We start from the raw sequence: 143,473 nt of genomic DNA, 5'->3' as shown, positions 1-143,473 counted from the left end.
AGACGAAGACTGTGGGAACACAAAGTGAGCTAAATCTAAAAAAGGTATATATAAATGCTAAATAGGGTGTGATACAATTAGATCACATTTGTTTAATCTGTACAAAAAGAGTGGGAAGTGTGAGTCAAAATGAATTAACTGTGCTGGGGTAGTGCAGCCTATTATTTATAAGAAGTATGTGAAGTCTTATCTCACTCATAAACTTACAATTCATATGCAGTCTGAGGTCGAAGTCAGTTATTAGTGAACAACAAAGTCATGAAAATTGTGAAATCAGCACCATGGACAGCACTACACATCAAACAAGCAAGAGTACGACAGCGTGCGGCTCGGGGGACGTTTTAATATATTACTCTTTATTGGCACACACACACTGAAAAATATCCAATACTTTTAAGCAGCTAAAAGCTGAAAGACAATTCAGGAAAACAACTTGCACAAAAATGATACGACTAATGTGATTGTGGCCTACTTACTCCACTCTGGTGACTCAGGCTGGGCCTAATAAAGCCGCAGTCAGCCATTCCCAGATGACTGGAATCTCCTCAGCAAAGTCTTCCGCTCTGTCTCGCATTTCTCAGTCAAGTCCTTCTCAAAAGCAAGTTGAATTAAATGAGTTTTCGGTGTTCATTGAATATATTTTTCAGTGGAAAAAGAGTTCTCACAGCCGTTTACTGCCAACTGTTAAATCTGATGACACATGAGCCATTAATTGTCTACAAGGGACGGGACGCAGCATCGTGCTCAAACCAGGGTCTCTTATGGTACCATGCACTGGCAGAAGAGCCAAACTAAAAAAAAAAAAAAAAGAAATACCAATATTGTTTTAAACAACAGCTAGGCTTAAATATCTTCTTCTTCTTCTCCTCTCAGGGAGGGAGACAGACAAAACCCAGTTATACTGCTGAGTTTCAGATCATTAAACCTCCATTCAGACCTGTGCTGCTTACTGTGATCACCCATGCTGCGTTTTAATTCAAATGAGCTCATCGTTTAGTTGTTTTCATTTACATATTTTAATTGCCAAGAAGCGTGACTTCCGTTGTGGCACGTAAATGCTATCTTAATGTCACCCCGAAGCACATTTCCTCCTATGCCGCTGCACCGAGATGTCAATCAAACCACAGTCCTCTGATTGCAGAGTTGTCTGACAAAATAAAACTAAACACAGCTTAATAGCAACACCTGTATTGCATAATTGACTGTAATGACATTTCAAATGAGCAATCACAGGGAAGCGTGGAGGCAGCAGGCCTTCTTACCCCTCCTGCCTTACTGAAGAGGAAGCACATTTGAGAGTGATTTTCCCTCCCGCCCCTCTCACTTTGTACCACCTGCTGTAGCAAATTTAACAATTTGAAGGTACTGAACTCTGCATATACCACGCAGCAACCAACACGGCGTTATGTGATGTAACCTCATAAATGAATGTAGTGTTGGTTTATGATGTGCTTGTTGGTAGATAATCTTAATGATTTTGGTGATCTGACTTTATTAAGCATTTCAAACTGTTGCTACACCCTGACCTTTACAACATGGATGAATCAAGATGACACTATAAATAAAAAATCTGCATAAATAATCTCAAACAGAGGGCGACTCATGCATGAAGGATTTGGCCCTGTCGTCTCTAAAAGGATGCTTTGCTCCATTTATTGCTGCTGTGTTTCTACACTGTGTGTGTGTGTGTGTGGGTCCATTTGCTTTCAGCTGTTTCAAGGTGTCCTTAGGATGTTTTTCATTATTGAGTAGGAAAATGTCCTCATAATTTCAAACCATTTCACTGTATTAGGAATTCAAATAAGCAGCTTTCTTTGAGAAAACTCATCCGCAGAAAGCTGCAGAAACACTGCTTTCACAGAGGCAACCCTGGAATTTCATGGGAGAATGAAAGTGGGGCATTGCGAGTGCAGGTGTTTCTCTATGAATCAGGTGCACATTTAAAAAAAAAAAAAAAAGCCTTGAAATGTTGTTTAGACAAACTCACAATAAACTAACATTTCTGCACCAGCGGCTGACTGGTATGCCATATCCTGCTAAGCATCCCCCTCTAGTGGCACACTATCAGAATGCATGTGGAGTGTAGCAGGGCTGTGTTAGATCAGGCTGCCGTGTCCTCTCTGTCCCTATCCATTTGTCCATCAAACAAGACAAATGACATGTGAGGTCATTAATGTCCTCTGAGTCGCCTGGTGAAAGTGCAATACAACCTCTATTCATTTCAATAAATAATAAATATCTGGGTCATAAGGATGGAATCATGGGACAGGGCAAAAGTGTTGATACTGTTAATGATAATGTTGGATGAATGTGCTCAACACAAGATTCATTTGTAATAAATGGTCAATTAAGAGGAACAATTGCAACCTAAAACTGAAAACACCCTGGTTGTTTGGAAAGATGATTTGGGTTTTGAGGTTTTGAGTGCTGTGGCCTAACCATTAACACAGGTCAGTTCAGTTAACTGGAACTTTAGTTTGCATGTGAACATCAAAACAAAGCAACTAGCATTACACTCACATGGATTTTACAGTAGTTCCAAGACATTGTCTGATGACCATAGAGGAGAATGGGTCAAAGTCTGCTCTGAGTTCATTCAGTCTGATCTGTCCGAGCCCATGAGTCAGAGAGCACTCTTAAAGTATAATGTGTGTGTTTGAGCTGGTAGCAATTAGAGATATGCAGGATTAGTCGACTGGTCATAAATATAAATTAAATTTATATGCTCAATATGTTTTTTAACTTTCAGACTTAAGTTTAAACCTCTCCTTAAACATCAGGGAAATCCAGCTGTTTCAGTGGCACTATAGATGCAGGTTTCTGGAAATCAAGCTGGGAGACTCACCATCTGCTGGAATTGTTGGATCTTCTTCACCAGACCGTGGCCCTCAAAGCCGTGACCTGCATTTACAAACAGGACTGTAGTCTCTGTTCTGCTTTCCCTTACATCTCATCTTATCACTCTCTTGTTGTACAACATCATACACATTAAAGATTAAACCTACAAACCTTACCTTCTCACTGAGAGCAAACTTGTTACACAATAATAATAATCAAAACCACTCCTTGACAAATTACTCAATCATCTCCAGCAACATGTGGGGGAAATGATTAAGACCTCCACGTTGGAAAAGAAATTCCTTTAATAACGTGGTGAAAAAGGACTGTGAAACTTACACCTATTATAAAACTTACAAGCCACAGTACATTGCTAGAATAACTTTGCTTCTAACACAGAAAAACTAAGATAAGACAAGACTTTATAAATCCCACACTGGGGAAATTCACGTGCTACAGCACCAACTACAGCAACTGCTTCATAGCTTAACATGGCAACTCAGAGGAACTCTTTCTCTGTGTCGCACACTTCCCCTCCTGGTCACAACTGCAGCAAGGGAAAGGACAACACAAAAGACTTTATTATCTTCTAATAACAGAAATAAAAGCATTTCCTTCAACGTGAAGTCGATAGTTCAAGTGTTTGTAGCCGGCAGCTGGTTAGCTTAGCTTAGCACAAAGACTGGAAACAGGTGGAAACAGTTAGCCTGGCTCTGTCCAAAGGTAGCAAAATCCTCACTTCAAGATCCAGCACTGCTAATGCTCACTTATTGACATGTTTCACCTTGCTTGTCTACTCCGTACCAAACTTGCAGTGTAATGACATCCTAACTCCTCTCCTCCATCCAGCTCCTGGCAGAGAAAGTAAGAACTCTTATTTCCCAAAATGTCTAACTATTCCTTTGTGTGTGTGTGATGAAGTGTGGATCTCTGTGAAGATGCTTATGTGAAAGTTAATGTGGACGTGTAAGCAGATGATTGTGTGTCTCTCCAAACATGCCAAACCTGTGCACGTGTTCATATCTGTGTCTGTGAATGTATGTTTATCCCCGGGTGTGGAGACGTGTGTGTTGGAGCGAGTTCCATTAACAAGGCTTCAACTATGCTGACAGCTGAAAGGAACCAGGGTGACAAAACAAACAGCAGAGGGGCCAATTCCCATGTGTGTCCCAGAGTTGACAGGAGGACCCACAGACCGCTCTAATGTTGTCAAACCGAGGTTGAAACATAAGCATGAAGGACTACCAAGCAGGAATCTGATCCCTAGCTTCACTCAAGAGCCAACTCATCAAAGATGACCTTTTAATTGTTCTTTTTATTTATCCTCCATAGCTCTTACAATTCTGATCTATTACCACTGTTGTCTTTATAATAACTTTAATGTCTTTCCGATGTGGATTTAATTCTAACTCTGCTGCAAGTCATTCTGCGGTAACATATAGGCACACACATGAAGAATGGTGTCTTAATTACAGCAAATATTATTAGCAGGGGTGTCAAGAGCTGCAGACTAGCGCATTACTGTACCACAGCTGCATGCACAAGAAGTCTGATTTCTTTTTTTGGTTTTTAGCTGATCTGCCAAAATGAGAAAATCACATTCAAGTAGGAACCTTACAGATGAACTTATTCTGGTATGTCTGCCAAAAAAATGTAGAATTAAGTAGATAAGAAAGCCGTGACCTGTGAGGAGGAAGCAGACAACCCTGCATCTGCTTCAACATCAAGATCATTCATTCAAAGTGCAGGGGAACCAGAGTGTTTAAACAAATGAAAATCCAGTTATGAGTTTGTGCATGTTTTGGAATAATGCACTCAAGCTGGCATGTAGAAACGGAATACTTTTAACTACGCAATCCTTTTTTTTCCCCATACAGCCAGCATTGATTGGTTCTTTTGGCTGTACATATTGCATTTGCACAAAGATGTTGTTCACTTTATTTTACAGATGTTAACTGATCCATCATACACATCGAAACCAGGATGGAGTGGTTCAGTAAAAGTTGTACGGACAGTGTACAGGTGGGTCAGTGTGTCAGGAAAGACCTCAAAAAATGACAAAATACCCTCTGGCCAGTCCAGATACACTCCTATCGTACTCATACTTGTATTGCACATGAAGTCTAGACAGGAATTGTTATGATAAAATTTCCCCTCGTGACACCAGCACCAAGATTTTTCATTTCTCCCGAAAGAAAATTCACTTGAATTGTTTCCCATCCTGTCTATTCTTTTATATGCCACTCCAACATCAGAAAAAACACACTCAACCTCCCAGTAATGTCGACCGGTCAGACCCTCTTTGCACAGTACTTGACGGCAGTCAAATCTCTCTGGATTATCAGGATATGACTGCTTCTCTCGAACATTTATGACCTTTTTGTTGTCTTCTGTCAAAACTATTTCCACACCTGCTGTGTGCGGGTCCAGTGTCAGATCACAGGCATCTGCAATCAAGACAGAGGAAACAATGAATTAGTGGAGTACTGCGTGAGGGCGGTGTAAGCTCGGACAGCTTGCTCAGCATCTGATTAGCTCTGCACAGTCAGTCACTTCAGTGGACGCTGAGTCACGCGAAAAGGAAAGAACTGCGTGTCACTTTTAATAAAGAGCATTGTCCCATGGCCGCTGAAGGTGCTCATTCCTAATTGGCTGACAGATTTCAGGTGTCACATCCTGCATTAGCGGATAATAACTTGTGCTGAAACAGACTTGATCATGAGTTAAACTGACTATTAACAAACTTTGTCTCATAAAAACAGCCCACCTTTTCCCCGGTGGTACGTGACGATGGCCTGAGCTTGATAGTCCTGATATAGATGCTGAAAGCAAAGTGGTATCACCACCATGTTTCTACAGCAGCCCAGAACAGACAAACCAAACACTGGCTCCACAGAGCACCTTTCATGCTTTTTGCAACCAGTTCTCCTACACATGAGGGATATTCAAGTGGCTGCAATCTGCAACTTCACTGTTACCAAATAACACTAAAAACCCAACCCTCCCACCTTCTATATGTATTAACACACACCCTCATCACGGACTATGAGCAAAGGGGGCGCCGGCACCTGGGCCCCCCGACCCTGACAGACCGGCGAATCCCCACACCAAGGTAGGGAGCCCCCCCACCAGCCAGGCCGAAGGGGCCCGAGGACAGCACCCCCAGCAGCAGACCAGGCACAACTTTCAGTGTGAAGAACCCCCCCTGAGGAAACTCCTACACAGTGGTCCATTATGTTAAAGAACATCTTTAGGGCAGAAAATGACTTGAGAAAAGAATCAGAAACTTGAGAGATCGAGGGGAGCTCAGTGTTTTAGTTCAGCAAGGTTGAGTCTAACTGAGGACTTTTATGGTGGAAGGTGGACTATTTTAAGAGCAGACACACTGCGTACTCCAACATGCATGCATGCAATATTCTTACACTGTCTCAGCAGCTTCAGGTCAAACCAGCATTCTTCATTTTGGTCCACGCTGATGGGAAATAGAGGGATTGCAGATAAAACATTAAAAAAAATACTGTCACATATGCACAAATAGAGTGAATCTTGCTAATTAATCTTGGACCAATGATAGAAGTGTGTTTGTTAGACAGCCTACTTGAGTTTCTCCAGACTGCAGTGAGAATCCGTCTGAATGTCAGTCAGCATTTTGACTCCGTGATCGGCCAGGTGATTAAAGCTCAGGTCCAGCTCCCTGATGCTGCAGTGGTCAGACCTCAAAGCTGAGGCCAAGGCAGCGCATCCATCTGCTGTCACTTTACAGAATGACAGCCTATAGAAATCAAACAACTGACATTTTAGACATGTGCTGCATTCTCTTATCAGCAGCAAATTTCACTTGTTGGCTTGACACAAGCCCCATTTGATTAGTTATTTATCGGACTCTCCCTTTGTGAAGCAGAGGCAAAGCACTCTTACCCTTACAGGATAAAGTTTGCATCAATACATCTTTTCATTGCTACCAGAAAATCCCTAGAGGAGACTCATCCTGCTAATGTAACAGGACTTCTTATCTATTTCAATTTATTTCCTATTTCATGTGTTTACCTGCATCATGAGCACTGTTGGAGGAAAGAGAACTAAGCAAAGGGCCAGACACTGCGTCACTGTAACTGTTGTGCATATGACAGTAAAGAACTTGAACTTGAGCCGACAAAGCTATTTATTACACTGACCTGAGTGTTTCCAACGCACAGTGTGGGCTCTGCAGGGCACTGCAGAGCGCCATCACTCCTGAGTCCTGCAGATCATTGTAGCTCAGGTCCAGCTCTTTCAGGCAGGAAGGTCTGGAGCTGAGTGCAGAGGCCAGCGTCTTACAGCCTTTTTCAGTGAGTCTGTTGTGACTGAGGCTGAGTGACAAATGCAGGAATTTAATTATTTTTTCTGATTAATTGCTATGAGTTGATGTTTGTTATAGTAAGAATTGACTGAGCTGATGAAATTGCCCTTGTTAGACATTATTTCGCCTGTTAGTGCACTTCCGAACACGTATTTTGGTTCCCTCTTTCTTCCATTTTGAATGATATTGCAGCTGTAACTGAGACCTGTTAGAGATTTAAATCAATGCAGTGCAATGTGATGCAGTCCTTTACCTCAGCACAGCCAGATGACAGCTTGTGCTCATCAGGCCAGTACAGAGGATCTCCATTTCTGAGTCTTTGAAACTGGTGTAACTCAGTTCCAGCTCTCGCAAAGAACATGGGTTGGATGTGAGTGCGGCCACCAACTCCTTGCAGATTTCAGCAATGCAAGGATTTCGGTTCAGTCTTTTGGGAAAGAGATGATAAAAATGCATCAGATTAGAGATATGTAAATCAGTAATACTGTTCAGTTCTACCAAACTGACAAAAAAGAAGCTCACGGCAGCTAGAGCCAGCATAAAAGTACAGAGTGGAGTGTTTAGCAATCTTACATTGCAGAGTAATTTGATTCCGTGTTAATACAGTAAATGTTGCTTACAGTAAAAGAGCTTTAACACCAATGGTATATCTATCAAGACGTATTTATTCCAAACAACTGGACTGACTTGGGGGATAACACGTCTGAGCTTTACCTGAGCTTCTCCAGGCTGCCGAGTCCGTTGGAAAGTACAGAGCATAGCGAACGTCCCAGTATGCTGCCGCTCAGCTCCAGCTCTCTTAAATTTGAAGTGACTGCTTTGATAGCTGATGCCAACTTTTTACATTGTTCATGTGAGAAGCCCTTACCTGAGAGACTACAAACCCAGAGACAAAAACAGGTGAAAATCATCATGTAAAAGTGTGAACAACAGTTTAGATATTTCAATCTGGACAAAAATGGTGAACAGACCATACAGTATATTGTGGGACTCATCCTGAGGTGGTTGGCTGAGTGCACGTTATGCATTTTTTGGTTTAGGATGAAAGGCTAAGCCCATTTGAAAGACGACAGATAGTGCTGTCAAAAATCGCGTTATTAACGCATTAACGAAAATCAATTTTAACGGCGTCATTTTTTTTATCACGAGATTAACGCTCTTTGTGACCTAGTGAACCTGTAGTTATTTACAAACTGTGGCCAATGCTAGTAATGTTAGAAAAACTACAGGGTCCGATTGTAAACCCGAAACAAAACAATAGGCACGCCCCATGCACGTGTTTGGTCTTGCCTGTTCGCTAGCTGTAAAAAAGTGGGCTACCTACCTTTTTTAAGAAAGATCGAGAAAGTATCATCCACTTATTTTATAAATGTCCATTTTGTATCACTTTCTGGAATGACTTGAAAAACTTTCTTTCTATCAAAACCACAATTTGATATCACTTTGATGAAAAAAACTATTATATTTGGGTCTTTTTCTCAAAACAATAATATAATCAATCTTTTCATACTACTGGGTAAATTTCATATATATAAAGTAAGAATGTCCAAAGCAACACCCTCATTTCCTCTTTTTCTAATTGAACTAAAAATGTATTTTGAGTCTCTAAAGCTTGTTGAATCTAACCAAAAATGCTTACCAGCTCTACAATTCTATTCAAATTACATGACTATCAATTAATACTTACCTACCCCCCCTCCCCAATACTATATATTTTTTTTACTTATTTATTTAATTTTCTGTTTTTTAATTTATTTTAATTAATGTAATTTTCCAATGCTTCCACTGAAAATGTCTTGTCAAAAGCAATTAAAGCATTTTACACACACACACACACACACACACACACACACACACACACACACACACACACACACACACACACACACACACACACACACCGGTGTGTGCCAAACAGTCAAAAAAAAAAAAGTAAGTAGGCTACCGGTTTGTGTGGATGTCAAGCGAAATGTCGAAATGGATGCGAACAAGATTCTAAATGGAAAGTTTAGTTTCAAAAAGTTGCCAGATAGGTCGACTGACAAAACCAAAGTTATCTGTGCGTATTGTTGGTGTGAACTGAATTATCACAGTAGCACATCCAGTCTGAAATAACACTTGATGGTCAAACACACGGCGAATGTGAATTCTCCGCAGCCTCCCTGTCAAAACCAGGCGACAATGGATGGCTTTCAACAGAGGCATATGGATGCTATTATGTTGAAAGGAAACCTAAGAAAGGAAAGTTTAAGCCATGGTTTAACTGAGTCCTAGTTTACAATGATGTGCACTTTGTAACTTTATCTTGTATCACCCTGTTTTGATCTCTTAGAAAGGGTTGTTGGAGTTTTTTATAAATATAAGTATTTATTTTTTGTCATCTGTTTATTGACAGTGTTAAATTTTGTGAGATTTCTGCTTCAAATGTGAATGACTGCTCAAAGTGAGAATGTTAGTGTGAAATATAACACTACACGTTGTTGTTTTCAATTAAAAAAACATTTGCACAAAGCAAGTCTGTCCACTTTTCCATGTTGATAACAGTAAATGATAATTCAAGGGACATTTAGAATAGATAAAAATGCGCGAGTTAACTATGACATTCATGAGATTAATCGCGATTAAATATTTTAATCGATTGACAGCACTAACTACAGAACATGAAATATGCTAAAATAATTATCTTTTTATGTATTTTTATTTGTTATTTATATGTATGTTTTATTATTTTTCCACAAATGCATAACTAGGACGCATTACAGAAAATCAGAAAATATGAACAGCAACACAGTGAGATTAAAAAATATATATAGATAAACAGTTTCACCAACCTCAGAGCTTCTAGTTTACACTGACAGTTTATCAGTCCATCGATCAAGATCTTTGTACCTTTGTCATCAAAGGAACTATTTGTCAGATGCAGTTCAGTTAGCACAGAGTTTGGCATTCGAAGGGCTGATGAGATCGTTTCACAAAGCCAAACATTGAGATCCACCCCTGAGATCCTGCAGAAATGATGATGATAATAATAACAATAATAAATTGTGCTTTGTACTTCTGTGTGCTCTATTAAAGGACCTTGAGTTATCATACCTTTCACTTGCATGGTACATATTGCTTTTTGGGGTTTTTTTTAACAATAAAGAAAGCGACATTGAAGTGACTGCATGCAATGCAACTACACCACAGTGGAAGTAACCAACTCACCTTGCTCTTCTGCTGTTCCTCACTGCTGGGACAAGTCTGAAAACATCATTTGCTGATGGTCTGTATTTTTTCAGGTCGAATTCATCGAGTGGCACGTTTGACATTAGAATTGAGTCAGCCAGAGCTGAGCACTGAACAGGGGAGAGCTGTGTTTCTGGGTTGTGATTTGGTTTCAGGTACTGCTGCACTGTATCGTGTAGGGAACTGTCTTTCAGCTCGATCAGGCAGTGAACAAGGTTCAGGCATCTTGCAGGTGAGCAGTCCAATAAATCTATTTCTCTCAGGACAGTGTTCCTCTGTCTGCTGAATCAGGCCTTGGAGCAGTTCTTGTGTTGATTTTAGAGACAGGCCAATAAGGAACCTGAGGAGCATGTCCAGTTCTCCTGTCTTTCTCAGAGTTGAATTAGCTATTGATATTTCCATCAGCTCATTCAAAGGTAAATCAACTGGATCTGCATCCAAGATAGACTTGAGTTCTTCCTCAGACCCTATGAGCAGGAAATCCTTGAGGCTTGGAGAGTCTATTTTTTTACTTGCAAAGCTGTGGTACACAAAGAGAGCAGCAAAGTACTCCTGAACTGTCAGATGCACAAAGCAGTAGAGTTTCCTTGTGTTGAACACATTCTCCTCTCTCAATATCTCTGTGCACAACCCACAGTGAACTCCAGCTCTGCGTATATCAATGCCGTACTTTTTCAGATCGTTGCCAGTAAATATGATTTTGCCCTCTTTCAAATGCTCAAATGCCATCCTGCCTAGTTTCAAAAAGAATTCTTCATTTGACCTGAAGATCTCCTCTGTATTCGACTCGTTCTGGCTGTGATACTTTTCAGTTGCTACCTGCATTTGAATGCAAAGGAAGTGTGCGTACATCTCAGTAAGAGTTGTGGGTATCTTTATGTATTCATCGTGACTGTTGCCCCTTTGTAGCAGCAAATACACAAGAACTTTTGCTGCAATCCAACAGAAGATAGGTATGTGGCACATGATGTATAAGCTTCGGGACATCGTGATGATGTTAATAACTCTTTCAGCAACAGTCTTGTCCTCAACCCTCTTCCTGAAGTACTGTATTTTCTGTGGATCATTGAATCCTCTAACCTCAGTCCACTGGTACACATACTGGCGAGGGATGCGCTGGACTGCTCCTGGTCTCGAAGTTATCCAGACAAAAGCGGAGGGAAGAAGATGTTCCCGGATGAGGTTGGTCACCAGAATGTCCACTGACGATTCCTTTGTGGCCTCGGTCAATCTTTCGGTCTTTGTGAAATCCAGTTTAAGCTGGCTTTCATCAAGCCCGTCAAAAATGAACAAAACTTTGTGATTAGCAAATATTCTTGCAACTGCTATGTTTTTAAGTTCTGGATGGAAGTCTTTCACAAGCGTCTCAAGGCTAAACTTATCTACGATCAGATTCAGCTCCCTAAATGGTAGCACAAAGATGAAGTCAAAGTCCTGGTTGGTTTTTCCGTCTGCCCAGTCCAGGATGAACTTCTTCACAGAGACCGTTTTTCCGATGCCAGCAATCCCCTTTGTCATGACAGTTCTGATAGCTCTAGCTTCTCCTCTGTCTTGCCCAGATGAGCCGTTATCTCCTAGTGTGCTTTTAAAGATGTCATTGCAGTTGATTTTAGAGCCCTCGGCTGTTTGACTCCTGGCCTTATCTCCAATCTCCCAGATCTCGTGTTCTTCATTGACGTGCTGACTCTCTCCCTGTATAATGTGAAGCTCCATGTAAATTTTGTCCAGTGATTTTACATGCTCATGATCTTTTTCAGTGCCTTCGAACTCATACCTACACTTGTCTCTCAGATAGGCTTTGTGCTTTTTGATGGCTTCTTTGATGACATCTTCTGTTGTAATAAAAAAAAGGTAAAAAAAAAAAAAAAAAATAGTCAAAGCCGTTTCTTGAGTGCCACAGCAACATTTTGAACTGTGTAGTGCACTGGATCATGTTAATGCATACAAATTGCAAACACGTTTTATTACCAAGCTATGCTATTAAATAGAGTGGAAATGCCCAAGTTAGTGTTTTAAGGGTGAATAGTATCTGAAACATTTGCTTCATTACTACACTGACCATTAAAAGTATTATCAGCATGTTTTAGACAAAGACCTCAACAGGGGTCAACTCCTCAAAAAGACCTCACTTACTTTTACATATGTCTGGATGAATTTCCTGGAGGATTGTGTAGAAGGCAGACTTGGCCTTCACAGATGTGAGGGCTCTGTAGAGCTCCCTCATCTGCTCCTGGCTGGTCCTGGCAGCCTTGATGTTGGCGTACATCTCGTTATGGATTATCCTCAACTGGAACATCTCATCCGCTATACTGATCACTGAAGTGATGCTCTGAATGAGCTTCGCCTTGTTGTTGTCCACCCACTCAGCTTCTTTTAAAAAGATAACAAACACATGATGGCGTGAGGCAGAAGGAACGGCCTTTAATCGACATACTTTTCTTAAGTTTGGCATGTTGTGCGTGCGTTTGCTCCTCAAATTGTTAACTCACTCTTCTCCTCTGTGATGGCTGCAGCAGCATTGTGTGCTTCAGAGAGGCAAGGACTGATGAATGAGAAAAACAGCTATGATTTACAGATTTAACAGTATGGTCACACTGTTTTAGTGTCAATGCAGAAATGCACAACCGCAGTGTCACTGCATCCCAGTTTTACAGAGGCAGTAGCTTCTTCTTGTCTCCTTGAAGTCCCCTCCTCTGTTTTGTCCTTCACGGTTCCCCCTTCTTCCTGCAAAGGTGGACTTCCTTGAAGGGGAGGAGACTTCTCTCCACTTCCCACTGTGGTGGAAACCTCATCTGTCTTTTGGACAGGTTTGTAATATTCCTCTTCTTTTAATTTATCCCTCCTGAGTGTCGAGCATTGGCTCCCCATGGTGTTATTTCCTCAGTGTTAGCTCTGCATATCCGTCGTTTGGAAAGTATTTAAATGCAAACATGCCCCACAACAAATATCCTGTCCTTAGACCAGCCAAACTTTCTTTTTTGACCCTGCATCTATCTCGCATTTTACATCAATTTCATTATTCAAATATTGAAGACATGCTGGGTCATTAATGTGATGGAGTAGTTTTGTTACAGTTATATGTTTAAACATCTACTTTCACTCACACACACACACACACACACACACACACACACACACACACACACACACACACACACACACACACACACACACACACACTCACACACACACACACACACACACACACACACACACACACACACACACACACACACACACCAAAAACAAACACAAACACAAACAGGCACGGATGAATTCAAATGTCTTCTTTTACCTTCAGGTGGTAAGCTGCAGCAGGAAAGGCAGTGTTGCATTATTATATGCTTGCGGGTGCATCAACATGTGAACAATATGGAGAAACACTTATGATACACCGGAAGAGAGCATTTGATGGGCGGACCCGGCTGAGTGTGTGTGTGTGTGTGTAGCGGATGGTGAAGAAAAAAAGAGAGAGAAAACACAGCAATTCCCCATCGCTTCATAGAAATATTTTGTACGTTTTTTTCTATTGAGTCATACAAAGTCTGTCTTTATCAGAATGGAACACTGCACAGTGTGAAGACGCTAACCCCACTTTCGTCAGAGGAAAACCAGACTTCCTGCTATTTGTAGTGCAGCCTCCAAGTCCATTCAGCCTGTGTATCTGTTTTTCTATGTGAAAACTTATTCCAGGTTATCCCATTGTCTGCCATGCACACTCATCGCACATTAAAGCCACACAGTTGGCAGTTCTGCTTTGTTAATAATTAGCCAGACACAGTGAACTGCGTTTTGGGGTAGGTTTTTTTGTGGTTCAGATGAGTCTTACCTAAACAGAGTGTGGTGTAGGGTCTTCCTCAGTACTTTATGTGGTAGCTAATGATGGCAATGCCACATTAACAAAAATAGAAACATTCCTTTAACCTGTAAAACATATGTAATTATCTACACACTTACTACTTAACTGGGTTTATGACATTTCAATGAAAAACACCCTGTGAATTACGTTTACCTGACACAGGATTCAGAATTAACGTATTATTTTACAAGGCTTGAATGGCAGATGATACAAACATCATGCCTTCTGGCTTCAGGTTGAGGATCTTGGCACATCTGCAGTATAATTTTAACACTACTGTTGCTTTATGTGCACTTTTGCTTTCATTCCACTGAACAGAATTTTAATGGAGGCAGAAGGAAATATCATGTCATCATCGGATCATGAATTTACAACTGCCTATAAAAAATATTTCGCCCCCTTTGGACTTTTTCATGCATGATGGTTTTACAACATTAAACTACAGTGGATATCAAATAAGTCCAATAAAGTATCACCAGCACAGCCAACTGTTTTAGAAGTTTCAAAATGGTCGTTGTAAATCGATTAATCATTTGTAGAGGTCATGTGAAACTACTCCACATAGAACCATTTCAAGTCAGGTATCATTTATTGTGTGCACTATTTATATCAGGGTGCCTCGCCCTTTATAAATGATGTAGAAATGGATCACTGAATCACTTGAAAGTCATTTCCAAAAACAATTTGCAGCCACTAGAGTGTAAACAATTCACCATGTACAGGAGTGTGGCATACCATTTTCAGTCTACCCTGACCTCCTACGATTGATCTGTGTAAATAATCGACTCATCTACAGAGATTTTTTGTGCCTTGTGATCTAAAATGCAGACTGTTCACATCATGTGGTGAAGAAAGTGACAACTTATTTAAAACCTAATGCTCATATTAGCTGCTCCAACAAAACATTTTTTCTCTGCCTAACACAATTCAGCCATAAACATACAAAATGTCTTGGTTGGTGGTTGAACGTACAACGTGAGGTCCACTACAATGGACTTTGCAAAGCGCAAGAAATCATTTCACCAGTACCACCATTCAGTCACTGCCAGTCCGAACAATAAGGCTGCAATTGGACCAACAGTAGCCCTGTAGTCATCAGTCAATTTGAATGGAGCCAGTACAGCAGCACAACTGTTAGCAGCAATCCACACAATGCTAATTGTCCACAGTCACAAAATCATGTCAGAGTATCACTAACCACTGTCGAGTGTTTTGGAGTCCAAGAAGCCTTCAAGTTCAGGGATCTGATTCAACTGATCCTCTCCTTAGTCTCTTTACACTTTCCTCAGGCCCGAAATGTTGCGTCTGAGCACCTGTCTGTCATCAACAAATGCTGCCTCTGATCCTTCTGTGAAGCAATCAGAGACTTTGAATCATTATACAGCAGAAATTGGAGGTCATTCATTTTCATAAACAATGGTTGGTGTATAAATTAAAACCATACCATAAACTTCAAGAGTTTAAAAGAGCAAACCTATACATGGGAACCGCAAAGGCTCACAAAAACTTCATGAATGAGGTAATATTGCACACACATCATCCATTTTACAGGAGGGAAGGGAGTGAAGAAGCAGGTCACCATTCTGCCAACACTTCACTTTAAACTTTAAGGAACGCATTTGCTCCCTAATCACTCTCTCCGCTCCACCTCTGCTTTCTCTGTCGGGCTGCTCTGCACCGTCTCCTTCCCCCCTTTTCCTCGCCCTCTTTTCATAAGCTCTCTCTCCTCTGCTGTCAGCTCTAATTAGGCCACTGTGTGTGCAAGTACTGTATGTGTGTGTCAGTGTCAATTTGGGTGTGTGTTTTTAAGTGGTCTTGGGAGGCCCATCACTCTGCTCTGCTTCCCCACTGGGTCCTACTGGTCGAGGGGAGACACACACACACACACACAGACTATTGCTGATGCTGAGAGCAGGCATTCAGTGTGGGTCTAATGACTCACTTTATAGCTGCACTCCCACTCCTTCATACACAGCATAATATCAAACCATGCCTGACCAACAGCATGAAAGCAGACCTTCTTTGTAACCTGAATGGCTACAAATCTTGCCATCTATACATGCATTATAATCTGTACTGCACAAGTACTGCAAAAGGTAATGCAGGCAAGACAAATGTCACTTCTGGGTAAGTTCAGGAGAAGCTAAGCATTGACTGAACTTCCAATTCAACACAAGTAAATTCAGTCAACTATAAAGTTTTGCATCATATCTGCAAAAGAGGGACAACAAAAAAGTGAGTCTTTCAAACCAAGATAAAGGTGTGCTTAGTCATCCCAGTAGTGCTTTAAAGTTTGGGTTTTGTTTGGTGATTACATTGGTTATTGTGTATCGTCTTACTGCTGAGTTTTCTCCACAGTTATGCGGGTCAGTTCAAGTCAGGGAGCCTGTACCACCGAGGGTGATCAGTGGGTTAGCCAGCTATCTTTGGACTTAACTCAGGACTTATCACAGAGCTGCCTCACTTTTTTTACGGGGGTATGACACCATGGTAACCTATGCTGCAGGGCCGAGATGCTCCAGAGCAGGTTAGCTTCAGAGGATCAGATCAAAACCTGCCATGAGAACAACCAGCGACCGACTGATGAGTGGAATTTTAATATACTAATACTAACCCAATACTAAGGACTTACATAATAATAATAATAATAATAATAATAATAATAATAATAATCAAGCTGGGAGGCTCATCATCTGTGGAATGTTCTTCACTGGATCTTCTAGTCTGGATATCACTTGAACAAAAGTCCTGTACTACATTTGAGACTTTCCTGTACTCCTTTTCTGTTTTTACTACATCCGCTTATCCAGTTCAGGGTCACGGCAGGTCTCAGACCATTTCAGATCAATTTCTGCCAATAGCACAGGTGACTCAGCACACGGTCAGCTCAGATGTTCAACGGATGCGCTCCAAAACTGTGGAGGACCAAACCTGACTTCCAAGAAATGATTTTAAAAGGATAGAGAAATAAATAACACACACAACATTAAAAATAGATATAGCATGCAGAAATAATGTGAAACAAAATCTATGTGAAATAACTTCTTAATCTCACGCCTTGTGAAACTGGCAGATATTTTGCTAAATGCCATTATGTGTGAGTGGTTAACTGTTTTGTGTGTGATTTGTGTGAACTGCCCCTTTAAGGTCCAGCCAGGTCTGCAGTCAGGTTCACGAGTCTGCCCAGTTTTGACTGAGTTTGCCAAGCCTCTGATGTGACTGGTGGGGATTGTGTCCTGTCTTCTTTGCTTACACATACTGAACGTAAGTCTTCCAGGCAGAGACAGAGAGACAGAGAGAGACCTGACTGCTGCCAGCTGGCGAGAAGGCAGATCACTATCAAACAGGAAAAGGAAACATATGGAGCACAACAGGAGCCTCTGTTGGGGAAGCTGCTTCACAACGGAAGATGTTGAACTACAGCAAAGCGACCCTTGGGAGAAGTCTAGTTTGGTCAGCTAAAGCCACTTAGCAAAAGTAGTTCAAGCTACTTTAAATTATTAAACTGATAATGTCATGAACTGCTTTAAGTCAATGTCACTTCCTTATCTAAACTTGCTGAATTTGCTAGCGAAGTCAAAATGAATACACTCACCTTTACATGTGTTCTTGGATTTGTGTTTGATGTCTTCAGGCTGAGATTCGGGAGGTTTGACCATGATTCTGCTGTCATTGTGTGAGCACTGAGCAACAGTCGCCCTTTAGCACACGCAGGTCAGATAGCGTACCGCTTGTATTTGAGTACTCAAAGAGCGAATTCTTCCTGAAAGGTGAGGCATCCCCAATGTGTTTACTACTGTGAACTTTATTAACACTTAAAAAAACTTCAACATTAGGTTTACATTAATAACATGTTTGTTAAGTCACTCCTCTCCCCTAAAGTGAAATGATGACAAACAACACTTTTAGTGGTCGAACATTGAAGGTGTGCAAACACCCAGAGGGATTAAATTGCAGCCTTCTTTTACAGCTCCAGAGCTGTCACACTCAATACTGGACCAATTTCAAAAAAACTGTTGTGCCCATCAGGCACTTAGACACACAGACGTAAGAAAATAGGGCCCATAAACAAAGATAACATGTGACTTGAACTTCTTCCTGAAAACTCTGTACACAACGTCACTGTTCAACTGGAACCGTCATCATGGCTGGAGGGCACCACGAGGGGCACATCTGGGTGCCATTCCATTCCCTTTTATTTCACGAAAGTGTGTCTCTTTAACATTGCTCCCAAAAACAACCAAAAAAAATCTGCTTCCTCCTGACATTCACCAGGTTATTGACCTTAAGAGACTTGAAAATACTGGTTTGCAATCCAGTGAGAAAATCCGACTGGACAGTAGCTGCTCGTGTCATCCCTTGAACCCAGACTAGTCAGGTATGACGGCGGTTACGACTTTACTGTAGGGTCCGTACCGGCCAAACTTGTCTTTGCCCACCACAGCGACACACACCTTGTGGCCAGGCTTGTACTTGCTGACCGTCACACATATGGGAAGAGGGATGGCCTTCACATCACCGAGGGTATACCAATTTGGGAAGACGCCGCTGCCCCTGACCTTTTCCATGGTCATGTAGACACTGCAGCAGGGAGAGAGAGGGAGAAAGGGAACGTGTTAAACAGGAGAGCTGCAGAGAAGACCACTGACTGAGCTCTGCTTCCATCTGGTGGCCGTGTGTTGACAAGAGCAGTTTAATGGAATAACTGTGTGAAAAGACATCGCTCCTGAGATCAAGCATGTTGAGAGTGGCGATGATGTCAACGCATAGCTCAAATTCAGACGTGCCACATGCTGTCTCCATGTCTCAGCTGGCGACAGCATTTGGACTTTGGATAATACCAGCATCTAAAATCATGGAACTCTACTAGAGTTTAAACATTAGTCAGTTAATCAATAAGTCGGTGGAAGAAAAATGACCAACCAACCATTTCAGTCATTTTTCACGCAAAAATTGTGAAACAGTGCCAAATGGCCGGACTTTTCTTTGCTGTATGCAATACTAAACTGAATACTTCCGGGTTTGTAGTTTGAGAGGATCAACGCTGATGGTGCATTTGCTGCATACTGAACTTTTAAATCCAGTTAATGGGACAAAAAGAGAGTAGGCAGTTTTGAAACGACTTTGAGGGAAGCAGCCCCTTAAATGGTAAAAGTGTGCGGCGCAGCTGAAACCTGCCTGCTCAACACACCGCTTCTCACCTGTAACTGTCCATAGGGGGCGCTGCAGGGTCTTTCTCAGCTACATTCCAGAGCACAGAGAGGCTGGCGGGTTTCCTGATGAGAGCCAGATGCACTTTCAGTCTCTGAGGGATGTTGTAGGAGGCCGCTTCCGAGTTGAGGACGGAGGGGAAGGCGGTGGGCGGAAGAGGAGGATATAAGAGCTTGTCCTTGGGATTAGAGAAGAGGGAGGCAGTGGAGGTGATTGTGAGTAGAAAATAGTCATGTGATTACTATTGTGGGTTAGCGTGAGTGTGTTACCTCATCTGAGTCTTCGTGCTTGGTACCGTTATGGCCAGGAGAGAGACGCACTGCTGTCACCTTCTTGGTCTTTGGCTCCTCCAACTGCATGGACTCCTCAGTATGTTCTTCTTTTTTCAGTGCGTGTATTGCTTCCTCTGAGTGTGTGTGCTCGGGACTGTTTCTGTGGCCAGGAGAGAGACATTCTGCTTTCACCCTCTCAGTGTTCGGCTCCTCCAACTGCATGGACTCCTCTGTATGTTTTTCTTTTTTCAGTGTGTGTATTGCTTCCTCTGAGTGTGTGCGCTCAGGACTGTTTCTGTAGCCAGGAGAGAGTGATTCTGCTTTCACCCTCTCAGCGTTTGGCTCCTCAAACTGCACGGACTCCTTGGCGTTGTTTTCTTTCTCCTGCAGTTCTTCCCGCTCTTTCTTTATGACCCTGACAAGTCCCTGAAGGCAACACACAAAATAAACAGAAACAATGAGAATAAACTCAGAAAGGTGGGTGATGTAGGATTTCATGGAAAATAAGTGATTTTTTTTCACTTGTTTGAGTGTCTTGTCATGAGTTAAACACAACATATGCACGGTATGTTCTGAAAATGATATATCAAATAAGGAAGCTTCCTACCTTCCACTCAGGAGAGTGAGGAAGAGGCAGCTCCTCACTTAAATCGACTATGGCAGCTGTCAAAGCTTAGCACAGATTACGTACGATGACAAGTAAGAGAGGAAGGGACAGGGAACAGAAGAGAAAAAGGATATTATGTATTGACTTATATTATTTAATTATAACAGCTTATCATGTCAGTTTCTTTCACTGCACGGTGAAGTAATGTCGCAAGAAGCTGCATTAGATCGACATTTAACAAGAGCTATTCAAATATCTGCCTGTACATAAAAACCATCTTACCTTTATTATCTGCACTCAACTTCTTTAGTGCCTTTTTAGTGGATTCCTGGACAGAAAGGACCAATCAACTTAAACCTCAAGGACTTCTTAAGTGAAAACTGTTTTTTCTGAACAAGGGGAATTTTTTATTTGTATTCATATTCAACCCATTATTTCAAGGCCTTTCATAGAAGCTGACAATTGGATATTACTTCAAATCATGCAAACGCAGAATGACTGACTGCATATTTACCATCATTTGAAAGAGCTCTCCACTCTTGTCCATGCACTCCGTGCTCTTTTTGTCTACAGAAAGTAAAATGGCGTACAATAAATACTTAATCGACCCACAGATGCAAATACACATTAGTGCACACATGCTCCCTGTGCTCTTACTCTGTGACACGGTTTCCATGGCTTTACAGTCTGGCCTGCAGAGTCGGACAACAAATCAAATTATCTCAAAAACGGATTCAATGCAAATAAATCCAGGGTGCAAATTCACAAATTCACATTCACAATTACATACCTGATGATGTCCGTATTCGCAGGAGATGCTAGTGGGCCCTGAAAGGCAAAACTTTTGTGTTTATAAATCTGATATGAAGCTGGATGTCAGCCCATATGCAATTCATGTGCATTTGCATGTACAGTATGTGTGTTCAAACCTCTTTCTTTGTCATGTAGGCAAGTGCTGCATCTGCTCTATGGGTCAGCGTGTTGATTCGAGCCTGAGGAAGAGAGGAAGATTCTGTAAAGATTTATAAGGTTTAAGGTTTTTTTCTTTAAGACATGCTATCACAATACAGTCACGTTTGATTCTTTTGGTTTGAGGGTGAATGTTGAGACAGTAAGCATCCGAGTACAATTCAAGTGGATTTAATCTGATGGGCAGAAACTGAGGAAGAACAATGAACAATAAATGATGCTTGACAGCAGAGGAATGGATGCTTAAAAGATTTACCAGCAGCTGTCCAATTCAGAGAGGGTGCAAGGCAGGGAAAAAAAATAAAAAGGCAAGAGACTGATCTTAAAACAGCTCGACGAAATTAAGGGATAAATAAGTTAAGAAAGGAAGGGAACTAAAGGAAAGAACAAAGACAGTGTGAATGTCTAAGAGAAAATCACTTTTTATAGCAGAGAGAGAGAGAGAAAAAATTAAGTATTAAACAAAATTTGTTGTGTGTCTGGTCACCCTCCATTTCCACAACCGTGATTCCAAACTCATAACTGGTGTGTTAACTGCATGTCGTATTAATCAGAGCACACAAGGCCAATTTGCCTCTCAATTTATCACATGATCAGCTGCTGACAAGCTATGAAGCATTTAAAAGGATATTTTTTTACCGGAGTCCAGAGCAGTGCTCACTCCACACAAAACGCACCACAGCCACATTACATCACTTCCAGCAAACTTCACGGAGAACAATGAGGGCAACACAACATCAGCTCAGCTAAAACCACAAAAAACACAGAATCCGTCAGCATGTCAGCGTGCAGTTCACTACCAGCCCTGTTTGTAATCAGGCCTGAACACACTTCACTTCACCATTCTCTTCTCCACTCCACATGTGTGTAGTCAAAGCGCAAGTCCAAGCAGACTTTAAGAAGAACTGAGAACAAGGCAGCGAGCACGTTTTTCATTTTGGTACAGAACAACAGCACACACGCAGTCAGTCAGTTAAAGATGTGTACCACGACTTCCACCCACCTCCAATTTTTGGATGGAGCTGTCATAGTCCACTCCATGATCCAGATGTTGAATGGTTTCTATTAAACCCTTCAGCTTGGTTTCACTCTTTTTCACTGCCTTGCTAACTTCCCGCTCAATCAGAGTCTGCACCTGTGGACGTGGAGACACACACACACACACACACGCACACGCACACGCACACGCACACGCACACGCACACGCACACACACACACACAAATGAAAACCATATTAATTTACTCCAGATGATAGTTACGATACAGTATGTGTATTTGCACATGTAATCATGCACTAAAAAAAGCATACATTTAATAATCGCACGATACCGTCTCTTACTTCAGATTGGGAGAATTTAATCTTTTTATCATTGGTTCCAGAGGAAAATGAGCTGGAGGGCGGTCTCTTCATTCTTTATATATACACAAACAAACACACAATTACAGAGAGGCAGACAAAATCCACTTGGTTTATGGTTGACAATGTTGAAGGAAGTCTCGCCTGTTTTTACCTTAGTACGCGGACTGTAATTCTTAGACATATGTCACATTCAACAAAGCAGGAACAATGCATTGCTTTGCATGAAAACACTTAAATCTGTCATATCTGGCAACATAAAAGATTCATATGTTAAGATTAACACCCAAAGCAGCCCATCCTCTCATTTCTCTGGGGCCATCTCTAAAACAAGCCCCACAGAGCTCTGTCTATTCTTCTATGGAAGAATAGGGGATGATTGGGGTGTAACAGCACTTAATGTATAGAAGTAAAATCCCCTTAAATTCCACATTGCTAGTGTTGTAGATTACATTCTGATCATAATCATATTCAGGCCCAAAACACAAGGTGCAACACATATAAGTCCACTAGTATCACACTGGGTGTGCAATGGCTGCTACAAAATAAATGGGGACTTTTACTGCAGTAGCTGTAGCTGGCCAAAAACACTGAGCACGAAGATACAATACATAATAGATACATCCTGAAAAATCATATAAATACTAAGCATATTTTCTGCAAACAGCTTTAAAGAGAAATGGCAACATGTAGTGTGATAACGCAAGCAGCCGCTGCAGCATAACATGCAAGAGAACACAGATTCATTATCAAAGTGCCAGAGAGTGAAGTGTACAGTATGAGCATTTCAATCTTGATAAACACTCGCAAAAGCATCACAGAATAGATTGCATCATTAAGTTGCACAAGCGGCTGAGTGCCAAGAGGAGAAATAAACAGCAACAGCAGCGGCAAACAAAAAGAATGAGAAACTTCCAATGGTTCAACAATCGGAACAAATGTGCTCCGTTATCATAATGGAGTACACTTTGAATTCTTTCCACACTTCTGCTCATTGAGCACGCCTCGCCTCTTGCTATAATGTTTCATCTCTAAAACAACTGTCAAGCAAGTTATTAAGCTCCTTTCAAGACATTTGGGGAAAAATGCAGGTACAAGGTTTATAACTCACATCAGAGGCGCAAATGTGAGTCCTACAGATTCCCCTCAACACTTATCAGTTTTGTGGCTTGCACAAAGTGGAATTTATTGCAGCGGCCACGGAGGAGAGTTGACACTTTATGCATCAAGCTATCTATGGCAAAATGCATATTCATTACTTATGGCTTATGGAGGAATCCAAAGTATTCAGGGATATACTGAGACAGAGAGCTGCATACATAGCCTTTTGGCAGCAGAAGAATGCAATACAATTTCTATTTGTTGTCATTTACAATTTATCGCCTGATAACTTGTTCTTCATTGACCAGGGGAACGTGCAGACGGGCGCAATCTTCCACAACTTGAAATTTATGAAGCCGGCCACTTTTTCCCCTGCCAGCAAAGACCTTCACTGGAACAACAAAACACTTTCAGAGAGTCACAGTATCCACACACCAAAATCATTTGCTTGACTGGTCCAGCGATTAACAAAATTAGCAACAAGACATGACAGAAGCAGCTCTAAGTATGCAGGTTATATTAATGATCAAACTATAAGCCGCTGAGTCTTTGTGTCTAAAATGGAAAGAATCTGTCTTTCCTTCGATTTTCTCGACAATCATTCAACTAGTATACACTTGGCAGGTGTATTATTTGCTGAAGACCCAAGGAAGTGCAGCATAGAGGGTGATGTAATTTGGGTGAGAGGTTCTGAAGAAAGCTGCATGAAGCAATGCCAGAGGCCAAGCACTCCGCTCATTCTGAAATACAGTAGTAAATTAAACTGGCAGGCTGCAAACATTTATGAAGCTGCTTTGCAATCATGAAGCTGCTGGAGGTTTACTCACACATCCAGAAGACACAGGGCCACTTCTGCATCGGATCTCAATCCATTTTCCTCTTTTAGTGCACGCCACCTTTCAAAGGCCAATCCAATGTCCACTCGAGCTCTCCCCCTGGATCTGTGTGTAAGCTTCTGAGACAAACGTTTGCCTGTCTTGGGTTTGGTGGAGGGGTGTGCTTTCTTTTGAGCTGTGCAACCATGTCTTTGATGAGCATCTGCCATATTTCGCTGAATCTGCAGTGTACTGTCAAGACAGACGCTGGATGTAAATGTTCTGTGGCATGGGAGATGGTCAGGGGATGTTGAGGGAGGGGGCTGATGCTGTCATTAATCCACCACTGGTTACAGTTAGCAGGCAGAAACCTGTCAAAAAAACAGCAGCTACTATTAGTTTGGTTTGTCTCATACATTTTTAGATTCTTGTTTCAGCAATATAATGGCCAGACCTTTAAAATGGAAAGATACTTTTACAGAAAGGAATAAGTTATGTACAGAATGTAGTCACCACATTAAAGCTACAGTTGGTAAGATCGAGAAAAGAGCAGATTTAGCCTGAAAAAATGAACCAGCACAAGTGTCATATCACTTCCCCAATGGAGCAGTGTTTTTTCCCACAGATTACATGTCTTATGTACTGCTGTCTGGGCACAGGTTTTAGGCATAGACAGTTTTAGCAAATATAACAAAAAATTACTTTTATAAGATGATTATAAGATTTTAATGACAGCCAAATCACAGCACAGCAAACTATTAAATAAACTGCTTTGAGTTTTAACCTTTTAGACACACACGACATGTGGATCACGGAACACCTTAAAATGCAAAAAAGGCCAGAAACTGACCACAAGCTTGACTTCCAAAGACAGTTCAGAGCTAACGTGAAGTAAAGCAACAGGTCACCTCCCCCCCCCCCCCCCCCGCATCATACAAGAGGCTACTGTGATACAGGAATCAATCAAAAGGGTTTGAAGGTCAGCTGTGATATGATGGTATATTAGCTGTTTTCTATTATATGCCTCTTAGCCAGGCTTCGTCTGTGCTACAATGAAGTCCTTAACTTCTTCGAAATGTTGCCAACTGCTATGTCAACAGAAACAAGAAACACAGAATAATGTACAAATTCAGAAGAAGAGCAAGTTGTAGTGCAAATGTAAGGCTGGTGGTACACCGTCTCCTTACTTTTAGGACAATTTTGCATCATACCCCTGTAAAGAGTAAACGCTGATCTCACCCGTGTCTGCGTTAATGAGATTTGACACAATGCGTCATTTCAGTTTTTGTTAGCTGACCTTATAAGTTATTTCTGACATATATTCAAGATAATAATGAACAATTATTTTTCACAGGCTAGCTACTTAACTGCGAACTCGTTCACTCTTGGCTAGCTTGTGTTTTGATGACGGTTTGTGAAGTGCAACAATTAGGAGCGTCAGTAGCGAAATAACTTGCTTGTTTTGATAGAGCAACAAGTTAACGGCTAAGAGTGCTAGCTAACCTTTAGCTGGAGCGTTTAGCAGAATATTCCTTTACCTGGCCGAGAGATATCTAGCGTTAGACAGCTCGCTGACATGGAGCTAGATATTAGAGAGCTTCGACATTCAGAAGACTCACTTAAACTGCAACTACAGAATAGGTTTTGGCTCATAAAACCCTGCTTGTTTTGCACTGTAGACCTCTTCCGGGGTTGGTCCCAGATGTACTCATCTGCACGCGAATGTTCGTAATACTTCCTGGTCGATTCCTTCAGAATAAAAGCATAATCTCCACAAAACGTCAATTCCGTGCTAAAAATAAGAAAATGTATTAACTAGTCCTCCCGTACTTTATTTACGACATAATTTTGTCTAGGGCTGCTTAAAATTAAATAAAAATAAAATGCAAATCTTCAAAATACAGTACAACAGTTACAGGTTTTCTAATTGTTTATGCAAGGTGTTTTGTGTTTTTAATGTTATGGTCTCAGCACATTACTGGTTTCTTTCACAAGGTTAAAACAGTAATGTGATTAAAAAAACACACAAATAAAACAAGCTCAGAGATAAAGGATAATGAGAATGAATTTAGAAGGACATTTTCAGTTCAGCTTTGTGAGATTGTTTTAGTTTTCAAAATATAAGCAGCATATAAGATGGTGTCACAGTAATGTTTTCAGGCCAAGCAGGCACTAACAGTGTACAATGAGAACTGGACTTAGTGACAGATTTGGCACACACAAAGGAAATTTATTTATTGTAAAATACATTTATTGAGATCTAAATCAGATGGGTGGGGGCAACAGGAAGAATAAGCACCAAGAAAATCTTTTCTTTTTTTTTTCCCTAATCAGGTCTTCTGAGAGTAAAGAAGCAGAATTCATTCATTCGTTTCAGGACTGCTTGATGGGAGCCTGTAGGGTCTATTTTGAAGCCTACAGCGATAAAACTATCACCAACACATTGTGTAGTATTCTATTAGTCCACTGGGTGTCAATAGACAAACGTTTTAGTTTGATGACAAGCGAATACATGAAAGCACAGTAATATCTCACAGTCATGGATGTTGCAACAGAGGTCAAAATAAATAGCATGTTGGGATTTAAAATGCCTAAAATAGTAAAAGCAAAGGAGTCTGTAACAAGCAGAAACACTCCCATTATATATAATCCATACATATAAAACGTTTGGATGAATCCTATGCAGAAAAAGAAACTTGTTTAACTTCTTAAATCATTGACCATCTCAACATGACTCTAAACAACACAAGACTCTTAGTTAGTGTGGAATTAATACTTCATGAAGCATTCGAAATATTTCAACTGCGACAACTGTTTAAAAAACAAATCCCCATAAATACAATTTTGGCTTCAACAACTGGTATGATTATTTGTCACCATGGTCCTGTGGTTATTTGTATAGATCTACACTGGCTAAGATACAGTACGTCTACATAGACTTAAAACATACTAGAGGAAAATGATCTCAACCATAAACAAACAAAAACACGATCAAAAAAACTTTCCAAATGAAGAGTCACTTTAAAAACTCTTAGCTTTGCTGTGTTTTCTGTTGAATATCTGCGACAGTTTAAACTTAAGTTCAAGTACTAGGTTTACTCTAAATTTAGATCCATTTTAAAATCACCAAAGCTAATCCATATAGATCCAAACTTTACAAAACCTACAATAAACAGTATTTTGCAACAACAACAAAAAAATAATAATATTTTGGCTTTTTGTGCTGCAATAACTTACTTTTCATCCCAATATAAGTTAAAGGGATTGGCTGAAAGACAAAAACTTGCATGCAAACAGGAGGCTTATTATCAGTGAAACACTCCTAAGATGACAACTTCACAACAACAAACATCACAATCTTAGCCTCCAGTATGTCGTTTTGATCATTTTCAAGTATCGTCTTGAGATGGCACAGCAACTTCTTCACTTCCATGTCTTTTCCCTGAATCTTCATAATTGGTGAGATCATAAGTTACCAGGCTCTGTGGTCCAAACGTTGCCCAACTTGAACACATTCCTATCACAAAACGACCCAACCCTTTATTTTTTTGCATTATTTGTGTCCTAGAAATGTTTCAAGTCCTAGCAGCTGCAAAGTTAATACCCAGCTGGTCTCCCTTAACTGTTTCACCCCTGAAACCAACACCAACAAAGAGGAGGGAAAGGTAGTTTGCACAGTGCTACGTGGGACCAAACAATAGCTCTACAAAGGCTGCAGACAAAAGTAATTCTGGGAATTGGTGGCAGGTACAATACAGCAACAGATTTATTGTTGTTAAATGCCAGAGCACAAGGGCATAACATGTGCATATGGGTGTTAGAGATGTTTCAGTAATGGACCAAATAGACAGCAGCCCAGCCAGGGAGGGGGGAACATGGCAAGACATAATTACTTCATACATCCTCAGTTACATGCTGCCAAAATACACAATAGTGGTTTCAAACAATAAATAGCTTTTGCCTTTTTCTCAGTGAAGCTGTGAACAGGAAAGCATGACAATAACAAAGAAATGTTCATTCTTCTTTCAAGTTTGCATGTTTCTATGTTGTCATTTGAAATCCCAAACATCACAGCACATCATTGGTTCCTTTTTTACCATTAAACACAAGTCAGTAACACAAGAATACAAACAACGGGGTTAAAATTCTACATATTACACTTCAACTACTGCTTCACTACACTACCTGTATTCTATGGTTAAAATAAGACTCTCTATTTTTTCTTTTTTTATGTATCATTTTAGTGTTTCAGTCTCAGAAATAAGCTCTGGACAATTACCTTAACTATACATACACTGCAAATATGTACAAAAAAAATCCATTGACTCTAGATTCACAACAAAAAAGTATGGACCCTTTGGAAAGTCCAGGGAGCTGCGTCCCAGTAAGACAACTCTCCCCATTTGTCTTTCATCCTTCATGATCAGATGTTTCAGACAGGTTCCTATGAAGGGAGTTGGTGGGAAGCAGGAGACAATAAAACAGGATAGAAGACAAATCAGTATGTTGGGACACTGCTCATGTCCTGTATAACTAAGTGGCAAAGCAGGAAGATGAGAGTGAAGGTATTTTCTCACTAAACGCAGCAAAGAGCCTCAGGTGCAGTGAGGTGCATGCTGAGTAGATATGACCTCAACTTCATGGAAATGAATCAGTGTAGCGCACCTATCTTGTAAAAGTCAGATTACACTTGTCAAACTGGGCATGGCAGATCAAATGGAAATCGCGGCGTATTTGTCACCTTGAATGTTTCTGGAGACATATTTCTGAGGGTGTCAAGCATGGAAACAAAAAATAAACTCACAGTGGGTCTATCCAATAAACTGTCAGCAGTGTTTCTGAGGCACAAAAAAGAGTGTAGTACAGCTCATCTACTCAAGGCACAGAGAGTCTGGAGAGTCCTGCTGCATCTTTGCCACATTTAGTGAGAACAATGTACCTTCAGGAGGGAGAAGGGTGTGTGACTTTTTAGGCTTTTGAGTCTTGCTGAATGCTTTATTGGTGGATTTTCTGAACCTGAGACTTATGAGTGAGAATTATCTGTGGCGTATGTGCTCATATGAACTCTACGGATCAAAAAGAAGAATGTGTGCATGCGTGTTTGCTGAGTTTATGCAGTTGTGTCCAAGTGTTCCTATTTATATATTTAAATATCTGCATGCCTGTGCGTCGAGCCTGTCACATCTATTTGCGCTTCCTGAGCACCAGGTACATGAGGCCGCCGATGAGAGTCATGGGGAAGCTGATCCAGGCCAGGATGTAGGAGGAGCCGTAGGAGCCCTTCTGAAGACTGACCGCGTGAAAGCTCGTTTTCTGAGCCGTGTAGATGGATGCTGCGATCATCACACATAGAGCTGGGAGAAGGAGGAGAGAGGAGGAAATTACACTTGATAGTTGATCACAGGGCAACATATATACACAAACAACCATTCACACTCACACTCACACCTAGGGGCAATTTAGAGTCACCAATTAAGCTACTGAGCATGTTTTTGGTCTGTGGGAGGAAGCCCACAGAAGAGAGCCCACGCATGCACGGGAAGAACATGCAAACTTCACACAGAAAGACCCGACCCGGGAATCGAACCGACGACCTTCTTGCTGTGAGGCACGCGCACTACCTGCTGCTCCACCATGCAGCCCATGAAGCATTGTCATTTAAACTGAAATATTCAACTAGTTGTTTCCTGTAGCTAGTCGGTGCCACTGTAAGAAATAGTTTGACATTTTGGGAGATACACTTATTTGTTTTCAGGTGGGAAGATAGATGAGGAGATCGAGACTGCTCTCATATCTGTCCATTAAATATAACGCTACAGCTGATTAGCTTAACTCACAAAATCCACCTTCCAGCACCTCTAAACAAGTAAACAAGGTGATACGGCCAGACAAGCTGTTTCTCCCCATCTCCAATCTTAATGCTAAGCTATGCTAACTGCATGCTGGCTCCGGCTTCATATTTACCTTATAACACATGAGAGAGGTATCAATCTTCTCATCTAACTCTTTGAAACAGCTCAAAACCATCCTTACTTCACACTGCTTTGAAGCCCTTGACAGAGATTTCACAGTACCACACGCCAAACTGGGCTAATGCTGGGACTCAACATAGTCCTGAACTACAAATGTGCATCAAGTATGAAAACACCAACTTAAGTACTGCTCTGGAGTATCATTCATTCATAAGGACCCTGGCTGCTGTGCACACACTGGACAGGAACAAATTACTGATGGCTGATGCGTGAAAACAACAGTCACAAAAGCTGCACTGAAAAGTTTGTGTGTCACTCACAAGCCAGTAGCTGGATGATAGCAGTGAAAATGAACCTCTCGCCCTGTTGGAGCCTGAAGAGCTGAAGGATGAAGACGAAGAAGCTGACGCAACACAAAATGGTGGCCAGGATCATGGTGGCCTGGACGGCCTGCAGATAGGCTGATGAGAGAGAGAAAGGAGGCGTTACACATGCAAACATAAACTCAGACCACACACACACACAGGCTGCATAGTCGCACACTGTGTTACCTGCATCAGCAGTATGGCTGTTCTCCACAGGATAGCAGGTGGCGTTACACGAGTACCACAGGTCAGTGTAGATCACATCGCGTCCGGCTGGTGACACCACCCACCATGCCTACATCAGGGAGGGACAACAGGTGGTTAAAATGATTAAATCCCCCAATACTGTCATGCTCTTGTGTGTCCACCTTTGGTTTATACTCACATTGTGAATGGTTGCAACAAAGAGGAGGATGGCTGCAGCCAGGTGGAAGAGGATGATGAAGGCTAAGATGACCAACATGGCTGCCCTTCTCTCTGGTTCACTTCTCTGCTGGTTGCTGCCGTTTGTTCGGGGTGGTTGAATATCCCACAGGCTGCTTCAGTAGCCGTCAGCTGCTGTTCCTGGCTGATTGTCAATGTGCAGGAGGTACGTTTCAGCGTTTGGTGGGTCGCAGTCCTGCTGGATGTTTGCTTGATGCCGGTTGTTGCACAGGATGGTCTGCAGGCTGACCTTCACAGGAGAGGAATCTGTCGGGAGAGGCATAAATGTAATGCTTTAATAACACACATAAATACATGAAAGATGAATCCCTTGCGTGTCAGCATACATCAGATACACTTGTTTGCAACCTCAAATGTTCGGAATGTTCATGAGAAACTGCAGATATTCATATTTACCAATTTGACTTTCCTGAAATTACGTTAAAGTAAATATTTCTGCTGCAGTACCTCTGACCCCCACAGCCCTGACTGGTTTAAAAAAACAGCCCTGCTGAATATCTGAGATAAAGGCAGCATATAGGCAGCCTTCAGACTTCTGCAACCAATTACCAAAATGCAACATTTCCAAACAACTGTGACAAATGCAGAGTTAATGAAACAGCCAGAGAAATATTTCAGTTTCAAGGCCTCCCTTCAAATTACACAAAATGCTACTGAGATGCAGGATGAAGTGTGTCTATATGTATGCCAAACTGTGTGTGTATGTGTGTGTGTGTGTGTGTGTGTGTGTGTGTGTGTGTGTTTGAGAATGCCTACAGTATGTGGGTGTGCAGTGTTTACTCTGCAGTGACTGAAGGCCTTAATCCTGACAATGACTTGTTGATGGAAGCGAGGAGTCAACTGTTTACATCTTCAAATGGGCAGTCTGCGCTCTGCTCAGCCAGGACGGACCATAATCTAACATGCTATATTAGCATAGCAGCATTAGCAGACCATTTCATCCCAGAATGCTTGAGCATTAGGGTACTAAAAACGATGTATGAGAGGTCCCACCCCTAAAAAAAAAGGCATTAGCAACCAGGGTGTTGGGTCAAACGTCAGCTTGTTCCTTTGTTTTTTTGTAGCTTGACCTTGGCGTTTGTAGCCTTACGACACAAATAAATGTCCAAAAGCATGTGGCTTCAAACAACACTGTTGACAGTCATAACAGACCTGTGTGTGTGTGCGTGTGTGTAAGAGAGAGCCTCTACTTAAGATACGATCGTCTACTGAGGCCTTCATTTTGATTGCGAACTCTGATAATCAAGGACTAAATCTACTACGGTAATGTCACTCTTTTCATAGGGATATCCTGTGTTCTTTGTAGCTTTTTTGTAGCTTTCCTCTGCTTTTGTTCACATGCCACTCGGACTTGCACTGAGGGGAAATATTCCATTAAAAACAGCAAATACATCCAGAAACCCATTTGATTGTTTATGCAGGAGGGAGTTTTGCTCAGCGTGTGAAATGCTTTGTCAGCATCATTCTGCTTAACATTCATTCAGCTTCAAATAATCACACAGGACATACACTGAAATGGAGAATATACTTCTTTCTAACACTTTTATAACCTACAACCTCAGTTTTATTAACCTTTAACACAGTGTACCAACTTTTTGGGGTTACACAGCATTGCTTTAAAGACCGTTTTACTGCTTAATATAACTCCAGAGTTAAGACTACATCGCTACACCACTACGCTTGCAATCAACTCTCTGTGTATACTATAAACATCCAGCTCAGCCTAACTACCCTGAGAGGAGAATGCACATAAAATAACATACGTGCACACATACTGTATACACACATGAGTTTGATTTCAGGGACTGCCTAAACTCTCACCAAATACTTCAGAGGAGACACAAACATGTTTAAAAGCACATGTGAGCGCAGGCACGCGCACACACACACACACACACACACACACACACACACACACACACACACACACACACACAGCCAGACAGCAGAGGAATTAGCCCTCTCCGCCAAAATGGAGTCACAGTAAAAACAGCCTCTCCCCGCCGGCAGGAAGCAGGCCACAATTTTTGTGTGCGAGCATGTGGCTGTGGGGTGTGCCAGAGGATAGGCCCTCCCTGTCTGAGTTGGGGGAAGGGGGAACAAGAGGGTAAATAGTTAAACGGAGGTGGGGAAACATCAAAAGTGAGCCATACTCTTTGATTCATGAGACATGGGGTTTGGGGTTTAGACAGGAATGTAAACAGCAACAGTTTTTCTTGCCAAATGCTCCTGATCATAATTCTGTGAGTATGAAACTTAGGGAGACAATAACCTGGCAACAAACACTTTCATTTGCACCTGAACCCTGCGAGAAAGTGTGAGGTTGCTTTCCATATGTCTTATACATGACACGTCATATACAAAAGTATAGTATGTGGCAGCTCACTAAGCTAGAATAAATTTAAAAAAATACAGTGTGGTGTTTTCTGCATGCAAGCTGCCACCACGCATGATTCACACACACAGTACATACAGCCACTGTACATTTTCCAACATGCATTACTCTTATAGCTTGTTTTGTAAAGGATGCGTGTGAACACAGTGGTGTGTGAGCAACAGGTCACACTGGGTGGAAATGTGAGACACAAACTTATTTTTAGGACTGCCAACAGCATTTAGGAGGTCTGGCCTTTATAGCTTCACAGTCCTGTAAATTCCCAGAAAATTGGCAATTTATACAATTGTGAAAAGAGTTGTGTGTTTAGGGTGGGACGTCAGGCTTGATCTTATAGAACGATGATGGTGGAGAGAAGAGGAGAATGAAGCACGAAGAGCCAGGAGAGCAACCAACAGCTAAATTCACTGCATCTATTACAAAGCATGTCTTTGGTATTTGAGTCCAATCTGACCTGCAGGAACGTTCTCTGGAGCAGCAAATAATCTCCCAGACACACACACACACACACACACACACACACACACACACACACACACACACACACACACACAGCTGGATCTGATTCCGTCTGCAGCTGCCTACTCGTCTCAGTGAAGAGAGAGGAGAGGGAAAGGGAGGAGAGAAAGAGGGAGGGAGGAGACAGAGAGAACCCCATTGGAGAGAAATGGAGGGAAGACAGAAAAACAAAAACATCAGCGTAAACGCACGCACACACACACACACACACACACACACACACACACACACACACACACACACACACACACTGTGATGTATACACACATATGTACAGACAGCACAAAACCGCACATATCTAGCCTGCAAAGAAACAAAGAAAAAATGAGACCGACAGACACAGTTTGGATGATTTAAGTTATTTCAGATGGTTGTAGGCTGCAGGCATAAACTCAAGCCCCCTTTTTGTGTGTTTGTATTCCAAAATGATTTATGACGCTGATTATCCCAATAGCAATGATCAGAAGGGTAATCATCCAAAAACTACAATTACGCTGATTTACTATTGTCAGGTGACAAACATTAAAGTAATCTTTGTGTGAGCATGTGATGAAGCATTCCTTTGGTCATTTCTTAGATTTTATCGAGCAGCGTGATAATAAACCTTTTTAAATGAGTAATGCATGGAATCCTCTGAAGTAGTAAACCTAAATGTGGAGCCGCGCGTTCTCCAGAGATCCTTGGGAACGTTGTGGCTTCACTCAGTGCTGATAGTAAAGTGTGAAAGTGCTGATACTCATGTCTGACACCAGGCAACAGCTGCAGACAACACACACACACACACACACACACACACACACACAGTACATTTCCACACGCATGCAACATACATTAGCCTGTTAGTCTGGTATGCATTACACTAATATTTCACTGATCTTCACGCCTTATCTCTCATAATAGACAGATGCACACACTGAGGGGTATCTCTCTCAGCTGTGGAGTGTCAATCAGCAGAACAAGTGACAAATACTTTATCATTGGAGTTAGAGACAGTCCTACTGTGCATTCATCGTTCATCACTATAAACACACAGAGGCTGCAACCTGTTGTTTTTCACTGTGAGGCTGGTGTTTATAGAGGTATAAAAAGTGGGTTTATATCTGGTTTTAGGTGCATGAACTCCCCTCAACATGTACTGACCACGACAGGGTTTTGACTTTATTTAGATAAAGGAAAGACACTGTTTCTCATACACAAATACAGCATCATACCACATTCCCTATCACTTTACTTATAGCATGTTATCCAATGTTTTGTTTGTAACTAATTCATTTCTCTTGGTACATGGCTACATGGAGACAAAAAAAAAGAGCGCAGACCTCCATCAAGGCCACTAGTCCACTCTTCAAATCTGCCAACGCAATCACTATATGCCTGGATATATTTCCAAGACCATTAGGATTATGTCAAAATATGGTTTTGCCTCGCTGAAGCCTCATGATCTCAGCCTTGCATTTATTACGTACTTCTAAGCTCTCGCTTGCACTCCTGAGCCGTAGTCTCAAGTTCAAACATTTTTCCTTAATAACTCTGGTGGATTTTCTTGCACATGATTCAGAGTTGGATGCAAGCAAGAGCATAATTGATTGCATGATATGTATATTTGCACTCCCATAGCCACAGTGATGTCACAATTGCACTGGTTCTCTTATGACACCACTGACCCCGAGTTCTCCAGAAAGACTGTTTTCTGTATGAGGTTTGAGCAGCTGCTTGAGTCGGCTAGAGGATTATTGGTACCTGTGAATGTACCCCAGTGACCCACACTACACCTTTACAACATGTTTCATGAAAACTGGGCCAGTAGTTTTTCAGTAATCCTGCGGACAAACAGACAAACAAGGTGAACCGAAAACTCCTTCATGGAGGTGATAAAGAGAAGAATACAGCGGTTTTGAGCGATCACACAGGTTGACAGATTCTGTCAGACTGCAGCCACCTCGCCTGACGCACACACTGACAAACAGGCACAAATGCTGCCATTCCTCCTCTCCACTCAGCCTTATAATACGAGGCTGGGGGACTCAGTGCAAGAGTGCAAGTGTGTGTGTGGACTGATTCCCTTGCCTGGTGGAAAATGCTGACTTTTAATGTCCTTTTTTTTTTACTCTTTTCATAAAACACAAAGCCACAGACTTAACTGGGCCTCTGAATCTCACTCCCCCGTCTCTCTCACTGTCCCACTCTCTCTTTCTCTGTATCTCTCTCTCCCTTTCTGTCTTTGGCCATGGAAAAACTGATTGAGGAAGAGAGGAAGGCAAGAAGGCTTCCAGTGGAGCCCTTGGGCCCCTGATGAGGTCGTACAGTTGAGATTCAATATGCAACACTTCCGCCTCCAAACCCTCACTTTGGGATAGTTGTTGGGATTCACTACCAGGGGATACTTAGCCTTCAGTGCCTCATTTTGTTTTGCATTAACCCTCCTAATATATGATAGCACCAGCTCAAACTAACGCGTTTTTAAACTTCTTATTTGTTCCGTAAGGTCAGAACAGCCGGATAAGCAAATATTAACTAATGAATTTAGAAAATCTAACAAAATAGACCTAAAATTTGATTAAATCTGTGTCAATACTAAAGATTTCTCTCTAAAGAAAGCTACAATTTGCAATAAAGAAAAGTGTCCAATCTGTCCAAGATACTTTGCTTTACACTGTAGATTTTAGGTGAGTCACATGTTAACAGTGAGCCATATTCATAGAAACTTAACAAACACCATCCACTGATGATGACTGTGAGGCGCGGTCGAAAGCTCTGGTAGACTCAGCTCAGGCATGGCCTTACAGTATCTAAATTGCATTAATGTGTGGTAAAGGGAACAACCTTTTGAGACTGTGTGTGTGTGTGTGTGTGTGTGTGTGTGTGTGTGTGTGTGTGTGTGTGTGTGTGTGTGTGTGTGTGTGTGTGTGTGTGTGTGTGTGTGTGTGTGCATGCATGCGTGCGAGTGTGTGTACACAACAACAACAGCCAAGATAAGCCTTATTTTTAGAAAAAACACAAAAGCCACATCTTCCCTGGAGCGACGCCAGTGGCCAAACAAAGCTTTGTTCAGGAAGAGCACACAAAAACCTGCACACACACACACACACACACACACACACACAGACAGGCACAAATGTGCACACACGCACGCAGTTTGGTTTTAGGACGTACTGTTTGAGACTATGATGTCATCTAAGTACAAGTACAGAATCATAAATATAACCAGATTGGCCGCTGAAACAGCTAGAATCCTTCACATTATGGATTGAGATAATGTAACGAGGCGTTTTGCAAACAGGAACTGGCTGCTTATGTACACTGAAACGAAACTGGATAAAAGATGCTGGGACAACTTTCCTATTTGCACATATTTACCATTAGTAAGGCAAATTAGACAGTTTGGCCTGAGGATGTCCCCAGAGGACAAGCCATGTTGGTTGTGTCCCAATTAAGGGGCTGGAGCCAACACAGTCCACATTACTAGACCAAGTGTTGCACAAACATGGCTGTCCTTCATTTGTAATGCAACCTTTCTTTGACTGAATCTGGAGGAGAAAACCAAGAATTTATCTTCAGCGCGGTGGCATTAAAAAACACGTCAGTCTCGTCAGCTTCACCTCGACGCTGTGCTTGTTCAGTCTAAGCTTTTCACACAGGCTGAGCTGTGCGAGGAACTTAACAGTGTCACGCTCTCATGCTTGCAATTAGCATACAAGCAATCAGCACGTAATGTTTGGCTGAAGGTGAAAAGCTGACGAATACAATTCCTGAATCCACTGGATGGACATTCCCACCATAATACAGCACTCTAAGTCACTTTATTTCTCACTGTGCAGGTCCTAAATAAGAGAAGCGTGGTGTACATCTGAATTATAAGTGGAGTTGGATTAAAGTGCTTACAAATGATGGTGTGTGTGTGTGTGTGTGTGTGTGTGTGTGTGTGTGTGTGTGTGTGTGCACCTCCTCCAGGAAGCTGGAACCTAAAGAAATGGTAAATGCACACACAGACACACAAATGCACGCAATTGTCCTGCTGGGTTTAAAGACGACCCTCTGACACAAGATCCCTTTCATGCTGGACACTAACATTTAGGTGTGTGTGTGTGTGTGTGTGTGTGTGTGTGTGTGTGTGTGTGTGTGTGTGTGTGTGTGTGTGTGTGTGTGTGTGTGTGTGTGTGTGTGAGGAGGGGGAGTTCACACACATTCCTAAAGAGACAGCGCTGAGTAATGACTCCCACATGTCAGAGAGAGATTGGGGAACACCTGATGGAGTGGTAACACGGAGACCTCAACTCATCCCGCCATTGTGGCCATTTATTTCTTTTCTACCGTCACTCACTTCACACTTGTTCCCTGATTGTTTTCATCTGTCAGCGCCTTTTAAAACATCCCACCGACCCTCTCGACTAATCCTCTTCCTATCAAATATCACGCACATCCCTCCTCCTCCTGCATGACATACTTTCACATTAACACTTTTCAAACCTCCAGGCCTTGAGTCACATCACATGGAAAAGAGTGAGCGGGTCCAGCACCGTCCAAAGAGAACTACGCTGTTCCAGAGAGAGAAATCGCTTGACGGGAATGTGGCCGAAGCGTGGATCAAACTTCAGTGACAGGCCATTAACAGCCACAAGACTGTGGCCGCTGTAAAGCTGGAAGCAGGTGGGAAAAAGCTGCCACATTACACGCTCCATGTCTCAACTTTCATTCATTCAGATGCCTCTGTGGTTGTTTAACACATTACTTCACACATTCATTGTGTGTTTGATGGCTGTGAGGCTCATAAAACTTAATTAAAAGTTGGAGGAGAAGAGAGGATGGTGTGCGGTATTATTAAGACTGGCTTTCGAGTCATTCTCCAGTTGCTTTTTATAAATAAATTCAGGTTTCATAATCTCCCCTCCAGTCTTTTTTCACCTTTCTCAGCCTTTTTCCATGCGTTGTGTGCAACAGGGGGATGACTCTCCATCAGATTGGATTTGAAACCTCCACATTTCACATAACATCTAATCATCAGACCCTTGTCAAAATGTCTGGGCTTTCCTCAGTCTGCATCCTCTGTCGGATTCCAAGCATGGGAATGAGTCTCCATTCCTGCAGCCTCGTCTGAAAAATCTCCCGCAACCGCGGAAAACCTGGTCAAAGTCGCTGCTATTTCCAACCACAAGAGGGCGCCCTCACGTGAGGGGAGGATGCAACAGTCATGAGGCGCCTCATCAAAACTTCAGTGCAAGACGGGCAACGGTATTCAGTGTTAAAATGCAAAGAATACACTTGCACGCGAGCTGAACAGATTTTAAACCAGTAATAATCATATTCTGTTCAGTTCAATAACACGCTTACATTCATATAATCCGTCAAATCGTTCCAAATCTAAAAATAAAAAAAAGAAAAAGAGAAAAAAAACTACACAACCTCTGGTAAACTTTAAGAAAAGAAGCAACAGCAATGAAATAAACTCATCTCACTGCAATGCAGGATAAGGTCACAGGAAACTGCAAAATTCCATAGAAATATCATCTGAATTTAGTGTTACCATATGGTTTACAGATACAAGGGAAGTTCAGTGGAAGGTCTAATGAGGACTGCAGATAGCCTACACACACACACACACACACACACACACACACACACACACACACACACACACACACACACACACACACACATTTCCTGTGTCCATTGAAAAAAGAACAGTTTATCTTCCCTCGCAACTGCACTTAGATACATTTCACACACACACACACACACACACACACACACACACACACACACACACACACACACACATTGGTGGCTGACAACGCCCCTTTCATTTCCAGCGTCTGAAACTTGGAGTGACTCAGAATCTGAGTTATGATGTGTGTAAAAATACACACAGGGGAAAAACACGACAGCAAGTGCTCCTTAAAACGACTCTGTGATAAAGTGTCAAACAAAATAAGGGAATGTTTAAAGGGACACTGCAGGCTACAAACACCCAGACCGGGCACGAATTATTTTAGGAGTATTTTATCATAATTACTATCTCCCAGAGCAGAAAATGAGAAGGGAAGCTGAACACACACCGCAAACACACTTCGTCAACATAATAGTGTTATTGGTGTATTAAAGAGACATTTCACGACCACACTGGATTTGAATGAGGCATGAATCCCATGTAGAGAGTTCAGTGCTGCATTCAAACTACATGCAAACTTAAAGCTTACTCACCGAGTTTGGACTGGAAGGAAACAGCTGCTCCAGATGTTGACCGCGAAGGATGTGAAGAGGGATAAAAAAGTTGAAAAAGTACTGCAAGAAAAGAGCCTCCAAAAGTGACTGAACGGCTGCTGCAGCTCTTACTGGTAAACCCCCCCACTAAAAAAAAAAGTTAGAAACGCACGTTCTCTGTCCCGGCTATCGTGAGCGCGCGTGGGAGGCGCTCCAGAGCTGGAGCTGGGTGTGGTTTGAGATTTAATAGGCTGCGAGGCGCGCGCTTGTGAGCGCGTGTGTAGCAATGACACACGAGAGGATTTGTGACATGATTTTTATGGCTCGGCGGGAAAAAGTGACTATAAAAAAATCATTTTAGGAGTGAGAGGGGAAGTTTAAAAGTGTGTGTTTTGGCCGCATGGTGGACAGTCAGAAGAGGAGAGAAGAAAAGAGAGGAAAGCAGAGGTCAGACAGGGAGGGAGACGAGAGGAAATTAAAGAGATAAAAGGGGATGAACTGTCAAGAAGAGGAAGGCATGAGGAATGGGGAGAATACAGAAGAGAGAGGAGCAATTGGGGAAGGTGAACTTTAAAGTCCTGCTTTCTGTGTTTTTAACTTCTCTAATTACCTTTCATATAATATTCTGCTTCACCTCCTTTCCCATCTCATTATGATTAAAACTTCTTTGATATAAAACAATAAATAATAAGTTCATTTGTGAGTTTTAAGGCTGTTTTATGCACATTTTCTGTTGCATTTAGACATGGCCAGGCCATGCCCACAGCTCTTTCACTCCACTGCTATCATGAACACCATTGGCTGAATTATCCTCAGGTTTCCTTTGCTGTTCCCATTGTCGCAGCATAATTGTTTGAGTTCATTTGCAGCTGAGGGTGTAAAAAGCCTGTGTTTGCACAATGCCACACCCATCTCTGAAGGCGTATCAGCTTTGGGGCTGAGGCGACAACTTTCCCATCCAGACTTTCCATTTGCAAATAAAACATATCTGAAAAACCAACACTTCACTGAAGCCTCAACAATTAGAGAACATGCAAAGGTTTCCTGTGTTTTGCACCTGACAAAGTTTATGTCGTGACATCAGGATGTCATCTGTCCCCATCAGTGATCCCATGTTGCCATTGTGACAGAACGGGATTCTTTTGTGTGGTCATAAGGAGACAGTCAGACAGACAGGCACGAGGTAATGAAGAGGCCATTGTCGAGATTGTTATGTGGCGCCTAATTCTTTGCATTTTCCAGCCGGCCACAACACGGGACCGCCATCACTGCTGGAGTGAGTGCGAATCCATCCACTCTGTAGACTCTGTAGAAGGCTGGGGTCAGACTCACACATTGGCCAGACAGAGGGAGCGCTTGGGCTGCACTTTGGGTGACATTAAGTATGGAGGTGACCCACTAAAGTATAACATTTTTGATTAAAATCAAACTGAAATTAAAACGATTTATTTGCAAATGAATCAGTATTGTATCCTTGATATTTGTTTTGACTTGCAAATCCCAAAAAGATGATGAGATTTCCCAGAACTGTGTCCAAGAAAGGTTTCATTCTCTTTTGAAAAGTGCCCAATAATTGCCGTATCCTTTGTAATGGTGTTTCTTATTATTCATCTTGTCTGCTCCTCAATCTGGAAGCAAATGATTTCATCTTCTCTTCACTCAGTCGTAAGCATTCACTACCTTAAAGCCAAATGATTAACTATCCCATTTGATTACTGTAGGTGTATGTATGTGTTGATCAGCTGACACCACAGATGTACTCATCTAGTGATTAAGGGAACATCTTGCATGATCAAAGCTGCTGATTGACCATTGTCCTGACTGAACAACACATTATGACGTGCCTATTGTGCTGAGTAACAATAGGACAACACGTTTCTCAAACTCACGAAGAGGCAGGCGCAATGAATACGGGGGTGAGCTGAGGTACCACTGGTGCGATGACGCCAACGAATATACAGTGGCGCTGGAGGGGTGACAAATGTAGAGGAATTCGCAGCATATTCCCGCTCACTGTCACCATCGCCCTGCTACTGCTCCTGCAACAAGGCACATCTCAGCCTAACCAACAACAGAGGTGCAAGAACTCAAACAGCAGCTGTAGAAGATCCAACAGCAGAAGGAGGAGGAGGGACTTGCTGCCTGAGTCTACTCACTCGATCCCCCCTGAGGCCTGAGGAAAATTCCTGGTCCTCTCTGGACTGGATGATGGTGCCCTTCATGATTGTTGACACCACTGTTTAATCTGATGGTGATAAGACATTTTTGTGTTCAGTGATTGAGTATAGTTTGATTAGTGTTGATTTGTGAGCATAATATGCTCAAATGGGGGAATGTAGTGGCATTTCTTATCATTCATCTTGTCTGCTCCTCATTCGTAAACCAAATGATTTCATCTTCTCTTCACTCAGTTGTAAGCAATCACTACCTTAAAGCCAAATGATTCACAATGCCATTTGATTAGGTGTACGTATGTGTTAATCTGCTGACCATGACACCAGGAGGAGTCCGTCTGCAGGCGAACGACCGGAACACCTTAATTTCCTAAGTGAGGAGAATTCATCATTTCAGTTTGACTTCATTAAAAAGGAACCAAAAGGACCTTTTCAAAGCTTACAGGCACATGTGTCCTAGTTTAAGAAAAACAGATTTAGCACCAGATTCGTATTTAGAAAACGGGTCCATCAGACACTGCTCGACCCCTCCTTGTTGGCACGTCGCTATAACAGACAGCAGGCAGGAAGGCTGCTCGGATTCTTTTAAACAGCCTCAGGACGCCTGCTGGTGTTGCTGTGTAAGAACAGCAGGTTGCCATGGACAAAAATCCTCCATAGACCACAAATTACTCTCTGAATGTTTGCACACATTGACTTTGAACACAACATATACACACTGGGAATGCACACATATAACGTGTTGTGTTGTGCAGGCAGGAGAGAAGCGGATTGAATCTGTATGCCGAGCTGATGATGCCACATTTCAACACTTAATACAATAGATTCTCTCTCTCTCTCTCTCTCTCTCTCTCTCTCTCTCTCTCTCTCTCTCTCATTTGGTCTCTGTTTTTTCATCATTGGATTCCTTGCCTGTAGACAAGCATGCACACACAAACACACACACAGACAAGCAGACTTGTTCTTGTATTTTCTGTCTAACCTTCTGCATGATTTTATATGTTTATCAATGTTTACTGTAGCCAGAAGACAAATAAATGTCCATAAAATGGCACAGGATTGCAATTTTTCTGTATTCTTGAGCATCATAATTCAATCTTTTGAAAATAATCTAGATTCAGCTCTGGATTTTTATGACTGGTCTTCTGTAAAATAGCATCATAAAACTGGATATCCCTGCGGCAGGTGTAGGGATAACTGTAATGGGTCTTTTATTTGTCCATCATGTGTGTCAGTCTGTTGATCATTTCAACATCACTGCACTGAACAGCGCACGCTCACACACACACACATAGGCCACAGCTAAAGCCTGTTTAAACAACAAAGCAATCCCATCAGCCTCAGCTCCTCAGGCAATTGATCACCACCACCATCACTGCTCTCACCCAAACACACTTTTACACACACACACAGGAGTGGTGGAAACAGGTTTGACCTCTCTGCCAGTGTCAGGTGTCCACCACAAAGGTAAACACACCAAACATTTGAGACCCACTCACACCGTATGTCACTGTAGACACATATTAGTTACCTCCCACTGTTTGAGACCTATAGGTGAGAACAATACGTTGTACACATCTCCACCCAAAAACACTATAATAAGGCTTTTTTAGTACAGTGCAGTATCTCACCTGGGGCAGGAATAGATCAACGGCGCCTCACACTCCTCTGTGTGTAGTTTTCACCTTTAAGATCCTTCATTACTATGTATATATTCTGAATCTTTGCACTCCATGCCTTAATCTGTGTCTCTGTGTAAAGACTGTCTGGCTCCATTTGTACCAAAAAATGTGAATATACTGTATATCGCATTTTAATGTTGCTGGCATTGTATTATTTTAAATGCATATTTGAAATGTGCAGGTCCGATGGTGAGAAGACGTGCTGCATGTGTGCATGTAAAATGTCATGATTCAACACTCTCAGTTTCAGAGGCAAGGCAGACCCAGCTTATATTTTGAAACACACTGTTTTTAGAAATGTATTCCCTTTTCTGGAGTATATGACCCAGAGGCCAAAAGCATTGCATAATAAAAGTGGAAGAGGCCCAACTGCTGCAAAACTACATGCAACATCAAGCATTATTACTGTTGGAAGAAATACTTTTATTTCAGTAAAAAATACTCCATTACAAGCATCATTATGCAAAACTGTGCTGTATTTTCATATTTATCATATTAAAGAGAGATAATAAACTGTATATGAGCAACATTTTAATGCTGTAGCTGGTAGACAGCTATTTTAATGACTTTAAATAATGCTGGGTAGTTTAATCTAAATAATACATTATATTTCTGAAAAATAATGTTTCTTGTAAAATTGTTATCTGCAAAACAAGTAACAAGTAGCAAGTTCTTCTGACTAAAAACCCTCTATCAGAATTAAAAAATATTCTGCATGTGGTAAAACAACTTTTTTTCATCCATTTCCCAAGTTGCACCTCTTTTTCCTGATAATGAATTAATATTTTGCTTGTGTTTTACAAAAAGAGCGTGGACGTGTGTAATTTCTGGCGGGTTAAAAATCTGATGAAAACGTCTTTTTAAAGGAGTCTTTGAGGATTGCGGACATCCTCTCAGCAGCGGCAAGTGTATTGTTGATTTCTCAAACATCACCTGCTATTCATTTGGAAGAAAAACAGATGCAGGGGAATCGAATGGAATGATAACACAAGAGGCACAAACTGGGACTATTTTTATTCTTCATTCATGTGTCCTGCGTTAGTTTACGGCTCCTCCTGCAGTGACGTCCTGTGTAGAGCAGCAGTGCAGCAGGCATCATATAAATAGTCGGTGCAATTCAAAAATATATATGTAACGTGCACATTTAAGGGATTTGACACAGAAGTTTAAAAGAAATGCTTTTTAATGAAATTTCCTAGCAGGAATAACTGGAGCCTGCTGTTGCCTCCTGCAGCATGACAGCCTCTTTCATCTACTGTGGTGCCTCCTGTGTGACCATTAAAAGTCTCCCCTCTGTCCCTCCTTCCCCAGCACTTCTGCCACCTGGATGCATGCCAGACACACACACATAAAAACGCACACACAGGTCTACAACCAGACAGGAAGCCGCCCCCCACCCCACCCCCCCAGCTCCCCTGTTCCTGTTTCTCAGCATGCATGTGTGTGTCCATGCTTTCTCTGTGCAGGCCTGCCACTGTAGGCAATCAGCAGGAGCGAGAGTGAACAGCACAGGAAAAAAAATACACAAAGGCATGAGATAGAAGATAGCAGAGGATAGAGGCAATATTATTGGAGAGGAAAAAATATACAGAAAATTATACAGAGAGACAGAAACAGAGATAGCGGCTGAGTCGGAAAGATGTGATTGTGGAACAATGCTGGCAGTCGAGCTGTTTTCTACACCTCTCTCTTCCCGCCCTTCCTCTCCTCTGTTAGCAGGAGGGAGAGGCTCAGGCGGCGTTCACACTGCTGCAGATAAATGTGAAAATTGGCATTTTTTCTGCACATTTTCGAAAATTTTTCCATTCTCACTGCAAAGCTGACATAAAAGCTGCTGACAGACAATGACAAACAAAAGGAAATAAAGGCATCTTTTGATGTCAAACAGCTGCATGAGTGTGGAACACTGGTTTTACGGAGGGTCATAAATACTGCGGCATTTTTAAAAATATATCCATGTTGGAGAAGTGTGGATTGTCGGAAAAGAGAAAAGCTGAATGTGCACTGCAGTGGAAAAGTCTCAGAGAAACAAAGAGCAAGAACAGTGAGTTGGTACTTGTCTGATTTAACTAAGTAACTAAGTCGATATCTACGTTTGCATCAACAGCCTGGAGGAGACACAAGCTTACAACAAGCAAACAAAGAGAATATAAAAATTCAGCAGCTACACACCTCTCACCTCCTTTGAATACACCTTCCCTTCCTCCTTCTCTCTCCACCCCCAGCCCTGGTCAGCTGTGTGTGTGTGTGTGCGTGCGTGTGTGTGTGTGTGTGTGTGTGTGTGTGTGTGTGTGTGTGTGTGTGTGTGTGTGTGTGTGTGTGTGTGTAACCAGACCAGATCTGGTAAAGATAAAAGATGGCACACACAAACACATGCTACTTTCCATTGCATTTGCATCCCCAGATTTTCATTCATTTGCCTAAGCACCCGGCCACGAGGCAATGCAGGACTGGGAGCCAATCGAAGCACAACTGGAAATGGAGAAGGAAAAGAAACCGGGAGTGACCAGAAGATTAAGGTCAGGAGCCCGACAATATCAGGGTTTGTCTCTTAAAAACACACACAGACAAAAAAACAAGGGCACATCCACCCAAACTGCACAAGTCAACAAGGAAATGACCACTGGAACAAGTATTGCTCTGATAAGACGGCTTCCTTTAAGGATCTGTAATTTCATATCAGCACTTTCTCTGTCAGCTGATGAACAGACGTACCTTCAAAATACACACACACACACACACACACACACACACACACACACACACACACACACAGCCAGCTACATGAACACCTTCACCAAATATTTCATCAGCAGGGTAAGATTAACCGTGTGTGTTGTGTATTGTTTAAAAGAACCATAATTCTATGGTAACGCAAAACAGAAACAAGTAAGAGAACTATTAAGTGAATGTCTTCAATCTTTAGAATTAGAAAACTGAGTGAAATTGTGTTAATTAGGTTTGTGAGAACAATTTTACACTTTTGTGAAGCTGAAATGCTTTTAGTTTGCCAAAAAGTGAGCATGACAAAATGCTAAAAATGAAAAAGCTCCTGGCAGATGCATTATCACAGCCATGAGTGACGTGACGCAGGGTCGTGTCCCTTGGCCACCACCTAAAAATAGCACCATCCGTTAGCGAAAGGCATTTCCTTTGCCGACAAAATTATTTGAATCTTCTTTTTATAGTTTGAACAAAACTCAATTCAATGAAGATATAAATAACAATAAGACGCCTGAGTTACTGCTCAACACATAGCACATATTTCTCATTTCTATGGTTGGAAATTCAGTGCAGCTTTTTCTTCTGCAAAGTTTAAAACCGCTGTGTGTGCATGTGTGTGTGTGTGTGTGTGTGTATGTGTGTGTGTGTGTGTGTGTAGTGGAAAACACTTCTATCTAAAACTGTGAGACCAGAAGTAGGCGGCTACTCTGGCTAATCTTCCTTCCTTTACATACAGTAAACACTCTGACACACACAACTGACTTCCCTCCCTTGGAACAAAGATATTTTCATCGTCATCTCGACCCCCCCCCAACTGTGGAATTCACACGCACAAACACGTAACAAAGCCCGACCGAGAGATAACGGTGATTATTCTGGGGTCATTCAGCTCAGGCGGCGAGTCGGGACAGCTGAGGGGGACGCCGCCCGGCCTCCCGTCAGCCAGCACGCGACCTCTCATCTCTGCTGACCTCTGACCTCTTCAGGCTGTCTGTGCATGTGTTTGTTCACATGTGCGCCTTCAGTATTGTGATGGAGGCTGTTTGAAGTGCGATGGTTTTGGAAGGTCAAGGGTCAAGTAAGGATGCTCTCCCTACATCAAGACACGGCCATCTCATATTAACTCATGGACGTTACAGACATCTGCCAGGTGTTGCGGATGTTCATCCACGTTGACGGCAGCATTCTGAGGCCGAGTTGCAAGGTTGAGTTTAGTTATTTGGCTAAAAAGCAAGGGGGGGGGGGCTCTTTAGTTTGGTCTAGGGAGCAGGGTGGTGTTTGTGGTCAGTGGTTCGAGTTGCGGGCTAGTGAGATGGAGGCTGGGGGATGGAGGCATGAAGACAGAGCTGATGTCTGGGATTCCTTTGGCTGCAGCCTGACCAGAATAACTGCAAGAAGTATCTGAAATTCCTCTCCCACTTTGCCTGCGTATGTGTGCGCACATGCTGTCTGTTCTCGGCTCCATCGCACGATATCCTAAAGGTACTGCATATAGCATTTGGACAGAAATGAAAGACTCTGTCTTGTAGTTGACAGAGCATTTGAATAATTTTGCAGAGCTAGATGAAAACCGTGACAGCAGTACATCTGTACACCAACTCTGAAATGATGGAAATCCTCTTTTGTTTAATCCAAATCTAAAATGTAAACACACATCGTGGTTTTAGAATATAACATGTTAATTAGTGTTTTTTTAAGGTGCTAGTAGGTGGAGCCAGGCCGTTTCTTCCTTTTTCAACTCTGTCTGCTAAGCTAACCAACTGCTGGCTATAGCCTCTTATTTGACAAAGTGAGAGTTGTATCAATCTTCTCAGCTCACTCTCAACAAGAGAGCAAGCCAGTGCCTTTCCCAAAATGTCTAATTATTCCTTTAAAGCTTCTCACTGGTGACTCTGTGGATAAGAGGAAGCATGAAACAAAGAGAGTTAGCAGCAGCAGCTGCAGAAAGGGTTCAATGGTGTTTGAAAATTAGGAGAAATTCATCATCAATCTTTGTTTTCTTATTGGTGATCTGTCAGGGCACAATGAGCGTGACAAATCAACAGCTTTTAGCTGATGGCGTCTGATGTATAACATTCTTTCCGGTATTTCCACAAATGCATCACTTGTTCGTCTGTGTGCATATTCAATAGTCTGTCTCTCTAATACTTTTATCTGAAAAGTAAGCACAAAACAATCTTTAGTGTGATCTGGACTACTGTAGATTTGCATGTGTTATCATTCAGGGAGCATCTGCAAGCAAATGCACACACACACACACACACACACACACACACACACACACACACACACACACACACACACACACACAAAAGCATGAACACAAATGCATTAACGCTCATGCACACAATATGCTCCTTATGATGATGAGCGATGATTTTGCATAGGCCATGTTTAATGCATGAGGCCGTGTGTTACTTTGCATTTTCGTTAGGTGTGGCCTGTGTGACAAACAGTCCTATAACTGGGCTGAGAAGGCAACTTCTCAAAACAGGTGAAACTGCTTGCACTTTATTAAAACCTTATGTCAAACTCAAATGTCAAAATCTTTGTCCGTCTCCACAGACAGACACATATTATGTGGTGAGACACTGGAGTGTTGGCCAACAAGGTGCTGTTAGAACAGCTAAAATAGTCTCCAAGGGGACGACCCCACATAGCTGCAGCAGCTGAGAATTTCATAAGAGAGGGAGGAAAGAGGAGGAATGGAGGGAGGAGAATGGAAGAAGGAGGGGAGGATCTGAGGCAGAAGAGCGACGGAGGAGGAACCCAAACCACACAGAAGTGGTCGTTAAAAGGATGGGAACCTGTGACATTCTGTCATGCTCTCACAGGGCAGCGTCTGCAACCACGAGGCCACCATGACTCTCTCATTCGTTTCAATGAGACCACTGCGATGGTACCGCAGGGTGCTGCCACAGAGAGCTCAGCAAAACAACTCCTCCACATGAAACGAAAAAAAACATTGTAATTGCCCTCCAAAGTGACACATATAACCATTTTCTGATCTGACGACACTTGTTATGATCTCATAATGCAATGGTTACAGTTTGGTTAGGGTTGGACTCAGAAGCGACTTGGTTAGGGTCAGGGAAAGATCATAGCATGGGTTAGATTACTGCTGTGTCATGGTAAGGGACTGATCGGCATCATTCTTACAATAATAACCAGGTTGTTATGGTAAAAGAGCGATTGATTGAGAACGTTCTCCCCTTCATCCATCCCAACTCAACATCACCAGACTTCCTCCTTTGCTCCCACAGGACAAGAATCACAATCACTTTTGGGCTGAATTGGTTGATCTTTCATTGATCATTATATCTTCAGAGGACGGTCTCAAAAAACCTCATCCAAGAAACACACATTTGATACTGCAAAACAGTTGACTCTGTGTCAACAGAGCAGCGCAAACATGTCTAACCACTCATTGAAGTTACTTTACCTTGTACACACCCACACCAAGGCGGGCCGTTGCGCTGTTTCTCCACGGGACAATTTTGAGTCTGAATGAAGTAAAACAAATGAAATGCTCTATGAGCTATTATATCCGATCACAGGTTCAGTGTTAGTTTGTATTGTACGTCTGAGGAGAGAAAAATAAAATGAAATGAAATAAAATGCAGGAGCGCTCTGTTTCCTCTTATACTTCATTATTTTTCACATGCAGTTCATTAGCAGCAGCCTGTCCAAATCACACCCATCATTTTTCCATAAACGACTTACTTCCTCTTTCCTCTTCAGCTGTGTGATGTCTCTGCCCTGCCGTGCTGTCTCTCAAACACACACACACACACACACACACACACACACACACACACACACACACACACACACACACACACACACACACACACACACACACACAGCCTTAACATAACTCACACTTTTTCAATAAGGATTAACAGAGGGAGTGTGTGTGTGTGTGTGTGTGTGTGTGTGTGTGTGTGTGTGTGTGTGTGTGTGTGTGTGTGTGTGTGTGTGTGTGTGTGTGGCATTGTTCCCAGTGTGATGACTGCTTATGCAGCCAAGGCTTAACTTTTGTGCTGAGTAACTCTGTGACCAAAACCTGACCTGAATCTATTAGTCTGTCTGTGTGTGTGTGTGTGTGTGTGTGTGTGTGTGTGTGTGTGTGTGTGTGTGTGTGTGTGTAGAGCACTTGCTGAATGGACAGAATGTCTCTGACTTCATGATCGACTATCTAGTCAACTGAACTGTGTGCATGTCTGTGTGCGTGTGTGTGTGTGTGTGTGTGTGTGTGTGTACATTTGAGATTTGACAGATGATGGCATCATTAAAAAATGAACTGCATGTACTTACACAAAAGTTAGCATGTTAGCATTGTTGTAAACATGTTGCTAAAGCATTTAATTCAGCCTCACAGAGCAGCTTGTGTGCCTGTAGACTAGTCTTGTTTTAACTATATACTCTCAAGAGTGTGCATCAATTTTATTTCCCAGAATGTCAAACAATTTCTGTAAAGAATTATTGCATCTTACATCTTTACAGAAATTGTTTGACATTTTGGGAAATAAATGCACACACTTGACTGTGGTAGCAATCTTCTCATCTAGCTCTCCACTCGTTCGCCCAGTCCAAAAACACTTCATCTCATATGGATATAAGTGCCCAATAGGTGAGATATGTGTTTTCTCTCTGTCTGGAGATTCCGCAGAGCACAGTAAACTGGACAATGTAAGCTTTGTCTGTCTTTCCTCTCCATTCAAAGAGCTTATTCAATCTTTTTAGTGCTTCCATTAAAGGATGAGGAGAGGCATGGGAGGAATAGCGAATGCGGAAGAGGAAGGACGTAATAGCCATTTCACAAACCTCTCCTCCAATGCCGAGTATCCAGCTGCACTGTTGTCGTTCTCAGACTTTCATCTCGCCTCGAGGGATGAATTACACACCTAATGACACCCCTGCTCTCTTTGTTCTCTCTCTCTGTGCTGCACCTCTTGCTCGATCTGTTTATAGTGTTGCATGTGTCTGCATCAGGGTCTGCCAAGGACTTTTCTCACTTTTTTTGCCCTTCTGCATCAATAACATCTCACCCTTAATGTCCATTTATAACAGTCTCATGTGTATCTACAAAACCAGGATAAGTCCATACAGCCATGACACAGCAGACCATATTTATGAAAACTCTCAGGTGTAACTTTACCTAATACAATATAGCCATTTATAATCTATTAATTGACAACCTGCCATGCATGTGAAGGCAGTGGTGAGCAGTGAATAAAGTTTGCCGATGGCATGTGTGACAAAGTTTGTCAGTAAGTGATGGATGGGGCAACACAAAGAAAATATCACATTACACACTCTCAACAGGGCAAATAACTGGGGGAGGGGAGGCATACACACACACACACACACACACACACACACACACACACAATGGAATACAGAAGTCTGGCCGTGTAAAAAAACACAGAAATGCGTGTGCAGACATATACCGACAAGGATACTTAAGACACTTGCGCATGCTAGTAAAGGATCACACACACCTAACAATTCCCCCTCTCACAAATGTTACTCTGTCGACCAATCGCCTCTACCGTGTAGAGGCGATTGGTGCCATTGAGCCATTAAAACGGCTTTCTCACAAAGTTTGAACGTGTTTGAAAAGACAACACACCACACACACACACACACACACACACACACACACACACACACACACACACACACACACACCTGTCGTTTGAAGGTTAGAGAGGTGGAGAAAGATGCAACAAGTTCCACAATGTAAAGCTGCTGTATGTAGCACTTCCAAAGCATCGTTCTTAACTGTAACCAGAAATATAAAGTATTTACAAAACAATATGGTGTTACTCATGTCAACTGCATTGTTGATGCTTCCTGAGGATATTACCACACACTGAACTTTAAGGTCCCCCTGGGTCACAGAGCGTCTCACCTTTGTTGTTTGTTATGCACTCAAATGTCATATTAGTGTAGAAATATTACTGATGTTAAACATTCACATGCAGGAACTTCAAAACTGCACTTGATGACATTGTAAGAGCATGTTGTGTCAGCAAAGACTGATGTGAAAAGAATGAGCATCGCATGAAGCCACACATTGTCAGAAATCAGTTCAGATCTATTCTTTTCAGCAGCTTTAATTCACGGTTGTATGAAACTTGAACACAAGCCCTGTTTTTAGTCCCTGTTTCTATCTGTCTGTCTCCTCTCCTCTGTGTGTGTGTGTGTGTGTGTGTGTGTGTGTGTGTGTGTGTGTGTGTGTGTGTGTGTGTGTGTGTGTATGAGAGAGAGAGAGAGAGAGAGAGAGAGAGAGAGAGAGAGAGAGAGAGAGAGAGAGAGAAGGGGGAATAACTGTTGCCGCCGTAACTGAATCAACAGCACCTCCTACTGGTCACATTGCGCTCAAGTAATCACAGCAAATTTAGGACAATACAAATTAACTTCTTGCTGCTAATTCAGGGTAATAATCATTGCAACATAATTGTTTTAAACAGAATACTGAGGAATACTGAATGCTGAGTTAATGCTGAATACTGTCAAATACGGAGTGACACTGAATGCTAACCTACTAACCTAATTTTGCAACTAAGAATGTGTTATCTGCTTTTGTCAAAAGTAATTTGAATTTGAATATTTTTTCAGTAAAGCTGACATCTTTATGTAAATTGCATTTATTGTAAATATGAATGTTGTAAGTATTATTTCAGTATATATTGGTATATGTTGATTTATACAGTGTATACACATTTTCTGCAGCTGCATTATCGAATCAGTGATGGAAATTCAAGCTTGTAACTGTTCAGTGCTTCATTGAGGGCCTGCTAAACTCTGCTCATGTCTATGGATCATGCTGTGCGTATCCGGAACCATCGAAGGGGGACGACTTTAACGGAAGGACTCAAAGATGGCGGACGTACCAGATAACGCACCAGAACGTGAGTTTTTAAAATTGTTTTGCTGGGACTTTTACCTCCAAGACTTTCTAGTTGACAGGCGGTATAGCTTTTTGTAATACTGACTTTACTGTGAGGTTGTGGTGAATTTTGAAGAAACGTCTAATTGTTGCTGTTAGTGCCGCTGTCGGCTAACTTCTTACAGTATGTTTGTTTTCATGGTTTTTATATCCAGGCAGGGTATCAGCTAGCAAAAATATCATGAACTGTACGCTAGGACAGCTGCTGCAGCGGTTTTATAGATAAAATTAAACACGTATTCAACCATAAAGTTATGTGACGCAGAACAGAGGCATTAGAGAAAAGTGAGCGGAATAATGCCATTACAGAAGATTTTTTTTTTTTTTTTACCTGAACAAGATAATAAAAACACAATGCTCGTGAAACAGTGCTGAATATTTTTGGTCCACTGTCACACTGACGTTAATCGCTTAAAACTTGCTGAGTCACTGTGACACAGTTCAGAATCAGCGCGGAAAATGACAAAAGCTACTGATGCTTCTTGTTAGTCGTATTGTTCTTCAATGTAAAATTGTATAATTAATGTAAGCTATTATGTATCATCCCAGAACCCTATGTAATCCCCTAAACATGCAGTTTCCTCTAATTATCTTTTTAATCAGTTATCCTATTCATAGGATAATAATTATCCTATGGTTTCAATAAAGAAATGAATAGATGAGTCATTAATGATGAGTAATTATAACTGAAACCCCAGACCTTGTGTTTTGTCTGGCTGCACTGCTCCATCAGATGGAGATATTTGTGCACTTTGTGTGACATTTTTGTGTGTTTGGAAACTCTGGTGTCTCCACTAGAACATAAAGAAAAGTATTATGGGTTTGATTGACGTTTGCCTGCACAGCATGAGTTTGAATTGACGGTCCCACCAGCAGGTTTTGTGGTTGAAGAGGTTAAAATAAATATAGCTTACCTCTTGACTTTGGGTTTGATTCTCATTAGTTGAAGACGATCCGATAAAACAGACTCACTGACTGCTGATGTCTGTTTAATGCTTTCAGACTGCCCGGGTACAACAAGTGAGCAAGCAGGAAAGTCCTCCTCATGTCAGGGCTGTCCCAACCAGAAGATCTGTGCGTCTGGAGCCACCAAGGCCCCTGACCCTGGTAAGACTGTGCCCACATCATGAAGTAGATATGTAAGTAGAGTAGGGCTGGACAGTTCAAGTGACTCATGATCAAGCCGAGCTTCTAAACATCCAGTATTTCAGTCAGCTCTTGCTTTGTCTGATTTGAGAGTCTCATCTGCATCCTGAATCTCCTGCTCCCTGTCGCTTCTCCAGCCATAGCAGAGATCGGAGAGAAGCTGTCAACAGTCAAACACAAGATCCTCGTGCTGTCAGGAAAAGGAGGAGTCGGGAAGAGTACCTTCAGCGCTCACCTGGCTCACGCTCTGGCAAGCGACAGCACGAAGGAGGTGATGTAAACCCGCGGAGCCACCTGCCGCTGGTTCAAAATCTCAGACAATTAAGGCTGCCAAAATATTTACTTAAACTTGCACATATTACAGCTGGGATCATTTTTTCCCTTCAGATTCAAAGAGGACGCGTTGTCGTGTGACAGTTTCCCTTTTGAGGGTTAAAATGAGTTTGAACTTGTGTTGTGTGGTCCCTCAACCACCTCTGAAGCTGCGGTTTACTATGCCCGGTAACCCAGTTACTGTGCACTGTAGAAATGATCCAATCACCACTAGAGGTCACCGCAGACATGGTTTAAAGAGGTTTAAGATCATACGGTTCACGTTTCTACAGCTCAAATCATATGATCAGTTTAGTCGTTGTTACGCTGTGATCTGGCTCATTTCTAACACAGCAGTCAGGTTCAACTTAGTATGCAGCTGCATTTTAAACCCCTTCAAGTTCTAGTTTAGCTAAACCTGGTCTAAACCACAGTTTAGGACCAGTCTGTTCATTATTTATTTCTAGGTGTTCAGATGAAGCTGTCTCAGGGTGTCCAGAACATACCTACTGTTTTCTAATGTTCATCCTCCGCTGTCCTAATATTGACCTCAGGCCATTAACCTGTTTAATTTGAGTGTTTCTGATGCGTCCACATCAACATCAGTGGACGTCTCACAATGACTCTACTTCTGCTTAAACCACATTCAGCTGCGCATGTAGATGTTGCCATCCAAAGAATGTGGATACAGCCTTGTTGGCCATCCTCCTCCTCTCCCTGCTGTCCAGTTTTATCTCTCTGGCCTTCGGGTCACTTTGTTTGAGCTTTGAGATGGCACAATAAAGTCTCACATTGCAGCTCACAGCTAAGAAATGCTCAGTGGAGTGCTTGAGAAATGCCATGAAGGCCCAGATTACAAACCCGAGTCTAGGCTGTCACAGACTTTACTACACTGGAGACTAAAGAGTCTTTGTTTTTCTGCTCTCTCTGTGTTCAGGTCGCCCTGCTAGATGTAGATATCTGTGGTCCATCCATTCCTAGGATCATGGGCTTAGAGGGGGAACAGGTGAGTTGTGTGTTCATTCAGAAACACAAGGAAACAGTATTTTTTTTGTCTTTTACATAAATCATGTTGTGCTTTTACTGCTATCATTACTCTCTGGCTTTATACATTGCCTTGATTCCTTGATCTGTCCTCTTGTGCACAGGTTCACCAGAGTGGCTCAGGCTGGTCTCCTGTGGTCAGTCACTTCAAGTTTTTGAAGCTTTACTTCTTAATGTGCAATTTTCCAAAGAAACTGTTAATATCATAAGAGTATGTGTCTGTGTGTGTATGTTGCAGTATGTGGATGACAACCTGGCGGTCATGTCTATTGGCTTCCTGCTCAGTAGCCCTGATGATGCTGTGATATGGAGAGGACCCAAGAAGAATGGTATAGTGTGTGTGTGTGTGTGTGTGTGTGTGTGTGTGTGTGTGTGTGTGTGTGTGTGTGTGTGTGTGTGTGTGTGTGTGTGTGTGTGTGTGTGTGTGTGTAAACATTTGTTTTCTCACACTGTAACTTGTGTGGCGTTTGTCTACAATCAGGGATGATCAAGCAGTTCTTGAGGGACGTTGACTGGGGGGACCTGGATTACCTCATTGTGGACACGCCCCCTGGCACCTCTGACGAACACCTGTCAATTGTCCAGTACCTAAGCTCCACCAATGTTGATGGAGCTGTCATCATCACCACACCACAGGTAGCACACACACCCACACATGCTCATACTTTTAATCTGTGACAGTTACTGCAGTCACATTTGTAGCATTTACAGCAATTGTAAAGGGAAATTCCACCCTTAAATACCATCTGCGTCTGCTTTTACTCCACCTGATTTGACTACTTTGACTTCAGTTGGTTATTTCCTACATTTCCCAGAATGACTTTGAGCCACCTGGATTTCTTTGCTCAGCCGCTGGTTTTTATATAACTGATGAGTAATCATCATACTGTAGTAGTCGCGATACTGAAAACCACAAAGATATTCAGTTATTATTATATAACTGACAGAGAATGAGAGTTGCCACCGGGCTAAAAACATGCAGCCACACCTTTTACTCAAAAAGCAACATTGCTGCAACTGCCATGCATCATGAAATGACTTTAGCGACACACTCCATGGGGCTTTCGATATCCGTGCCTCTTTCTGACTCAACTCTAATTCAGTCACACTTAAAATACTGTTTTTTCTAGGCAAAAAAGGTTTTGTTGGAATGTCCTCAAGTAAAGAACTTCTGTCTCGAATTTACAACAGCAAATGTTAGAAGAGGACAGGAGTGAGTCATGAGAGTCTTAAGCAAAGGGTGGGATCTAATTTTATCTTAATTGGGAAACATCTCGCTGTTCTCCTCCAGTGACTGTCACCAGTCGCCTGTCCACCTACATGTTTAACCCACTGCTAAATTCAGTAAGGTACCACTCATTGCGGGGGGTAACAGGAATTAATTCTGTGAAGTGTAAACGCATGAGGCAGACTGAGGGAAAGAGTTTAGTCACCTGAACTTGACCACATTGTAATCACCAGATGTCAGTTGTCACATGTTGTGCAGTAGGCATTGCGTTCTCACTAAATACATTTTGTTCTTGCAAATTAGTCCTCCTCCACACAAAGAACAGCAATTGGCAGTACTTTTTTTTTACAGTGTCATTCAAGAAAAACTGCTTGTAAGACTCTCTGCAAACATCCAGTTACAATATGGCAACCAACAGATGATCCACCTTTACACAGTTATAACCCAGCGTGTTTTGTAGTTGTTTATGCAAGAGTCAATAAAAGCAGTAAAATGGGAGCGAGACATAATATATAGAACAGCTGTGGAGAGGAAAAATAAAGCCGGTGCATTGGCCTCTTCTAAGGCAGATGTTTTATAAAATCTGTAGGTACTAAAAACTGTATGTATTAACACATAAACACAACACAGTACAGTCAGCCTTTAGTTGCTGATGGCTCCCTCTTGCACAACTGGTTTGATAAGGGACACACCTTAAGCATTAGGTGGGCGTGTGAACTAATTGGCCACCAAAAAATCTGATGTCATTGCAGGAGAACAGATTTAGAACCTTTAGATCTGCTGACACACACATACATACACACTGACGTCGCAATATAAACTGTAAATTAACCAACATAAAGCTATATGTAAGACAGTGCTCCAGTATTCTTGCTTTCTGACTGAGACCTAATGTTGCTATTTTGGGGGTCCTTGGTTTGTAAACAGCGTATTGCAAATGTACTACTTAGTCAGTAGTAGTCTACAATCTACTGACTGTGTCTCACAATACATTGTACTGTCTTGTCCCTGTACAGTGTTTGCCACATTGCTCTTGTCGTCAGTATGTGTCCCCAAATCAGTTTTTACTACACACGATGAAAAGGCTTCATCTGAGCAAACGCTTCCTGTTACTTAAAATTAGACGAGGACTTACAAGGTCGGACGGCAGAAGAATCACTTCCTCATTCCATCAGCTCTCACTTAACCAAAACTAACCACACACACGGTTGGAATTACCCCAGCCAAGAGGCCGGTCTGGTCGACATCAGCTGATGAGTTTCTGAGCTCTTAATGTGAAACGGGAATTTTTGTTTTTTTAATCTCTTTCCCAGCACATTCCCTTGAGGAAACAGCTCACTTTATCAGGGCTCAAGGGAACCATGATAGCCGTTGTGAGGGAGGGGAAAACAATTTAAGCTAATGCTTTCTCTTTCGCTCTCTCCTGCTCTCTCTTTTCTTTCCCTGCTCTCTGTATTTGCCTTTTCCTTTCTATTTCCCTCTCCCTCTCCCTCTCCCTCTCCCTCTCCCTCTCCGTCTCCGTCTCCGTCTCTCTGTCTCCAGGAGGTATCGTTGCAGGACGTGCGAAAGGAGATCCGGTTCTGTCAGAAGGTTAAGCTGCCGATCATCGGAGTGGTGGAGAACATGAGTGGCTTTGTTTGTCCTTCATGCAAGGTCATTGATTGATTCTCATTTGCATATATACAGTGATGCTCTATATTATTATTCTGGCACTCCACTAGAGTAGCTCTGCGTGATTTACAGTTCAACCAAGCTCCTCCTCCTGCCGTCTGAAATGAGCTGTTTTAGCTCCTGTCTCTTTAAGGCCCACCACCCTAAAAGCCCATCTTTCTTCTGACTGGCCAATGGCATAGAGATATGGAACACTATATTTGATAAGGCCCGCCTCGCTGATTACTGTGGTCTACTATTTAATGTCATTTTTTTATCAGCTAAGTGTGATCACCCAGATCTACAACACATTTTCAACAGAAAGTGTCTGCACCATTTCACAGGAAGAGACACACGTTGCATTCACAGATCTTTTTATGTTGTTCCTCAGCTCTTAAAGGGCCACGTCTCCAGTTTGACACATTGGTTTGTTTTTCCACTTGAACTACCACTCAGCCGGTGGGCTGTATTATATCCTCAGAGGCTGTGGGGGGAGTTTTGTCAAGTCTGAGAAAAATGGCCCAGATGACATCATAGTGATCATCAGAGTCATCTCAGATTTGGCTCAGATTGGGCTCATGGGATGTGGCATTTGAACCAGACAGGAGAGGTCTAATGAAAGATGCAAGTGAGTTGATAGGTGCATTGTGGGAAATGCAGTGTTTTTGAAGCTTGACGTATACTCAGAGCTAAAAATCAGGATTCCTCAGCCTCCGCTGCTTGTTGAAACACTGTGCATTGTGCATGATATATATCTGTGTGCAACAATTTCATTTGTTCCTGACATTAATGAGAACAAATTTTACAAAATTCTGATGGATTTCAACCACACGGTAACACAGATCCAGTGTAATTTAGGGTCCACAGAATCTGAAAATGCATTCATGGCTGAGACTTTTGTCCGTCCCCTCTCTTGTAGAACACGTCCCAGATCTTCCCTCCCACCAGCGGTGGTGCTGAACGGATGTGTGCCGATCTAAATCTCCCCCTGCTAGGAAAGGTACCTCTGGACCCGAGGATAGCACGAAGCTGCGACGAGGGCAGGTCTTTCCTCAATGCAGTCCCTGACTCTCCTGCTGCTAAAGTCTACCAGACTATTGTGCAGAGTGAGTTTTTTCTCAGATTGCATTAGCGAGCATCTCCGGTGTCTATTTGGTTACCCGTTGTGAATTTTGCGACATTCTTTGGCAAAGACGTTTGACGCAGACACAGATATATTCTGGCTTCCAACGAAGTCCATCATTATTTTTGATGACTAGATGGTTTTCTTGATGTCCCAATTCCTGATTAAATGTTCTGAAAGAGGAAGTGATCGCTTTGCAAATGGGAAGCAGTCGACTAAAGAGGAAGACGCAGAGATCGAAATTCAATAACTGTACTGACATCATGAGATAAAGTTGAGGAATCAAATGTGGTTTGTGTTACGGAGAATTCACTCAGTGTTTACAGGCAGTCAGTCAAACACACACCACAGAGATCTTTAATACCAGGTGTATTTGTTTGTCTGTGTGCTTGGAAATCTTCATTAAGTCCATCACCATCATCATCATCATCATCACACTCCTCTCTCCTCCGCCAGGTATTCAGGACTACTGTTCCAACCGTGTGACAGAGGAGCAGAGCACCACCTGAGCCCACTCTGATGGAGGCCATGTCGGACCGGGAGACCAGACAGATCACATGATGAGAGTGTGGTAGAAAGGATGAACTACTGAATACGACACAAACATTAGAACACAAATATCGTTAATATTAATATCAACATCTTCAATTTTAGCTTAATTTTTTATATAACTGGGACTGGTTCCACTTCATAATGAAGTGAATATTTAGAAATAATTACAGCTTTAAACTGATGAACCAAAAAATAAATTCAATTGGGCAATGTTTTTTCACTACTTCATCCATCAGTTCATAATTGTTTTCGGTCCTTTCGTGGAATTTGTGACGATATGAAAAATATGGATGATCACTCGACTTGTCCTTCATGTTAAAGTGTAATATCAGCGTGGAAGGTGATCACATGTCATGAAAACTGTCAGTTTGTCCTTGAATGAGACTGATGTGGATCTTGTGATCCTAAGATATTGAAAATATACTGACAGTTCTTATGGTTGATGTAAAAGCTCTTTGTGCTGTAGTAAGCAATTTGGTATTTGAGGAAGTTAAGTCTCAGATCACGTAGTAAATCAAGCATTAGTGTCAAACAGTTAACCATTCCCTACAGGGACAGTGACTGAGTGGTGTCTGCGTGTCCACCGGCCGTCGTCGTCTGGTTACAGTGAATCAGTCGAATGATGGTACCGTCAGTGGGATTCAAACTCAGCCGATCACGTCCTCTAAATAGAAAGCACAGCATCACCAGCACAGTGTTACATTTCCACCTCACATTTGATTCTGTTGTCTCTGAGATTGTAATCATTCCACATTTGAAACGAGGAGAGAGTGTGTAGATGTTAAAGCTCAGATTCTGACTCAGTTGATCCTGATTTACAGTAACTACACCAACATTAGAGGCTGATTCCCTGTTGTCTTTTCAGTTACTCAATTATTTATTTGTCATGAACAGTTGGTTTGGACACACGTTGTTTGTGTAATGCACTTGCTTTAACTGATTTCTAAAATAAATGACTAAATAAGAAATCACATTTAAAGACTTTTCTGTTGAAGATAGCAGTCCATTAATGATGCCTTTTGTCCTTTATCTGTTCAGGTCTAATCAGACATTACTTGAGATCACACATTTCAGTGCACAAGTTTCACCAGGTCTTGACATCATGTTTTATTTCTGTGCGTGCGTGTGTGGGTGTGTGTGGGTGGCTGTGAGTGCTCTGGTGTGTTCTTTGCTATGCATAGTCGTAGTTCCTCCGGGGTTCACTAAAAAACACATGTGAAACTGCATTTGCATCCTGCTAAGACAAAACAACAGCAGCCACAGCTACACGGGCAAAGTGTCAGTCACTAATCTGTGTGTCCCATGTGGCTCCATAGTTACTTTATGCCTGTTGAGTTGTATGACTTCCAGCACGATGCTATTTTCCTCCATTTTAGGCAGTAAAAATACAAAAAGAATAAAAATAATAAAATAAAAATACAAAAACTGCACAAAGTCAGTTTAATTTCCTAGAATACATGTGAACAATTTAAAGCAATGAAGGACTAAGCAGTAGTACACAGGAAACTGTGATACCTTATTCTCACAGAGGGTTCACCGGAAACCACACACAGAGGTTAATGATATGGTTTGTCACTAACCGAAAGCACCGAAAGCATTGCACTGAATTGTTTTTACATGAGAGATAATTAAAAATATATTTCAGCGTCCTTTAGAGCGAAGCAGAAGTGTCTTCCACTATTTGAGGAGAGGGAGCCACATTAACGAGAGCAAAGCAAGCAAGTTCATATAAAATGTTTTCAGTTTTCTGATTGTGCCATGGTGTTTACATTCTAAAGCACGAGTAAACACACTCGCACCTCCACACAACCCTGCGGGAAGGTGCCACATGGCCAAACGTGTGAATGCAGCCAATGTGTGCGCTTCATCCCGTCCTCTGTGGCCTCTCCGCTGCCTCGGTCAGACACACGGACCTGCAGCTCTTCAAGCATCCATGGCAGACATAGAGCAGAGGAGAGAGACAGCGACAGTCATGTAACCTGGTCGTCAGGTTTCCACAGAGTCCCGCCCTCACACCTTGCGCGCTGTTATTGACCGGAGAGTACACACCCACCGTCCAAAGGTGGACACCCAGAAAGTCCCGAATGCAGGAAAATGATAAGAAAATAAAGGCAGAGGGCAGGAGGGACATACACTGCCACACACTTTTGTATGAATCTATGGACTGATTTGTAGGAAAATTTTGCGTAGTGTACCTTAAACACAGACAACTGATACTGCAGGATGTGTGGCTGAGGTGAAACTAAGCAAATCAAGCATGACGAATACGGGGCATGGCGATACGACTTTGTTAAGTCAAACCAGTTCTAATCACGAAAATAGACACTAACAGTGGCAAAGTATCATATGTGAGTGGAGGAGAGAGCATACTGTGTATCAGTGGTTGGTTATGAGTGGATTTGCTGTGTTTTTGTGATTGCAAACCAATAAATCGTGACCGATTGTACAGGGAATGGAGGGGGTTTTATTAAGGAAATAAAGAAATTTCACCCTTCATTGTGGTATTGTGTTACATAGAGGAAAAAGTCCCTAAAACTGAAACACAATGACTCATCAAACGTGAAAAGTGCTCCTCTTGGTTTTAGAAGTGTGTGTGAAATCTGTGTAAATCAATCAATCAATCAGCAGTATGTGTATGTTCTATACTCTTTGTTTGATAAACAGCAAGATATCAGGTAGCTTTAGACAAAATGAATGCTGAACGGACAACAGGAGTGAGTTTCAGTCTGTGGAAGCATAATTTAACCTCACCTCCTGATCATAATGACATCTCTGCCCCCAGGCCTTTAAAGCTTCTCTCACATGCACATTCCCACAAAAAAAAGGAAACTTTTCTTTATACAGACCTCCCCTAAACCACACACAAACACCTCCCTGTTTCAATGAGAACGCCTCCTGACCAAAATCATTGTCTTCCTTAAAAAATAATAGTCAATCATCCCTACAAGTGCATGTCAGACATCAATGCAGACGTCGTTGCCATGACCCAGTTCGAGGAGGTCCTGGACGTGGTGTGGCTGGCTCTGACCTGGGCCTCTCCTGATGAGATCCGAGCCCTGCTGGAGGGTTTGGTGGAGGAGCGGATCATTTCAGAGGCCTACAGCAAGAGCCTGGGTCTGCACCGACTTCCTGAGCGGATGGCACCTGAGCCAGCTCACAGCGAGACAGCATGTACACCGGGATCTGGTCCAATTAGATCTCCAGGATCTACCAACCACCAGCAACCCAACCAAGGTCACAAGGACCACAACCAGACAAGACCGGAGTCTGTATCACCAGTGGATGGACAGAACATCGCAAGGTCCAGGCCAAAAACTCACCTACCAGTGATGGATGAACACTACCTCAATCACAGACTCTTCTGTTCACAGACTGTACATGATTTCCAATGCAGGCTCACATTAGATGAAGAAGTGACAGAACTGCTGAGAGGTGCAGAATCAATGCAGAAGCCAGTAAGCGATAATGAAACAATAAATGAGGGGAATTCAGAGTGTGAGAAGGAGTGGCTAGAGCAGGTAGAGGAGGCAGCCAGAAGGATAGCTGTCCCTCTGTGGCAGCACTGGGACAGAGGACAGAGGATGTTGCTGCCCCTGGTTCCTTGTATGACGACTGGCTGTGCAGCAAGTGAAAACATAGCCATGGGCAGTGATTCTCAGTGCCCTGTTTTGAATATGGAAGAGGAAACAGAGCTTGCATTTGCTAGCCGGACACTAGATTTTTATACTGACAGCTTTAACTGTGCAGAGGGAGCGATTATGGACCCAAACTTCACTCTGGATTCAGAAGGAGCCGCTGATGCACCAAAAGGCCTCTTTTCGTCTACATATGACAGTGTGGTGATGACCGGATTGGACACGGACCATTTCAGTTTCTCTGGAGCAGTGAGAAACGCCTCACCTGTTGAAGCCTGTGGAGCGACAGGCACAAACAGCATCGCAGACGGGCTGGAGGGCGATCTTGATGTCTGCTGGGGAACTGACAGGACAGCAGACACAACAGAGGACCTGCTCTGTTGGACAGGAGATGCACAATGTGGCCTTCCAGGATTTACAGAAGGCATTGCACACTTATTTTCTCCCTGTATGCCTAAAGAGACTCATACTGATACACAAGATCACTCATTTTACTCCAACACAGATCACAGCGGGACATTAAGCGTTCTGGACAATGTAGAAAATGATTTCAGGGATGCTTATGGTACGAAAACGTGCAGCACTGAGGGCATGGCAGACTTCAGTGAGGTTAAAGAAGATGAGGAAAGGCTGGATTCACACTGGGGTGAGTTTGCACTCCATCATCACATCTTGTTCCCGTGTTTTCTGTTCTTCTGCATCTCTGTCTCTCTGCCTTATATCATTTACATGTTCTGTCTGGGATCTGGGCAGCACGGTGGGGCAGCAGGTAGTGCACGTGCCTCACAGCAAGACGCTCGCTGGTTCGATCCCTGGGTCAGGCAGGGCCTTTCTGTGTGAAGTTTGCATGTGGGTTCTCTCCGGGCACTCCGGCTTCCTCCCACAGACCAAAAACATGCTCATTAGGTTAATTGGTGACTCTAAAATTGTCCTTAGGTGTGAGTGTGAGTGTGAATGGTTGTCTGTCTTGTGTGTTGCCCTGCGATCGACTGGCGACCGGTCCAGGGTGTACCCCGCCTCTCGCCCGCTGACAGCTGGGATAGGCTCCAACCCCCCCGCAACCCCGAAAGGGATAGTTGGTATAAAAGATGAATGATGAATTCATCTGGGATCTCCAGCCTCCTTCCATTTTCACTCTTCTGCTTTCCACCAAAATTACAAAATAAAAGTCAGACCTGCGTGAGACATGTTGAGACCATGTTGACACCAGTCAAGGCAGACAGGCTTGTTTGTTTTAGGCAAATGCCTGGAATAGATTTGGTAGTTAGGGAGTGACTTACTTTCAGTTTCATTTTGAGCTGTTCCCTGGTCACGAAAACGCAGTTGAGGGGGAAGCATTCAGATCCTCAAGTAAAAGTGCTAATATCACACTGAAAAGTGCTCTGTTAAGTAAAAGTCCTGAACTGAAAATGTTTCTCAAGTAAAAGTGAAATCAGGAAAATGTACTCAATGCAGAAGAATGTCCCTTGTGACTGTTACACTGTTATGTAATATGTCATTACATTATTATTACTCATGTATTCATGTAAAAGCAGATTTTACTGTTGAGCTGGTTGAGCTGGAGCTCACATTAAATTAAATGAGTGAAACTATTATCGAAATAGTTGCCGCTTCATTTTAGGACAACAGACTAATCATTTTGGCTGCACTTATTTATAACAAAACATAATATTCTATCAGCTCTTCACATGTTTTGTGAGCAAAAGCTTAGAAAACTAGTAACTAAAGCTGTCAAATACATGTAATTGAGTAAAAAGTACAAGAGTTCCCTTTGTGGAATTCAAGGAGGGCTGCACGGTGGCGCAGCAGGTAGTGCGTGTGCCTCACAGCAAGAAGGTTGCCGGTTCGATCCCCGGGCGGGGCCTTTCTGTGTGAAGTTTGCATGTTCTTCCCGTGCATGCGTGGGTTCTCTCCGGGTACTCTGGCTTCCTCCCACAGACCAAAAACATGCTCATTAGGTTGGTTGGTGACTCTAAAATTGTCCCTAGGTGTGAGTGTGTGAATGGTTGTTTGTCTTGTGTGTTGCCCTACGATCGACTGGCGACCGGTCCAGGGTGTACCCCGCCTCTCGCCCGTGGACAGCTGGGATAGGCTCCAGCCCCCCCGCAACCCCGAAAGGGATGGGTGGTATAGAAAATGGATGGAATTCAAGGAAAAGACTCAAGTACAAGTACCTCAAACTTGTACCTTATTACAGGACTTCAGTAAATGTGCTTAATTAAATTCCACTGTAAGAAGGTGGGTCCCTTCCCCAAATAAATGCCTGAACTTCTGCAGCAGAGTGTTAGACCTCTGATCATAAAATTAGATTAGAATTAGTCATATTTAAAGAATAATGTGGGTGGGAGTGGTGTAATTAATGGAGGAGAGGTTGGAAACACTCAGGAACAATGCAGCACAGCACAACACAGGTCTTATCTCATCATTTCAGCATCCAGCATCATCCTCTATACTGTACATCTGTACTGTCATCTACTTTCTCTATTTTACACACACACATTTGAATGTGACAATGTTTTGGTAGCATATTTGACTTTATTTAGTACTTTCCAACAATGAATTCATGTTGCCTGGATCTACAACAAGGGTGTCTTAATCTCTGTGGCCCTGACTTTGATTTTGAAACAATAGCCACAATGAGGATGCATTAGAAAATCCATTTACAGAAGCAGCCAGGGGTCACACTGTAGCTTTAGACAGTGAACGATTTGTGTCTCGTGTCTCTGCTGGCCTGAATATTACACTATGTTTGAGCTTGATAAAGCTTCAGCTTCAGTAACCCTAACCCATGGGAAGAGTTACACACAGGGCTCCGGGGTTAAACAGCTGATGTTTGCAATGCAAGCTGAGGTGAACCGGACACCAGGCAGCCATGATGGATTGTGCTCTGGGAAATCTTCTATCAGTGCAAATAACACAAAGTTTTGAGAGGGCAAGAATGTGTGCCTCCAGTGATGTTTGGCCCAGTGGAGATAGCTGCAATAAGACTTGATTACAAGGGCGGAGCTTGACTCTCGTCCCTATGGGTGTGACCTGTTGAAAGCTCTGTCTGCCCAGTCAGAAGCAAACATTTAGCCAAGAATTGTCGCAATTATTCCCCAGTACTGTTAATCTTGTCACAGCTTCAAAATCACAGCAAGATCAGCAGCTTTTGTCCTAAGGTGACATGTTGTGACCTACAGCTGCAGTTGCTCCTTTGTCTTCGGTTCTTCCCACCATTTGTCATCTCTTCTGTCCGTATTCCTCTATATTTCCCAGTACTCTGTATGTGTGTGTGTGTGTGTGTGTGTGTGTGTGTGTGTGTGTGTGTGTGTGTGTGTGTGTGTGTGTGTGTGTGTGTGTGTGTGTGTGTGTGTCCTTGCACACCCATTGTTTCTGAAGAAAAAAGTTTGGCATACCAATAGGTTTTAATGGCATGAGCCTGTGTGACACATAAAGAGCTTTATCTGTTTGGCACTGGCGAACAGGTATGGCAGGTACTTTCCACCTCATGAATAGCCTAAACTCCCCGTGTTTCCTTGTTCAAAACAAGTGTGTGTCGTGTCAGGGTCAAGTCCAGGGCTCAATAGTGGATTTCGAGCAGCATGATGTTCAAAATCTGAATATTTGGAATAGAAACAATAAAAGAAGAGTGGAAGGCACCTTGCTGGGAAAATACTGAAGAAACTAATGATACCAATATCTTAGACATGTGAGACTAAATCTGAAGTAAAATTAAGCATGAATGGCTGCCAGGCATCTGTTTATAGGGGGATTTTTGAGTCAGTTACTTTCCTTTTCTTTTCGAAGTTCGTTGCAGACACAGACTGCTGCTGCTGCCCCTCACCCTGTCTGGTAGCCTGGCCCCTCTGCAGCAGCCTTTAGGCAAAGTGAAAGTAAAACAGTGCTGGCGGATAGAGAGCAGGTTGCACGCACTGAGGTCATCTGAGGGAACGCCATAAGCAGCGATTGATGTTATTACCGCGACTTGAGGGGTTATCATATAGGGACTACACAGCTGCAGTTCAGCGGACCTGAGCATCATCCAGTGAGGCCGGCCCGGCAGGTAAGTGGTTCTGATGGGGCGCTTTTGGCGCATTTATCCGAAGTGCGCAAGTATGGAGAGGAAAGGATGTCGCGGCTTTTCCTTTTGTCTACATGTACTTAATTTATTCAATTATTTAAGCCGTTTAGTCATGATTTCAAGTTGCGTTGGGCTTCTTAGTTATGCACAGTGGTAAATGTTTTTTTGTTTTTTGTTTTTTTCCCATGACTTTCATCATCAGATAAGCAGAATAATGTTACAGAATAAATAAAAGTTTATAATTTGCAATCTGATGGCAGTCTACACTTCTCTTAACAGCGATGTTTTGTATGAATTTATAAAACTTTCAGCCTTCACAAAGTGAGTAAAACACTATGGCGCATGTCAAGTGGCTATTGTTGCTCTACCCTCCAACGTGTGCTCCATGTGTAAAATCAATGCATGAGATGAGAGGGGGCTGTCAGGGGAAGTCAGTGAAAACAGGGTATTTGGGGGGGACTTCCAGTGTATGATTTCAAGGCTGAGAGTCACTGCTTTATCGACACCAAACAGTGGGCTTGAACATGTGCGGGAATGTGTGTGCAGAGGTGAAGAGGTGCAGACAAGTCACCCCCACTGCTGTTTTGTTCTGTTCTGTTTTAATTGTTCTAAAATAGCATTAGCAATGAGTGTATCATCCTCAGATTTAACACACACAGCAAGTGCAGATGATATGGTCAGTCCTACAGGGAGCAGTGCCTGAATGTTAGTGAGGGCACATTCAGGATTTATTGTCGTGGAGCACTTCCAAGGACAGATGTGGGCTTAAAGTTCACATGGCAATCTGGAGTTCTAGTTAGGTTGACCGAAGGTGAATACCAGTACGACTTCCATTGTGCTGGGCAGGAAGTGCATGCAGCTGACAGTCAGACCTCGTACCGGATCAGCAGCACCTTTTTGATGGTTTCATGCTAAGCTACAACGGTGGATGGTTCACTACTTCATCTTGACATGAAATGCCCCCCAAACAGAAAGGAGAGTTGGTGGTTAAATCCAGGTGCTCCCCATGTTGTCCTCAAACGGAAACTGGCATGGCTGCGTTCACTGGACCAGATCACAAACACTTTCCTTTGTGTGTGCACGGAACACAGAAAACTGCCCATTTGCCAATCAGGACCCTCCTGGCATCTTTTGTGGTCTTGGAGGCAGCAGTCGGAGGTTTTGTTTCGACTACTTACATAAGTGTTTACTGTGTTATCGAAACCAAGATAATGAGTCATCACGATAAGCAATTTAATGCCTCTTTGTCTGTCCGAGTTTCAGAGCTCATTGCATGAAGTTTGGCCTTTTGTTCCACAGTTTGATCATCCAAAAGATTAGGTTGTTTGGTTAAAATATCACCCCTTTGGGTGATCAGGGTGGGCCTGATGCTTCTCTAACTGACACCATCAAAGTCCTGTTCCCACATCTGTAATCCATCCATCCATCCATTTTCTGTAATGCCTATCCTTTTCGGGGTTGCAGGGGGGCTGGAGCCTATCCCAGCTGTCAACGGGCGAGAGGCGGGGTACACCCTGGACCAGTCGCCAGTCGATCGCAGGGCCCATATCTGTCATCTATGTCAAAAATTAGACATACTTTCGTGCGCTATGTTAGCTTGGCCTTTATGTAAGGCTAAATTAAACTGAAGGAGGAACTCTGAGACTTTCAGCGGAACAGTTTTTGTATCTTTAAGCTCGCAGGATTTGTCCAAGATGAGGCAAGATGCAACAGGCAGATGTTTGGTTGAGGTCTGTATGGCAAGTCAGGGCCAGTCTGTTTCTGAAGTCACCCCACATCGAGAGAATAGAAACTGCCACCCACTGCACAAAGTTCAACTCTGCATCATGCAGTGTGAGCCACCCTTAGGGGCTTTATCAGTTGATGATATCATGAGAACTAAATGCTTCTTCTGTCTGCTTTCATTCAACAGTGCGGGCTCATGCACTGTGCTGCATGGCCTGCATTTAATGTGATGAATTGTTTGAGGTCGGCTGCATGTGTCTCTTCACGTTAAAATATTGTAGCTTTACCTCGAGCTGCTGCAGTAGATTTGTAATCATCGAAAATACAAAATCAGCCACCCCACAAAATCACACTATTTTGATGGTGATTAATGTTTGCACGGGGCCTTAGTTTCACTTTCTAGCAGGATGCTGTGATGACGCACATATAAACACATTGTAAATTAAAATTAAGGGATTTGAAATTTTTGCATAACAGTATCAGGAGGACTTACAGCAACATTGACACAAAATGTCACACACATCTGTGAGTGTCAACGTTGAACAAAGAAATCGCTTTTTGTTGTTTTTCCACTCGCACTTCCTCCATTCTTTCCCACCTTCGTCAGCTCGTCTCCCTCCCTCTCTGGTGTTCCTGCCTTACCGCCCTCTATAGTCTCTCGCAGCTACTTTTACTTATTATTGTTTTGCCATTTTTACGCCTTAATTTCATACTGCCACCAGAGAAATGACAGGAAATGAGAGAGAAAGTGAGGCAGCAGAAGTCGGTGTCAAACTAAGGACGTTGCTCTTCACAGTTGACTCAAGTTGACTTGACGGGCATTAACCACAAACGTACACACAAAATCTTTAAAAAAATGTAATTTTTCACAGCTTTAATAATTCAGGCCCTGGCTGTTATCCTGTGTCTGATGATCAATTGTGAAGGCTTTCTGTGTCCTAGGAATAAAGTTCAACATCTAATGCACGGCAAATATTATGTATATCGAGATTTTTGAACATGCATTTCTCAATTTGGGACTTTATTTAATAAATTATTCATTTCACCTCTATTCACCTAATATTGTTTGCCATTTTCTGTGTCTGTCATTTCTTTGTGCAGGGAGATGATGTGCAAGGTTGTGAGATTTTGCAGGTGGACCACAAAGGTCTAGCATGGCACAGATAGCAGATGTTGTGGCAGTGTTGTGTTTACCATGAGATTTAGCAATGAGGAAATTGTGAAACTTGATGTGGCAACATTTGCAGAGCCTCTAAATTGAAAATTGTGGCTACAGTAACATTTGCCAAGACATATTCTCATCTAATGTTGGAGAGTCTGTGGTACACATCAGGGTCCACAGGAGGTTGCCGTCAGAGCTAAGGCAGCTTCAGTGTAGCATGATGCTTTCAGTCATCATCAATATCTTCATTCCTTTTCTTAATTTTTCATTTTATTTGTGTGTTTTATCAGGTGCCAAGATGAAGGAAGTGGATCAGGAGACGTGTATCTTTCCCGACCTGGGAGAGCTACCAGGTCAGTGTTGCTTGAGTTCAAATTACCCTTTGAGACTTTTGAAAGGAGCTCTGCAGAATGGATCTACACCAATCAACACACTGATGACATGGAAATGAACTATAGTTTGCTCATAAAACTAACACAGCATCATTAATGCTGTGTTTTTTTGTTTTTTTGTTTTTGGCAGGGGAGGGGTGTCAGTAGTCTAACTGTGCTGTGTATTGATAAATCCATGCCGCTGTCTGTGGTGCTGAAGTAGCAGATGGATTTGTAATTTCACCTTCTCAGTCAGTTTCTTCTTGAATCTATAACATTTTCTAAACTATATACTATGAATACTCAACTCTGTATGTGTAGTCATGGAAGAGCGAGAGGATCATAGAGACATACTGACATAGCATCCACCCTGTTAAAATTTGATGAGTCATCGATTGTCTGTATCTAGCCACATCAGCCAATTGTGTAACTTTAGCCTTTTTACCACATTCATTCCTCTTAACAGTTTGACTTCATGTCTGATTGAGGTCCAGCGTAGGAAAGTAACTCAGATGTCCTGTAAGACTGGAGCTTGTTGTGCTCCTCCAAGTCATTCACATCTGGTATCCTTGTATGAAGAGGGACCCAAACCCTCTCACATGGGATGTTTTCCGCTGTTGCAGCCTTCATCTTGTTTAGAGTTATGCTCATAAAATGCTGCTACTTTTGACGTTTAAAAAAGAAATCTTGTTGTCCAATGCAACTCAAAGACATTATCAGAGAGACTCGCTGATTTAAAAAAAGTAGTGCCAGAGAATAAACACGCAGGTCCAATGAGCTGTGAAACTGAAATGCTTTAAACATGAATGAAAGATCGGAAAGCAAATGTTAATGCTCATTATGTGTGTTTTAGATGATTTATCTGAATTCTTGAACGAAGAATACCTGGTTAAGATAGTGGGTAAGTTGCAACCAAACCTCTGCACACAAATTCATTCATTCACAGGGTACAGTATGTAATAACGCATAAGACATGAACGCAAAGCTTGATCTGTTGTCTAATTCCTTGTGTGCATCTTCTTACCCAGATACAGATGTGCTCTTTGGAGATCCATGGTTGAACTGTGAAGATGAACTCAACAACTGCAGTAAGGACCTTCTTTTTTTCAGTTTACAAACGCTGACACATAGTAAGTGATTACGGAGATAAAGACCGAGCATGTCCAAGCATACGCAGTGAACAGTCAATGAATAATAGCTGGACTGACACACTGAAATATAATACATAACTTTTGTTAGATATTACGGTGTGTCTGCATTCCAGGACTGACCCCAAACATAAGACACATCACAAATTAAAGGAATATTCATTTGTGCATATTCCATGTAATATATAGAAAATAACATTTGTTGTAATAACAATGCTTTATGGATGATTTAGCATCTTATGCACATTGAAAAACATGGCAAAGAGAAGGGTTTGGAATTCATTACTTTTCCACAATGAGGTCAGTATAAAAGAAACATTTGATGGTAAAAACTGGAATCATTATTACTTTTATGAACAGAGTAGTGGGGGTCTGTGAGTCCCCAAACAGCAGGGAAGTAAAGCCAGTGCCAACAAAGCACAAGGGTTAACATTTTAAGTCACAATTGCCCTAAGTTTTACCCTGTGTGGATGTTTGGAGACACACGCCTCACTGCCATTGTCTTCGGATCAGTGCTGAAATTCATAAGAATTACTACCATTTCTGCTCTGCTAGTTACTTTGCTGACTCTTTTACTTCCTCTTTCATGCACTTCAGGTGACGTTCCCATGCTAACAGAGCTGCCCAGTCCAGACAGCCACCAGCAGAAGCAGAAGAACAAACTAACAGGCAATACAAGTAACAGGAGAAAGAGACCCAGAGGTACTAACTGCAGCGCAGTGTCTGCTCAGTGCTGTGAAAGCTGTCCTGATCACCTCCTTGTCATGTAAAGCTTCATTTTTGGATTAAGGCCACAGCATTCTGTCGGCCTGAAGTAAAGTATCAGCTTTGCTTGCTTGTGTAGCAGGTTAACATGTTCTACTCATGTTTTTCCACTCCAGTACCCCGGTCACAAAGGTGCACTGATGAGAACACACCCTCCAGACCAAAAAGGCAAAGGGCAGCAGGTGAGCTAACCAGACTGTCGGTTTGGTTTCCTGCCTCTTAACTGCTTGTGACATTGTGGCTTCAAATGTGAACCAACACTGTGAACCATTTAGTCTGCCCGTTTAGCCCCGTTAGCTAATGTTTCACCATTGCCCTGTTTATCTCTTTTTTATTATTTTTATAGTCAGCCATATTATGCAAGAACAGAGTCCAGGTGTACGTATTAACAAAATGTTCAAAGCAGCCTACAATAATTGCGAAATGAAAGTTCACTGTAGCAAGTTTGGAAAAGATGTGCAAAGAATTTGAATGATAGTCCTGTGGTTTTGTCCATTAAGCAACACTTTCCCTTAAGATACACATACAGTATGCCCATAAAAAGCTCCATAGGAAGGCTGTTCCAAAGTGCCAGTCATCCTCCTTTTGGTCTAAAGTATAACGTTCACACTTCTTTCTAGCACCAGGTCAGTATAGCACTGATGGTTTACTTTAGCCAGCACTAATGAGCTGTTTGGACCTGGTATTGGTGTTGGGTTACTGGAGCAAAACAACCCTTCTGTTGGGTGGTTTCCTGACCATTGTTTCTGGGTAAAATTAACCAGTATTGTAGACACTGACCGCACACCAGGTCAAAGTCTACCTGGTGTTTTTTACTTTGTTATAATGTTCGTTCTTCATCTCTTGCAGACCGACGAAAAACCAAAGAGGTGCAGGCTGAGCCAGCTGTTACCCAGGGTAAGTCTCTATGATTGTATTTTAAATGAATTCTTTGGGGAACAGACAGAATCTGAATGGATTATTTAACATTTAAAGATGCCATAAGAAAAATCTGTTCCCACCTGTGAATAGGTTCCCATCATATCAGTTTTCTGTAGCAACCCTTTTTGTTTCCCTGGGGACGTCGTTTGCTGTTGCTCTGCTGGGCTCACGCTTCAGTGAGAATGTACGCTCGCAGCTAAATGTGGAGAGGAGCCAGTGTAAAATCCTGACGCTCTGTGTCTTTCTTTTCTATTGCAAAGGAATAAAACCCCACAGATCTTCAAAACTGGCGTGTCTCACTCGATAAGAACACATGCGGAGTGAACTGCTCATGTAATATGTAGCCTGCAGCTGTTTAAACAGAGCAGAACATGAGCACTGTGCATATGAGAGTTTACTATAAAGATGAAATACCAGTTTACAGTCAAGACAAACTGTGTGAGGCCACAGTAGTACCATTAGAGTCATGGGTTAAAGGGATGTTGGTTGGCTATGCTTGACTTGGTTCCTTCATGGCACTGGTATGCAGACCAAGAATGAGGAAGTTTAGTTATCAGAAAAGAGGTGATGTTGATGAACCAAAAGAAGAACTCTCCCCTCAGCGACTTCCTTCAGATCAGATGGGTGATTTTTAATTGTCAGCATGATGAAAACTCCTCAGTCATAACACTAAATCCTTGATGTGAAACCACCTATTATGTCCTCGGAAACTAAACTTTCAGCTTGTTTTCCATGCTCGGCGTCCATTTTTGGATCACGTAAGGTTAACAAAAACATGTTGACAAAGAATGAGGATGTTATCACTGCTTGTTTTGCAGGCACTGACACAGGATCAGAGCCAAGTGCGGGAGAGATGGCGGGCCTCTCCACCACTCCACCGAGAATCCTTCATCTCCATCCCTCCATTCAGTTTATCGCCATCCCAGACTCTCCAGGGTATCCAGTTGTTCAGACAGTGAGGCTCTCTCCTCCAGTAATAAGACTTCCACTCACCAATACAGCTGCTGCACCTACTTACATACTAGGTGAGTAAAGTATTCGTGGTATTACTAGTTTCTTGGGTGTGCACTTTCAATCTAGTGCAGTCCAATTTCATAGCCCACGTTGTGTTTGTTAAGTTTATAGTTCCTATTGACATCACGTCCAAGAGGTGTTGATTGCCTAAATGACTTGATAAGATTCAGTTGATATCTTCAGAAAAAGCTTGTCCACCAGAATCTTTCCCCTGGTAACCTCTGTTTCTAATACAGTCCCTGCTGCGTCATCACCCTGCAAGCGCCAAGTGCCACCACTCTCCCCAGGTCAGTTAAAAAGCCTTTCATTTTGGATGTGCATGTATATGTGTTTGTGTGCCAACTACTCCATGTGCATGGATGCAGAGATCTGTACTGGTAGTGCTATGGAGTTACACATTTTCAGTTTTGAGTCTGTCTTGTAAACAACAACATGGTAGCCACCCTCCCAACTTCTGTATATGAATGAATGCATGCTCTTAATGTTCCTTTTCTTGTGTTTGTAGTGGATGGTGCAGTAGCGCCAGTCTGCATGAGTTCATCCCCACCAGGATCTCTGTCAGACACCGCTAGCAAAGCCATGTCTCCCACTTGTGCCTCACCCCTCTCCCCCAGCGTTGGTGAGTACCAGTTTTTGTCTCATTTCTTTCTCCTTCTGCAAAAATTACCCTGAAGAGTTACTGCCATGTTACAAATATCATGACATGTTGCATTTCAGAGATGTCTGCATGTAAGGAACCGCCTCCCCCTCAGTCTCCCACTGTCCTTGACATTCCACGTAAGTTACCACATGCTTTCACTCCTCGCTTTTGCTTTCATCTAAATTTTCCTGAAAGTGCTTAATGGAGCAGGAGTTCAGTGTTCAGTTGTGTTTTGTTTTCAGAGGTTGTGAAGGACTACATTCAGGAAGCCAAAACACACATGAGTCAAACCTGCCAGGATATGGAGGCAGGCCTTAGCCTGACATCTCATTACGTTGATATGCAACTGAGCCAGAGAGCAATTTTTCGCCCTGGCAAAAGCACGAACAAAGAGCTAGTTATCATGGGAGATACAGATCGGCAAAAGAGTTTATTGGGGCAAAGTCAGGTAAGAGTTTCACTTTCACTGGATAGAGTTATCATTTACTGACGTTCTTTTTGAACTTGAATTCAATGCAGTGAAGATTAAATGGCTGGTACCTATATGTTTATCTTTTTCCACTCAGATCTTCGAAGGCTCAAATGGAGACAAACCCAAACACTACATCTTGCTCCTTGGCAATGCTGGCATGGGAAAAACCACCCTGATCCGGAAGCTGTGCCTTGACTGGTCCAGAGACTGTATCCCTCAGTTTGACTTTGTCTTCTTATTAGATGGCAAAGCTCTGACGTTAACAGAGCCGGCCTTTAGCCTTCAGACCCTCCTATTAAACGTCTCCTCCTTTGCCCCTCCCTGCATGGACCCAGAGGCAGTGTACGCTCAAATCCTTGCAGCTCCTAAGCGTGTGCTCATCATTTTTGATGGGTTTGACGAGCTGCGTGTTTATGAAACTCTACTCCAGACGCAAGAAAAAGACTTAGTGACATCATTGCAGAGAGACAGTAAATCGCAGACATACACTGTAAGACAGTTATACTCCGCCATCCTGCAGAGGGTTCTTCTTCCCGGCTGCACTCTTCTGCTGTCTACACGACCAAGAAGCACTGCTGGCCAGCTACTGCGGCGGACAGACAGCTGTTTGGAGGTGTGTGGCTTCACCCCCACAGACATAGAGACATATTTGGCCCAGTACTTCACTGATCCTGTCCTCAGAGCATCGGCTTTGGATTGCTTAAAAAACTGCAGCTACCTTCAGCTCCTCTGCTGGAACCCCGGACTATGTCGGTTGGTCTGCTTGGTTTTAGAGCAGTCCAACAGTTTGGAAGCCCTGCCAAGAACTTTAACCGGGCTCTGCCATCAAGTGCTTCGTCTGATCATGGAAAAGGACAGTAAGACACACTCACAGCCTGAACCTGAAACACAAAAATCTGTGCACTCTGAAGAAGACAGCCAGACACAAATCTCAAGTAGTTCTCAAGCGAAGAGATGTCACAGAAATGCTAAGAGTAGGTCCAGAGCACAGGGTCGCACTGGCACCCAAAGAGCAAGGAGGGCAAGAAAAAGGGAGACGGAGGAAGAGGATGAAGAGGAGATGGCGAGTGTTGGTGGGGAAGCAGATAGAGCAGAGGAGAGAGAGCTGCTGTCCCTGCTGAGTTCTTTGGCCTGGGAGGGTGTCAAAGCAAACTCCTCCATCATCAACACAGGACGGACCGTGTCTGCAAAATTCAAGGCATTCGGCCACAGGACGGGGCTCTTCTTGTCTTACCACCTGAGGACAAGGCAGGTGGTGTCAAGCAGAGAGAGAAATGGAGGAGGAAGCAAGGACAAAGAGGAAACGGGACAAGGACAGAAAGGAGAAATAAGTGGAAACAAATGGAGGATGGACATTGAAAACGCTGATGGCGGTGATGACCACATCCTGCTATGGGCCAACCCTTTCCTTCAGAGTTACCTGGCAGGGTTCCATTTGTCTCTCTCGAGGTAAAAGTCTCTTGATTCATCAGAAGAAAATAGTTGTCCTCTATACTTCTGTGAGAATGATATAGATAAAATGATTTCATGAGAAGTGGCAGAGGAGTGAATTGAAGACCTTGTTAAAGAATTGAATGAACTCTATGTCCCTCGTTGCCCTTCCCTCTCTAGACTTCCTTAACTCTTTCTCACTTTATGTCTCCCCAAGGACTGTATCAGACCGGGCCTTCCTCCAGACCCTTCCTTTCCAGTCAGGGCCAAAGGGACGTCGGCGCGCTCAAAGGGAGGAGCTCGAGCTCACTCAGCGATTTGCAGTTGGGCTCCTGTTCCACAGCAGGACAGAGCTGCAGAGGCTTCACTCATACACAGAGACTGCCTTCAGACATATGGTGGTCGGCAAGCAGGCTCTAGTAACAAAACACCTTGAAGGTCTTTCGCATGGCGATCTAAGTCCGGCCCAGGTCTTGGAAGCTTGCCACTATGTATATGAGGCAAGCGCCACACATGCTGACAGCAGCAGTGACCGCGGCAGCACGCACTTAGTTGCTCACCTGGCAGCAAATCTTCCAGAAGTCCTGACATTTCACGGAGTTCCACTCAACCCATCGGACGTGTTCGCTCTGCAGAACGTCCTCGAAACGGGTGGAACTGAAGGTAGAAGTTTTTGTTTGGATCTGGAGGATTCTGGGATACATATCTCTGGACTCAGAGCTCTGGTGGGGCTCAACAACATCAACACATACAGGTACTGGTTACAATCCACATCTCTAAAAGCTGCTTGTTAAACTCTTTCCCAAACAGCTATTGTCCTGTCGTATCTTAGCAGCTCTAATAAGGGTAGGACAGATCTGTCGAGCTTTGGATTTCTCCAGGGTATTGCACGTGAGGTTATACAGAAATTCACGACTAGCACATCTACTGTTGTAGTATTTTCCCCACTGCATGGAAGCCAGTCTTGGATACTATCAGAGTCTAGGCTGAAGTTAGCAGCTCTACCCTGCTCTTTGTTTGATTTGTGGAAGTCTGCAGTCCAGCAGCCCCAGCCAATGTTACCATAGATGGTGTTTCCAAACACTTCAGTTAGTCTTCATTGTGAAAGTGTTTACTCTTACAGTATTGAAAGTGAAAACATGAATAGTGTGTTTGCAGGGGTAGAATGAAATAAGAGGCTGGTCTTTTCCCTAATCATATTTATCATACTAGGCCTAAATGAGAAGCCTGCTTTTTTCAATTCAATTCAATTCAATTTTATTTGTATAGCGCCAAATCACAACAGAAGTTGTCTCAGGACACTTTCCATATAGAGCTGGTACAGACCAAGCTCTTTTATCTACGGAGAAACCAACAATTCCCCCATGAGCAAGCGCTTGGCGACAGTGGCGAGGAAAAACTTCCTTTTAACAGGCAGAAACCTCAGGCAGAACCAGACTCTGGGTGGGCGGCCATCTGCCTCGACCGGTTGGGTGAGAGAGGAAGAGCAAGAGAGGGAGAGGGAGACAGACAGACAGACAGACAGACAGACAGACAGACAGACAGACAGACAGACAGACAGACAGACAGACAGACAGACAGACAGACAGACAGACAGAGACAGAAATGCAGTCAGAGAGAGAGAGAGAGAGCGACAGAGAGACAGACTTTCTGGCTCTGTTTGGGTTGAAGGATCCGTTGTTTCAAAGTATTAAAAATTTCAAGCAGTCATTGTTATAATAGTAACTTTATACCAAGCAAAACTGAAAGCTTGATAGAATATAAGTTGCCCTGAGTTGCTTCCTTCATCAGTCTCTGATGATGTTCCATTGATCGTAATGTCAACCCTTGGGTGTCTTCTAGGGCATGCATTGCTGATGTCATCAGCCTGTGGGAGCAGCTGGATCAGAATGGCGAGGAAGGGCTCCAAGAAGGGGCGGTGTCCAAATTCAAGATCCACCCCCTGAAAGCCACGCAGGTGTGTCACATAGAGCACCTGGCAAAGCTGGTGAACATACATATGCGCAAGAGGCTGTCGGACAGGTAATATGGCACACACGCGGCGCGTGCACATATGCTCAGCTACGCTGTGCAACGCGCAAGATATACCTGTGTGGCTGCTGACGTGTGCGTCGTGTTTATTTGTAGTTCCAGCCAATTAGATTCCATCTTGGCGGAGGGAGTACCAGCTGTGAAGGAGCTGCACAAGCTGGAGTTTGAGTGAGTATATCTGACATTTGAATTCATGACGATGACGATGATGACGGCGATGATGATGATGACATTGTCTCTCCCTCTAGGCTTGGTCCAGAGAATGGTCCCCTGACTCTTCCCAAGCTGTGGGAGCTCCTGCCAGGTCTACATAACCTACAGCACTTAGAGTAAATATACACACCTTTATCCCCCGCTCTGTCAGTGCATCAGTCGCTCTGTGTGTTTCTCGCCTCTGACAGCAGCTGTCGCTCTCTCTTCCTTCAGTCTAGAGAACAGTAAGATCGGGGACAAAGGAGCAGAGAAACTGGCTGATGCTTTAGTCTCGCTCCATTTCCTGGAGGTACTCAAGTGAGTACATGTTTCTGTCCAAGGCTGGGATGATATTTGAACTCACAATCCAAAATAAATCACACCTTCTAGTTTTTGACATTGTAAGACCTTTATGTGCAGTGTTGATCTAAATGTGTGTCTCCGTCCTTCTGGGTTCTAGTCTGTCACAGAATTGTATTGGAGACCAGGGGGTGAAGAAACTGGCAACCACGCTGAGGGATCTGCCCAGACTGCACTGTTTAAGGTATATAACGTAGACACACACATGCGCACGTTCACACAACAACACCCAAAATGACACATACTATAAACCCACATATTTTCACTTCCCTCTGCATTTGTTTTTTCCAGTCTCTACAGTAATGTGATTTCGGATGAAGGGGCAGAGAGTTTAGCAGCTGTTCTGCCACACATGGCCTCCCTCACTAACCTGGAGTAAGACAATCTGTATTTTGTACTGTAGCTCATTTTCATCAAAACTCAGATGACCAACTGGTCTGTTGTCAGTAGCTGCGTTTCCATTACAGTTGTTCGCAAAATAAAAGCGATATTTCTGAAATTTCGACAAAGTTCAAGTGCTACTTGCAGGTGTTTCCATTGAACGGTGTTTTGCGAACTAACCGAAATTCTCGTAAATTCTCGGCCGTCCCGCGAGACTGGAAGATGGCCGAAAGCGTTATGCGTCTCGGTACACTGATCTCAGGAGCCGCTATGGCTGTTGCTGTACTTATTATGAACAGAAGGCGGAGGCAACGTATAACTGTTCAAAGGCGAAGCCCTTATGTGTGGCAGTGGCCACGAATAAGGGATTTCTGGGAGAAGATTGTAAATGAGGAATTCACAGACGAACTGTGGATACAACATTTTCGGATGACCCGGGCCACGTTCAACGAGCTTTGCGATGTTCTTGAACCTCTTGTGGCACCAGATGCGACATGTAAATGCGAAAAAAGTGTTTCCATTACACTTTTGCGATACACTTTTATATCGACGCGTCTGAAAAACCACCTCATGAGAGCGTAAAAATGTTTTTGCGATATTTGAGAGGATTTTCGAAATATAGGTGTTTCCATTACCAGTATTTTATTGTGATATTTAGGTTTTGCACATTTCTAGGGGCAATGGAAACGCAGCTACTGATGTGTTGATAATATTTCTGGACTATCAGTAGACACCGTAGCACACGTTGAAAAGACATCTGACCTGTCTGGCTTCTGTTTGACAGCGTGAAGTATAACAAGCTGACTGACGTCGGAGCGCAAAGCCTGGGAGTGAGTCTGAGGAGCTGTACAAAAATGAAGACTTTGAGGTGAGAGAAGCCTTTTTGCATCTGTGTGATCATTGTCGCCTCCTGTCCACCTTTTATTTATTTATTTTTCAATCTCATTTCCTTCTGCCTCGTGTTTTATGTCTCACCTTGCTTCTGCTTCTCCTCTCAGGATGTGGAACCAGTGCATTCCGTACAGAGTGTTTGAGAGGCTCCAGCAGCAGGACAACAGGATCCTTTGGCATTAGGACAATGCAAAACCTCTTTACTATGACGCTATGAGCTTACACTACACAACACATTTTCTAAAGCATGTAAGCTTGAGAAACAAACTGGAACAGAGAGGAAGAGAGTGAACTAAAACAAAAGGGGAAACTCTCCTGCTGCTTTATTCAACAGTTCAACTTTTCATTTTCTACTCGGCGCTACAAGGAAATAAAAAGTTCTTCAGAAACATGCAGGGCTGCTTGTGCGTATGGGTGTGTGGTCATGCTAGACTCCAATTCAAGAAGCACATTTGCACTATGATATTTCTTGATATTTTTCCCGATGTGTGATCATGTTTCGTGACACAAACAGTATTTTTGTTTGCACTCCTTTGGTGGCTGTAAATTGCACACTGCTGAACAATAACGTGGCACTTTAATGTAAATAAAATGTTTCATGTTGTCATCAGGTACATGCTCATTGTATTGCATTGTTTTCCTCACATGTTTACTGAATTTATGGGTTTATTAAAAGCCTCTTTTCACTTCCTTCCTAACAGGTTTCTGTTCTCTATTTTGACGCAGACCGACCTCTGACAGCATTGTGGTGTCTGTGACTTATTATATTACTTTAACTTGCTTTAAGTCAGATTTTTGTCAGTCAGAATGTTAGCTGTGCAGAGCGAGGGCGTACTTCCTCAAATTTTGACATCATGGTAAAATCAGCAGGTGGGGGGGTAAACTGCACCGACATTATAAATACTTGGTTGTTGCTTTGAATGTTCCTTGCCTATGCCCATAATTATGCGTAACTTCAAGTCTTCATATAATTTGAACAAGTGTATATGTATATAAAAATTCACCCCTGTACAGTTGTCATAAATGGGGAGTTATAGAGACCAAATCCTTTCTTGTAGCAGTCTGTAAACAGGTTGTGATGCTGTGAAGTTGGATGTTTTAATATGGGGGTCTATGGGGATTGACTCATCTTCGAGCTAGCCTCAAGTGGCCATTCGAGGTACTGCAATTTTTGGCACTTCATTTTTCAGCCCCGGAGGTTGCCACTTGAGTGTTACATTGGCATTGCATGATGGGAAATGAAGGACCCAGTGTTTCTGGCGTCAGGACCTGTAAGTTGAATACTAAATCACTAGAGTGCTGCTTTAAAAGTAAAATTAAACAAAAAGAAATGTCAGGTGACTTCAACATTAGAGAATCACAAGTTTAGACATTCGGACCTGTTTCCATAAGTTCAAATGAACGAAAATGGTAATTCAGCCTAATCATCAGGCTAATTTGAGACATGTTTGATCTCAAAATGACGATGCATTTTTGAATTTCATCAAGACTGTCATACATGTGAAACACTTGATAGTCTAGCTGAACCTACATTTCTTTTTTACTGTGGCTGTGAAATCGATTTTAGAAAGGACGAAAACAAGCAGCAGCTTCTTTGTAAACTAAAGCGACTCAATTCAGTCTTCGTCTCATGTACTTCACTTGTTCAGATGAATGGAATTACAAATACAGTACTAATGTAATGAATTAAGTCAAGCAAAAATCTTAAATATTACTGGTATTAACAGATTTAACATTTTAATCCTTTCCTCAGTCAGAAACAGCAGGTGGCCACAGCACATCACATGTCAGGAAGTGTCAACTGTCAACCACAGACTCTGTACTCAGTATGTTACTGACAAACTCTACTGATTGTTCTAAATAAATCTTACAACCAGAGAGCTGCTGTCAGATCTTTAGAAGACTTCCGTCATCAAGCAGCATCAAAGCGTTCCAACAAGCTGCTGCAGTTTGCTGGAGCACTGACGCTCTCTTGTGGACAAAATGTGACACAAAAAGAGCATGCGGTCACGTCAACCGCCAACAGTGGAAGTAAGAGACAAAAAGCTGGCATTCGCTCAAAGTTTATTAAATACACATTGGAAAATAAAACTCTGTTACGATCCATAGCTTATTATAGCATGTGCATGTCTGAAAAGAAGTGCATGTGGAGGGATGACACAAGCGCTGGGGAAAGGCTGTACGTTGATGATGATGAGACATCCGACAACCCAAGCAGAAGCTCTCATCGGTCACAGTCTCATGGCTTTCCACTAATGCTGTGAGTGGAGTTGATCAGAACCTGACCAGCACAGTGCGGTATCATGCCCAGGAAGTGGCACAGTTTTATACCTCAAACCAACATCAGTGGTTTAGAAACAGTTTTAATACGAAACTAAGAAATCCCCCCATCAGACCGCTGCACTCCACACTGATTTTAACCCCTTTTTGAGCGACTTAAATTTTGAATTACCCAACTCATAATATACACAGTTAAACATCAGGTATCAGCCTGTTAATGTCATTCACCTCCAGCATGATGCGGCTGGATTACATCCTTTCTTGAATATTTATTAATCATTGTTCTTGTACAGTAAGCCCCTGCCTATGACTGATTATACGACTTTCCGATCAAACATGTTTTACAATATTCAATGAATATTAGCATCCTGAGCTTAAGTGTCACATGATCTAAATGCTTGGTTCAGGCGAATTTTTATCCTGCCAAAAATAGATATTTCTTTTAAGGACACACAGATTTAAACAAATTCATCAACAACCCCAATCAAAACATCATAAATGTCACCACATAACACTGCTTACTTTAATCCAAAAAAGAAGGAATTTGGTTATTAGCCATCATTAATACTGGTTGAAAAATAGTCCTCAATGTGTTTGATACAAATATTTCCCATTTCTCTGTTCTTGATTGGCAGCACAGCCTTTCCTTTTGAACTCATTCCACAGCGTGGCTGCGGACACTCTATCTGGTTATACTTAATGTACCATTTGAGGTGAATAGGCAAAGTGTTGGTGATGCATGTGGCTGAGAGGCTGTTGCAGACTGTAATGTTGAAATCACTGACAGTCAGGCAATGAAATTACGCACGAAGTCTGTTTAGAGTATGAAACATGCATGTGCAAATACTTAGAAAAGGTTTTTGTCTCTACAGCTTCAGTTATTTGGTGGACAACGGCCACATTGCGACGATTATTATGCACAATTTGCTACTGTGGTAGACAGTGTTTTACTGTATGCTATGAGAAACAGACCGACGCAATCGGCAGAATAAATGTTAGCATTGGACGTTTCTGCAAACCACTCTAATATACATGTACCAGTAATCTGAACTGCAACATTTTGATACCTAATGTAGAAACGTTCATATGATACGCAAGAAATGCAAAAAATGGTTTGCATAAACATACGATGCCAACACTTTACTCTGGCGACTGGGCTGCACAGAGCTGCAGCAACTACAGTGCTTTCAATTCTAACAAATGTCAAGTAAATCAAGTGTACTCTCCCTTTCCAAATGTCACTGACACGAGGCAGTTTTCCTCCACCAAGCCACAACCAAACCCAACCAATGGAGGGATGGAGCAACTACCTGATTCTGTGCATGATCTCATTCCTATCGCTACTGAACTGCTGCGTTGCTTTGATCCAGTTCATTATTGCTATCAAGAAGAAACATTTTATGAACTGAAATAAAAATTCACAACAAAGTAAACAGAGCAAAGTGCGATAACACTAAACTGATTTCTTTTAAAAACACACAACCAACATGGTGCGTTGAATTTGTTCGACTTGTTCTACAGCTGGAACATTATAAAAACAAACATGTGGAGGATGAAAAAGATATCTGAAGCACTTCTTCTGAGGTTCTTTTTCAGCCTTTGACACAACTCATAACAGCTTGATGCATTTTGGCCAAGTGTGATCACAGCTATCATTACGAATATATTTCTGACTTTATGTGGAAAAACTGAATTTGCACACGATCCGAATTATCAGCAGACACCCTATCAAAGAAATAACTCTCCCTAGATACATTAATACTTTCTGCAATGCAGTGACGAGGCAAGAGTGGCAAGTGCTCCTGATTTATAAGAGAGCTTGAAGAAATTAAGTTTATAGCCAATATCCTACACAACCTGTGTCCAGTGTCAGCGTTACGTCTCGCTCCTACACGAGCCCCTAGCTGTGCTCCTGAGTGTGTGTACATCCCTGAAGCAGACACACGTTATGGGTGACCTCAAAAGACACATCTCAAAATACACCTCAAGGATGAGTGAGCCTGCAAACTGGTAATGCAAGTTTTCTCTTCAGGAAACTTAAAAGGACAAATAAGTCGAAACGAGTTGTTCTGTGAGTGAATACGTGTGACAGAGACCTACAGTGGATATGGTCTTCCTGCACTTCTTCTGCTGGACGCTGCTGGACATCCCGCTGTGACTGAGGTGGCACGTTTCAGTTCACTTCCTTCAGCAGTAAGCTACCAGATCTCGCACAGATCTCGGTAATTGCTTAAAGTGTATCTGAACTAGCTGCAATGTAGACAACCTGAGTCATGCTCCACCAGTGACATTCATTTTTCATCCACAGGTAAGGGCCGTCTCCTTTCACTTGCAGCACGCTGTGCTTCCTTCTTCTCTCTCATTATGTCCAGAGTGAGGGGCACAGACAGCACTGCAAATCCCACCATGTCTGCCTTAAGTCAATTGCTTTTAGAATGACAACAGACTGACTGACAGCTGATCCAGTGCAGAGTGCTCTTCCCACAGGACAGTCGCTGATCACATGGGCGGTGATGCGGAGTCTCTTCTTCAGGCTACCTTCTTTTGAGCCGAGACAACCTGGAGACGTGTGACACAGGAGTGTTGCAGCAGATCATCACCAAAACATTTCTTATAGCATCTTATAGTTAACAATATAACATATGGAGGTCAAATCATACAATCATGTTTTACTGTTTAGTGGTGTATCCTGAGCGTGACATAGAAAAAGTGTTCTGCTTACTTTTTCACTGATATGTCTGTTTGAGAAAAAGGCAGCAACAGCATCCGCTCTGAGGCATTTTGTCCGCACATCACTGACCAGAGTGTTTCCACGCTGGTCCAGTCTGCACCGGATCTCTGCATCATCAGCAGCAGCAGTCCGTCCTCCAGCACTGCCCTGTCACTCAAGATACCCCTCAAAGACATCCAGCTCCGTGTCCGTGTCGTACGGGACAGAGGCCGGGTCGGACAGCACCCCGAGGTCCACCAGCGCTTGGTCCATGTCCTCAGGCAGAAACACTATCCCCACATTCAGGACGATGTACTCCATCAGAAAGGCATAGTAGAGGATCAGGACGTTCACAAAGAACAGGCCCAGATAAAACATATATGGGAGTTCGTCCAACAGCGATTCTACCGAATCTAGCTGGGCATAAATTGGATGTGTCATAGAAAATAAAGGAAGCCACGGTTTGGGTCCTTGCGTTTGTTTGGGGCCAAGATGTGGCGGAGTGAAGTTGCGGGTGTCACCGCTAGAGATCTCTCTGGGGTGGTGAGGCTGGGGCGTCCATTTGGGCTCGTCCCGACCTGCAAACTGTGATTGGGAAGCGGATATTTTAGTACTCTGGTATTACTTTATCTGTATGGTCGGTCCAGAAGAAAACGAACACAGCTAGAATTAAGTGCGCAACGTCCATAGCTAATAATAACCGACGGACAGTATCAAAATATCACGTTAGCTTGCTCGACGCATTCTTGACATTGGTTCGTTGGCTTTGCGGAATTCACGCCATGCCAGTTGGCTATGGCTAAAAACAGTAGCATGCGATCCTAGTGGGACCAAACACGAACATTTCTACAAGCGGAGAGATTTCTTGTATACACACCCGTACCGGAAAATACGAAACACTCACGAATACGCGCTTCTGGCACTACTTTTACATAGAAAAACCCCTTGTAACAATTTTGACAACTGCATCAAAACAGTCCTGGCCACAAAGAGACGCCTGAAGCCTCGGCAATTGATTGGCTCACCGCTTGTCAGGCTCTGCTGTGATTGGTCTTTAAGGTGTCAATCGGCGGAACGACCCTCTCGAGAGGACGTGTCGCGTGCTTTAATCGTCACTGCTAACATGGGAAGTGAATGTTGTAGTCCTCCTCAACTCGTTGTGGTATGCTGTATTGAGAGTCTAGCGTCGGGGAAGAACACCAACTCCCAGACAAACCATAGAATAAACCTGTTACGTAATGAACCCCTCATCCCCGCTATCGCCGCCTATCACCTTCTGTTTGCTAAGTAGCTCTGTCCGGGGAAGTGGGTGTAATGGATAGATGCCGACACTAACCTGTGCAAACTAACGCCCCAGGCAAAACATTAGCCCCCCTTAAAGTCGCAACTATGTTTGGCCGGTCACGGAGCTGGGTTGGAGGACAGGGGAAAACGAAAAACATCCACTCCTTGGACCATTTGAAGTGAGTAGCTTGCATTACATATGCTAATGTTAGCCTCCATGATAACAGGTTGAGAACGACTCTCAGCGTTGTCATTAGCCGAGTTGTTAACAGCCGAACAGTAAGCTTAGCTAACTAACTGCAGCTGTCCGCATATCCAGTCAGCTAGTAAAATCTATGGTTACATTGTCATTTCTTTGCTCTTTGATATCGTAGATAGACATGTAAGCTAGCTTGTTGGTGTTAGCTGTAAAGTCAAAAATCCACTCTAAAACAGAATCGACACTGTAACTACTATTCCAATGACATTAGACCAAATAATAAGTAAAGAAAATCGGTATCTAAGATCGAATATTAACTATTCATCCAAGCCGAAAAACGAAGCGTAAGGGCCTGCACAGGTGGCTGATTAGACCTCTGCTCAGGCTGAAGTAGGGGGGAGCTATGGTGGGAATTACTCAGGTCCCTGAAGTCCATGTGCTGATCAGAATGACAAAACTTATTTGTCCCACCACAACAGGTGTAACAAATTAACCTGACAGTGAGGCAGATGTCAGTCAAGCTGCTGAGTCAAGATTAATGAGTGAAAATGAGTGAGAACTTCTGTGTGGGTGTACAGTGAAGGAGCTTTAATTTGGTGGGTATTACTGTTATTACATAATGGACAGCCTGTAACCTGTTACCAGCCTGCTACCAGTAACTGACCTGTGGAGCAACTTCCAGACGTGTTTCAAGATCACTGCACTCTGTGTTGCGCTGTCATGTTCAGAGATAGAGTTGTTCATATTAACAGATGAAAACAGCTGTCCATTCACCACTTTCCTCTCTTTATTCATGTCCCTCCATCAGGTATATGTATCATGTCCTAACCAAAAACACCACAGTGACAGATCACAACCGAAACCTTTTAGTGGAGACCATCCGCTCCATCACAGAGATCCTCATCTGGGGGGACCAGAATGACAGCTCTGTGTTTGAGTAAGTACCAGATCTACATCTTTATTCCAAATCCCTCACCTGTAGCTACAAATATGCAGATGTGACACCTGCCGGAATCAAAGTGACAACTTTCTATTGTCTTCTATGTAACGCCTGATTCATATTGGCAAACGTTTGCTAATTGTGCACACTCTTTTTATAACCTCACATTCATGCATTTGAACAGACTCACACTTGCAAACCAATGAACTGTGACTCTTCAAAGAGCGCCTTGATGTCAGTCATGGATGATTGCTCCTTACTGATTTTTCATTTTCACGTTTGATCACCTGTTCTGGAGATATTTGAATATCTCTCCCACATTGTAAATAACACAGACAGATGATCATATTCAAACAAGACTCCTAACCCCACCTTATTTCTGTATAGCATCGTTGCGAACAACTGAGTCACTGTGTTGCTCTTCTTTAAGTAAAGCTGTGTCAGTGTATCAAAGAGATTCACAATTTTATTATTGTATTGTCATAGTCAATCTCTTGTGTGCATGTGTTTTACGTAGTTAAGATGGAGTTAAATATTGCAGGAAGTATTTGAAGTATTTTCATTCTAAACTGCTGTTTCCGGTGAGTTAAGCTTGTGAGACCACAATGCTTTTTGTTTTTAATCAGAAGCAGCTCTGCAGTTAGTGCTGCATGTCATCACTTCTGTCTATCTACTTCGCCACCTCTGGCTTCATTATACCAAACAGGAAATGGCTTTGAAGAGCAGAAAAAGCCACACAGTATATTGAAAACATACTTGGTGCTATCAGAAAACCCTTAGAATAAGCATGGGCATGAACAGCCACTTCTACTTTTCTATTCTAGTAGCTGATCAGTATTTTTTTTAGTCGTTTAGTTGCTTTTCAGTGCAACATTCAGTGTGGATAATGCAAAGTACTAGTGGTAAATTCAGTATTTCCTGTCGGGTAGCTAGAGTTAGCCTGTCTGAGATCTGGTCCAATGATAAACTGCAAGGTTTTTTTTAGGGTGGAATGAACAGTGTGTGACTACAGGGTATCGGCACAGTGCAGCACAGAAATGATGGTCCACTACCAGAATCAAATCAGACATGTTGTGGGTATATGGTATGCATCTTAACCACTAGTCTACAAGGATGCAGCACAAGAGAAGCCTTCTTCTTCTTCCTGATAATTATTTATCATGAATTGAATCCTCTATCTGTTCTGTGTGCACTCCTGTATGTGTTCAGCTTCTTCCTGGAGAAGAACATGTTTGCCTTCTTCCTGAACATCCTGCGTCAGAAGTCAGGGCGCTATGTGTGTGTCCAGCTCCTCCAGACCCTCAACATACTGTTTGAGAACATCAGCCACGAGACTTCCCTTTGTAAGTACCTGAACTAATGCTTGCTGAAAAACTCAAAACTCCTTTATGATGTACTGCATTGCAACAACATAACCCAGCAACAAAGAATACATTTCTTAAGTGGGTTTTTTTTGAGACTGTTGCTTTATTAGTTTGCGTGGTGGTTCACTGATATGGTGTGTTTTGAGGTTGTGGTGGTGTTCATGATATAATGAACTCCTACTGTACTGAGAGTTGTCCAGGGCTGAAAAAATGGTTTAGTCTCAATTAGAAGTGACCACTGAAAGGTGCCTAATATACTTATTAAGTGTTGTATATAGTGCGTAGATGTGTAAATGTTTTTTTCATGTGTTTTGTATGCTAAACAATGCAAGGTATGCTGCACTGCCTTTCTTTGCACAAATATACAATGAATTAGCAGCCTGCTGCATTTTTTGTTGTTGCTAGGCAACCGCAGACTCAGCAGATGATATCCTGACATTTATACAGTGGGTCGATAACTCACATAAAGTAAGTCAGTTTTGCATTTTAGTAAGATCTAGAGGTATTTACAAAAATGACAGTTGTGGTCACGTCAACAGGAATGAAGTCTTTTCTCGTGTTCGCTGTGCACAACAGTCACTGCTGAAGTCCAGCCTCACTGATCTGAGGATAGGAGAGCAAAAATGAAAGTAGTGCAGTGAAGCTATCGCCTCTCAGCTTTAGGCGCTCTGAGATGCTAAATAGGAACATTATCAGCTGTCTACAAAAGCCATCTTCCTAAAACATTCGGTTTGCGATCGTCTCTCCTCTCCTCTCCTCTCCTCAGATTACCTCTTGTCAAACAACCACGTGAACTCCATCATCGTCCACAAGTTTGACTTCTCGGACGAGGAGATCATGGCCTATTATATCTCCTTCCTCAAGACCCTGTCACTGAAACTCAACAACCACACCGTGCATTTCTTCTACAATGAGGTGAGGCCTCAGGGGGGTAGAGACTGAGACACAGGTGACATAACACATCTGTTATTTAATGCCTGTCTTCCAGATAAAGAGGAAGGAAGGAAGAGGTGATAGATGAGAGGCTTTCATTTGCATTTTGTGCAAGTTGACCCGTGATTGTACTCCTCAGGCAATTCTATCTGCTGACCACACTTCCTATATGAAAACATCAGCTTCCTGTGTAGATGGACTGATTTAGCCAATGCTGTGCACAAACACACAAAGAAACATCTTTATCTTTACTAGCTGATATGTAACCTTCATTTATGGGACTGTTATTATAGTAATGAAAAAGAACACTCATGAGTGAGTGAGTGAGTGAGTGAGTGAGTGAGTGAGTGAGTGAGTGAGTGAGTGAAAGATGGCACTAAAGAGTACTGACCACCTGAATGATCTCTGATGATGTTGTCACCCTTCATTGTTTCAGCAGTATCTGTAGCCCCTCCGTTGGCCTGTGTGTGCTGGGGAAGGTTATTGGTGTACTGTTGATGGCAGCTTTACCCCTGAAGCCAAAACCAGACCCAGTGTGTAGATCTGAGAATATTTATGTATGCGGTGTAATGACCAACGACAAAGTTTGTTATGTTTTAGTTTAATTTTACTTTGCTTAACTTCACGCAGCCTTTCCTCCACAACTTTCACTTGTCGTATTTATAATTCACCTCTTACTTGATTTCTGATGACTAATTTATGAGTTATTGATTTCTAGTTTATTCTCCTCCAGGGGGAGCTATTGGATCAGTGATTACTTAAGCCTCTCCTGTTGCTGTCAGATCTACACAAGCTATATTTTCAAGAGCAGGGGACATGCTCCTGGCTTGGGTTTGGTGTCAGGGTCGGGTTTCTTCATTTGCTGTGACCTCTGGGTGACTTTTTGCTTTCTGACCCTGAACTGTGATTGGCCGGAGGTTGCAGTGACTGAGGAATGTAGAGGATCAGGCCCTGGCACAGAGAGAGATGGCTGTAAGATACAGAGCTGCTGGTTTGTCAAATGCATATTTACCTAGTGCAGCACGCTGGTGTGTAAATACTTTGTTTGGAGCTTTGATTTTTGTGTATCTGCCCCAAAAAAACCCCACAATGCACAGTGCGATGACTTAAACAGTCGAAGAACCTTTTCTCAGTTAAATAACCAAGTTTGCTCCTTTCATTAAGTCTCATCAAAATGTGGTACTGCTCAGAGTTTCTTTCTCCACTAGCTGCTTTCTCTCTCTCTCTCTGTGGTCGTTTGTGGCCTGAGCGCGGCGGTGCAATGCTGTGCCTTGCTCACCGGCGCCCCCTCTCTGTCTCCCACACACAGCACACTAATGACTTTGCCCTGTACACCGAGGCCATTAAGTTTTTCAACCACCCTGAAAGCATGGTCCGCATCGCAGTCCGCACCATCACACTCAACGTCTACAAAGGTGAGTGACAATAACATGCATGCGCACATGCTAACCATACACACACACATACACAGACACACACACTCTTACGGGATGCTGGGACTGCCTACCGCCTTTCTCTGTTCTCCTTCCGTCCTCCCCGCTGCTGCTTCTCGTGCATGAGCATGATTAACTGGTAACGCCGTAACAGAGTCGCAGTCTTGAATTTTTGTCCTTAATTTCCCTTCGGCTATATGTGATTTATCATCATTCTAGATTAAAAGTGAATGGCCGAGAGTGGCTCTCTGGAAGTGTGATGCAGCTCAAATAACCCTTATTTTATGAAGTTTTGCTAAAGGTTCTGCAGCTGAGGTGCTACAAGCAGCTACACCAATGCCGTCTGCCATTAGACACACAGCTTTTCTCACCAGACAGCAGGTCTGTAACACAGACTGGAAATTCAGTAAATATTTGCTCAGAACTTAACAGATGAAAGCTATTGACCTCAGCTGAAATGGCAGAATTACAGAAAATCTGTAGATCTACTGTATATGCAGCAGGCAGCCAGCAGCTATATGGGGCTTTTTTTGTTGTAGTTGTGTTAATAAGGGATGGGGCAATTGTTTTTTGTTTGTTTTTTTAAGACAATTTATGATTCAGAATCCCTTTTTCTTCTATGCATTTGTCATTACCTCAGGAACATCTGCTGTTACTGAACTCAGACTTTTGCCGTTGCTTTTGTCTCTATAGCGTCATGTGCACTGTGTGCAGTCATGAGGATATTCAGCCAATATTCATTAATAATTACATACTTAAACATTTGTATCGTTGGATGTAAATACTGTACATGCTATAAACTGTTACATTCTTTTGCACTTAAGAGATTGAATGTGTTAAATGACAGAATCTGATAAAGGTATCATCTGTTAGAGATTTATGATTCAATGACATACAAATCAGTAGAAAAACAACTTGCAGCTAACATGCTTAAACTACCACAGTGTTCAGCCTCACCGCCTCGCTGGTCGCACGTGCACATATTTACAAACTGTAAATGAAGTAACTCTTCAGCAAGTCCCCCCTGCCCAGCATGCAAAGTCATTTAAATCCCGCCTCCCAAAAATCTATTGCTTATCGCTTTAGTGCTGCAGTTTAAAAAAAAAAAAAAAAGAAGAAATTCCCTGTGGGTGCAGAAGCAGCACAGCAGGGACGCTGTGAGGCCGCGTTGCTTTCTGCACTGTGCTGTGTCAGCCTCTGCTTCTCCTTCCTGCTGTGACGTCCCTCTGGGCTCCTCCGGGCTAGGAGCTTGTCGCTGTCACTCCGGGGGAGGCAGGCAGTGCATTTAGCGGGTTTGGCTTGTCTCCACATGTCATGCTTCTCTTCACTATACATAACATTGCCTCGACATGCAGTCACTGCAGCATATCAACTATGACATCCTGTCTGTCTCCGTTACTTCTTGTAATCCTGCATGTACACTTTGCACCGTACAGCTCTGTGTCTGAAGTCTGTAACTCCCAACAGTGACGTCATTACAGTGAGCACAACTGACTTTAACCATAGTAGAAAAGCAAGTCACGTATGAGGTAACCTAGCGGTGTGGGGAATGTATCATTGATGGGCTGGCAGTGTGCTATGCTATAGTGAGGAATCTGTGAAAGAGGGAAGCATCAACTTACTGCAGCAACTCAAATTGGTGTTTTTTTCCACCATCTGAAAATCATCAGGGGACCACACAGAACATCTGATGTAGATGACACAGCTACAATGCAAAATATCCATTCCACTGTGATTTTATGCTGTGAAAGTTGTGGCTTATTGTGGAAAAAAAAAACACTTCAAACCCCTCGCTGATTAAATTTTTTAAAAATAATGTCATGACTTAAATTCCTGCAGTGTCCCAACACTGAAAATGGGGTTTTATCATCATAATTGCTGTTGGATGCTTCCTACTGATTCCTGGGGTCATGCACTGCAACAAATGACAACCTGGAAAAGGATTTTTAACCAGCCTCAAGACAAATGAAGCTGGCGTCAAGATATTTTTGTGTCATGTTATCCCTGCTGAAGTAGCTTGTTTTTGAGGAAGCTGCTGTCGACAGGTTGCACAGCTAAAAGTTAAAAATGTTGAGGATAAAGAACAAATGAACTCCTTTGCCAGATGTGCCATTGTTTGCAGTTGATGTGTTAAGATACCTGCGGGGTCCTTCCCAAACCTCCACCCCTCCACAGCCGCCCCTTTACTCACATTAACCCTGTGTCTGTTTCCCCCTCTCCCTCCTCCTCCTCCTCCTCAACAACCACTCCTCTTCCTCTCCTTGTCTCTCTCCCCCTCTCCCTCCTCCCTCTGCGCGCCCCATCTGCCTAACTCCAGTTTCATGTAAGTTGGTTCCATTCATTCAGTCTTTTTCTTAGGGCTGGGTATCCTGGAAACATGTTTGTTGTTATTGTTTTCCTGCTGTTACCAGTTGTTCATGCAGCACATTGAAGCAAACACAATTTTCAATCAGCCTATAACCAGCCAGTGTTTTTCTACATTGCCTGATTTCTATCAGCGTAGCTGCTTTTAATGTTTACAAGCATTGCTTTGAGTTATTGTTACATATTCCATGTCAGTTTTGTCGATACCCAGCCCTATTTGTTCCTAATGGTGTATTTGTTCTAAATGTACTGGTATGAATTCTTGTTCTCGTCCACCATTCAGTATCAGCCACCGACATACATGCAGAAGAACCTGCATGCCTTTTAATTCCTTTTTCTTGGGTTAACTGCTCCACAGACTTGATTTCAGCTGAGCCCCACATGTTGGTTGTTGTTTTGGTGGTGGGTTTGGGTCACTGTTCAGTCAGTATCTCCCCCTGCTTTAATTCTCAGTTGGTTGACTAAGCTGGACTGACACTGTTACTTTGAGTGGTGGCTTCTGATTCGTCTTTGTTTTCGGCTATTATGTAATTCATTCATTTGTTTGCTGCTCATTCACGACCTGTCTCACTTTGACCTGTGTGCATTGGCATTGTGACTTTAATACCAGCTTTTGTTTGCATTCGGACGACGACATGAGAACTTGGAGGTACACCAGGACTGTTCACATTTCAAGTCTCTGATTCCAGACAAATTAAATAATACTGAAATGTCGGCAAATGCAATGTAACACAGGTGTGTCTGTAGCTTCCCTGGGTTCATACAGTGTGAATTAGAAGACACAGTTTGTTCTCTTTTCTAAACCAAGTCTGACCTGCACCTAGTGGTTAACTTTGATCTTGTTGCTTTATGAAACAAACACATTGAGCCTCCTGTCCAACCTGATAATTAGGCTTTTATACTTCAAATTTTTGCCCAGCGTTAAAAGAGTTCTCCACCGATTTAAGAGCCACAATGAAAAAAAAACAAACCGGTTTGCGGCTAAAATAATACGCTCAGAGTGCTTGACCTATCAGGTCTGCCAGAGTTCTTGTACTTTTGGAAAGTACCCGAGCAGTGACTTTTTTCGGGAGAAGAGGATGTCACTGGAACTTAATTTAGAGCCTGGTCCCTGCAGTGGTTCCTCCAACAGGTCCGAGTCTCTGAGGAAAGTTTCTGCAGTGAATACGAGGCTATTGTTTTTTTATGTTCCCTGCAATCTTCTTCTTGTATAAACCTGATACATTATCCGCAATGCCACCCAGCCACAGCCAGTATGGTCAGAGACATGGGTGTGTTATGCTAGCACCAGCTAATGTAGCCTCGGACTGCTAGCCTCAAGCAGAGATGAAGCGCGGGGTGCTTCTCATCTCCTTGCACATGAGAAAATCGGTGGAGTTCCCCTTTAACCTTTGTGTAGACATTAGATTACATTTGCTCGATGACTCCTCTTGTGAATAACATTCCTGCTAATACAAAGATGGACTTCCTCTTGTTTTAACACAAGCTCCTCGGGGGGGAGCTTCAGTGAATGTGACACACTGGTGAACACAGGCTCAGATCACAGGCTTGGATTAAACAGACAGATAATCAGTTTCTCCCTGTCTTATCACAGTGCAGCCCCCGTCACTGAAACTGAACCGTCCGTCCTCGTAATCCCTCTCCAGTAGTAATTCTTTCACGAGACCAATCCATGTACTTAATTTGACTGTGTTTGTTTAATTTTCTTTATTTGTGTCTTAATTTTAATGGCTTTGTTTGTTTTTTCAAATCATATTTAACTGTCACATTCTGGCAATTCTCCGGGATCACAAAGTGTGTGTGCAGATGAGTGTGTGTGGGTGTGCGTGGGGGTATTTGATACCTGTGGGCAGCCTTGATAACGAACCTAACCAAAATCTTGATCCTGACCCTGCTCTCTCCAGTGGACAACCAGCACATGCTGCACTACATCCGAGATAAGACAGCGGTCCCATATTTCAGCAACTTGGTCTGGTTTATTGGCAGCCATGTCATTGAACTGGACAAGTGTGTGCAGACCGATGAAGAGTAAGTGTCATCTGTTCTTATTGGTGTAATTGTCTCTGTGGCCTCTAGAGGTCAGGCTTGTGTAGGTTCTGATGCAGTGTATGAGTTGCATTATGATATATTTTTTGTGACTTACTGAATACATTTTATTTTAGTGGTTTCCAAGTAAGAATTCGTTTTTTAAATGATATCTTGAGCATCTGCACATACATGAAGTGTCAAGATGCCTTTTGTGTTCAAGCTGCCCCATTCCTTCAAGAGATACTCTACACAGCCCTGCCACAAAATTAATAAAGACCCAGGAGGAGGCTGTCAGAGACAAAACAACTCAAGTATGATAATGTTACACTCACTGGAAAAGTCCCACTGGCCAATTTTATGGCGTGCAATGTGTTAATAATGTACAATAAAACACGGAGGCCGTAACTGTTGTGTTTTATTCTTGACCACTTCCAGCAGCGAAATATCATCTGAGTCTCTCATTCGCTCTCTTTCTCTCTGCTTCCCTTCGTTGTGTCCCAGGCATAAGAACAGAGGGAAGTTAAGTGACCTGGTAGCAGAGCACCTTGACCACCTCCACTACCTGAACGACATCCTCATCATCAACTGTGAATTCCTTAATGACGTTTTGACGGACCACCTGCTCAACCGTCTGTTCCTGCCCCTCTACGTCTACTCTTTGGTCAGCCCAGAGACGGTATGTCACCTGCATGTCTCCATGATTTGGGTTAAACTGATGTTAACAGGTTCAAAGTGCAGCTTGTGTCCTATAAACACTGGTTCCTCCATTCATTTCTAGAATAATGCAAATGTCAGATTAGCACATGATATGCTATAACACATATGCACAGAGGTGTTATTCCACAAGCTTAAGTGTTAAAAAAGCCACGTCAGAGAAACTCTGTCAACGTGTGTGTACAGTTTCATCATTGTTTTTGTCGTTTCACTGATGAAGCCTTTTCAACCTGTTACAGGATGTTTTCTTTATGTTTGTTTTTCTGTGTGTTTAATCAGTGAATTTAGTCTTTAACATGTTCATCACAGTTCCAGAGTCCAAGCTGACATCTTTAAAATGTTCAACTAACAGTCCAGCAGCCCAAGATATTCAGTTTCTAATGATATGAAACAGATAATATAAAGCAGTGAATTACATTTGAGAAGCTGTATCCAGTAAGCATGATTAATGACATGAAGGACCATGCCCAGTAAATCCTCTGTGTTTACACCTTACAAAACTGACTCAACTACTTCTCTACAAACTCTGCGGCTGTAATGTTTAAATGTGTTTTTCCTACCTTCCATTGTTTAAGTCCATTGTTTCATTTATCCTTTAATCTTCTCATAGATACCGGTTATGGAAGTGTTACACGTGTGACCTTGACTGGCCTTTCATTTTTCTGTTTCTTTAGTCTGAAGAACGAAAGATCAACCCTCAGGTGTCCCTCTACCTGCTGTCTCAAGTAAGCAACACTTTTTTTTAATTTTTCATTTTCATTTTCCAGGAATGATTCTTGTTTTCAAAGGCGTTTACTCTGGTTGCTTTCTTAATAGCGCATGTCTGTGTGTTCTACAGGTGTTTCTCATTATCCACTACCAGCCAATGGTCCACGCCCTGGCCGAAGTTATTCTCAATGGAGACCTGTCCGTCTTCACTCCTCAGACAGACATACACAGCACACACAAGAACACGGTAAGACAAAAGACGACATTCAGCACACAAACGCACACGCACGCACAGGACAGGACAGGACAGAGCAGCATGCAGACCAGAAACACAAGAATGTCAATGTTCTTCATGTTCAGTGTAAACACCGCTCACAACCACTGCAATACACACACAGAGTACAGCAGGCAAACAAGAAATAAACACAAGCATACTTATGTCGGCAACCACATGGGTACATGCACACAGATAAACACTCACGCACAGAGAGAGAGAAACTGTACATAGTGGTACAGTCACACAAGCGTACACACACATACACACAAAGACTTGAGTTCCAGAAGTGCGCGTGGGTGGTTATGAGATGGCAGGGTCATGGTTTTCTCCATGATTCACCCACATCAAGGCAGCAATATGCAAATGACCCGCATTGTTTTTCTTCTCGACATTTGTCGAACTCTCTCTTCCTTATTCCCATCCTTTCTCCGGTCCAAGTCTCGGATTGAGACGTCTTGTCTGCCTTTGTTTCGACTTTCTCTCATCGATTCTTTGCATTTACATCTGTACCTTCTCCTTGGCTCTTCATTTCAGTCTCCCCCCTTGCCTCCCCCTCATCTTCCCCATCAGATCTCCCTCACCTCTCATTTCTCTCCCTCTCCTCCTCGCATTTTCTTCTTCTCTGTGATCCCCCTCCCCCCTCTTTATTTTTTGACCATCTGTTTGTGAAGCCAGGTGGGTGTGTTGAGGTAGTGAGCGTTTCTGAGAACCCTTGTGGTTATTCTCTGTGCTGTGCTTGTGTGTGTGTGTCTGCATGTGTGAGCGTGAGCGTGCGCGTGTGTGCTAGACCTGCGGCTGTTGTAAGAAGCGGCCTACCTTTTCAGTGAATGTGAGTTGAAGTGTGATGTCTTAACACTGTTGGTACACCACAAAAGGAGGCAGCCAGACCCAAACCAGTACCTGGCAGCTACTCCTTCAGCACTGCTTTTCTCTGCCTCTGCATTTTGTGGACTTTAAAAGTGCCGCATGTTGCATTTTTAAGGATGCGTGTTGAACTTGCAGTTTAGAGAAGTGACCTGTGTACATGTGCTGTTGAAGCTGCTGAAGTGTCACGGTCATGTGGTCCTTTAGGCAGATAATCCTGCTCATTTTCTGTCTTGGTGCCTGTGTTTTTCACCTTTATTTGTGCTCAACATGGCCCATAAGTTGAATGAGTCTTTCTCTCAGTCAAACAAAGGTTTCTTCTTCTCAATAGGAGACTGGTTGCTAATTGAAATGGTGTCATTTACGTGCATTTAACCTGCAGTGATGTGTGTCTTTGTGCCTTTCAGTGTGCTCAAACCTGATTCATGTTTATTTGATGTCATAGGACACCAGTTTTTTTACACCATTATTACTTTTTTGGGGAAAAAGCCCATGACAATCCCTGATGATGTTTCAGAGACACTAAAGTCGTGCAGAAGGATTCTTTTCCATGCACGCTGGATTCTGGACATGTGTTGTTTCCGCCACGTCAGACAGAAGTGCCGCTGTGTTATTGTTTGATTTACTGCCGATGAAACATCAGACAGACTAAGGACGGGCTCTGTTTCTGCACAGGTGGTCAAATGGTACTTCCTGTTTGTGTGTGATGTGGCAGGAAATTAGGTCACATGATGGAACACTGACAGCGCTGTCTCACCTAACCCAAATCTCTTTCCTGGAAGCAGTCTCTCTCTCTGTCTCTCCTCCCCCCTCCCCCTCCCTCTCTTCAGTTTACTTGCAAGTGCACCAGTTAGATATGTATAACACCTGCATATATATCTGTTTTCTTCCAAAGTCTATCTTTAACCTTTAAATGGTGCCCTATTTTGATGTGTGTGCACACGCCCGTGAGTGTGTGTATGTGTGTGTGTGTGTGTGTGTGTGTGTGTGTGTGTGTGTGTGTGCGTGCGCACGTGCACATATGCCTTACATGCTCCCTGACCTCCATTAATTTCTCAGCATAGGCTCAGAGTGTGAGCGGTTTACCAGAACATAGTCAGCTAACAGGTGCAACATACACACACATGCACTGATACTAGCTTGTGGTTTACATCTGACAGCATACACACGGTGTTTTTAGCAGCAACTACAGTGCAGTCCTAAATGTTCACATGTACCTAGTGTTGGAGGCAGATGACACAGATGTCAGTGTTTTTTTAAAACGTTGCTGGCTGTACAGAGGATTACAAAGACTTCTTAGTATTCTGTGGAAATGAGTAGCAAAGGCGTTTAGCATTATTATGCTTCAGGGTAACAGTCTAATAGTAGAAAATATGGCTGACTTAATCTGAAACTAAAACCACTAAAACACATTTTTGTTCCTTTACGACCACTTTTCTGTAGTCACTGTTATCATTATAAGCAGTTGTAGTGACAATTATTGTCCTTATGATTACTCAATTTTACTGTAAGTCAGTGCTGACTCTTTGCTCAACATCCTATCATTTAACAGTTTCCTGTGTGCATGTCAAGTTTTCGGGCCATATGTGACATGCTGATTTCTTGTAGTTTCACAGAAGTGGCCGCAGTGTCTATTTGTGTGTATGCGCGTGTGTGTGTGTCAAGTGGTCAGTTTCTCCTCTATTCTGATAAAGTTTATCGTAGTAAGTGGTTTGTGTGTTTTTACGGACTTTGATCAAGAAGATAATGCAAGGAGGGTTTACTGTAAGGCCCTGTGTTTGTGGTCGCGTGTGTGCGCAAGTGTGTTTGTGTGTGTGCATGTATGTGTGCATGTATGTGTTCTCATGATCATGTGTCTGTGTTTTTGCATGCATGCCTGCCAGTAAACGGTTGCAGTGCTATTGCTTTCAGGAAACAGGACAGTTAGTTTCTTTGAAGTGTCATTCATATTGAGAGCTGGCTGGTAGACATGATGCTGTATGTGCACTGCTGTAGATGTAAAGCGCCAAGCAGCAAAGTCACACTTCTTTATTTGAACCAAAAGCATCTTTGAAAGGACAAGATGACAAAATACTTTCGTGACTTCACAATCATTAGAAAGGATTCTGACATGATGTAATGATGAGTGATGAGTTGATAATTATTCTGTGATCCTCAGCATGTCATGTCTTCCTGTCTTCCACCCTTGCCTCTCTGTACCCCCCCCAGACCAGTGCAGGAGGCGTGCGTCGGTTCACCAAGCCCCCGGAGTCTCTGGAGCGCTCCCTGGAGCTGTCGCGCCACCGCGGCCGCAAGAGAGCTCAGAAGAGGCCAAACTACAAGAACTTGGGAGAGGAGGAGGATGACGAAAGGACTGGGGGAGGGGGAGGAAGCAGTGGAGGAGGAGGAGGAGGAGGAGAAGAGGGCTGGGACGACGACGGGAGGGAGGGAGGTCGAGAGAGGGAGAAGGGAAAAGGTACAGAGGGAGTAGCAGGTGGGAGTTCTAAGGGAAGCAGAGCGAGTGGGGAGACGGCGGAAGGTGAGTGTGTGTCTCATCGGACACAGCAGTACAGGACTGTGTTTTGTGAGTGTTTCTTTACTACCATCAGTCAAACACAGTCTCCCATGATGCACCCTGGTTACCCGACAGCCACCACAGCAGCAGCCCTCGTCTCCAAACAGAAAAGAGAGAGACTAACTCTTCAAAAGACAGAAATGACTAAAAGGATGAGAGCAGCTGAGGTTGTCACTTTAAATGTGCTCTGCTGCTTTGCTTTTAATTCAGTGACCGCTGCTGTCATCATCACATTGACTCTCTGTTGCCAAATTCAGACCGGGCCGTGCACCCTCTCACATGGCGAAAGCTGAAAGAAATTCAGTTTCCTCAAAGATTCCTCTTTGGCTCGTTTTGAGATGAGGCCTCCCTCTCTCTGCTGCTCCCCCTGTTTGGCACCTTTTAATTTCCTCGTGGTTACTATTCCACCAGTGATCACATGTCCGACACAATCTCCATGGCAGCCAGCTGTCCATTTCCACGGTGACCGTCCATCCTGTGCTCCTCATCCCTCCGCCTGTCTCTCACTCCTGCTCCGTGTGCACGTGTGTGTTTGTCAGTATCCGAGTGTGTGTGTGTGTGTGTGTGTGTGTGTGTTAGTAAAAATGTGGACATTTCACTCATCTGAAGATTCCTTCTCCACTTGGAATGAATGGCGCCACGCAATCTTCAATGCTCGTCAAGGCCCAGACAGCATGGGTTTTAACACTAATAGTATCGTGGGCTGCAGAGGAACAGATAGTTTCAAAATGACACAAGTTTCATTTGGGGTGGAAAAACAACACCTACCCTATTTAACTGTTTGATAAAAAAAAAGTGATAAAAGAAGAAAGTTTTCGAATGATGCATTTTACGCATTGAAAATCAGTATTTTGTTCATCAGTATTTTGTTCTGTAATCTGATGCCATGATTAGCCCATCCTTGCTGCTTCAACACATTTTGTAGAATCAGTGTTGGGTGAGAAGGAAGCGCTTCAGATTGTATATTCATAATCACCGATGACATTTTCTTCATAGCTGTGATGTGTGTTTTTGTTTGGGCTGTGTGATGTGAATAGTGCATAATAAAAAACACATTTTTGGAAGCACAAAGTACAAAGAAGTACAAAGTTTGTGTGTGTGTGTGTGTGTGTGTGTGTGTGTGTGTGTGTGTGTGTGTGTGTGTGTGTGTGTGTGTGTGTGTGTGTGTGTGTGTGTGTGTGTGTGTGTGTGTGTGTGTGTGTGTGTGTGCGTGCGTACACAGAGATAGAGATGGTGGTGATGGACAAGTGTAAGGTGTCGGAGCTGACGGAGCAGAACATCACCGATGAAGAGAAGACGGCCGCAGCCACCCGCACGCACACGCAGAGGAGCAGGTACGCGCGCAGGCGTCACTGAACGCACCAAGCTGATCTCATAGAGGAAAGTATGAAAACGGAACGAGTGTATGAACTGACATCTTCTCTGTGTCTGCAGACCGTTCTTAGACATGGTGTACAGCGCTCTCGACTGCACCAGCGATGACTACCACGCCCTGTTTGTCCTCTGCCTGCTTTATGCCGTCTCACACAGCAAAGGTTGGCCTTTCCTTTACACACATTCATTTAGTTGGTTATAGTGGCTCACTGGTGATACCAGTTCAGTGTTTTGTTGAAACTGTTTTAGAGAGGCGTTAAATCAGCTTTCTGGTCATTGTGGAGGATGTAGTTTGTGGTGCTGTTGAATTGTTTTGCATTCTACATAGTGGTGTTTCTAGTATTTTGTCCACCCCTGGCTGAAGACAAGGCAGTGTACTATCATCATTTTTTAACAAACCCATGATATCACAGTATTCGTGTTTATGCAACATTTTCCTCACCTGGTATGCTGCGTGTCCAACTGTCCGTCCCTCCGTCCGTCCCTCCGTCTGTCCCTCCGTCCGTCCTTCTGTCCATCCCTCCGTCCGTCTGTAGGTATAAACCGAGATCTGCTGGAGCGTCTGCAGCTCCCCGTCCCTGACCAGGAGAGGAGCTCCTACAGCCTGGTGCTGGTCGAGAGACTGATCAGAGTGATGAGCCAGGCGGCACAGCCAGGTAACACACACACACACACACACACACACACACACACACACACACACACACACACACTATCACCTGCCTTTGGTTGTGTTATTCTATTTGAACTTTGCTTTGCTTTCCTCATTACTTGTTTAGATGTATTTCTGTGTGTGTGTGTGTGTGTGTGTGTGTGTGTGTGTGTGTGTGTGTGTGTGTGTGTGTGTGTGTGTGTGTGTGTGTGTGTGTGTGTGTGTGTGTGTGTGTGTGCAGATGGGAAAGTGCGCCTAGCTACCCTGGAGCTGAGCTGCCTTTTATTAAAGCAGTCTGTGCTGTCTGGAAGCCAGTGTATCATCAAAGATGTTCACCTGGCCTGCCTGGAGGTACAGCACACACAAACACGTGACACACATACATACACACGGTCCTGTCAACATGTCACATGTACACACGTAAAGTGTTTCAGAGGTTCAGAGCAGTGCAGTCAAACAAGTCTTGCTTATTTGTGGTGATGGCCCAAGACGTTTTTCAGCACGTGGTGTATGGTTGATGGTTTGAGAGTGATGACGAGCCAGATGATGCGTTTCCTCCCACCCAGCAGCCAAACCTCACATCTCACCTCATTAACTGCATTCTCCTCTTCATTTACTCCCTCTTACTCCTCTTCCAATCTCTCCTGCTGGGTAGCAGGAGAGAAAGGAAGAGGAGTAAGATTTTTCTTCCTCGTCCTTCTGGGAAGTTTTTCATTTCCTCCTCTCACTTCAGGGTAATCCTCCCCACCCTCTCTTTCTTTGCTTTCCTCTTTTCTTTCTTCGCAGGGCTTACAGGAAGCAGTGCTGCTGCTGCTGCTGCCTGTGTGATCTTTTCTTTTAATTTCGGTCTTTAACCTTCTGATCTGACTGAATTTAAAAGTGAATTGAAACCTGTGACTGTGGTCATTCTACAATAATTTTCCTGAGTGGGTCTGGCCAGGTTTCACTTGGTGCTGATATCAGTCAGTTTAACATCACTGGGGGTTTCTGCCTGTAGAATTTCCCACCTCTGACATGATTTAACAGTGAGGATTATTTTGCTTAATTTTTATTTACTTGTTGCTTCCGGCTCTCAATTCTGTGATCTCACACAAAGGCAGAATGCCAGAAAAGTGACCTCAGAAGAGTAATTCTGTTCATATTATGTTATGGCCCCTGACCCTGCTAATCCTGTTCCCTCTGAGAAATAGCTGACTGTTCATGTTACTAAGCTCTGACAGGAAAACTGGCCGGCATTTCCAGGTTTAGTTTATTCAGTGTTAAGCATGTATGGCTTCACATTGTTGTAGGATTATTGTAACGTCCTTCTGATATCACTGCATGAAGAACACGGGCTGCATATCAACTCCTCCCTCTATCTCTCCGATGTCCACAGAAGTGGCAGCATTGCACTGTTTTATAGTTGCAGTGCATCATACCAGATTCCTGTGAAGTGTGGGATTCGCAAGTAGTTACTCAAGTGATTATCATGGATCGCTGTCATCCTTTCTCAGGAACTACCGGGAGGCATTAGATACAGCTAATTATGCCCCAATGTTAACTTAGTGAGAGTAGAACTTACTAAGATTAGCTCCAGTTGGGTAAACCTTGTTTTCTAACCGTCTTTAGCATGTGGACCATAAAACGATAAAACAAGGAATGAATTGGCTTTGTTGAGATTAGATTGGATTTGACGTGGGGTCATAACAGCAGGGGTAGGTTATGTTACAGTATGTCATGTAGGAAAGTCATTCTTTTGCTTTGTCCATTTTGTTCCAGAAACATGTTTTGAAGTTGCTCATTTGATGTAGGGATTGGTTGATTTTTAACAAACACAAGCACTGGCCATTTGTTTTTTTTATCTGTTTGTTGTTGTTAATGAAGATGAGTTTGTTTATTTCTGTGTGTGTGTCTCACATGAGTGTAATCACTTCATTCTTTTCATACTTCATATTTGTTTGCAGGGTGCCAGAGAAGAAAGTCTGCACTTACTGAGGAGATTCTACAAAGTGAGTGCACACAGCAGCCCACACCGAAAACACACTGGTTAACACACCAGCTACTTAATCTGCCCAGTGTGCACACACACACACATGCACCACTAATCTACAAAAATAAGTGCTTCCATCCCGTCTGCCCACACATGTGCAGTACGCAAACATAAAAAAGTGTAATGGACAAGTTGAGGCACAGCTCCTACAGCTGGACGCACACACCCAGAGGAGCAGACTGACTTTGGCAGACAAACAATATGAACGCACAATGTTTAGCACCCTGCTGACTGCTGCAGCACAATAGGTCAGTCATGCCATGGAAAAACTGCCATTCTGCGCCGCTCGGACAACGACTACAGACAAACGGCCAATCCGCTTGAACCAGTTCTTCAGGAGAACAGTGTCTCAACAAAGGCTGAATCACACGCCAACTGTTTGGTCTTTTGTGACATTTGCCTGTGCGTGTAAAGTTCACGTGTGCGTGTAAACACTGATAATAATGGAGACCATTTCCCTGAATATGGAATAGGTAAAACTGAAAGTGTTTGCCTTGTGCACTATGTAACAGAACACACAAACATTTTCTGTTTCTCTTTGAGTGTCTTTGGATATCAGTTTTGGAATCACTCACAGGAGTTCGGTTTGACTGACTGTCAGAATTCAAAAACATGGACCAGAGAGGCCCAGAGAGGCAGAAAAGTTGCATTTCAGTATTCAGGAAAAAAAATCCCTGTGATCAATGCACCGACTCCAAACACTCAACATTGAATGATGGAAAAAATGTGGTCATTACTTAGAAATAGCAATTGTTCTTGTTCTCCCAGCAGGACACATGGTGAAATGAAATGTTTGAATGAAATAATAATAACCTGACAAGAAACAGGAAAGAACACTTTAATATTGGTGAGCTGGTAAACATAGTCTGGACGTATCAGGGTGCTTAGATAAGACAACGAACCAATGACGAGCGTGCACATCGTCACTATCGTTGTTTTTGTACAATCAACTTGTATCATCTGTCCAACATTTCCTGCTTAAGTTCAGGGTCACCGTTTAAGAATTCCTCTCCCCCTCCCGTCACGATTTTCTGTCGGTGACATGCCAGAACACACAGCACCTGAGCAGGACTTGTGCTCGTGGTGTCACGTTTAGTTTCATTTTCTAGATAAGACACAGTCCTTGTTTGAGAACTCACTGGTCTGTTGCCTGCAGCAGTAGTAGAATGTGGTCACAGTGGGAAGCTGCCACAGATCCAGAAACATAAACATAAACAAAAAGAACATATAATAAACCCCACAGAAACTGACAGCGATAGTTTTTACTGCAGTGCTTTGTCTTACACTCTGCACGCACAGACCTGCACAACAGATGAGTCAGCTGAATATATGATATCAGTGTGTATATGATGTGTGTGACAGAGAGAGTCTGAACAAGAGATCATGTAATGATCATTCAGAGTAAATAGATTTACATTTGAAGAAAATGAGAATACAAATCAGATATTTGTCTGGGTTTCTAAAGCAGACCCAAACCCAATTTCCACACATTCACACTTTTTAACTGACCTCCAGTTTTATTACGCAATCACAGGGCGAGGAGATCTTCCTGGACATGTTCGAAGACGAATACAGGAGCATGACGGTTAGTGGGCCTTCATTTTATGTTCAATTTGTTTTAGTTTTGTTCTTGAAAAATGAAACACGGTTGACAAATGTGTGCTCATGTCCATCCGGACGCTGTACGTGGGCTTGTCTCTTTGTTCCAGAGTAAACCGCTGAATGTGGAGTATCTAATGATGGACGCCTCAGTGCTGCTGCCGCCCACCGGTACCCCTCTGACGGGCATCGACTTTGTCAAGAGGCTGCCCTGTGGAGATGTGGAGAAGACACGCAGGGTGCGTCCACACACACACACACACACACACACACACACACACACACACACACGCGTTGTGTTTTTATCACTTGTGGGGACATTACAGACTTACATTCATTTCCTGGAGGCTTACCGTAACCCTAACCATAACCACTATCTGTCTATTCCTAACCCTGTACCTAACCTAACCTTACCTAACCCGTAACCCTATCCTCAGTCTAAACCCTAAAATTTAATGATTTACATTAAGGGCACCTGCATTTTGTCCCCATAAGGCAGGTCAGTCCCCACAATGTGACTGTGTAAACAGATTTTTTTCCCCACAACGTGGTAAATAACAGGTCACACACACACACACACACACACACACACACACACACACACACACACACACACACACACACACACACACACACACACACACAACAAACACATGACACCAGAACGACAGCACTCCAAATCTCAGACAGCAGATGAAATGTAATGGCCTGATTCTGACAGTGATAACCGCACTGGATGATCAATGTCAACGTCTCATACAATGTTTTTTGGATTTTTTTTTAGCACTCTCATTCTTTTGTTCTTTCCATCGGTTTGTTGCAACTGTCGGTTTCAGACAGGAAAGTCGATTGAACATAACGTCTGTGTGTGTGTTTGTGTGGCCTCTCTCCGCTCCGTCTACAGGCGATCCGTGTGTTCTTCATGCTGCGGTCCTTATCGCTCCAGCTTCAAGGAGAACCTGAGACGCAGCTGCCTCTGACCAGACCTGAAGACCTTATCAAGACAGATGACGTGTTAGACCTCAGTAAGACGCACACAGAATCATACGATAGGCTTACAGGCTACAGCGCAGCTCACATGCTTATTTATTATGTGTACCCTTCAGACTTCAGGGTGGGCAAGGACAACATAAAATGAAGCCTGATTAGTGTAATAATAGTGTAGCCTAAGACAGTCGAGAAAATTACAGAGCAAGAGCAGGTGAAAACAAACAGCTGTAACCACCCCTACAGTGTTCAATTTCCCCGAAACATCATCAATTGACAGCATGCATACCATGCTCTCACCCTCTCTGCAGCGCAGATGCGTAAGCACAGTTTTATCAATACCCAGATACATGCAAACAAGCAGAACCACAGCGATGATACGAGAATACAGACACACTCACAAGTACCGACTCTCATCTTCTCATACTGTACACAGGTGTGTAGATGATGTTATGGAAACTTGCATGTGGTTAGCTTTGCCTTGCAGGATATCACAAGTATGTTTGCACAGTAATGTGAATGGCAGCGATAACGCTGTCACACACACACGCAATGCACAAATTTAGCAAATCTGTACTTTTTTTTTTTTTTTTTCAACTTGAGCGTTGCATGCATCTTTGGCACCTCCCACCAACACATCCCCCACACGAGGCTGCAACTCGGTCCGACTAGTCCGACTAATTGCCTGTGTTATATAGCTTACACTTCTGTGCTAAAGAACAAAACAAACAAATTTTTGGAAATATATAAAAGATCAAAACTATTGCTTTGGCTGACACGTGGAAACAGGTTGGGAGCAAAAGGAAGCTTTGAGAAGTCAAAACCAACACGACCAAAACATTAACCAGGATGATTTAAAGATGCATATTTCCTAACCGTTATCAGGGGCTGCTGTTTCCTAACATCTCTCCCAGCTTCTGGATGAAAAACACATCACAAATGTCAGGGAAAGCCAAATGATACCATTTACATACGGTTACCAGTTTATTAGGAGCACTTGTGCAAGTGAATGTAATGCAGCACAGATGCCCCAATTTGTAATGTAACATTAAATTCCATTTAGCAGGATGATGTAGAGCGGCAGTAAAACAAGTCTGCCTGCAGTCCTGCCTTTTTTCTCTTCTAATCTTCAGAGTGCCGAAAGGGAGTTTTTCTGTCCACAAAATGAATACTGGCTGAAGGAAAATATAATCAGAATCATGTTTGTTTACTGGGAACTGAGTGTGATGCTGGAAATAATCGTCAAATATCAAATAGATAACATTGTCTTGGAACAGATACAGGATGCACGACCTACACTTAATGCGCTGCTGTCGTAACAGAGTTATTCAATTCCACTTAGTTATAGTGTGACTCAGCCCAGAGCAAATGGAATAAGCAGCCTCGCTGTCTTCTGCGTCCTCTCTGAATCCGTGGAATTGAGTTCGTGTAGTTGGCAAATCACTCGTGTCCAAGCACATGCAGGTTAGATGAACTGCTGACTTTATATTACTGTTTATTACTGCTGTGTACAAATTGGAGTAGAGAATAGTCAGCAGGAAGGCCACCTCTTTTATCTGAAATGAGCTAATTCCCTCATTTATTTGAAGTTTATTTTAATAAGCAGAACATCTCAGAAAGAAAGTACGGTTCACCACAAATTCCCCATAGCAGATAGTATGTCATCCAGTGTCTATATTAGGTGCATCTAATGATGCAAGGGAAGAAAACCTCCTTTCCTGTCTGTTTTCTTTTCCTCTTTCAACCTTTCTTTCCACCATCTCTTCTCTTCTGACTTTCTTTTTCTGTACTCATCAGTCAACGCAACTGTCAGGACCAACATTTAAGAGGCTCTCTTTGTAGAAGACTTGCACCAATGAAGAAGCGAAGTGTTCCGTTCTGTTTTCTTTTAATCTTTGCGATTTCAAATGGCAGTGGGCATGCCAGTAAAATCACTTCTTAGAATCACACATGAAGAGAAGAGTTCATTGTAAATTCCACGGGGTTGTTTACTTAGCAGTGATGACTGTACCGGCTGTGGTGAATTTAGATGATCATATCATCTGTCATGGCTGAGCTGCAGTTTCGGTGCTTTTTGGAAAGCTGGATGATTAATGATGTTGGCCTGACAAAAGTGGCCAGATGAATGGATCAAACCAATGACACAGCAGTGCGCCTTCACATACTGAAGTGCTTTCTAGAGATGTGTCATGGCTGTGCTGCCATTTGCTCTTGCATTAGAATATCGACAATTTCATTTTTGACTCCAGACCGCCCATCATTAGTTGATATGAACCACTGACCTAGTTTAAGTTCTTGAAAGACTTTCCAGCTTTGTGGTGCATGTGTTCTGTGGTAAAAGCTCTACTTTCATTTTCCCAAACCCTGGTAATGGAAACACACCTAAGGTTTGCTTAATTCCCCTCTTCTGAGAGGGGGGTGGGTGATCTCAAGAAATCATTTGACAGATGGATGGAAACACCTATTGAAACCAGATGTGCAGCTTTACTTTCAAATCTAATTCAGTGGTTGAAACCGTGACTGTTTTCTTGATTCCAAATGCCAGGCGACAAAGTCTGTGGCAGATCTTGGTCAGGATAGCCTTTTAAAGGCGATCATATCAGGTGTGACATGGCTTCCAGTAATTGTCTGGCACTTGAAAAGATCATTTGAAATGATCTCTGTTTCATAATTATATGTCTTGCATTTCACTCTGTTGACGCTTAAAAAAAAAAAAACAATTCCCTGGTTGGGTTTTCTCCCTCGTTAGTTTTTTTCTTTTTTGACCACGTCAGTGTCACTTTCATTCAGCAAGGTGGTTGATTAAGAACTCACTCTTACAGAGTCATTGTGGTGTGTATGAGGGTTTTTCCTCATTGGTTTAAACCTGCAACCTTCCACCCACAAACTCCTTTATTGACCATTTGGCTGCCACCACCTCCATGTCACCACATTCCCTGCTAAGCGTTGAATCGCAGATCTGTATATAGTGGCAGTAGAGTTGGAGCCTCGTGGTTGCAGAGGTGGTGATGCGAGTGGAAGCTCACGTTACATTCCCATCAACAGGAAGCGTGACAGTGTGCTGGAGGAACTGTACCTAGACCATGTTGCATACATGTGACTCAAAGGAACACGCAAAGACACTAAATCACATTGATCTACTTTTCCGTGTCGAGCCTGTATCTCCAAATACCTGCAAAAAGATGACGTTCCCATCAGCTTCACTTATACTTAAATGTTAGCATGCCAACATGCCAAATAAGGATGGTGAACGTGGTACACATTCCACTTGCTAAACATCAGCATGCTAACATTGTGAATTTGTTAGCATATAGGCATTAGCTTTTAGCACAAAGCACCATTGTGCTAAGGATTAGGGTTAATACAGCCTCACTGCAGCGGCGAACGTCTCTGTGGCCCATCGCAAATATTACCAATTGTTAATTTTTTGAACTTGAACAAAGCATTCCCCTTTGGCTGCTGGCTCTTGTTACCTGTTCAACGTGGAAGAAAAGCTCTATGAGGTTTGAAACTAGGCTCACGTGTTTTATTTGCACAAGTGAATACAGTCACTCCATTGTATGCCTTCAGCAGTGTTTAGGCAGCCTGGCAGGTTGATTTGGGACACTTGACAGCCCTGAAGGACAGGGAGTGTTGAACAAAGACAGGCAGCAAAGGTCTGTAGCTGCTCGGTGCAATGTGGTCTGGTGCTTTTTAATGAACATACATCTTGCCCAGTGGTACTTTGGTTGTTACTAAAACAGATGGCGTCTTACTTCAATCAGAAAGATTGAAAAAAAGGACCAAATTTCTGAAGAACTCCAAATGATGGCAAAACTGGGCTGATATATGATGAAATTCCTGAAACAACTGTTTGAGTTGCTTAATCATCAGGATTCCTTTTGGTCTGAGCTTCCTCCTAATGGGAGGGGGAGTTAATCTGAAAATTCACTTGACTAATATGGAAATGTTGTGCACCTCATGAAACCAAATCTTTCACAGAACGGTACTTCCCTGCAAGGTGGCTGTTTTGGATGACAGCACTATCAAAACAAGTAGTCGAAACCATCAATGTTTGAATGATCCCAGAAAAAGGTACTGGATAGAGTCAACTTGTTGTTCCACATTTTCAAGTTGACCCAGCCCTGCCTTCTCTAGACACAATTTAGGTGGAAATTGGGGGTTGGCGGGTTTTTTCCGTGCTGGTCTGGGGATTCAAGCTATCAAATTTCCCCTCATTTCTCTGACCGTTTGTCTGTTAGCATCTATTTGCTGCCAGAGTAAATGGGGGACTACCTCTCCAGTTACAGGTACTTTTCACCACTCACTGTTTCAGTGGGTAAAGTCAAATTCTTGGCAACGCCCGTTGATCTGTTTATGTTGGTTAAAGAGAACATCATATAACCAGCAGGCCATATGTTTGGTTTACATGTCAAGTCACTATGTGGGCATCAGCAGCAGTTTAACCTTGAGAAGAACACCAAAAATAGTGTACTATAGTACTGCATAGTGCAAAATAAAGGGGCTCAAGAACATGGAATATCCAACCAGTTTGACATTTATACTATTAGTCACACCAGTTTAAAGATGGATTGGTCAAGATTTTTGAATAAAATTATTGCATAAGTATTCTACTGTACATGGGGAAGGACATGAGTGAGACTGTGAGAAGAAAGAGAGGTTTATCGGGGTTGTTCATCAGTGTGTTGCTCGTTTACCAGCGAGGGTGGGTGATATTTACACTAGTGCTGTCAGGCGATTAAAAAAATTAATCTAATTAATTACAGGATTTGTAATTAATTAATCGAATTAATCGCATTTTAATCTCATATCTGCTAAAGGTCCCCAAATAAAGAATTTGAATTCTAGGACATTACAATTCACTGACATTCACATTACAGCTGGTGAATTCTTTTCATCACTGTAGTTCTCGACGGTAGCTGGAAATTAGAGTCAGATGACGCTATCTGAAACGCCTCTTTTAGGCCCTCGTCTTCCACGACTGAAATCAGCCTGCAATCAGCAGCAACCCACTTCGCGATTGAGTTTGTCAGTTTTTCTGTCGTGGCTCTGCTCATTCGTTTTCCTAACTCAGCAAGTGTGGGTTGGCGGAGTGAGCTCACGGTAGCACTAGCGGCACTAGCAGCAACTACATGTTTACATGTAGCGTTTAAATGATAATTCAGGCTGGAGCTGCTACGGTGAGAGGAAAATTCTTTTTTACACAAGGTACAAATCACTGCGTTCTTGTTAATAGTCCCGTCTTTGTTCTTTTTATAAATAAACTTGCCGTTCAAAGGTCCAAGTAGGCTTGCCTCGCTCTCCGGTGTCGCATCCATGTCTGTTGTCACCCTGCTTTTGACTAGTAACGCAGGTAGGATGCAGCCTATGGGTCACTCAAAGGGCCAAATTTAAAATACTTGCGCATTGACTTGCCACTCATGATTAATTGCGTTAATATTTATAGCGTGTTAATTTGCAGCGTAATTAATTAATCTAATTAACGCGTTAAACTGACAGCACTAATTTACACCAAAACCAATGGTGTCAGATCAGCTCATCATTAGTCCCACATTTCGTGTTTGCTCTGCAGTAGGTTTTGTGGTAAACTGCGGTGAAGCTGCTTCGACGTAGGCGTGGCGTTTCTTCATCGTCCTCCCAGACACGAGGGAGGAAAACGTCTTCTCTGTCCTTTAAAGAGCGTGTAGCAGCCTGCCTGCTGTAACAATATGCATGCACTGTACATTAGTGTGAACACAAAAGTAACAAACAGCTCATCAGTAAAACATGTAACTACACTTGACTGATAAGAGTTTCTAAGAATCTTTTTTTTTTTCAGTTTTTCATGGGTATTGCTATTCTATACTTTGAGGAACCAAGGTTTTTTTTTGTGTTTTTTTTTTTTTCATTTATACTGTATTTTGCACCAAGGTTTTTCTGAATAAGATGAATCATTGTATTCATAAAACAGAAGTGGGCTGTTAAAGCTACAGTGTTCTCATTATGTGTGGTTTTGCATTCGTAATTGAGTATGTTCCAGTGAAATAGCCATCATCAACTCAGTGTGTGTGCGTGTTCGTGCGTGTGTGTGGTGTGTTTCAATCAGCATCTTTTGGCATAAAAGCTTGTTAATCAGAATCAGCTTTGTTGGCCAAGTGTGTGTGCACATATTTGCATAGGAAAAAGGACAAAAGTGCTGTTATACAATAAGAAAGTGACGGGCGCTCCATACTTGGAGACTAGAATTCTCAACAGCTATTAGATGGTTTAGCATTGAATTTTGCACAGTCTCCAGAGGGTCCCTCAGACCTCAGTGATGAACTTTTCCTTGTCGAGCCTGTATCTCCAAATACCTGCAAAAAGATGACGTTCCCATCAGCTTCACTTATACTTAAATGTTAGCATGCCAACATGCCAAATAAGGATGGTGAACGTGGTACACATTACACTTGCTAAACATACGCATGCTAACATTGTGAGTTTGTTAGCATACAGGCATTAGCTTTTATCACAAAGCACCACTGTGCTAAGGATTAGGGTTAATACAGCCTCAATGCAGCGGCTAACGTCTCTGTGGCCCATCGCAAATATTACCAATTGTTAATTTTTTGAACTTGAACAAATCATTCCCCTTTGGCTGCTGGCTCTTGTTACCTCATGCAAACAGAAACTGGTGATACTGTGTTTGGTAAAGCTCACAGACAGACCCGAGGCACCTATTCAGTCACACCTCGAGCTGAATTAGCCGTACATTTACAGTTGTGTTTGTCTATTTTCAGATAACAGCGACCTCATAGCCTGTATGGTGGTCAGTAAAGATGGTGGCCAGGCCCAGAGGTTCCTCGCTGTAGATGTGTACCAGATGAGTCTGGTCGAACCAGAAACCAAACGCCTTGGATGGGGTGTCGTCAAGTTTGCCGGCCTTCTGCAAGTAAGAGAAAAGTTTTCTCGGTCATTCTATCCTTCCTTTCTGTTTTTCTTTCCTTTATTGTTTTTTTCTCGTCCCCCCCCCCCCAATTTCTGTCTTCTTGTCTTTCACAGTTTTCTCAGTTGCGCCCTCGTGCTGCCACCAATTCTTGTTTCTTTGTTTTCCTTCCTGTTTCTCTTTTCTTCAGGTGTTGTTCTTGTTGTTTCCTGAGTCCTGCGCATATTTTTTTTCATTGGAAAAATGCTAGAAATATATCACAAGAGAGCATACAGTAACTTATCTGCATGAGCATGTTTAGCCATGCTGTGTTACTACGATGTATTTCCTGCTTATTTTGAAACTATGTTTTTTTCTGATTTTGTTCATGTTTGCCTGTCAAACACTCTCCCCCACTCTTTGTTCCCTCTCGCTCTCCCCCTCCCTCTCAGGACATGCAGGTGTCTGGCGTTGAGGACGACAGCAGAGCGCTGAACATCGTCATCCATAAGCCCAGCTCCAACCCCCACGCCAAGCCCCTGCCCATCCTGCAGGCCAACTTCATCTTCGCCGACCACATCCGTTGCATCATCGCCAAGCAGAGGCTGGCCAAGGGTCGCATCCAGGCCCGACGCATGAAGATGCAGAGGATTGCAGGTGAGTGAACAGAAAGCCTTTTAAGGCTTCAGCCCTCGCTTTAATGGTCAAAATGACCTGTTTCCTTTCCCCCTTTTCTCGCGGAGGCGCAAAGTGTTTCAGAAGTTCTTTTAATAGTACAGTACAGTAGTATTTACAAGAACTGACATGAAATGTTAAACGGAAAGCAAAGAGTAAAAATAGAACGTTTAAAAAAACAGAAGTGCTCAACACTGAAAATACGACGGTGACAAATCAGATCAAGTCATCAGTTATGATCAACCGCAGCTTCATAGCTAGCTTTGCTTCCAGCTAATCTTAAGCAACACATCCTCAACAAAAGCATCAGGATTTTAAAAAAAATCGACTTTAGAAAAAAAGACAAATCTAAATGTTATTAGTCACGTTATTAGTCACGCTACTAAATTTAGTGGAAGTGAAACTACCCTTGAACAGAAGTGAGGGCTTATCTTTACGAGGAGCTTCATAGTATCAGTCGTTTCCCTGTCCTGTTCAGTCCTAATCATTCAATTAATAACTGTTTAAAAAAAACTTCTCTATTTTCTGTTATCAGTTTCACATCTTCTTTCTTTTTTTGCAACTCTGTCATCCATGATAATTCCCCTTTTTCGACCACAACTCCATATGTACCCATGCATAATGTCACCTGCTGGCCAACGTGGCTGCTCTGTCTTTGTGGGCAGTCACACACAAAATAATGAAGTATCCTTCTGGACTGTAAATACTGATGGATTTACCCATCACTTACTTGTACTTCCCCTCCCGGTGGTCAGATTCTTTAGAATTGCACACAACTGGAATGACAAGATATCTGAAACGAATCCAACAAAGTTTCAGAGGATGTGAGTCCTGACTGAACGGTCACATACACAAAATCACCTTTCTCTCACATCATACACTGTTTTTGAGTTAGACACCCTCTCCCAAAGTTTGAATTTAGTTCTTTTTTGTGACATAAGGCAGACAAACCTCCTCCATACTCTCACATGAAGTCCGAAGTTAAACCGGTGCTGTGTTTACATCCCTCTCACCCTCTCCGCCTCCTGTGTATGCAGCTCTGTTGGACCTGCCTGTGCAGCCCAGCGCGACGGAGGTGTTGGGTTTCGGCCAGACAGCCAACGCTTCACCCAGCGCCCTGCCTTTCCGATTCTACGAGCAGTCGAGACGGGCGCCCAACGACCCCACGGCAAATAGATCGGTCTTCGCCTCCGTCGATAAAGTGCCAGGTGACCAGGCCCCACTGCCTACACATGCTGCTTTAGCCTGTGCACTACGTCAGACATCCAGAAACTCTTCTTTCTATGCTCCTTTCTCTGTTTTAGGTATAGACATAGTAGACACTAAAAGGATTCAAATCGCTTTTTATATATTAACTCTGGACAGCGTCCAGATTATCAGGTCCAGATGTTAACGGGTGTTCTCACCGTCTGGAAATACTCCGCTTGGTTTAGGCGAGGGGTGGCGCCTGGGTAGAGTGTGCAGGAGGAGGAGGACTCATCTGTAATGATGACTATCATGTCAGCTAAAGGGCTTTGTACTTGTTTAAGCCAGCTGATTCGGGCCTTTTGCATCAACACATAGAGCTCCTCCAGGTAATGTCTGGAAAAGCTCAGGCTAGCAGTGCTGTTTGAAAGGCCCAGGATTTGTGTCAAGGTACGACTCCTAAGAATACACCTGAAGTGTTCATGTATTTTCTCTTTTGAAATACCATTCCCTGGTTGCCTCGCCTGTTTCTGCGAAATGCTTATTCACAGGTTTGTATTATTTGTTGCAGTTCCTGAAAAGGACTTTTTGTCTGCCACAGAAAGGGAACCTGTGAATCATGTGAAAATTACATTAAAGTGTGAAAGTCCTGAAATCCAGGTTTCATCACTCTGAAAATGATAGCAAGTTTCTACTAAGGGCAGTTTTTTAATATTAGGGCAGATTAGTATTCATGTACTGTGTGTTTTGGATAAATTGCAGTACACGTACACATACATGTGCACATATGCAAAAAAAAATTACACATGGTAAATGATGTGTGTTTATATACTGTGTGCCACACAATAATTCAGACTCTGAACTTGGGTCTTGTACATTAATGGCTAAAAACAGATGAAATGCAACAGTCATGAACTGAAGTAAGGATGTTAGGGCGAGATACGAATCAGGTGGAATAACTTCCCAGTCATGGTAACACATGCGTGTGTGTCTGTGCATGTGTGTCTATGTTATGTGCGCCATCCGCAGGTTTTGCAGTGGCTCACTGTGTGTCGCAGCACAGCCCCTCACCCCTCTCCTCCCCTTCGCCTCCCTCCAGTGGGAGTGGGAGCACAGGAAGATGTGACTCGGTTACTGCGAGCACTATATCAGCTCAGAGCCCCACAGGTAGCTCACACACAGCACATCCCTGCATGCATAAACACACACGTAAAGAAGCACCTACGGTACATTATAATCCTCAGGCGTTGGATTGTAAGATGAGAACAGAAGAGAGAATAACTGCATAATGTATCCAGACTCTTCATGGAGCTGAGGTGTGGTTAACACAGTATATCTACACTTTACAGCACACGGCACACACACGCCACAAAAGCCACACTAGTTAGCAGTGGTATCAGTTGGGCTGTATGTAAGAAGAAGCACAGGGACACACAGGGCTCCTCTGTCACAGGGTCACGCAGAGTTGGCGTCAGCGTGTGCCGTTCGTCTGCAAATGTCAGCAGACACGTTCTACCCTTCAGGGAACCTGTTGGACTGTAGACAGAGTTGCGCATCAGACATTCCTGCTGTAGGTGATCCAGGGTGTATGCAGACAGAGCTTTGTTTGGAGGAGACACTTTCACCTTAACCCAAGGGAGCCGAGCGGAATGACAATGTAGGAAGGTTGAGTATGGGGTTGGGTAAAATGAATAGGTGTTTTTCAGGTGTTCAACCATGACCTTTTACATAATTACATAAATATATGTTTATGGTTTCCATTTTTCAGCTGTCCTGGTTAGGCAAAAGTCAGTCACAACAGTGTTTTGTCTGTTCAGGCTCTGTTCTTTGGTACTGTGTGTGTGTGTGTGTGTGTGTGTGTGTGTGTGTGTGTGTGTGTGTGTGTGTGTGTGTGTGTGTGTGTGTGTGTGTGTGTGTGTGTGTGTGTGTGTGTGTGTGTGTGTGTGTGTGTGTGTGTGTGTGTGCCTTATAGACCCTGAGAAACTATAAGTTATCAGTGTTTTGTTCTAAGTTTGCAGACATGACGTTGATTATTGTAAAACAGTCTTGTTGTATCTTCCATACTGCACCATTACATTCTCACAATGTAAGTATGCTCTCATAGTAGTTTACGTCGTAGTACATAGTTTAGTTTGTAGTTCTGTGTATGAAGACTGTAAACCACTAGTACAACTGCTGTTGCTGCTGCTAGTAATATATTCTTGTGCAGTGTGTCCACCTTGTTACCTACTTGGAAGCTTGTCTGCATTAACGACATACTTGAAACCAAGCCAGCCTTGTTAGAAGGATCTGATTAATGTCTAAACAATGAAAACATCTCCACGTCTCCTCTTACATGCAAAGATCTCTATACTGACTATGGGAGACTCTCCTGTGTGTGTAGATTCAGGAGCTCACCTGCCTAACTTTCTCCTCTCCTCTAGATGATGGTGCATTTCTGGAGCACACCCCGCCCTCCTCCTCAGGCGGAGAAGGAGAAGGAGGCGGTGGAGAAGTAATGCTCGTCCCCTCTGCTTCCTCCGCCCCGGTCACAGCTCCCGCCCTGGCCCCGAGCCTCACCCCGGCGTCCCAGCCCACCATCTCCCTCCTCACCGACGACAACGCAGACACCCTCAGTGTGGAGTCGCTGACCCTGCTGCCCCCCGCCGACTCACCACACCTGCACCCCTGCACCAGCCACATTCCCACGACACACTCCCTCCAGAGAGCAGACGCCTCCATCGCAGAGGAAGAGGAGGACACGTCACCGACGGATGAGACTGAAACGGATGCGACGGTAAAGGAGGAAACCACGACGACAGAGCTGGTTACGCCCACTGATGAGGCACCAGAGGAGCCAGAGGGAGGAGGAGAGCCCAAAGGCGAAGAGGCACCTGTGGAGGTGAACAGAGACCAAGAGCTGCAAGAAAGAGACGGCTTAGAGTATGCAGAGACGACGGAAGACGCAGAGATCCGCAGCGAAACACCAGACTCACCTGAGCTGGATTAATCAACACGCACACTTTCATGTTCATGCACTTAAAAACACCTCTTACACACACACACACACACACACACACACACACACACACACACTCACTCAGACACACACACAGGACAGTGAAGTGTGGTAGTGACGCGACCCAGCTTGGCTGCACTATATGTTCGTGTTGCGACCTGCCGGGAGTGTGTGATGTGAATAGTTCAAGGGGCTTTTGGAGGCATCTCAGCATTTGTGTTTGCACATGAAGAAAGACTCTTTTTGCTCACACGCAGAGAGGGAGAGGGAGGGAGAGAGAGCGAGCAGAGGACGAGACAGACACTGGTCGAGCTCAAGGAAGGCGTTAAAGCACACGTGGGTTTCTGTGCACCGGTCGTGTTTTTAGCAAGCGTGCGTGAAGGCGCACAACCAGCAACGTTTTTTACTCATTCTGATCGATTGTCAGCTCAAAGACACACGCGCACATGCTACACGCTGCCGCCGTGAGCTCTTTATCTCATTTGTGAGGTTTTTAAAAGACTCGCTCTTTTCGTGTCTTATGTTCACATAACAGTTCGCCACTAGTTTTCTGTGGTGGTGGCCACTTCTGTGCTAACAGACACGCACACATACAGTACACACAGAGTCAGACGCACTTGCCTTTTAAACCACTTGCATGTCAGACCCCGTTAGCAGTTACTGCCACCTAGAACTGCCACTGGGTAGGTGTGCGTGCATGCGTGCATGCATGTATGCGTGTGTGTGAAGGGTTATGTATGCGCTCAGATGATTCAGCCACCACAGTCACGCGTGTGCTCTACCCTGCGCTTTGTTGTTATTGTTCCACGTGTGAAGTGACGACCTGTTCATTTCCTGATTGGTGCAGCATCTCGGGCAAGGAGGGAGCTCACGCTGTAAACACTAATTTGATGCTGATGTTGAAGCTCACGCCTAATCTTTGGATCAGTAAATGTTTGGATGGCTTCACCTCTGGGGTATGCAGGATGAGGTGTGTGAAAGCAGCCTTGTGATTCAGAACAGCCGGCACACAGTTGGGTGGGATCATTGGTAGTGTTGATATCTTGAGCTGACAGGTTAGGACAGGTTGCTCGGGTGAAGTGTAACAAAGCCTTTTCTTCTTCTTTTTTTTCAGATATGCAACAGTAATCAGCAAACTTTAACTGGCTTTTCTTTTCATTTCCCCATTCCACACGACTAACTTCTATTCCGAACCCATTCTGTGGTTTATAACCTGCAGGGATTAGACAGCGCGTGTGTGTATTGGCAGAGGTGACTCACCAGTCAGCCTGACTGACAGAATAAATGATGAGAAAGATCTGAATTGAGCACAAGCTGCTGAATGAGGCGGTGGAGTCGTCGTACATAATGGATAGCAGTTCACTGAGCATCTCTCGGTCCACGCAGGCGCTCCGTCTGAAGCATTTCAGGCTGTAGCCACGCAGGTGTGCTGCTGTTTAACGATCGAAAAGCCAAGTGTTGTGTGATATATTTAGAAAATAGATCAAAGTTCATTTGACTGATTAATTGAATCTCTAACAGCCTCAGAGAGTGATGCAGGATGATAGATATCAGTGGTGTCAGACCTGTCTGACCGGTCTGCCCATCGCCACACCTGGGCTGAATGTATCTGCTAGTTGCCCCTCAGGCACTGACCTGAGCTCAGCTTTTAGTTGATAAGTGCTCTCTACACTCCGGTGGCTGTTGGTAGCATCCTCTATAATTTGATAAGCAGGATGCTAGGAATGATTTTTCCACCCAGCTACCAGTGAACCATATATATACCCATTCTCCAGGAAAAGCAGGAGTGTAATGTGGTTAATGGCCCAAAAAAAAATCTAAAATGTAGTGTTTGTATGAGGCACACACTGTGTTTAAAGAGTGCAAACAGCAGTGTGGTGAAAAACCAACATTGTTTCCCTCAGAAGCTGCTCTGAGTTCAGTGTCGAGGGGCAAACCCCTCCTCGCCCTCCTCCTTTAATCAGCTGAATAAAGCTTTACTACTGCAATAATCTTAAGAGCTAACCAATGAGGGGAGAGATGAATGTAACGGACAGCTTATCTCTCCACACAGCCGTGTTATTTGATCAGTTTGAATGGATCAGTGTATTTTATGGCTAATTCTTGACTTTATTTGTAACTAACAAAGCACAGTCACGCATTCTTCGGAGTATATTTTCTCCCCTCGTCCTTTTTAACCCTTTTATCAACCTTTTTTTCCTCCTCCGCCTTTGCTTTCCAGCTCACGTCCCTTCTTTCTTTGTGCCATTATCACACGGCTGAAGTCTTAATGCTCGATCAGTCTTATTTTTTAACACTGTACAGTCATCAACACGTTTCTAAAGAAGAAATTCAGAGCAATATTCTTTTTTTTTTCTCAGTCTGTCTCTTAGTATTTCCATCTTGTTACTGTAAATAACAGAAGAATGATAGTGATGATGATGATGATGATGATCACTGACGTGCTGAAGAGGCTTGGCACCATTGGTAGAGCGGCTACCGATGGTTCAAAGGAACATGTCGTGTGTGAAGACAACACGGCGGCATGTTGCCGGGAGCCATTGGCGACCTCTATCCGAACATGCGATGACAAGCTTCCATTATTTAGTCTCTGATTGTAGTGTGTGTGTATGTAATATGTTTGTATGCTCTGTAAATGCTTTCGGCTTTTAAACCTGTAATTATTGTTCATGAACTGAAACAGAGGAATAAATAAAAGAACTGCAATAAATTATTCTACTAAACAACAGCGAGGTGGCCCTGTGAGTCTTGTTGTTGTGTTAGCCGAAGGAAGACGGTTTGGTGTTTCTGGGGTGATGCTGTGCTCATTCTCCCTCTCAATGTTTTTTTTTACTCTTTTCCTTCCTTGCAGAGTGGCACTCTTTGGTGTTTGAGCAAGAAAACCACAGGAAATATTAGAAAAGAACTGCCACAAACCGAGTGTGTGAAGGCTGTGTGTCATGGCCAAAGTAGCACAATTATATGCAGAAGAATTCACAAAAGATTTGATTTGAGGAATTAAGTTGGATAAAGTTTAGGTTTTAAATCTCTGGTGTGGTAAACAGATGAGAGCCCTTTGTCAGTGTTGTGGAGGACCTGAAGGTACAGGTTTCACTGATAAGCTCCTGATCCTCTTATCAGAGAAAGTGAAAGCAGATCTCTGTCATATGAGTCAATAACTGGATGTGTTTCAAAGCAGCAGCTCGAGTCCAGCAGGGACCAGGTTCTCTCCACCCAGCTGAGACCACAGTTCAGTTGTGCCATCAGAGAGATTCAAGCCCAGTGGGATTAATGGAAATGATGTTAAAGGCAGCTTCAACCTGGCTCATAGTCTGCAGTTCAGATCATCGTGTGAGTGGGGGACTGGGGCTGTCTTGAGTGTCCAACATGAGTCAGAAAAGCAGTAAAACCCTGATCTACACGGCAAAGATCCATCTAGCCTTCACTGCACTTCAACCAGGTGTAAAAGTGAAGACGTGGATGTATTTGCTTGAAATCCTGTTCCTGCGTGTGAAGGTCGGAAGGCTAAGATCATAACGTTGCCCTTACACTTTCTACCTTTGCGTCGTGTTTCTGTGGCGGCTGCAGGAGCCCTCAGTCATCTTGTGGTCTGCATGTGTTGCTTTTATCTCAGTTCCTCTCTTCAGGGAAGTCTGCCTGTGTGTGCGTAAACATGTGAATGGGTTCCTGGTACTGCAACCATGCTAAAACACTCTAGTGAATCTGTGTGTCTGCGTGTTTTCTCTGTACTAAACCACAGTCACAGCACTGACTTAAGTTTTGACTGTAGAGATCTTATGTGGAGATATGTGCTGTGCTGTCTGCACGCCCAGGAGTGTGTTACGATCACTGATCTCACACACGCCTGTTCTAAATATAAGCCCTCGTTTGGTTAGAGATGCTTTATAGATATATTCGATAGAGCTGAGAACATAACAAATAACTAAATATTAAATAGTTCAATTTTTAGGGCCCTTTATAGCAAAGTTTATCCCAGCCAGCCGCACATTAGCTTAGCGCAAAGACTGGAAATGGCGGGAAGAGCTAGCTGTCATGAGGTCTTGTCACCAGGCAACCGGCAGAGACACCAGGAAGTAGCTGTTTGCATTTGCTGCTTTGCACCGAAACACATTGTGAGTATCCTGGAAGCCAGACAAACTTACTGAATTATTTCCTTCCACACAAAATATTTGTACTTTTTTTTTCTTTTTTTTTTTTGGTATAACCTGCTTTGTGTTTTTGTGTTCACAATGGCTCGACGTCTTCTTCTCTCCCCTCTGTTGATGCATTGCCATGCTTCTCTCTGTGTTATTGCTCCATAGTGCCACAACTGGCCAGAAGCTCCACAGAGCACTTTTGATATTTTCCCTAAATTTAAGCAAAAGTTTCACATTTGGGAAAACACACTTATTGAATCTCATATCTTTATGTTAAATGTAAGGATACTCAGCAGTTAGCTTAGCACAAAAAAAAGGGGGGGGGGGGGATCAGTTATCATACTGTAAACAAAAATATTCCACTAACAAGAACTGACCAGCAAAGGAATCCTGGAAGCCTGAAAAAATGATGGGAACTGGTGACTAACGCCAGTTTTATGGGAACTGCCCTTCTATCCGCATGAGAACTGGTTTACAAGGGACTCAGGAACTGGTGTTGGGTCACAGGAAAGCCTTGTCCAAGAAAACACACTGAACCAATGAGGCTGCCAGATATGATCTATCTAGCTCTATCTAAGTAGATAATAGTCTTTACCATGGGGGAGTAATCAAGCCTCACACTGCTGGAAGAATCCATTTCATTGGAAACATCTAATGTCAAGATATTGTTTTTTAAAAGAACATCTCCCAGTTACTTTCATTCCTCCCGTGTTGGCCTCGTGTCCATCTCTCTGTCGCAGTGCAGGTTCAACTGATTCAACTCTAGAAGGGTGTGTGTGTGTATTTAAAGGACAGAAAACTCCGAGCGGAGGATTCGGCAGAAATCAGCTGATAAGCACACCATCACAGAACACCTCACTTCACCTTTCACTTCTCAAAATAGTCGGGAATGTCCTGAAAACTGAGATGCTATGAATGATGTACAGGATTCACTCATCACCGTCCTCCAGACACACAAGAACACACACACACACACACATTTTGTGCTTAAATCTCTGACCTCAATTTCTAGGTAGAGCTTCAAGAAGTGAGGATTGATAAGTTGTGTGCACCAATTAAAATTAAGATATCACTGTGTTTACATCACTGACTCATGTTCCATTGTGGTGTGTGTGTGTGTGTGTGTGTGTGTGTGTGTGTGTGTGTGTGTGTGTGTGTGTGTGTGTGTGTGTGTGTGTGTGTGTGTGTGTGTGTGTGTGTGTGTGTTCCACCCCTGCTCAGCCTCTTCCTCAAGCTGAGATAAATATATCCTCAAACTACTCAGGCTTTACTTGAATCAAGCTGTATTTTATTCAGTATGACTCAAAGTTGTGTGTGTGTGTGTGTGTGTGTGTGTGTGTGTGTGTGTGTGTGTGTGTGTGTGTGTGTGTGTGTGTGTGTGTGTGTGTGTGTGTGTGTGTGTGTGTGTGTGTGAGAGAGAGAGAGAGACTACATCCGTCTAGACCCAAGAGAATAAAAAAAAAAATCCCCAGAAGAAGATCACAGAGCCTTATGGTAAGGTTTGGGTTTAGCGTTGGAGTTCTGGTTAGGTATGAGGAGGGCGCGAGGCTAGCTAAGGTTAAAACCTCAAGTTAGACATGACACTGTCTGAAAAAGTGACACATGCTCTCACAAATGTCATGAAACTGCAAAATTCACAAAAATGATTCTGCTTTCTAAAGATAATGCCAGTTGAAATCAAGACTCATCTGTCTCCATCATTGTGTGCCCACACATTCTGTAATATATGCTGTATTTTTTAACATGGATTCGAACATCTTTTGTCTGCAATTAGTTTTTACTGAAACAAACTTGGGCGTCGGTTTAAGTCAATTAACACTTCAATGAATACTTTGACAATCTGGCGAATACAGTTATTTGCTCTCTTGCTGAGAATTAAATGAGATCCATACTGCTATCATGCCTGTGCGGTCATGTTAAGTGTATGGCTGAAGCTAGCGCCTGTTAGCTTAGCTTAGCACAAAGACTGGAAACAGAGGGAAACCGCTTGCCTTGCTCTGTTTGTCAGTGAGGAAATACACCTCTAAAGCTCATTAATCAGTATATTTCGTTTAAGTCAATGCATCCAGTCAGGAAATAATGTAGTCGATGCTTTTACACTCTGCTTTTTGTAAAGATTAACCAAATGATGACGGGTTAATTAGAGGTGGTTGTACCTTTGGACAGAACCTTGCTGTAGATGAGAGCAAGCATATGTCAGAATCTCCACGCCTCCTTTTGGGAGAAAACAAGCCCCATAAGAATTGTAAAAAATAGTGTCACCACACCTGTAAAAGCTGCTATGACACCAGTTTACAATTTTCTTTACTAATCCAAAGAGCAAAAGGCAGTAACGGAAGAGATGTGTGGCTTAAGGCTGTCCGCAGACAGGATGAAAACCGAGGGACCCAGCCAGTCAATACGTGCAACCGCTTCATCACAGGTTAATGTTCCTGAGTAAATAATGTGTGCCGATTATGCCTGTAGATCAAAGCGAATCAGAAAAGAGTCTTGGTGATGATGTAACTAGTTTTTTACTGTGAAAAATGTGGCCCTACCATAAAGCACATGCTTTTCGAATGGAGTTTGGTTTAACAGTCTGTCCAAAGACCTCCGTGAGCAGAGGGTATTTTAATATTTATAATTCACTTAAATTGAGCTGACCTATCTTACATGGTAACATAGGAAGTGGGGCTCAAACCTACCTGTTTCCTACTTGTGTAATAAGCACAAACAGTGGTCAAAACAGAGACATCTGTTCCACTTTGCCAGAGCAATACGATCAGTTTACAGTAATGTCCCAGTCTTTGCTTGGCTAAGCTAACAGGCTGCTGGGCGTCCATCTTCTCATGTAACGCTCAGCAAAAAAGCTAATAAGAACATTGTTGAGCTCTAATTCATTAATTATTTTATACAAACATTGCCAAAAAAAAAAAAAAAAAAAAGAAAGGAAAGGAAAGCACCAGTGGCTCTGTGGTAAGCATGCATGGTGACATTTGCAAAATGAGTGTAAGCCATGCATGAAGAAACCAGCAGAGGAGAGGGCAACCTGCAGAGTGAATAAAAAACAAACACTACTGTGTGTTATTCTTGAAAAGACACTGAGAGGCTGCTGTCTGACAGTCTGATAACACTTTTACAGGCTGGATGCTGTATGTTAGACACATTAAACGATGAATTTTACCTACTTATACAATAGTTGAACTCTTCCACGATGTTTCGGGCAAAGTTTCATCAATTTCTGCTGCAACCGTCCAGCAGTTTGGATGAATGCAACAGCTGTGTGTAAGAGTGTGTAAAAGGTGTGTGTAAGGTTCCTGTGAAATCACTCTCCTCGGTGTGTTTCACATGCTGCTGCCATGCCTGTGAGAAAAACACTGGAACACTCTCCAGAGAGGCTTTCGGCTGAGCCTGGTCCAATGTGACGCTGATGATCTACACGATTCAGTGATTGAATAATGTTCATCAAACACACACTCCTGTGAGTCACACACACTCAGACCAGGTATACCCACCAGTTTGTTTGCCGCCTCACCCATTGCCACCCAGGCAATGTACAGTGAACACAAGCAGGGTTTTGTTTAAAGAGCAAACCCATCTAGGTCTCTTTTTGATTCACTGTCTTGCCTTCATACTCCGGTACTGATGTAGAGGCTGTGTTAAGTCTGATTTTTCTCGACAAATTCTTCAATATTTTTCACCTACTTTCATGTATTCCTTTTATTCCCTTCAGCTTATTTACATATCTGTCTGACTCTGTGCCGCATACAAAGAGTTTATCGTAACTCTAACCTGAAACACTAACCCTGACCTTGATCTAACATGTCTCTGTCTAACCACTAACCCAAAAAATTTCCCACTTCCTCCTGAGGAAATTTTAATCTGCTCTGGGTCCTCATTAGGTTAACAGTGCTACAGACACACACACACACACACACACACACACACAATCACATGCTTCATTATGTGTCACCTCTGCCCCTGTTTCTGGTAAATGTGTGTGTGTTTCTAAGCGTAATAGTCCATTTACTATCAAAGTAACCCCACCCACCTGTCACTTTACCCTACAGCAATGAATCACTGTGGTGATGATACTGTACACTCACACTTCCTGTCTGACTGTCCCATTGTCTGTGACACAGTGACGACAAAGTGTGTGATTATGAGGGTGTGTACGCGCATGCGTGTGTGTGTGTGTGTGTGTGTGTGTGTGTGTGTGTGTGTGTGTGTGTGTGTGTGTTTGCCCTTCCCTCTCTCTCCACCCTTACAAACTCCTGCCACTCCCGCACATGACATGATTTAGGGAACAGAAATCCTGCAGTAGGAAAACAACTAAATCCAGCAAGGTTAGTTTAAATACATTTTATTTCAAATAAAATAGTAGAAAATAACAATGTAAAAAAATACTTTTTTACTATATATATATCTGATTCAGTACAGAAAATGTATCATCTGCCTGGCAGATGTGGCTGAACAAGAGGTGGGAAGCCTCTGCATACAGTACAACTAAACACCAGAGCTCCTGACTCCTTCACAATGTTTCCTCTGGGTTACTCTCACACTGAACCATGACAGCTCTCAGGTTCTGCCATGACATCAAGTGGTATTTGAGCCATCAGTGCTGGCAAACATTCATGTCTGATGTAAACATTCAACAACATTAGAGTATTCAAAGCTGCTACATAAATAAATCCTACTGGTACCAATGATGATGCTTTCAAACGTACCCTCCGACATGCCTCCATATTTCTAAAAGTCCACACTCCTCTCAGAGTCCATCCACAATCCACTTTGAAATGTTTTTGGGCCTCTGGTGGCCACAAACGGGCAACAACAGACCTAACCAGTTCTTTCATGTCTGTCATAGCTCCATCATGTTTGTAGTTTTCTCTTAATGCGGCGTTTTGCAGCTTTTCGTGCGTCCTCAAGGCCAAAAGGCGCTCCATCCATGTGCAAGTGGGAGCTGAGTCTCTGGAGGTAATGTATGTTGAAATGTCATGCATGGACCCCGTCTGACCGGACACCGCCCATACTTGACGGTGCTGTTGATGTCTTTTGTGAGACATTCTGCAGCTTTTCAGCTCAAAACAGGGAGCTGCTTTAATCTGTAACCACGCCGATGCAGTCTTAACGTCCAACACATGATGGGCAGGCCTGACCAAACACTGCCTTCCTGAAATTAAAAATAATACTATCAGAACTTTGCAAGGCAAGCTGGTTATAGTTTGTAAGGGAATTCCAAGAGGAAGTCTCGGGCAACATGGGTGAGAGGCAGCTCTGAGACCCGGCTTCCTCCACCACACAGCTCCATGATGTGCTTCCTGCACAGCTCCTGCAGCGTTGGCTGCCATTTCCTGTAGGGGACGCTCAGGCTCTTCTTGGGAGAGTTGATGTAATACTCCAAGAGGGCAAAGAGTGTTGGGAAGGAGCGCTCGTTCCCCGCCAGTGAGAACTTTTGCCGATTGTAGCTGATGCGCACGCTGACCGGCCCGCTCTTGGCGTGGTAGGACAGCGTGAAGAAGACGTCCTTCTGTCGGCTGTCGCGGATGAGGAAGCTTCCCAGTGGAGCGTCCCGCAGCATGCGGTGGGCGTCCTCCACTCCCAGAGGGCCCCAGTAGAAGCTGCTGCGCTCGAGCTTGGACGCTGTGTCTGTGATGATGTTGCAGTCCTCCTGGCAGGAGAAGGTGGGGAAGTGGGTCAGATACGTGGAGGGGATGGATATCTTCGGACCCGGAGCTTCCCGTTGCTGAAGCTGCTCCGACTCTGTGCGGTGAGGGCTGAGAGCGAGCTCGTGCCCGGCCAGCGATGACGACAGCGAGGAGGACGAGGACAAGGAGGAGGACGAAGACAAGGAGGAGGATGAAGACAAGGACGAGGAGGAGGACAAGGATGATGATGAAGACAAGGATGAGGATGATGATGAGGATGATGAGGACGACGAGCTTGACAAGCGGGTCTTGTCATGGCCTTCCACTGTGCTGTCGGCTACCATCCTACAGGGGAGAGCGGCCCCAGACCCTCTCCCATCTCTAACCACCACACTGACATCCTGAGAGAGACAAGGCAGGAAAGAGAGTTAACTACAGCTGTTCATTTGTTTCTATTATTACAGCTGACTGCAGCCTTCTTAAACTGAGGTCAACACCTTCCTGCCAAAAATGATAAAGACCGTGCAACAATAAAAGCAGACAGCTTTAAAATCAGGTTTTAGACTCCTGAGTGTGTGTGTGTGTGTGTGTGTGTGTGTGTGTGTGTGTGTGTGTGTGTGTGTGTGTGTGTGTGTGTGTGTGAACACTTCAGTGACTTTCTCTGAGTGTAGGTCAGGCATTCATTCTCGTTTCCATTGATGGGTAGTGTGTTTGATATGAGTGGAATCTGTGGTTAGAATACAGTCAGCACTGATGTCAGACACACACAGATAACTGTACATTGTCTGTATACACACACACACATACACACACATACAGTATAGGACACTCATAGTATTTTTTCTTTCTCACTTCGGTCTTAGGTTGAAATCAAACTTTTTTTTAAACCAGTGCCAAATAAAACATGGAAACATGCCATATATGGTCTGAAGCACTGAACACCAGAGCCTGGCCTGACCTGCTGGACTGAATGAGCTGATGAACATCTGTAGCTACTCAGAACAGCTTGGTACAATTTACATGAGGTGCAGTCCAAAACCACCTATCCCGTCCTGCCAGAACAGACCTATCTGTGTGCGATTGACTGTCCTGATGTCCTAATGTCTAGAACTATCTGCAGCCTGAGCTAAGAGTTACTCAAAAGTGGCTTTCAATTCCAGGAAAAGGTAATGATTACCAGGTGATGACGTGTGCTGTATTTTTTAATTATTTATTTATTTTTTTGCTTCACATCACATATTGACATCACATGTAAAAGCAAAATAAAGAACACTGAAATGATCAGCTGCATTACTCCACTGTGCAGGATCCAGCGCGATAAGAAACAGTCATGAAGGTTGCAAAACACAACTTTTGTCTTCCAAAAACAGCCAACAGCGGTGCTCAACTCCAGTTTGAAAAGTCTTACCGTTTTGTTCTAACAGCAGCAGCGGTTTAATGATCCGTTTGTGCGTAATCCCAAAGTGCAAAAGGCAGCAGCGAACACCCTACAGGTAATCCGTGACGCGGCGCCAGATGGAGGGAAAGCTGGCGTTTGACAGCTCGGAGGCGACTCGTGGACCTGCGGGCTGTCTGTGATCTCCACCCGTCAGATCATTACTCTCGTATGTGTGCCGTGGTAAACACTCGCTACGCTTTATATATACCTCCTATCAGCCCGCCTGCTCAATCCTCTTCCTTGAAACCCCAGAATTCTTTGTTTCTCTGAAACACCAAACGAAAGTGAAACTCAGAGCGGTCCCTCTCTTTCTATTCGTTTGAACCGAGTTGTGATTTGGAGAATTTCAAAAAAGCCGCAAAGCCACGTGACAGAAGGAGGTTTACAGAAAGACAGGTGGTATTCGAGTAATGGCAGCTTTCATTTAATTTCACCTTTTCTGGGATCCCATGAGGCTCTCTCTCTCTCTCTCTCTCTCTCTCTCTCTCTCTCTCTCTCTCTCTCTCTCTCTCTCTCTCTCTCCGCCTGTCGCTCTCGCTCCCTCTCTCGCTCTCCCTCCCTCTTTGTGTGTGTGTGTGTGTGTGTGTGTGTGTGTGTGCGTATTCTTGAAATCATATTGAAATTCATTCACTATAAATGTATGTTATTCAGTCATGCAGATGCTGGATGTGCGCAGTTTACTATGCGGGGTGAGCTTTCCTGACGCGCTTTACATTAAATAATATGACAAGTTAACACAGATTTTTTTTTGCATGTGGATCAAGTTGACAAAAGTGACCTCTGCTCAAGGCAAATGATGTCTGCAATATCAAACCACATAAGTGGTCCAGGCTCACAATCAGTGTCTCTGTTGCATTTCTTTTTCTTTTTTTTTTCTTTTTTTTCTTAATAGCAGGCTCATCTGCTGAAAAGAGTTTCATGGGACCTTGACATTTTGGGGTGATTCATCTGAGAAATGCTCATATTGTGACATCCAAACAGTCATTTCACTGCTCTGGCTTTCAAAAATAGGCCACATCATGCCATTTCCACTGTCAACTCCACTTTTCTTTTAAATCATACAATAAGATGTGATTTGTAGTGTTAATAGAACGCCGGTGACACACCACAGTGTAGCTCATATTCCTCCTTACGATGGTTTATTAGTAAGACTCAGAGGTGTGTTATTGCTCTCAACTCTTTGTCATGAAGTCAAATCACTCTGCAGTCTTGAACTTGTGTCTAATTTGATGATTTCTAATGATATCTAGCAGAACCAGCTGAAAGGTGGCCAGTGACGCAGCACTCATTTCACAGGAATCTGCAAATGAAGTTCAGTCTGATCTAATTTCATCTAATTAAAGTGTTAGAAGCTGTTCTTCTAGACTTGTTGCAGTGTCCGGCTCCTGCCAGGCTGCAGTATTTGGCTGCATGCATGCAGTATCTCTGCGTGCAGCGAGTCTTCAGTGTTTTGGCAGACGACTGTGCATTTCTTAATCAGACTTTCGTGCCAAATGGTTCATTTATATGGCAAGCAGCCACACAGTGAGTAAAGTAATGTACATTATATGAGTACATTATAGGAGTCCAGCCTGGTTTAGTTCCACTGCAGGTTAGTTTGAACCCACACGTGTTTCACCTCCACTGATATCTTCCTGTGCTGAAGAGATTTTCCTCATTTTAACAAAATTACATTTATGTCATTATTATAGTGTCTTTTTTTTCTACTGCAGCATCAGATAGAGGTAAATGAAAGTTATGAACAGTCTGCTGCTGGCACCTTTGGGCATCACAAGTAAAGTCAGAACAGTCAGTTTTAGAGAGAGAACTAGGCCCCATGTGGTCATGGTGCCAGGCAACAAAAGAGCAAGTCAGATAAACAGAAAGCTAAGGAAAGACTTGAGATCAGCTGGCATTGCTTAAGAGACAGAACCAGGCAGGCAGACAGACAGGCAGGCAGGCAGGCAGGCAGACAGGCAGGCAGGCAGACAGCTAAGAAAAGCTGTTGAGGTCAGAGTGTCTGTCTGTGTAATGGTTGGTTTCATTTTATCAGGACTCCTCTGACTCAACTAGTACTCAGATTAGCGTGCTGGTTCCATTCTGAATATCTGGTGCTAATTATGGCCAGTCTGGCCTTTGTTTCAGTCTTTCACCACTCACCTTCTTCATCAGGTGATTGTTGAAGATGTGTTTGCTCCTCCCTCATGGAGACCCAGCAGAAAACAGGCCTGCAACCCATTCTGTGTCCCTGTCTACTGCTTGCTTGTTCTGTCCAATAGCGGTTTGCTGTCAGCCTTCTTTTATTAATGATTAATAATCATTAAGTGTGTCCTTGTGTAACAAGATATGCACAATCCAAACTGCCTGTGCACCTAAAGGGGAGCTCCACCCATTTTACACATCAGAGTGTGTTTACATTGTCTTGTTGAGTGATGTCACTCCTTAGCTTGGCAGCAGGATATCTTAACACATCTGAGGTTCTAATAGTGAGATTTGTTGAAAGGCTTCATTTGTTTCCACACTCTCTAAACAAATGTTTGCTGATAACATGTATCAGTGTGTGTTTTGTAGGTGGCTTTGAGAATAGTTGCTGATCAAAATAACTTTTCAGTGCACAGTTGGAGCATGCAGAATACACTGCAGATGTGATTCAGGTAAAGAGGGAGACAGTCAGAGAGAGAGAGGACTGGGTACACTGCTCCGGCTCTGCTCTGTGTTGTTGGGCTGGAAATGGGTCACAGGGTTGAGCTTAATCAGAAACACGCACACGTTTTAACAGTGGATGTGTGCCACTTCTGTCTCTGCACATGCTGCACGTCTGTCTTGGATTTCCTACATGCACTGCAGATGCATTACATTTATTTACACCTCATAGTGTATAACGCAGTTTGGAACAATGTGCATGTGTCCAGCGTGGATGTTATTATGTACTCTGTCTTTATTTACATGTGTGCGTGTGCTCTATAAGTTTCATTTCTGTGGAACAGGCAGAAAAGCGAGAGACTGAAACATTTCCAGCTTAGCAGGGTGCATGTTGTGTCTAATTACAGACTGTTGAGAATGTGTTTGCATGTGTGAATGTAGTTTGGAAGATTGTGCCCATGTGTGCATGTGTCTTGCGTGCATCTTAGCAACAATCTTAATTATTTAGCGTGTGTGTGCATAGTCCATGGGTTTCATTTCCGTGAAACTTGCAAAGGAGTGAGAGACTGAAACACTGCCAGCTTAACAGAGTGCGTATTGTCTCTAAATCAGATCTTTACAGACTGTAGAGAATGTGTTTGCATGCATGAATCAGCGGTTCATTTGTCCAAAGCAACAGTAAATGCATCCCAACACATGCATTAATATGGAAAACTTCTGTAAAAACAGGATGTTGCAGTTTGCTGATGTTCTGGGATCGCTTTTAGTTAATAAAGGGCGTTTTCTGTAGCCGCACTGGAATTTGGTAAATTATTGTTAGCTTTTCATTCAGAGTGTGCTGGGTGAGCGGGTTCAGTGATGGATGACAGATGGATGAAAAATGCAGAGAAATTTATTTCTGTTGTTTCTCCTCCTGCAGGAGCCCTTTGTATGAAGTCATATGAGCTCATTTGGAGCCTCCCTGTACTTTTAATGGTTGCATGTTCGGTCAAACATCCTGAGACATGACTGTGGAGGCTGTATCAGCGGTGGCTGCTGAATATTAGCAGATGAAACAGCATGGACATGTCACGGCACATGCACTCTGGAAGTTTCAGCAGGAGCTTTGATGCTGTTATTCTACGCTTTGAACGTCTGGGAGAGATACTGGTAACTATTAAATCTGCAGTTTTCAGCTAACAAAAGACTGTCACGCCCGGGAACAGCACAGCGCAGAAAGACAAATATTATATATGTGACCAACAGGACCTGTGTCTGTCTGATTTTGTATCTGGTAATTCAAAACTTTTGCATCCCTGAGGTGTTCTGATCCTATTGGCTCCATTCCAGTAATGACATTACTGTTAGACTACGTTTTATTCTTTTAGTAGCTCCAGTGTCTCCTCATGAGGGCCCTCCACACCATGGCGGTGCTCCCGATGTCTGCGGACAGTGGTGCCTCTTGGTGTGGATGGCGATTTTCCTCACCAGGGTCCTCAGTACCAGGCCATGTTAAAAGCCAAGTGTGTGTGTGTGTGTGTGTGTGTGTGTGTGTGTGTGTGTGTGTGTGTGTGTGTGTGTGTGTGTGTGTGTGTGTGAGTGGATGTGTGGGTCTGTGTCAGTGGGTGGGGGTGGAAGGGACATATGGGGGCGGGAGGGTGGGGTTCTTGTTTTTATTTGTCTTGTTTTGTTTTCTTTTTCTGTGTGAAGCACTTTGTGTGCTACAATTTTATGTATGAAAAGTGCTATATAAATAAAGTTGATTTGATTTGATTCCATTAAGGAAAATTACTGCATCCTCGTCAGGCAAGCAGCAACAACATTTTCTTCAAACCCTATGTTTCTCTTTGTTCCTCTTATTGTTCGGCTGTGATAACATTTGCGCAGTTGCCGGCAGTGACGGAGAGATTTGCTGATGGGAAATTAGTGTGTGTGTTTATTGTTCTTTGCCAATCACAGAGTACATCCGTGATGACTCCCTGTTATGTTACCAGCATTTAATATCTAGTTTTCCCACTTTTATCCCCCATTGTTGTATAGTTTTATCTTGATTTCTTGGGAGTTTTCCTTGCTGTCTCATTGAGGCTGTCTTTTTTTTTCATTGTCTGCTAATCTTGAAATCACTGCTGTCACTATGACTGCAAACATCAACTCCCCTCTCTCCTCCACATGCAGTCATCAGGTCTTGCTCCATAGGAGAATGTACTTTCAATATGATGATCTCAACATCCTTATTTATATACTTCCATACTTTCTTTTTTATGCACTGCACCTTCAGGATTGCTAGTAAATGCCCTGAATGACCAGAAACAATGATAAGCACGGCGGCTGCAGTGAAGGGTCAGACGTTATCTTCTAGTAACATTACAGAGATACACTTTTATAGCACACATGTGTGAGCCTTTTTGAGCTTATGGCAGCGTGTCCTGGTGTGGCATGCCCTGATGCAGTAAAGCAATGACTGAATAATCTTAAAAAGGGCTGTATAACTTTTAGTGTTGGCTTTGTTTGGGTGTGTGCACTGTGTGTGACCGGCGAGGCACAAAAATAAGTCTTTAAATAATTACATATGGTACTATTAAAAGTTTGTTGACAGGAGTGTGAGGTGTTTTCTGGAATTCTGGGAGATTATAAGACTTGGATGCTACCGCAGGTGGGAAAAGGCAGTGTTGCTCTGTGTTGCCTATAAGTTGGTTTTATTCGTCAGCTAACAGACCTCTTAAAGTAGTTAATAATTCATTCATTTTGGCATTTCCCAAGATCCTCTTTAGCAGGCACACCAAGACATTTTCCTGATCTTCTGCCAATACTCCTTATGTCCAACTCAAGTAGATGGTTTTGTAACCACAATGGGTTCTTTTATCTCATCTCTGAATAAGCTGGTCAGACAAGGACGAGCAGCTCAAAAAAATGTACTGGAGTTCCAAATCCAGTAGATTTTATCCAGCGGTTCCTTCATCAATCTGTCAAAAGATATTTGAGTCCTTGTGAAAGAGGAAGTAGAGCTGCAGTGAAATGAGAAGCTGCATTTCATTGAATCTTTGCTTATTATAATAAGAAGGTTCAAGAAATTCACTGGGGCATTTATTAGTTTGTGAAGTGGAAAACACAGACAGATAAACTCCTCGTATCTGTGGTGCAATCCAGATCATTTAACAAGTGACCTATGCACCAAAGGTAATTCTTCTAAATCTGAAAGTACGAACGTCTTCCACAAACTCCTCATGCTTATGAGAAGCACTGCAGCACTGCCAGCTCACACAATCCAGCCTGCCTGATGTTAAATAAGTCAACAGACCACAGAAACACATTGAATTTCAACAGGAAAACCTCTGCTCACATTATTTAATGACATTATTTAATGACATTATTTAATGACATTATTATCAGCAGCCCTCCTGCTTACTGTCTCTGAGTTTTCTCTCAGTTACTGAGGAGTTTTTGTTTCATCTGACAGAACAATGCCATGTTATTGTTCACTAAATCCAGGAAGTGGGCAGCAGACCAGTGCAGAAACAGCTCTGGAGCTGACCCATTGTGCTGCTCAAGCACACATTTTCAGGGCTGCAATCACATTTCCTCACCATCAATTCACTGTAGTATTTTTACTCAATAAAGTCATCAGACATGGCTCTTCTGTAAGACACAAAGGTGAATTGAAACAGTTTACAGTAATGCAGCTGCAGCAAGTGAATCAACAGGTTTACTTGAAAAACCAGAGTGGCTCCATGAAACCAGTCCAACAGCCGTACTGATAAATCATCCCATCATGATATGAAGCTTCTGATGAAATGTCTTCTGAAGAACTCAGGGGAAGAGGTTAACTTCTTAGTAATGTGTTGCACACTGTGCCAGAAACAACTGCATCGGTTTGCTGCCAAGGTCCAGCATTCACTCCTGCTATCTCATTGTTTTCCACAATCTTGTGTGTATTTTTAAAACTGCACTGAATCGCAAATCCCACCTACAGGCTGCCTTGAGATAGTAGTAATCGTTCTATTTATCAGACACTTTTGAAAGTGAAAATGTTCAGCGGTGGGGCATGATAAGAAATGTCCAATCTCTGCTGGAGGCTGAAACATTGCCCCAATGCTCCGGATAAAAGATGCAAATGGTAAGCCTTTGGTTCTAAATGTGGGGTCCAGTCATGGCTGGGGCCCCTGAGCTGTCCTGGGTTTCCTTAACCCCACCTGACTAATACTGTCCCAGTTAGCAGGCATACAGACAAAAAACAACGCCTGTTTAAAGAAAATACAACAGGTTATATGGCCTGAGAAAATGTAATATGACCCAGGAAAACACTATTTATAGTTCTGGAAAGCCATTACAGCTACCCTCTCAGCCCCAGTCTGAATGTTATTTGGCTCCCATGTGTATTTAAAGCAAAGCTTCTGGACACTCCCTGTTCGCTGATCAGGTTTCCTACTGTAGGTACTATTTGTGTATGATTCATCCAGTGTTCATCCAGGCAAGGATCACCCATCCCCTTCAGTCCATCTGGCTCGCCGTTCATCTCTCCTTCCATTTCAGCCAAGTCAGTTACCAATAAAATCTCAGCTTCTTTGCCTTGTTCGCGCATTCAGGGCTCTTCCAGGAAATGTTGCCTCAAAGGTTCTATATGAACAACAAGTGCAGTCTGTTCTGCTCTGTCCTGGATGTGCAAAAAGAAGCTTCCCTGGATTACACAACAGTGCATTTCTAAATTTTGTCATGCTTTGATGTTGGACAGAAGCAGCCTTATTCTGACTCCATGGGCATGAATCCAGTGTTCATGACCTCTCTCAGCTCCACCACATTCAAAATTAGCCCTCGATTCACTTTGGTTAGCAGTGCAGCATTGAATTGTGTGCTAATGTCTGATCTTCTGTTGGCTTGACCCATTGGCAACGCTGCTGCGCTTGTTCAAACTTTGGCCTCTATAAACTGGGCACACAGGCCGTCACCATGGGGAAATCCAAGCAGACATTTTATACATGATGGTGTGCAAAAAACACTTCTCCTCATAGAAAAATATCCGGGTTTCCAAATTGCTGCATGCGGATGGAACTGTGCACACAGCTGTCACTTTGTTGTTAATCTGAGTGTCGAGACGTCTGCTGAGACAAACCTTAACAAAAACACAAAGGATGAGGCTGAACTCTGTATCTACAGGGCAACTGGACAATGCAGTCACATAGTTTAGATGCAGTGGCGGATTCCAGAGCGGCCTGTAAAAGAAGTGCTGTCAGAATGAAACTGAAATGTAACCATCTGGCTAATTAATGGTTTAAAGTTCTTCATTTTGTTGAGATAAGGATTTGTTTGCGGGTGAGTTGTAGTTTCCTGCTCCTGCTCCTCCCCAATGACTGGACTGATGATGGCAGGAATGCAGTTAGAAATAAATGTTTATCATGGACACTCTGCAGCTACACACATGAGTAACTCATTGACAGTATACTATTTTTGCAAACACACACACACACACACACACACACACACACACACATACACACACATTTTGGCACGGAATGTCACAATTACGCAATAACACAAGGCATGTGCATGCTAACTTCTTCTGTGGTTAAAAACAATAACAATTCTGCGTGTGTGTTTGCATGTGTTCGTAAATGTCTCCAAATTGTGGTTTGTGTCCGCTGCAGCGGCCGCACTGTCACAGAAATCGTCTGTTTTCTGGGAATACGAAAGTGAAAGCTCCTGTCAGTTCCCAAGCTCCGTGGTCACATGGTGCAGGTGACGTAACAACCTACAAAATTCCTCATTGGCTCCTCTTCGCTATGCTGCCTTCACTGGCCATTGGAAAAATAATAAACAATAGATCTTATATCTAAAAGGTATACAAACCTTTTGGTGTGTCTTCAAAACGTGCACAGACGACCTATCTGACAATAAATATGACATATGTCTGTTCATTCCTTCCATTGGGTTTGCCACTATGTTTTCTTCTTGATGTGTCCTCTTTCTGGAATCAAAAACTGACAAGTTTATTCATGCACTCCAGAGTGATGACACAACCCGAAGGGAAATATTGTTGGTTGTAAAAAAAAAAACAACAAAAAAAACACATCTGGAGTAGTACCTAGTTCTGGGATAGTGAGTTGACATCGGGGTAGTTTTGGGGGATTTATCACGTCAGTGCAGAGTGAAAGACCAAAAGATGAGTTCGGATTCCAGCTTCCCTCTAGAAGTTTGCTGGAAATCATCAGAAAGCACTCAAAAGAAGGCTGAAGGTTATCTGATTTAACAGTGTGTCACATGCACAGCAGTGTTTCCACACCACTGAGTGCTGTAAGCCTGCAGGAAAAAAGACCTCACACCAAAGCCTTTTTATTTCATTTCCAGTCCTAAACATTGAACATGATTTCTGGAGGGGGAAATACAGATTACCATTCAGTATCTGTAAAAAGATCCATTGCTTTCAGGCTTTCTTTCTCTTTTGTTGTGCAGTGGGAGTCTTTGACATTTGTGGCTGAAGAGAGCAGTCTCTGTGGTGCCAGAATCAGCTGAAATTTCAACACACACACGCGCACACACACACACACACACACACACACACATTATGAATCTTTTAATATATCTGCTTCATGTGATAGTTGCTGTGGAAATAGAAGGTTAAAGGGAGGGTCAAATGACTTGTTGATATAAAGGTCACAATCTATTTGCTCTCCCGTTTAATAATCTAAGCATTTCTGAGTGCACTTCTACATGCAGCATCATTTTGATTATTCCTTGCTAACGTCAATGCGACGTCCTGCACAGTCAAAACAGTCATGTCATCATCCCGAATTCACCCTCTCCCCTTCTGTGTGGCTTTGTTTACATGATAAACTTGCTGGATAAGTCACAGCGTGTTCTGTTCTGTACACATGTGCATGCAACGGCATGCAGTCAGGTGCTTTTATTAGTGACTCCCCCTCTCTCAGGATTCAATGTGGAATTCCTCCATGCACTATGAAGTGTTATGAGGCTGCGCACATTCACACAACTGAGCAAAAGTGCTTCTGTCGTGTGAGGGAGCGATCACACCCACAGTTGCAATAAAAATGACTGTTTTCTTTGGTTCGTTCGGCTTCTTCTGTCAAGGAAACAAAGGCAACTCAGACGTGGACATCGCTTACTTACTGGTTTGACAACTCATCATCCCGTGGGGGTGGAAATGTTAACATGGAGGTCAAACCTCCATGCTGAAATAAGACAAAAAGAGAGGAAAGATGCAGTATTTTTTGTCCAGACTTCAGATTTGTGTTCTGGTCAGTGTATCATGTGGTTTCCCAAGATACTGTATTATCTGCTGGCTATCAGATGTCAACATCTGCTTCCTCATAGCCATGCAGCCCCCCCCCCCCCCCCCCCAGCCCAGGCTTATGTAGGCAGAGCAGAGACAGCAAAGAGGTTTTATTTATATGTATTTAATATCTTTATACATGTCATTTTACTGTGTCCTGTGATGGGTTATATGTCTAATAAACACCATGACCACTATTTTACGCTTTCTCTCTCCCACTGTTTCATTTCATTCCAGGTCCATGTCAAAATAAATGCTGTGACATAACAGTGCAGTATGTGTGTGTGTGTGTGTGTGTGTGTGTGTGTGTGTATATATGTAGTTCAACTGCACACAGTGAGAAATTCCAGTTTTCTAATCTTGAGGAATTCTTTTGTCTGGTATCAGAGGAGGAAACAAGCCTTTTTGTTGACTAGCAGCACAGTAGCTACTCCTGCAATGCCACAGCTACTACTACTTCTGGTCCTGTCACTACTGTCATTTGTAAAACCTGGTTAAGATTAAAATTGTTTTACTATGTGACCCAGATGTTGAGTTTTAACTACTACATCGCTGATGTGGTGGCCAGCTAATCTTCACACCTAGCATCCACACTACTCTGGAGACTTTTGGAAAAACGCCCCGTTTTAATTTGAAAACTCTGGGATTACATTAAAGTCTGAACAGGTGGAAACAAAGACTTTTAGAAACGGTGATGTACACACAATCCTTACTTAACAGTCACAACATGTCCTTCCCTGATTTGTCACGCCTCTACCACGTGAGCCTTTTCTGGAACTAACTAATAAACATCAGCATGTGTACAGATATCTATGAGCCTTGACTACTGCTGTTAATGCCACATGGATGATGAGTTACAGAGGTGTGCAACTAAATTCTGCATTTTATTAAGCTGCTTCTGCCTGCATGTGAAGGAGACAAACACCGGCACACGCATTCCCAGTCTGTGAATGGTCACGTGATATGCATTTTCATGCCTTTGTCTAAACGTTTAAGTATGGACGGCACTGCTTTGTGCTGTCTGCACTGGAAATCAGTCAAGACAGCACTTTGATGAAACGCCACAGACT

General features: G+C 43.0%; 8 protein-coding genes and 1 pseudogene across 10 annotated transcripts; 4 read left to right on the top strand and 5 right to left on the bottom strand.

Annotated features, from left to right (window-relative positions):
• Positions 1 to 4,770: 4,770 nt before the first annotated feature.
• On the bottom strand, positions 4,771 to 13,273 carry LOC139343909 (NACHT, LRR and PYD domains-containing protein 3-like; annotated as a pseudogene).
• A 4,775-nt stretch (positions 13,274 to 18,048) lies between these two features.
• atf7ip2 (activating transcription factor 7 interacting protein 2) lies at positions 18,049 to 26,350 on the bottom strand. Its single transcript, XM_070982125.1, has 13 exons — positions 26,136 to 26,350; positions 24,610 to 24,968; positions 22,664 to 22,736; positions 22,327 to 22,458; positions 21,284 to 21,346; positions 21,145 to 21,182; positions 21,012 to 21,046; positions 20,869 to 20,921; positions 20,637 to 20,682; positions 20,355 to 20,419; positions 19,745 to 20,173; positions 19,466 to 19,653; positions 18,049 to 18,845 (listed from the first exon to the last, which is right to left on the bottom strand). The coding sequence occupies exons 2-13, from the start codon at positions 24,825 to 24,827 to the stop codon at positions 18,635 to 18,637; spliced, it is 1,551 nt and encodes a 516-aa protein (XP_070838226.1). The 5' UTR covers positions 24,828 to 24,968; positions 26,136 to 26,350; the 3' UTR covers positions 18,049 to 18,634.
• Positions 26,351 to 28,339: 1,989 nt separating this feature from the next.
• Positions 28,340 to 40,639, bottom strand: emp2 (epithelial membrane protein 2). Its single transcript, XM_070982112.1, has 5 exons — positions 40,491 to 40,639; positions 31,320 to 31,624; positions 31,121 to 31,229; positions 30,890 to 31,030; positions 28,340 to 29,951 (listed from the first exon to the last, which is right to left on the bottom strand). The coding sequence occupies exons 2-5, from the start codon at positions 31,395 to 31,397 to the stop codon at positions 29,782 to 29,784; spliced, it is 498 nt and encodes a 165-aa protein (XP_070838213.1). The 5' UTR covers positions 31,398 to 31,624; positions 40,491 to 40,639; the 3' UTR covers positions 28,340 to 29,781.
• A 13,297-nt stretch (positions 40,640 to 53,936) lies between these two features.
• Positions 53,937 to 62,464, top strand: nubp1 (nucleotide binding protein 1 (MinD homolog, E. coli)). The gene is made up of 10 exons (XM_070981984.1): positions 53,937 to 53,990; positions 55,031 to 55,135; positions 55,312 to 55,445; positions 56,424 to 56,492; positions 56,635 to 56,667; positions 56,769 to 56,859; positions 57,012 to 57,166; positions 59,301 to 59,411; positions 60,328 to 60,514; positions 60,988 to 62,464. The coding sequence occupies exons 1-10, from the start codon at positions 53,960 to 53,962 to the stop codon at positions 61,038 to 61,040; spliced, it is 969 nt and encodes a 322-aa protein (XP_070838085.1). The 5' UTR covers positions 53,937 to 53,959; the 3' UTR covers positions 61,041 to 62,464.
• A 1,570-nt stretch (positions 62,465 to 64,034) lies between these two features.
• LOC139343188 (uncharacterized) lies at positions 64,035 to 71,468 on the top strand. Its single transcript, XM_070980673.1, has 2 exons — positions 64,035 to 65,364; positions 71,449 to 71,468. Exons 1-2 carry the CDS (start codon positions 64,035 to 64,037, stop codon positions 71,466 to 71,468), a joined length of 1,350 nt encoding a protein of 449 aa, XP_070836774.1.
• Positions 68,715 to 82,499, top strand: ciita (class II, major histocompatibility complex, transactivator). The gene is made up of 22 exons (XM_070981302.1): positions 68,715 to 68,763; positions 71,959 to 72,021; positions 72,893 to 72,940; positions 73,068 to 73,127; positions 73,785 to 73,889; positions 74,069 to 74,134; positions 74,802 to 74,849; positions 75,692 to 75,898; positions 76,124 to 76,174; positions 76,393 to 76,506; positions 76,605 to 76,664; positions 76,770 to 76,975; positions 77,094 to 78,448; positions 78,648 to 79,184; positions 80,273 to 80,452; positions 80,558 to 80,629; positions 80,710 to 80,790; positions 80,888 to 80,971; positions 81,114 to 81,197; positions 81,305 to 81,388; positions 82,179 to 82,262; positions 82,393 to 82,499. Exons 2-22 carry the CDS (start codon positions 71,967 to 71,969, stop codon positions 82,466 to 82,468), a joined length of 3,657 nt encoding a protein of 1,218 aa, XP_070837403.1. The 5' UTR covers positions 68,715 to 68,763; positions 71,959 to 71,966; the 3' UTR covers positions 82,469 to 82,499.
• A 4,805-nt stretch (positions 82,500 to 87,304) lies between these two features.
• Positions 87,305 to 87,854, bottom strand: dexi (Dexi homolog (mouse)). Its single transcript, XM_070981993.1, has one exon. It carries the CDS (start codon positions 87,714 to 87,716, stop codon positions 87,447 to 87,449), a length of 270 nt encoding a protein of 89 aa, XP_070838094.1. The 5' UTR covers positions 87,717 to 87,854; the 3' UTR covers positions 87,305 to 87,446.
• A 699-nt stretch (positions 87,855 to 88,553) lies between these two features.
• Positions 88,554 to 124,047, top strand: clec16a (C-type lectin domain containing 16A). Of its 3 annotated transcripts, none has more exons than XM_070980840.1 (23): positions 88,554 to 88,738; positions 89,567 to 89,695; positions 90,908 to 91,041; positions 91,829 to 91,977; positions 93,305 to 93,402; positions 97,683 to 97,820; positions 98,322 to 98,496; positions 99,209 to 99,259; positions 99,373 to 99,489; positions 102,592 to 102,901; positions 104,160 to 104,271; positions 104,372 to 104,472; positions 104,848 to 104,967; positions 105,205 to 105,314; positions 106,907 to 106,951; positions 108,527 to 108,577; positions 108,702 to 108,830; positions 109,496 to 109,616; positions 116,337 to 116,488; positions 116,914 to 117,118; positions 118,174 to 118,344; positions 119,351 to 119,488; positions 120,745 to 124,047. In XM_070980840.1, exons 1-23 carry the CDS (start codon positions 88,665 to 88,667, stop codon positions 121,308 to 121,310), a joined length of 3,396 nt encoding a protein of 1,131 aa, XP_070836941.1. In that variant the 5' UTR covers positions 88,554 to 88,664; the 3' UTR covers positions 121,311 to 124,047. The 3 variants fall into 3 exon arrangements, with proteins under 3 accessions (XP_070836941.1, XP_070836942.1, XP_070836943.1); XM_070980841.1 differs by having other exon boundaries at positions 93,305 to 93,410; positions 97,697 to 97,820; XM_070980842.1 differs by lacking the exon at positions 119,351 to 119,488.
• Positions 124,048 to 129,887: 5,840 nt separating this feature from the next.
• socs1a (suppressor of cytokine signaling 1a) lies at positions 129,888 to 132,694 on the bottom strand. Its single transcript, XM_070981368.1, has 2 exons — positions 132,491 to 132,694; positions 129,888 to 131,483 (listed from the first exon to the last, which is right to left on the bottom strand). The coding sequence occupies exon 2, from the start codon at positions 131,424 to 131,426 to the stop codon at positions 130,653 to 130,655; it is 774 nt and encodes a 257-aa protein (XP_070837469.1). The 5' UTR covers positions 131,427 to 131,483; positions 132,491 to 132,694; the 3' UTR covers positions 129,888 to 130,652.
• Positions 132,695 to 143,473: the final 10,779 nt, after the last annotated feature.

This window comes from Chaetodon trifascialis, chromosome 15 (genome assembly GCF_039877785.1).
Source record: "Chaetodon trifascialis isolate fChaTrf1 chromosome 15, fChaTrf1.hap1, whole genome shotgun sequence".
NCBI classification, from domain to species: Eukaryota; Metazoa; Chordata; class Actinopteri; order Chaetodontiformes; family Chaetodontidae; genus Chaetodon; species Chaetodon trifascialis.
This window is presented reverse-complemented; position numbering and strand designations above follow the sequence as displayed.

Coding starts and splice junctions, on each gene's coding strand:
- atf7ip2 (XM_070982125.1), bottom strand. CDS start 24,827: ATGGCAGATGCTCATCAAAGACATGGTTGCACAGCTCAAAAGAAAGCA. Junction 20,420..20,636: donor GTTGAGTGCAGATAATAAAG/GTAAGATGGTTT, acceptor ATCTGTGCTAAG/CTTTGACAGCTGCCATAGTC. Junction 20,174..20,354: donor CTCACTCTCCTGAGTGGAAG/GTAGGAAGCTTC, acceptor TGTTGCCTTCAG/GGACTTGTCAGGGTCATAAA.
- emp2 (XM_070982112.1), bottom strand. CDS start 31,397: ATGTTGGTCATCTTAGCCTTCATCATCCTCTTCCACCTGGCTGCAGCC. Junction 31,230..31,319: donor TTGTTGCAACCATTCACAAT/GTGAGTATAAAC, acceptor TCCCTGATGTAG/GCATGGTGGGTGGTGTCACC. Junction 29,952..30,889: donor TATCATCCAGCTACTGGCTT/GTGAGTGACACA, acceptor TCCTTCTCCCAG/CTCTATGTGTGATGATCGCA.
- nubp1 (XM_070981984.1), top strand. CDS start 53,960: ATGGCGGACGTACCAGATAACGCACCAGAAC. Junction 53,991..55,030: donor ACCAGATAACGCACCAGAAC/GTGAGTTTTTAA, acceptor TAATGCTTTCAG/ACTGCCCGGGTACAACAAGT. Junction 59,412..60,327: donor TTGTTTGTCCTTCATGCAAG/GTCATTGATTGA, acceptor CCTCTCTTGTAG/AACACGTCCCAGATCTTCCC.
- LOC139343188 (XM_070980673.1), top strand. CDS start 64,035: ATGTCAGACATCAATGCAGACGTCGTTGCCATGACCCAGTTCGAGGAG. Junction 65,365..71,448: donor AAGGCTGGATTCACACTGGG/GTGAGTTTGCAC, acceptor TCTGTGTCCTAG/GAATAAAGTTCAACATCTAA.
- ciita (XM_070981302.1), top strand. CDS start 71,967: ATGAAGGAAGTGGATCAGGAGACGTGTATCTTTCCCGACCTGGGAGAG. Junction 78,449..78,647: donor TTCCATTTGTCTCTCTCGAG/GTAAAAGTCTCT, acceptor TGTCTCCCCAAG/GACTGTATCAGACCGGGCCT. Junction 80,453..80,557: donor CGCAAGAGGCTGTCGGACAG/GTAATATGGCAC, acceptor GTTTATTTGTAG/TTCCAGCCAATTAGATTCCA.
- dexi (XM_070981993.1), bottom strand. CDS start 87,716: ATGACACATCCAATTTATGCCCAGCTAGATTCGGTAGAATCGCTGTTG.
- clec16a (XM_070980840.1), top strand. CDS start 88,665: ATGTTTGGCCGGTCACGGAGCTGGGTTGGAGGACAGGGGAAAACGAAA. Junction 105,315..106,906: donor TTCACCTGGCCTGCCTGGAG/GTACAGCACACA, acceptor ATTTGTTTGCAG/GGTGCCAGAGAAGAAAGTCT. Junction 108,831..109,495: donor ATGTGGAGAAGACACGCAGG/GTGCGTCCACAC, acceptor CTCCGTCTACAG/GCGATCCGTGTGTTCTTCAT.
- socs1a (XM_070981368.1), bottom strand. CDS start 131,426: ATGGTAGCCGACAGCACAGTGGAAGGCCATGACAAGACCCGCTTGTCA.